Genomic DNA, 121,425 nt, shown 5'->3' with positions numbered 1-121,425 from the left:
GGATTGGATTCAATTTATTGTCATTGCTAGAGTACAGGTACAGAGGCAACAAAATGTAAATAAATACAACATTTATATTGGTAGTTCATCCAGCTGCTCATTGAAAATGTGTTTTTTCTTGTTCATATTTAACAAATATCTGACTTGTTATATTACAGTTAAATTCTGTGTACCTGGTCACATCAATTTGAACGCTGGACCAAAATGACAATTAGGCCAAATAAAAAGTTGTAAGTCCAGTCTGGACAGTCGTTTTCTCTCAACGCCTCAATAGGTAGATCTTGCCGGTCATGAAGGCGGAGGTCAGGGATCTTGGGCTCAAAAAGGTTGGTGACCACTGCGTTACAGCATGCAGGGACTCTCCACCCCGTAACAAGTCACAGTGGGGTCCAGGAAGTCCTGACATACGGAATTCATCACTAATCAATGACACAGTCGCTCCTGAGTCTACAAATATGGACACTGCAGTGCCTTCAACCACCCCTCTAACGTAGGAGGTAGGGTGGTCCACACTGTCCATCTCAGCCATATTCTCATAAGAGCCCTCAAGTGGGGTAGCTGGTGTCAGGGCCTCGACGCCAGCTACTGACCGTTTCCCCCGACGATCCTGTTGCTGTGGCAGGAAAGGTAATACCACGCCTCCTTGGCTCCTCCTCCTGCCGGGCTCGCCACCCAGGACTGGGGCTCGTGCCTCCAGGCCGCCCGGGAGAGGGCGACAACCCTGCATCCTGATGCCGGCTACGATGATCGATGGTCTCCTTGGGGCCCGGTAGGCCCGAGTCAGGAGAGCGGCCACGGGGCACTTTTGACTGACAGCCCATAACCCCACAGGTGCAGCTCCAACGACCTCCTGAGGGTGAGCGGGACCCCTGCCCCCTCCGGTTGGACCTCCAGGACTTCAGCCTCTGATATCTCTTCAGTTTATCGACTGCTTTCCGCAGGGTGTTATCAGTCGATAGGGACTGCACAGAAACACCATGAGTAGCCGTATAGTTACTCAGTGTCTCTGCAGAGCCGCCCTGGAATTTCCGCACCGTTCCGCTATAATCAGAGCCTCTTGAAGATCGGTGGCGCCATGTTTCAGGCATTTGGACCTCAACGCAGCATCCAAACCGGCAAGGAAGCGTGGAAACTTCTCCTCCCGCTGGGCTACCGTCCCGTAACCAGGGAACGCCTCCAAGACCAGTCGGATCACGTCGACGGCCTATAGGCTACCTCCAAGCTCTCGCCCAGAGATTTCCCTTCATCCGGAGGGCTGTCACGCAGTAGAAAAGGCTGAGTTGCTCAAGCGGCTGGGCAGAAGTCTCACCATCTCATCTCAACCGACGCTCCGACGGCGACCTCCAGCCGTCTCACCTAGCCGAGGAAACTGTGGCCACCGTCGCCAGAAAAAGAACCCGGAGATTCACACGGACGTCCCTGCTGGCTGAAAGTCTGCCGACCAGTCCTCAGCCGGGACCCTTGAACGGGTCTCCATCTCCGATCCACATCTCGTACTTGAACTCGCGGCGTTTCTCGATGGAGTTAGCCTAGCTAGCTAAACGGAGACAGCTAAGTTAAGCTAAGCACGTGCACACTCACAGTCGCGTAAACGCTCGCTAAACGGAGACAGCTAAGCTAAGCTAAGCAAGTGCACACTCACAGTCGCTTTGTAGCGGTCCGTAAACTAGCCGGTTGATGACATTACATTACATGACATGTCATTTAGCAGACGCTTTTATCCAAAGCATCTTACAATAAGTGCATTCAACCTAGAGGACAAACTAAGAACAACAAGAACACAGGAAGTAACATTTCCTCAACTCAAAAGAACTACAAGAGTACCACAATAAGTGCCATCCCAGTGCCACTGAAGTGCAAATCTGTGTTTTAATCCAGATATAGTTGGAAAAGGTGTGTTTTCAGTCTCCGGCGGAAGATGTAGAGACTTCCTGCTGTCCTGATGTCAGTGGGGAGCTCGTTCCACCACTGAGGAGCAGGACAGCAAACAGTCTGGATGTAGAGCGATGAGCTCGAGGTGCAGGAGGCACAAGTCGATTGGCTGTTGCCGAGCGGAGCGAACGTGCCGGGGTGTACGGTGTGACCATATCCCGGATGTAGACGGGGCCCGATCCGTTCAGAGCACGGTACCAAGAACCAGTGTTTTGAAGCGGATGCTGCTCCACCGGTAACCAGCGGAGAGCGCGGAGGAGCGGAGTGGTGTGGGTGAACTTCGGGGGGCTGAAGACCAGTCGAGCTGCTGCATTCTGGATGAGCTGCAGGGGTCGGATGGCCTTAGCAGGTAGACCAGCCAGGAGGGAGTTGCAGTAGTCGAGGTGTGAGATGACCAGAGCCTGGACCAGAACCTGTGCCGCCTTCTGAGTAAGAAGAGGACGTATTCTCCTGATGTTGTGCAGCATGTACCTACAGGAACGCGTCGTCACAGTGATGTTGGCCGTCAGGTTGACTGTCTAGTGTCACCCCGAGGTTCCTGGCAGTCAGGGTAGGGGCCAACACAGAGCTGTTGGAGGTGGTAGTCAGGTCATGGGTGGGGGAGCCTTTCCCTGGAAGGAATAGTAGCTCGGTCTCGTCAGGGTTGTGTAGTATATTTTCATCTACTGTATAATATCAGTTCATACGAAACCTTCAAGTCAACGCTCAAGGTTCAAGAATCATATGACATGCCTCGAGTTTGGGTTCGAACCTACGAAGTCCAAAACAACAACCTGATGTGTAAACAAAAACCTGCCTGAGTGGCGATTCTGCCTATTTGTTGATTGGACCCCGAGGGCCGGATCAATGAGTGTCTCCTGACTGTTGGGTATATAATGAGAAGCTGAAGACATGAATGTTAGACTTCTCTCAATTCGGCATCCTGAGAATCTCCAGACGGTCCGTACGACTGTTTCTGACCTGTACCTTTGAGAATAAACTAAATACTCTTAAAGTGCAGTGTCTCTCGAGCGATCCTTTCTTCATCATCAATTCCATCATCATCCTCCGGCTGGCGAGAAGATACGACAGTTGATTTTCAGGTGGTGAGCAGACATCCACTGAGAGATGTCGGTCAGACAGGCAGAGATTCGCGCCGCCACCTGTGTTTCGGCCGGTGGAAACGAGAAGATCAGTTGGGTGTCGTCATCATAGCTATGGTAGGAGAAGCCATGCGAACGAATGACAGAGCCGAGAGAATTTGTGTACAGAGAGAAGAGCAGGGGACCCAGGACGGAGCCTTGAGGAACCCCAGTATTAAGAGGACAAGGATGAGAACCACCGCGGCCACCAATGTAACCGAGCGGTCTGGGTTCGTGTGTCTGGTGCACTCATCACATGTGAGCTAACAGAACAAACGTGTCGCTAATCCCACGGCTACTCCGGGATAACCTCGGCTAGCCAACGATGGAGCGTCCACGCCATGGCACTAGTTATTAGAACCAGATCATAAAAGACCTTTTTCATCTGTTACGCTACATTATGTAATAACGATCTCTGAGACAATCCACATTCTCAAAGTTCGTCTGTATCTATCAGAGGACGTTGAGACACCCCGAGGCTCTGTTTATTCTGCTCTCCCGAGTGACCGTTTGAGTTTGGCCTGTCAAGGACCACAACCTTAAGTCAACGGTTCGTGACCTTTTCACGTGACCCCACAGGATTAGATTAACCCCCATAAACATTACAGGAGAGAGAGAACTTCTAAACACATTTTCCCTCCGACAGTTATGTTTAAAATAATGTTTTCAAAAAGCACGTATGATGAAAAACTGTGTTCCACATCCAGAGAAAAGATCAATATATTTGCTGTTGTGAACTAACTAAATAAACATTTGGGGACAAATAACTCGTGAGGTCACAAAGACCTTAAAAAAGAGGTGACATGATCAAATAGGACGTGTGTCAAACCAAATCCTCTCCTTGAATAATATAAAAAAACACATGACATAACACCCCCTTGGAGCTTTTAAGTGGCTGTTGACTGTTGGGACGCTGTGATTGGAGGTTATTCTGCCTCAGAGGAGGAGTTTCAAAACCACCAAGCCTCGTCACGTATAAATGTGGCAGCAGAAGCAGCTTAAGTCGTCCACGTTGATGCCGTGCAGGTCAAACTGCTGTTGAAACATGGCGAGGCACCGGGGCGTCACCTCTTTGGTGGCACTAGCACTGCTAGCATGCTTAGCTAGGACTGATGGCCGCGACGGCGGTGGCAGCGGTGGCAGCGGCAGCGGCGGCAGCGGTGGCACCGACGGCCAAGATGGCAGCGATGGCCAAGACGGCAGCGATGGTGGTGGCGGGGGCGGCGGCGGCGGTGCTGGAGGAGGCGGGGACGGTGGCGGCAGCGGGGGCGCTGGTGGCGCCGGCGGCAGCGCCTTTGGCGCCAGTGCCTTTGGCGCCAGTGCCTACAATGTCCTCAACCGTCCTCTGTTACCCGGCGGCGGTGGTGCCGGCGGGGGCGGTGGCGCCGGCGGCAGCGGGGGCGGTGGTGGCACTGGTGGCGCCGGTGGCGACGGCGGCAGCGTCTTTGGCGCCAGTGCCTACGATGTCCTCAACCGACCTCTGTTACCCGGCGGCGGTGGCGCTGGCGGCGGCGGGGGCGCTGGTGGTGCCGGCGGCAGCGCCTTTGGCTCCAGTGCCTACGATGTTCTCAACCATCCTCTGTTCCCCGGCGGCCACGAAGGCATCGTTCACGGAGGCGGCCCCGCCTTCTTCACCCCCTACGGCCCCGTCTTCAACACCCCCTACGGCCCCGTCCTCTACACCTCCTACGGCCCCGTCTTCTACAGCGGCCACAGAAGCCACGGCGAACACGGCGGAAACCATGGCCACGGCGGACACTGGGGCCACGGCAACCACGGCAGACACCGGGGCGACCGCGACCACCGCGGTCACCGGGGCAACCGCGACAACCGGGACCACCGCCGTCACCGGGGCGACCGGGACCACCGCCGTCACCGGGGCGACCGCGACCACCGCGGTCACCGGGGCGACCGCGCCGCCGACCATAACCCGACAAACTCACAGACGCCAATCGGATCCATTCTGCCAAACAATCCTCCGGCCCCGAGTTGCGATGTGGCACAAAACACGAGGATCCCGTGCGGACCTCCCGACATCTCGGCCGACCTCTGCGTCGCCATGGGCTGCTGCTCCGACGGACGGCGGTGCTATTACGGAAAGTCGGGTGAGTTTGGAAAAGAATGTCGCGCGACGGAGGACGCAGAACAGGCGTCCTCCGTCTTTAACCCGCCGATGCTCGTGTTTGTGCCACCAGTGACCGTCCAGTGCACCAAAGACGGCCGCTTCATCGTCGTGGTGGCGAGAGACGCCACTCTGCCCAACATCGACCTCGAGTCGGTCTCCCTGCTGAGCAAAGCTCCGGGCTGCACGCACGTCGACTCCAATTCAGGCTTCGCCATCTATAACTTTGCCGTCACCTCATGTGGCACCGTTGTTTCGGTGAGACCTCGAGTTTCTCAACTTTGCCACCAGTTTTAACCCTCCCGTTACCTTTGGGGTCAATTTGACCCCATTCAATGTTTAACGTCTCTAAAAATATGATTGACAATTTTTTTTGCTTCATATTTCATGACTTTTCCTAATTTATTGGGAAAACATAACATTCACATGATATGTTTTCACTGTCCTGAACACAACTTGTACGCATCGGTGTTCTTTGGGTTAAATTTGACCCCAGGCTGTTTTTCACTGTGTAAAACATATAAGAACTAGAACGGGCACTCGGTAGAGCGCATACCTTCGCCGCAGCCACATTTGGGCATTAGTTGCATGCCAATTGGATAAAAATTGACCGTGCTAAGATAAAAAGAAGATTTTGACATTTTCATGACCTTGACCTTGACCTTTGACCCGATCGATCCCAAAATCGAATCAAATAGTCCCCGGATAATGACCAATCATCCCACCAAATTTCATGCGATTCGGTTTAATACTTTTTGACTTATGCGAATAACACGCACGCATACATACAAATAAATAAATGGCGATCAAAACATAACCTTCCGCATTTTCAATGCGAAGGTAAATATCGACTTTATTATTTATTTAAAGGGATATTTATGTCGTCAACAAACAAACAAAAAGTACCTCACACTTAAACTTGGGAAACAATATTAATTCTAATCATTTTCTGGAGGTTTTAATTGCTGTGGTAAAAAAGGGTAAAAGATGTTATTAAATTTGAAGGTAACAGGAGGGTTAAAAAAAGTTACATTCTTACCCCATTTGACTTTTTCCTTGCAGGAGGAGCCTGGTGTTATAATCTATGAGAACAGAATGGTCTCCTCCGATGAAGTGGAAACCGGGCGTTATGGAGTCGTTACCAGAGACAGTCCCTTTGAGTAGGTGATGCCTTTTCTTAACCCTTGTGTTGCCTTAGGGTCATTTTGACCCGAATCAATATTACACCCTCCCCCCGCCTTAGGATTAATTTGACCCCATTCAATGTTTAATGTCGGTGTTCTTTCGGTAGTCAACAAAAAACATAAAGTGCCTCACACTTAAACTTGGAAAACAATATTAATTCTAGTAATTTTCTGGAGGTTTTAATTGCTGGCGTCAAATTGAACCCAAAGGGTAAAATATGTTAGTAAATATAAAGGTAACAGGAGGGTGAAACATTGAATCGGGTCAAAATGACCCAAAGGCGGGGGAAGGGTGTAATATTGATTCGGGTCAAAATGACCGTAAGGCAACACAAGGGTTAAAAGACATTTTGTATTTTCTAAATAACAGATCTGACCAATAATCCCCGTTTTCTCTTTTCAGATTGCTCTTCCGGTGTCGGTACATCGGCGCCGCTGTTCAAACCGTGGTTGGAGAAGTTCTGCCGTTGATAGATATTGTTCTCCCGGCTGCTGCCGTGGGACCCATCAGAGTAGAGCTGAGGCTGGGTAACGGGCGCTGCGTTTCAAAGGGTTGTAACGAAGGTGAGTGGGCGCCGGCCCGGCGGCTGTGTTCGTGGACGGCTGCGGTGCTAACCGGTCCCTGCTCCCACAGAGGATGTGGCCTACGCTTCGTACTACGCTGACGCCGACTACCCCGTGAGCAAAGTCCTGAGGGACCCCGTGTACGTGGAGGTTCGACTCCTCGAGAAGACGGATCCCGACCTCGTCCTGACCCTTGGGCGCTGCTGGGCGACCACGAGCCCCAACCCTCACGCCATGCCCCAGTGGGACATCCTGACAGACGGGTAACAACTAAAACACGATTTGACTCACGGTTAAAAGGTTGTTTTCAATACATGTGAATATGATTTGAGATGTTTGTAAGTTTACTGTAGAAAAAGCTTTAAAAAAAGGGATTCAAAGATTTATTTCCATTGTAGGAGTCGAATTATGGAACGACGTTAAAACGGATGTGAGAATGGTCGACTCATTTTTGGTTTTCAAAAGGATTATTTATAAAAACAAATGTTGAGGGTTATAAGTGTGATTGAAATGTATGTATATGGAAGATGTATGTGGATATATGTATATATATATGGATGTAAATATATGTATATAAATTATTATCAAATAAATCATATTAATATAAAATAAAGAAAAGAAAAATTATATATATATATTTTTTTAACATTTATTTTCTTTATTCTTTTTGTATATTTAAAAAAAGAAAAAATCCAAAATATATGTTTCTATTTTCGTTACTCTTTCTTTATTTTATATTAATTATCTTAAATTAATATAATTAATTAATTATCTTAAATTTTAAAATAATATATATATGTAACAGTTTAGCTCCACGCCTTCCTTTTTGTCATAGTTGTTTTCATCCTGTCACACCATCTCGTCAGTCCAACTCCCCTCACCTGCCTCTGGTCACCTCGTTAGTCCCTCATTCCCTTCACCTGGTCCTCACACCCTTCTCACCTGCCTCTGATCACTCCCTCGTTAGTCCCTCATTCCCTTCACCTGGTCCTCACGCCCTCCTCACCTGCCTCTGATCACCTCGTTAGTCCCTCATTCCCTTCACCTGGTCCTCACGCCCTGCTCACCTGCCTCTGATCACCTCGTTAGTCCCTCATTCCCTTCACCTGGTCCTCACGCCCTTCTCACCTGCCTCTGATCACCTCGTTAGTCCCTCATTCCCTTCACCTGGTCCTCACGACCTCCTCACCTGCCTCTGATCACCTCGTTAGTCCCTCATTCCCTTCACCTGGTCCTCACGCCCTTCTCACCTGCCTCTGGTCACCTCGTTAGTCCCTCATTCCCTTCACCTGGTCCTCACGCCCTTCTCACCTGCCTCTGGTCACCTCGTTAGTCCCTCATTCCCTTCACCTGGTCCTCACGCCCTTCTCACCTGCCTCTGATCACCTCGTTAGTCCCTCATTCCCTTCACCTGGTCCTCACGCCCTTCTCACCTGCCTCTGATCACCTCGTTAGTCCCTCATTCCCTTCACCTGGTCCTCACGCCCTTCTCACCTGCCTCTGGTCACCTCGTTAGTCCCTCATTCCCTTCACCTGGTCCTCACCTGCCTCTGGTCACCTCGTTAGTCCCTCATTCCCTTCACCTGGTCCTCACCTGCCTCTGGTCACCTCGTTAGTCCCTCATTCCCTTCACCTGGTCCTCACGCCCTTCTCACCTGCCTCTGGTCACCTCGTTAGTCCCTCATTCCCTTCACCTGGTCCTCACCTGCCTCTGGTCACCTCGTTAGTCCCTCATTCCCTTCACCTGGTCCTCACCTGCCTCTGGTCACCGTTAGTCAAGGTCCTCATTCCCTTCACCTGGTCCTCACGCCCTTCTCACCTGCCTCTGATCACCTCGTTAGTCCCTCATTCCCTTCACCTGGTCCTCACGCCCTTCTCACCTGCCTCTGATCACCTCGTTAGTCCCTCATTCCCTTCACCTGGTCCTCACGCCCTTCGCACCTGCCTCTGATCACCTCGTTAGTCCCTCATTCCCTTCACCTGGTCCTCACGCCCTCCTCACCTGCCTCTGGTCACCTCGTTAGTCCCTCATTCCCTTCACCTGGTCCTCACGCCCTGCTCACCTGCCTCTGATCACCTCGTTAGTCCCTCATTCCCTTCACCTGGTCCTCATGCCCTCCTCACCTGCCTCTGATCACCTCGTTAGTCCCTCATTCCCTTCACCTGGTCCTCACGCCCTTCTCACCTGCCTCTGATCACCTCGTTAGTCCCTCATTCCCTTCACCTGGTCCTCACGCCCTTCTCACCTGCAGCCCCTCCCCTCGTTAGTCCCTCATTCCCTTCACCTGGTCCTCACGCCCTCCTCACCTGCCTCTGGTCACCTCGTTAGTCCCTCATTACCTTCACCTGGTCCTCACGCCCTTCTCACCTGCCTCTGATCACCTCGTTAGTCCCTCATTCCCTTCACCTGGTCCTCACGCCCTTCTCACCTGCAGCCCCTCCCCTCGTTAGTCCCTCATTCCCTTCACCTGGTCCTCACGCCCTCCTCACCTGCCTCTGGTCACCTCGTTAGTCCCTCATTCCCTTCACCTGGTCCTCACGCCCTGCTCACCTGCCTCTGATCACCTCGTTAGTCCCTCATTCCCTTCACCTGGTCCTCACGCCCTCCTCACCTGCCTCTGATCACCTCGTTAGTCCCTCATTCCCTTCACCTGGTCCTCACGCCCTTCTCACCTGCAGCCCCTCCCCTCGTTAGTCCCTCATTCCCTTCACCTGGTCCTCACACCCTTCTCACCTGCAGCCCATCCCCTCATTAGTCCCTCACTATTTAGCTCCCTCACTTCCACTTGTTCTCTGCCAGATTGTCTTGTGTTTTCGTGCCAAGTTCTCCAGTGTTATTAGAGTATATTCCTGACCCTGCCCGCCCTGACCTCTGATTCTCTGCCCCGCCCCTTTTTGGACTTGTTTGCTTCTTGGACTGATCTCCCGGTTTTGACCCAGCCTGTTTCCAACCAAAGACAGTATTCTTTGTTACTCCTGTCTGAGTCGTGCTTTTGGGTCCACTCTAATAGCGCCGTGACAATATATATATAATTTCTTTTATTCTTTTTTTATTTTATATTAATTATCTGATTTATTTGGAAATAATTTAGGATAGGAATATCCTAAATTAAAAGATATTGCTTCTACCTATACCTTTTCAGTCTTTCAGTGTTCTATATTATATAGAATTGCAATGATTGACTGAATAAAATACACAACAACAACACTGTCCTGCTCGTGAGGAGAAGTGATAGAGCAATGAATGCTATAAAAACACAGATTTCCTCTTTTAATTTGAATCCAGTCGTCTTCATGCCGGTTTCTCTTCATCCAGGTGTCCATGCAGCAACGATAACTACCTGTCCTCTCTGGTTCCGGTCGGCCCCTCCTCCGGTCTGGACCTCCCCGGTCACTACAGACGTTTCCTTTTCAAAATGTTTACCTTTGTTGACCGAGCGTCATCTCAACCCTCGAGGGAACAGGTGATCATCTAATCCATCGACGATGAACATGTGTGCGTCGCTCCGCTCACCTGGTTTCCTGTGTGCAGGTGTTCATCCACTGCAGCACGGCCGTGTGCACACCTGCCGGGGGACGCTCCTGTGAACCAACATGCCACAGAAAAAGTAAGAGATGATTTCTTTTTTAATCTGCAGAATGAAAAGAGCAACATGGAAGACAATCTGACCAGGTGTGTTTGTCTGTTTGTAGTCAGAGACGTCTCCGATGTGGCCCGGACGACTTCCGTGTCAAAGGTCGTGGCCTCTGTAGGACCGGTGACCATGGGGGGGGGGCGTCTTCGGACTTAACGATGTCCAACTCAAGAATTTGGCCGAGATCATGAAGTAAAAGATTTGCATTTCTTGAGTGAGCACCTTCCTACCACTAGATGGCGGTACACCACACCTCGGTGATGGATTGAAGATGAATTGGTTCTATTTACTTATTTGCTGCCATGTGACCCGTCTCGTGACCCCTCGGTGACCTCTGGACTTGGGAACCAATGCAACAGATTACCAGCTCTTGAGCATGTTGGACCAACCAGCATGAAATAAAGTTACAATCCAATAACACTGGTACGCGGAAGCTGCTTTTGGTATTCATTTGATTCATTTGACCCGACATCTCAAAAGGTCAAAGGTTACATTTAGCACGAATACACTATTGTGGCCTTCGTAGGTTTAAATGCTCGGATCCCTTCCAGGTAGCAGGTGCTTCTATACAGGCAGCGGGACACGAGTCCTTTGATTAAAGTTAAAGTTATTCAAGTTAAAGTCAAATGGACTTTTTTACGAGTCTTTATACGCCGAAGATAGGAAAGCTACAAACAAATACTTAGAGCGCTATCGGGTTTCTCCAAACTAGTTAACCATAATATCCTTTTCTCTTTTCTTTTTTTAAAAACACAGCTAATGTCTGCGCTCTATAATCACACAGCAGGAAAAAACGTCAACGATAAACAATCAGAGCGTCCAAAACAATCGGAGACAACCAAGTTAGCAAATGAAATAACACCAGGGTTCTTACCAATGGAATTACAGGACTTTAAACCAAATTTCCATGACCAATTTTGAACAATTTAGAAAATGTAGCGTATTGAGATCGTACGCCGGCTTACATTTTGAGCGTCTTTCTTTAAAAAACATTAATTATTTCAAACTCGGCGTAAATGAACACTTGATTATTCCAAATTTTCAAAATTTTTCCCAAACTTTTATGATTTAAGTTTTTTCCATGACTTTTCCAGGCCTGGAAATGACCATTTTAAAATTTCATGACTTTAAACCAAATTTCCATGACAAAACTGAAATCTCGGTGTAAACATGAAAAATTTAGAAAATGTTGCGTATTGAAAGCGTACGGCGGCTTACATTTTCAGCGTCTTTCTTTAAAAAACATATTAATTATTTCAAACTCAAATAAACATGTGATTATAACAAATTTCCATGACTTTTTCAAAACTTTTATGAAATAAGTTTTTTCCATGACTTTTCCAGGCCTGGAAATGACCATTAAAAAAAATTCCATGACTTTAAACCAAATTTCCATGACCAAACTGAAATCTCGGTATTAACATGAACAATTCAGAACATTGTGCGTATTGAGAGCGTACGCCGGCTTATATTTTGAGCGTCTTTCTTTAAAAAAACATTAACTATATCAAACTCGGTGTAAATGAACACGTAATTATAACAAATTTCCATGACTTTTATGATTTAAGTTTTTTCCATGACTTTTCCACACCTGGAAATGACCATTTTAAAATGCCATGACTTTTCCAGGTTTTCCATGACCGTACGAACCCTGTGATACTAAACACCATTTTTTACCTGAGCTTGAAGCGGGTATGAAGCTTTCGTTTAAGCTCGGTCAGGAAGAATCACAAGAATTCAGATACAGCAAAACAAGTAAAATACAGGAATGTAATCACAAAGCAATGCCACCACTCCTCTTCCTCCTCCTTCCTCGGTTTGTAGAGGCCTCACACAACAGGCAAAAGGCACTCAAGTGATAGTAAGAAGAATATGTTTAATAAAAAATAATTAAACCTCAAATTTCCTCTATAGAACTTCATAGAAAGTAATCCAATAAATTACAAATTACTTTTTTTTTAAGACGCATTTTTTCCGCCGCACTACATAAATTATTATTTTGGACGACACAGACACACAACTTCAAATATTACAAGAAAATAGAAAAGAAAAAACAAGCGACCGGGATATTAAGATATTATCAAGCTTAAAATCAAAACACAAAACCAGTGATGCCGTGTTCGTCATCTCAGTGATCACAGGTGAAAACACGGAAAGAAAAAGAAAACAACCAGAACTCTCCCTGTACAGCAGTGGTGTGTGTGTGTGTGTGTGTGTGTGTGTGTGTGTGTGTGTGTGTGTGTGTTCATTCCTCTTGCATATTGTCAACGTGGACTCGTGTTTAATGCAGATTCAACGCGCCCCCCAGGTGCAGGACTACCAAGAACCTACAAGAGGAGCTGAAATAGAAGCAGGAAAGAGCCACTCCACAGCGCGGGCATCAAACCCCCGACAAAGTCGTTGGTTCGATCCCCCTCAGCAGTCTCAATGTGGCGGTGTTTGCATAAGGGCACTACGAGCTAACCGTCAGCAGAGGGGCATTTACAAAATGACAGTGATGGCATGTTTTAAGTTCTTTGCTCAGACATAGAAAAATACTTGTACCGTTAGTAGTGAGATATTTATATATATATATATATATACACATTTTATATTTGTATATATATATATACACAAATTTATATATATCAATTTTATATTTGTATATATATATATACATTTATATATATAAATTTTATATTTGTATATATATAAATATAAATGTATAAATATAAATTTTATATTTGTATATATATATAAATGTATATATATAAATTTTATATTTGTATATATATATATAAATTTTATATATATCTATAAATATAAATGTATATATATCAATTTTATATATATATCTATAAATATAAATGTATATATATCAATTTTATATATATATATAAATGTATATATATAAATTTTATATTTGTATATATATATATACATTTTATATTTGTATATATATATATATAAATATATATATTTATCTATATCAATTTTATATTTGTATATATAAATATATATATACATTTTATATTTGTGTATATATATATATAAATATACACAAATATAAATGTATATATACAAATATAAATGTATAAATATATATATAAAGAAATGTGATATTATTGCAAGCAAAACCGATGCAGTCTAAATATAAACAGGCAAACAGGGAATCACTTGAAAGCAACATTAGAACTCTAGACTGAGGCTGCTCACGGTTCTCAATGCTACAGAACGACTTCAGGACTAAATGGGCCGAGTTAACTCAGCGGGGATCCACAGATACATTTATGAAACGCTATATATGTATATAACAGTCTATATGTATATAACAGTCGTCTGAGGACCAGCAGTCCTCAAGCAAAGCTCTGCTGTAGTGAGAGGAAGTTACAAAAAGGTCCTTCCAGTGTTTACGAGTATCCTGGGTGTGCAGAGACGACGAGCAGAAGCAACCAATCGGAGCGCTCCGTTTGTGAGGCACAGGATGAGGTCACTTCTACATTTATCCTGAAGCTCCATTCATCTGCACAACAGAGTCGACACGGAGTGAAACGCACTAAACCCCGCTGCCGACTCCCAGCAACACACAATGGTTTTCTAAAAATGCATTTTTAAATATATATTTAGCCCTTACTGAAGCAAAACCCGACTATTTTGTGCCGTGTGCAAGACGTTGTTAGCCGGGTGGTCACGCGACACAGAACCCAAATAACCAATGAGATGTATAGAAGGCCTAAAACACTTAGTAGAAGCTTTCTACTGGTCAGATGTGCAAGCCCCGCCTCCTTAATGCACATTCAGACTGGAACGTTGTGGAAGAAACACGGTGGCGGTCCAGAGGAAAGACGGCGTGCACGATGAAGCCACTTCCTGTAGCACAGCTGAGGTAAGACGCAGTTTAATATGCCGGCGGTCGGCGTGGTAACATCCACGTCGTCAATAATCCTGAATTACTCGACACAGAGACGACAAAAAAACCGCGTCAGGACCACAAAGAGGGGTCAAAGGTCAGTTTGTTGGGACACAGTAAAAAGGTTTTTAACCGCCGCAGCTCGAGGACGCCGTCGTCCGAATCGACAGGTGTGAAAGGTCGAGGGGTCAACTGGGAGGAGCTTAAAGTGCACCGTGGACACGTCGGTGAGGTTATTGTGAAAATGAAAATTGTAACCTTTAAAATAAAATAAATAACAGCGTAACAAATGAACTGTGATGCATTTTGACATTAAGTTTGTGTGTTTGATTGGAGGAGGAATACCTTCATGCCCCCCCAATCAGAGGCTTCAGGTGATGCAGAAAGTGGGCGTGGCCTGAAGGCGAGCGAGGTGAATCTACAGCGTGACATTCGTCAGCTGCCCAAATTATCGCCGACATATCCGGCGTATGATCTGCAAAGCATAAACCGACCTGTAAAAGTACCGACTAACCAGAGGAACCCCCCCCGCCACCCCCACAACAATCAAAATATATTAATAGTACAGCTCGATGAGCGTGTTGATGTAGTTTCACTTTTTTAATAAAATTAAATCCTGACAATTACAATAATGCCGTTTTTTTGTTGCAATTGTACATAATCGTGGTTCACAGGGTTCAGAAATCTACTTAAAGTCTGACATGCAAAATGCCTCAAAACAAACGACTGCGTGTTCCTTCGCGAACGAACGCCGAAATTATATTTCAGTTGTTTTTCCTGTTTTTGTAAGGGGTTTTCTCTTTATTACACAACATTATTTTTTTTTTCCGTTAGTTCTTGTATTTACATGTAAAGAAATCGTAACATAAGTGCTGGAAAATCCATATATATGTGAATATATGTATACATTTCTAGGCGATACATAAATAAATTTATAATTATATCTTCGTGGGTGTGTTCAGTCCTAATCACTCGAGTCGGAATCATCCGATGAAGACGAGCCCCCGGAGTCGGATGAAGACGACTCCGCTTTGCCCGACCCCTCGGGACCACTGTTCTCCTTTTGTTCCGCAGAGTCCTCTTCGTCGTCGTCGTCGTCTTCGTCGTCTTCCAACGCCTCGTCGTCCCTCTCTGCCGCTCGCCGCTCCGTCGACTGGGAGGCGGCGGGAGGAGGAGGAGGAGGAGGGAGGGCGGGGTCACTGTTAAGGCCTGGAGTGAGGAGCATCCCTGGGTAAAGCATACTGGAGAGCATCAAGGGGTTAAGAGACAGCGGGTGACCGGAGGCGGCCGAAGCACTTTGTGGGGCGGCGGCGTAGGAGGAGGAGGAGAAGCTGGAAGGAGGCGCGGCCGACCCCTCGGTCCTTTCCCCTTTGGAGTCCGAGGAGTGGGCGGGGCCTCCGGAGGCAGACGGCTCTGCCTTCGGCGTCTCCTCGGAGCTCCCCGCGCCCTCCTGCTTCCCCAGCAAGCCGCTCATGCCGAGCAGGTTCGGGAGTCCCGCCATGCCAGAGAGCATCATGGGAAACATGGCCGCCAAGTTGCTCGCCGCCACGTTGCCGGCGTCGGACGGCAAACCCATCAGGCCCGCGGTGAGCTGCAGGGACTGCAGGCTCTGGAGGTTTTGCTGGAAGGCCTGCAGGCTGCTCAGGTCCATGCCGGAGAGGAGGCCGTTGGCCAGCAGGGGGTTCAGGCCGAGCGCGGAGGCCGCCGCCGCCGCCGCCGCCGGGTTGGGCGCCGATGCGGCCGCCGCCGCCGCCTTGGCCAGAGGATTCTTAGGTCGACGCCCACGCCGGCTCACCTCCTCGGGAACGATGGGGCCCGTCAGGATTCTGTCAAACATGCTCTCCGGGAGGTAACCCTGGAGACGACACGGAGGGGCATCAGGAACGCGAGCGAGGTCACGACCTCCACGCCGGGAAACGGTTTGCGACTCACCGACTGTTTGACCACGTCGGCCCATTCGGGCGGGACTCCGTACTCCGGGTTCTCCTGAAGGAACCGGCACAGATCCTTCAGGGGGGGAGCGAAGGCGCCGCCGACCTGCGAGACAGATTGAGAGACAGATTTAGAGACCACGTGAAACCAAAGACAGATTTTACATTATAATACATACAATATAATAAATAGTAATTTAAGCGTCTTTCTTTTAAAAAACATTATTTGTTACAAACTCGGCGTAAACAAACATGCGGATACAACACATTTCCAGGACTTTTCCCAAACTTTTGTGACTTCATTTTTTTTCAAGGACTTTTCCCGGCCTGGAGATAACCATATTAAAATTCCATGGTTTTCCATGACCGTAAGAACCCTGATAATAAGTATTCACAGAGCTAAACAACCCGTTTTCCCCGTGTTAAATTCTGGTCCATTAGTCACATAAGTTCAGGTACACGACGCACCTTGCGGGCGTTCCTCCTGTTGATGATCTGCACGCGCTCCTCTCCGGTCAGACTGTTCACGTCGATCTTGTTGGGGTTCCTGCAGCGGTGCCTCTTCTGCTTGGGACGCCCGTCCTGGAAGTGGAACTGCATTTGCATCTTATTTACACCCTGGACATGAAACACGGAGAAAAAAAACAGTCAAACTCCATGATAATCTTAATTTCAACCAACTATAAACATGTTTTGTATCTTTTTTTTGCCTGTTTTCTGATCATGTGGATTTACCTCTAACATCTCAATTAATAAAGATATTTAAGGAACTTTTCCTGCTATAGTAATAAATGGACTCACGGGGATAAAAGCTCCCGTGTCGGCCACAAAGCCAGGGTGCTCCGTCAGCCACTGCTCCAGGTCTTTCCTCCTGGGGGCGTCGTCCCCGGCCAGCCTGGTGCCGTCTTTGAGGTTGATGACGGGGACCCGGCTGTCGGTGTCCCCGGATGGGACCTGATTGGAGCTCTGGCTTAAGCCCGGCCCGGAGTCCCCGGCCGTGCCCACCTGGCCAATACCGCCCCACCCTGGAGGCACCTGGAGAAGCACAACACCGGGTTTTATACTCTTTACTCTACAGGTCCCACCACCATAATGTGATATTATAAACTTTATGGAGGAACACAGGCTCCTAAGTTAACGGCTTACCTGATCAGGAACAGAAGGGACTCTACTCCTGTTCATGAAGAGCAGGTCCATCCCCTCCACGTTCTTCCTCCTTCCCCTCCTCCTCTTCACCAGCGGCTGACCGTCCAGTCCTCCGTTCAGCCTCATCTGACCAGTGAGACCTGGAGGCGCTGCGGAGGAAGCACACCTCGTTAGCAGAGAACTAAAACTACTTCAACGTGACGATCCCTCGAGATAAATCGAAATTACTCCTTTATTTTCTCCCTATGGGTTAAAATACATTCCTTAAACTTGTAAACTATCACAAGCGTAAGAGCTTTGAAGCCTCAGACGGGTCCATTAAACTATCACAATTTTAAAAAATGTATAAATGCATCCGTCCGTAACGACAAATCTGCGATTCCATTTTACCTTTTCAAAATAAAAGTCTGATTCATCTATAAGAGAGAAAGTAGAATAAAACCTCTTCAAACTATACAATATCATCTCGGCCTACATCAAAAAACAAGAAGGCAAATACAAAGCAGGCAATGAACCCAAAACAATAAACCTTCCATGGGGTTATTTACATTAGTAACATCTCTTTGTGCGTTAAATTAGCTTCTTAAAAGACTTTAATCTCCAGTTACAGTTAGCTATTTTCTAAAAAGGTCACACGATACATTTCTACTCTGTATATGTTTGTCTAATCAAAGATGGCTGCTGTCGAGGCAGGCTTGAAAGTCACAACAACTCTACGTTGCTGCCCTCTAGTGGTGCAAAGAGGAAGGACCATCTCACAGGTCTTCTGGGATTTGGTGCATTTAAAATACGAACACACCCGTCTGGAAGCTGCACTGAGGCTTGGTGATGTCGGCCAGGCCCGTGTCCGAGGCGCTCTGCAGCTCGTGAAGCCGCGCCAGGTACTGCTGCTGGGCCTGGGGCCCCTCCTCGGCCTCCAGGGGCCTCTTCAGAGGTAGACCTTGTTTCTGGAAGGTCAACTTCAGACTTCCCTCCTGCTGCACACACAGAAAAAAACAAGGTGTTGGAGACATCTTGGGAGATTTATAGTCTTTTATGTCTCTAATGCGATATGCAGTACTTGTTGGTACGTTGATTTTTAAATTGTCCAGTATTATTTTATTTATAAGATGTCATGACAAAATAAACCGCACATTTTTCAAGGTGTTTCCTCGTTTGTAGTATTGGGACACATGAACACACGGAGGGTCAAACGTATCCACAGGTTGAGCCGTCGTGAGAAGCCACGCCACAGAGAAATAAATATGTTTTATAGGTAACAAGATGGTAAAAACATTTTTGGGAAAGATTCCGTTCGAAAAAAAGCAACACGAGAGCGAGGAATAAACAGAAGCAAGTTAGAGGCCTGCAAAGTTAATAGCCATGTCGCCTCGGAGCATATTATATAAACACCCGGAGCCGAGGTCTCCATTTCAATCAGATTATAGGCGAGACCCCTTCAGTCTAGAGAGGTTTCAAACTGAACCGTATTATTTTCTCCCGACTGAGTGATTCGTGCTCGTGTAATCACGGCAGCCCCGGAGCCCGATTCAACCCGAGTGTGTGTGGGGAAAGAAAAGAGAGGAAAGGCTGCTATTAAATTAATCTCTCCTCCCGCCAGGCAGTCAAAACCCACTAATCACACCCGAAGGAAAGGAGGAAGGAGAAACATGCTGAGCGGGAAGTTGTAGCGTCCTACGGTTAGGGCGAAGCAGAGCGAGGAGGAGGAGGAGGAGGAGGAAGGGAGAAATCAACATACATCGTTGAGTTTGACTGAGAACTCCTTGTTTTCTGCAACATGCTCGGTCACCTTTGACCCCTGTGGCGAGGCAGAGGGGTCCTCGCACAGGCCGCTGTTGGCGTTGTCCAGCAGCTTGGTGGTGTAGAAGGAGGCCACCGCGCCTCCGGGCTCGTAGACCCGGCGGGTTCCGGGCCACTTGCCCTTCAGCACCGCCTGGCAGATGCTGTCCAGGCGGTTGATGATCACGCGATCCTGAATAAAAAAAACAGCACAATCAGCACACAGTTTGATTTCCATTATTATTAATATATATGTTACAAATACTTAGAATTAATGATTAAATATTCCACTTCTGAGCCAAATATTTGATTAAGCCACTCAGCGGGTTCATTCGAGGGGTTTCAAGGACTTGAAACCAAATTTCCATGACCAAACTTTTTTTTTTTTATCTCTGTGTATAGATGAAAAAGTGAAAAAATGTCGTATTTAAACTAACAATGAAAATTCCAATAGTTTGATTAAAATAATTTATCTCTTCAGTTACGGTGCGTTCACTTGCAGCGCGAAAAATGTGGAAGTAATGAAAGAGCGTCACTCGGCAAAGCCGCACAAGGAGGCAAGGAAGGAAGGAAAGGAAGCCAGGCAAGGATGAAGGAAGGAAGGAAAGGAAGCCAGGCAAGGATGCAATGCAGGAAGGAAAGGAAGGAAGCCAGGCAAGAAGGCAAGAAAGGAAGCCAGGCAAGGCGGCAAGGAAGTAAGTAAAAGGGAGCCAGGCAAGGAAAGAAAGGAAGCCAGGCAAGGAGGCAATGATCGAGGGAAAGGAAGGAAGCCAGGCAAGGAGGAAAGGAAGGAAGGAAAGGAAGCCAGGCAAGGAAGGAAGGAAGGAAAGGAAAAGAAGCCAGGCAAGGAGGCCATGCGGGAAGAAAAGTTAGGAAGCCAGGCAAGAAGGCAAGAAAGGAAAGTAAGGAGGCATGGAAGGAAGAAAGGAAGCCAGGCAAGGAGGCAAGGAAGTAAGTAAAAGAAGGAAGCCAGGCAAGGAGGCAAGGAAGGAAAAGAAGCCAGGCAAGGAGGCAAGGAAGGAAGAAATGGAGGCATGGAAGGAAGGAAGCCAGGCAAGGAGGCAAGGAAGCAAAAGCCAGGCAAGGAGGCAAGGAAGGAAGAAAAGGAGGCATTGAAGAAAGGAAGCCAGGCAAGGAGGCAAGGAAGGAAGGAAAGAAAGCCAGATAAGGAGGCAATGAAGGAAGGAAGAAAGAAAGCCAGGCAAGGAAGGAAAAGAAGCCAGGCAAGGAAGGAAGGAAAGGAAGGAGCATATTCATTATTTAAAAATCAGCGTAAATGAACATCTGAATTTCGATGACTTTCCCAAAACCGTTGGGGCTTCTCCAGGCCTGGACGTATCAGTTCCGTACGAGGCCTGTATACATCTCCACCGCAGCGGGTTGTTACCTTCGGCCAGTAGGACGCAGCGAGCATGTACCCCTGGAACGGATGCGAGGCGTTGTTGGCGACGCCGTTCTCGGCCGCGTGGGCGCCGAGGGTTTCGTCCTGCGCCGCCATCGGAGACGCCGCGCTGTCCTCGTCGAAGCCCTTCACGCTGGCTGCCGCCGGCACTGAGAGGAGAGAGAGAGGAACACATTGAACACTTCCTCCCCGGAGTCCTTCTGACTTCACGTCAGAGATTTTCAATTCAATTCAGTTTATTTGTAGAGCCCATTTTCACAAATTACAAATGTGTCTCAGAGTGCTTTACAATCTGTACACATAGACATCCCTTAATTAATTAAAACCAAAGTGAGAGAGAAAGTGTGCAGACGTTAAAATGTGCATTGCGTAATATTTTGGTTCATTGCCCTTAAGAGTCGGTATATTTTCTGCTACATCATCAAAATGGTTATTTCGTGAAATATGCCTTTAAGTTTTTAGTCACCTACACATTAGAAACAGTTCGGGTTCTCACCTTTCTTCTTCCCCTCCTCTCCCTCACCTCCGCTGTCGTCAGAAGATGAGGAGGAGGAGGACGACGACGAGCCAGAGGAGCCAGACGATGAAGAGGAGGAGGAGCTGGACCCGGAATGTGACGAGGAAGAAGAGGAGGAGGAGGAGGAAGAGGAGCGCGAGGAAGAGCTCGAGGAGGAGCCGCCGCCGCCGCCCGGGTCGGACCCCGAGCCTCGCCTGGCCTCCTTGCGGCTCCTCTTGCTGGCCTTCTTCGGTTTCCTCTCGGAGGAGTTGGGCGTGAGCGGCTTGGTTCTCACCGCCGCCGCCGCCGCCTGCCTCTCCTCCTCGCCGGCTTCGCCGCCCAGCGGCCGCTCCTCCAGCCGCTCCTCCAGCCCCGTGGGAGTCACCGGCGGCGGAGGAGGGCTCCAACTCTCCCCCTGCTTCTCCAGGCCCTCCTCCCACTCGGAGGCCGGCTCCACTTTGGGTACGAGCCCGCCGGGCGGAGGCGAGGCCGTCGGCACCGAGCCGGCGGCCGGGCCCTGAGGGTGCGGCGGCGGCGGCGGCGGCGGGGTGGAGGCGCGGGACTGATGCAGCGCGGCTTTCGTCTGGCTGTAGTTGCGCTGGGCGGCCATGAAGCCGAGTTCAGGGTCTCTCAGGATGTGGTAATCCGTGCGGCTGACGCCGTGTTTGGCGGCACCGATCAGCAGGTCGCGGTCGTGGGCGCCGGCCTCCCACCACACCGTCAGGTCGGAGCTCACCTGGCACAGCGGCAGGCGCTCGTAGAGCAGCTGGTGGCAGAGCACCTGTTCCCTCACCTGGCGGAGCAACTCCACCCGGTACAGCGTGCGAGACGCTCGCTCCTCCGTGATGGGCAGGAGGGTGAGAGACGGGTCCACCGCGGAGTCTGGAGGAGGAGGAGGAGACGTGAGAGAGGAAACGAACGCTGCACGACAGACAGGCAAGGAAGGAAGGAAGGAAGGAAAGCCATACAAGGATGCAAGGAAGGAAGGAAAGGAGGCATGGAAGAAATGAAAGAAAGCCAGCAGGGAGACAAGGAAGGAAGGAAAGTAAGGAAGCCAGGCAAGGAAAGGAAGGAAAGGAAGCCAAGGAAGAAAGGAGGTATGGAAGGAAGGAAAGGAAGTCAGGCAAGGAGGCAAGGAAAGGAAGCCAAGGAGGTATGGAAGGAAAGGAAGTCAGGCAAGGAAGCCAGGCAAGGAAGAAAGGAAAGGAAGGAAGGAAAGGAGGCAATGAAGGAAAGAAGGAAATGAGCCAGGGAAGGAAGGAAGGAAAGGAGCCAGGGAAGGAGGCAAGGAAGGAAATGAAGCCAGGCAAGGAGGCAAAGAAGGAAGGAAAGTAAGCCAGAAAAGGAGGCAAGGAAAGGAAGCCAAGGAAGAAAGGAGGTATGGAAGGAAGGAAAGGAAGTCAGGCAAGGAAGGAAGGAAGCCAGGCAAGGAAGAAAGGAAAGGAAGGAAGGAAAGGAGGCAATGAAGGAAAGAAGGAAATGAGCCAGGGAAGGAAGGAAAGGAGCCAGGGAAGGAGGCAAGGAAGGAAATGAAGCCAGGCAAGGAGGCAAAGAAGGAAGGAAAAGAAGCATGGAAGAAAGAAAGGAAGGGAAGCCAGGCAAGGAAGGAAATGAGGCAATGAAGGAAGGGAGGAAAGGAAGCCAGGCAAGGAAGGAAGGAAGGGAATAACCTTCTCGGCCTCTTTCCGTGCCGAGTCGGCTCCTTTAAGGCGTTCTCCGAAATGGAAACATCTACAGCCACGAGTTCAAAAACCTGAAGCGACGGACGTCCTGAAGACGCCTCATTGCGCAATAACACATCCATACATAAAGAACCCCAATGAGGCGTTTCCACCGACAGCAGCTGTCGCCAGACGGACGTCTCCTCGTCTGCAGCTCATTTAAATAATGAGTTGCTGAAGAGTTTGAAGCGACTCAGGAGCAGAATAGATCGTTATGATCGGAGCTCAGAGCCCGTGGACAGACTTACGGCGGGCGACTGAAGAAACAAAGAAAATCAACAGAGACGCAGTCGTCTGAGTTTCTACACTTCCTCACAAATAACCTGTGTGTGTGTGTGTCTCCCTCTCTGTCTGTGTGTGTGTCTCTCTGTTTGCGTGTGTCTGTGTGTGTGTCTCTCTCTCTGTGTGTTTGTGTCTGGGTGTGTGTGTCTCTGTGTGTGTGTGTGTGACTGTGTGCGTGTGTGTCTCTCTCTGTGTGTTTTTGTCTCTGGGTGTGTGTGTCTCTGTCTGTGTTTGTGTGTGTGTGTGTCTCTATGTGTGTTTTTGTCTCTGGGTGTGTGTGTGTGTCTGTGTGGCTGTCTTTGTGTGTGTGTGTGTCCCTCTGTGTGTGCGTGTGTCTCTCTCTCTGTGTGTTTGTGTCTGGGTGTGTGTGTCTCTGTGTGCGTGTGACTGTGTGTGTCTCTCTCTGTGTGTTTTTGTCTCTGGGTGTGTGTGTCTCTGTCTGTGTTTGTGTGTGTCTCTGTGTGTGCGTGTGTGTGTGTCTGTGTGCGTGTGTGTGTGTCTCTGTGTGCGTGTGTGTGTCTACGTGTCTTTGTGTGTGCGTGTCTCTCTCTGGGTGCGTGTGTGTCTGTGTGTCTGTCTTTGTGTGTGTGTGTCCCTCTGTGTGTGTGTGTCTCTCTCTCTGTTTGCGTGTGTCTGTGTGTGTGTCTCTCTCTCTGTGTGTTTGTGTCTGGGTGTGTGTGTCTCTGTGTGTGTGTGTGTGACTGTGTGCGTGTGTGTCTCTCTCTGTGTGTTTTTGTCTCTGGGTGTGTGTGTCTCTGTCTGTGTTCGTGTGTCTCTCTCTGTGTGTTTTTGTCTCTGGGTGTGTGTGTGTGTCTGTGTGTCTGTCTTTGTGTGTGTGTGTGTGTGTGTCCCTCTGTGTGTGCGTGTGTCTCTCTCTCTGTGTGTTTGTGTCTGGGTGTGTGTGTCTCTGTGTGCGTGTGACTGTGTGTGTGTGTGTCTCTCTCTCTGTGTTTTTGTCTCTGGGTGTGTGTGTCTCTGTCTGTGTTTGTGTGTGTCTCTCTCTGTGTGTTTTTGTCTCTGGGTGTGTGTGTCTCTGTCTGTGTTTGTGTGTGTCTCTGTGTGTGCGTGTGTGTGTGTCTGTGTGTGTGTGTGTGTGTCTCTGTGTGCGTGTGTGTGTCTACGTGTCTGTGTGCATCTCTCTCTGTGTGTTTTTGTCTCTGGGTGTGTGCGTCTCTGTCTGTGTTTGTGTGTGTGTGTGTGTCTGTGTGTCTCTGTGTGTGCCTCTCTCTCGGTCTGTGTGTGTGTGTCTCTGTGTGTGTGTGTGTGTGTGTCTGTGTGTGTGTGTGTCTGTGTGTGTCTGTGTGATAATAAGCAAGTCGGTTTCTGACCTCCCTCTTTGGGCGGCAGGCGGCACACCCTTCGGCACATGGCGGTGAAAGCACACAGGTATTTCTGCAGGCTCTCGTCGGTCTTCTTGTGCAGCCGGGCCATGGCCCGGAACTTGGTCCAGTCGAACCGGCCGAGGTTCGGGTCGAACACGACGCCGAAAGTCGAGACCACGCGGTAGAAGTCGGCTTCTTCTCGCCTGGTCCACCTGTGGTGAAAGTGAGAAGAAAAAGAAGAAGAAGAAAAAACACACCCTGTATTAGCAATTTCCCATCCACGGTAATCAGAACCCGCCCGAGTCGCGGTTTTATTTCCCGAACCTTTGTTGCCGTTCGATCTTGGCGACCATCTTGGGGTTGAGGGCGTCGTTGAACGAGGGCGGCAGCGGACAGAGCGGGGCGGACATCGTCGTGATCGACTGAGACGGAGATTGGGTTTGGTGGATCTGGAGGATCTGCCGGCTCTTGGTGTAGCGCTGGGAGGCCGTGATGAGGCGCCTGAGCCGGGCCGTCAGCACCGAGGGGGACGGCCAGTAGGAGGTTTCACCGCCACCGCCCGTCACTGGAACTGCGTCTGGATCGGAACGATACGCAAAGAGCGTCAACCAGGGGTCGCACACATGTCGACCAATGGGTGTCCAGGACGTTAAACCAAATTTCCATGACCAAATATTTTGTGAAATCTCAATGTACACATGAAAAAGTGATCAAATGTCGTATTTAAACTAACAATGAGAATCCCAAAGCATACAGTATATAAACTTAAATAACACAAATGAATGAGAGACAATAGTTTGATTAAAAGAATAAAACATGTATGTCTTTTCAGGTAAGGTGTGTTCACTGATCTAGTCTTTTTATGCAGAACTTTGGTTCCCCTGATTTAGTTTGTCTGTTTTTGATTTATTTTGGATTTTTTAATTTATTTGGTTTTTAAATTTTTTTTTTCTTCTTCAATTTCAATATATATATTTAAATGTAATATTGGTTTCTTGCTGTTCCATTTGTTTTGCTTTGACTCTGTGGAGCACTTTGTAAACATTGTTTTTAAAAGTGCTATATAAATAAAGTTATTATTATTATTACTTGCAGCTCGAAAAAATTGCGAGAATGAAAGAGCGTATGCCGGTTTAATATTTTGAGCGTCATCCTTTTAAAAGGATATTAATTATTTAACCCTTGTGTTGTCTTAGGGTCATTTTGACCCGAATCAACATTACACCCTCTCCCCGCTTTAGGATTAATTTGACCCCATTCAATGTTTAATGTCGGTGTTCTTTCGGTAGTCAACAAACAAACATAAAGTGCCTCACACTTAAACTTGGAAAACAATATTAATTCTAATAATTTTCTGGAGGTTTTAATTGCTGGCGTCAAATTGAACCCAAAGGGTAAAATATGTTAGTAAATATAAAGGTAACAGGAGGGTGTAATATTGATTCGGGTCAAAATGACCCGAAGGCAACACAAGGGTTAAAACTCAGCGTTAATGCATATATGAATACAACTTTTCCCAGGACTTTTCCAGGCCTGTAAATAACCATTTTGGAAATTCTATGACTTTTCCAGGTTTTCCATGACCGTACAAACCCGGATTAACATTTCCCAAAAAATTAAAAATCTGCATGCCCTCACTTTCACGTCAGTTTAAAACTTTTTGCAGGAAGCGCGTGTCCTATTCTTCATAACTTCTCAGATTTCTGCCGTCTGTGGGAAGCCTGCATTTAAAATAATAATAATGAGGATAATCTACTCTGGATTACAAGCATCTAACACTCACCTCCGGCGTTGTCAGTGACAATCAACTCTCCAGGAGACGAGGCGTCATACTGCATGAGGAGAGAAGAGTGTTTACATATATAAACCTGACTTTAAATACACAGGAGGGATATAATTGCATCAACTAATCATCACAGGACCGACATGCACTAATTGGTTAAAGTGGCCGTACCTCCATATCGTCCTTCAGCAGAGCGGGAGCAGGCTTGTACTCTGGGTCATCCACATCCCTACACACACACACACACACACACACACACACACACACACACACACACACACACACACACCCACACACTGTGTCAGTTTTACAGTCGTCATTTTGTTTTCGAATATCTAAACTGAAGCAAAGCACATTAAAACAAAAACAAAAAAAAGGCCGCCGACCCGTCCATGAAGTCGTTGCCCCTCTGCTCGGCGGCGATGGCCTTCTCGTCCGGTCGGCCCACGCGCTCTAGGAAGCACAGCGTCGGGTCGGCGCGCACCGTGTTGTACTTCTCATAACCTGCAGCGCACGGGAAGGTAAAGCAAATACAAAAGGAAGTTAGCGTGGGATAACGCGTGGAAACTCCTAGACAGTGACCCCGGACCGATGTACACCGGCTGGAGGGTTTCACACATTCACCTGCTTTCAAAAGGAGAGCACACACTACCGGTCAGACGTTTGGGGTCACTTAGTAGAGACAGAGAGGGAAAGGGAGAGAGAGAGGGAGAGGGAGAGAGGGGGAAAGTGAGAGACAAATGGAGAGAAAGACGGAGAGAGGGAGAAATAGGGGGGGAGAGAGAGAGGGAAAGGGAGAGAGAGAGAAAGAGAGGGAGAGACAGACGAAGAAAGGGAGAGAGACAGACGGAGAGAGAGGAAGAGAGAGAAATAGAGAGAGGGGGAGAGAAAGGGAGAGAAAGATAGAGAAAGTTTGGAGTGACTTAGAAATGTCCTTATTTTTCAAAGAAAATCACTTTTTACCCTTGAAAACCTCTTTTTACGTGAGCGCAGCTGAAAACAGTTACGCTGGTGAGAGAAGCTATAAAACTGGCCTTCCTTTGAGCCACAAGCTTGAAGAATTAAGTTAATATTTACAATATAAATCATTATTTCTAACTTTGTCAATGTCTTGACTATATTTTCTATTAATTTTGCAATTCATTTGATGAATAAAAGTGTGAGTTTACATGGAATACAACAAATTGTTCCGGGTCACCCAAAACTTTTGAACGATAGTGTATGTTTCCATCATCCGTTATGCATTAAAACTTTAATTACTGATTTATAGTTACTTGTTTTGTCCCCCCCCTCCTTCTGTTAAGTGACCACATATTTAGAGTATAGTCGAGACTAGCGGAGTTTAATTTCAACTCTCGGGCACACATTTCTCATTTGGTTTACCTCATTAAATAAAAAGAACAGGCTGAGGGTTCTCACCGTGCTTATAGACGCCCAGCAGCAGACACTTGTCACAGACGGCGTCCCACCACAAGGCCGGCAGCTCGGAATGGTCGGGGTCCGGGACCCAGATCTTTATGTCACTAAAGAGGAGAGGACAGTTATACAGGTGTCAGGTAGGGCAATCTTTATTGATTTAAATCAGCTATTCGCTGTATTGATTTGGCTGTTTAGTTTAGTTTAGTTTATTGGACATAAATACAATACATGAAACAAAAGGTCACGCATCATAAAAATATCAAGGATAGCACAAAAAGTCACAGACTTATTTCCGTTGTGGTCCTTGGTCTTGGCACAAAAAATACACACATTCACACATTACCAACCTACATCATAAAAAGCAATACAGTAATACACATAATACTACATTGACATACAAGTTTAATCATGGACTTTTTCTAGGAGCCATTTCCTAACGTTCCCCTTGAAACTAATTGGGTTCAGGCATTGTTTAATGGCCAAAGGCAATTCATTCCACTCTTGAGCTCCTATGTGAGCAAATGTGCTTTGCCCCATCTTTGATCTACACCTTGGTGGATGCAGGTTGGCTAAGCTAGATCGTGTTCCATAGCTGTGCACTTCAACACTAGGAAAATAGTTATTAAGATATTTGGGGCCCTATTGTTGACTATTTTGTGCACCATGTTGAGCCTAAGCTGAGCCACTCTGGCCTCAACTGGAAGCCAGTTAAGTTCCTTAAAGTGGCTTCTCCCAACATGATCACAGGGGCCAAGTCCCATCACAACTCTTACCAACTTGTTTTGTGACACCTGCAGTTTTTTTTTGGATGAAACTGACAGCCCCCCAAACCATGATACACTAGCATAATCAAAATGACACTGCACCAGGCTGTTAGCCAGTAGTTTAAGACTTTCCCTGTCAAGCAGATTGGCCTTTCTAGCCAAAAACCTGGTGCGGGCATTTACTTTCCCCAGCACCTGTATGGCCATTCCCTCCCCCCCAAGACTGTCCTCTAACCAACAGCCCAGGTACTTCACTGTTGTTTTTGCTACTATGACCTCACTGACTAAATCCACCTTGAGTCTCGGAGCCTTACGTAATCTAGGTTTCGATCCGAACAAAATAGACTCAGTTTTCCCTAAGTGAAGTGATAGTCTATTGTCGGACAGCCAGTTACTAATCTTGGAGAGCTCTTCTCCTAACATTCTTTGGAGCGTATTCAACTCTTTATGCGAGATGAGCAAGGTTGCATCATCTGCATATAAAAACAGATTACAGGAACATGCATCACTCATATCATTAATATACAGTAAAATAATAATGGTCCTAAAACACTTCCTTGCGGCACCCCGCAGTCAATTTGTCTGGCATCCGACATAGAGCCATTGACCTCTACTTTCTGGTCCCTGCCTGTCAGATATGAAGCAATCCACCTGACAGATAAATCGTTCAGACCCAGAGCCTTCATCTTACCAAGTAATAGACCATGGTTTACTGTGTCAAAGGCCTTTTGGAGATCTAATAAGACCATTCCACACAGTTTCCCATCATCCATCTCCTTTCTAATAAAATCAGTTAGATACAGGAGGCATGTGTCTGTAGAATAAGATTTCCTAAACCCTGATTGAAACTTGTATAAAAGGCTTTCTCTACCTACATATTCCGATATCTGCTCGTGCACCACCTTTTCTAAAATCTTGGATAAAACACTCAAAATGGACACAGGCCTATAATTACCTTGCTCGGATCTACTCCCTTTTGTACAAGGAATAATCTTTGCGTGTTTGGTGCTACTTGGAACAATGCCTTGCTCCAAGGAGAGGTTAATTAAGTGGGAAACACAGGGAGCTATTTCCCACGCACCATCTCTTAAAAACCGAGCAGGAATGTTGTCTAGGCCCGTGGCTTTAGATATATTGAGCTCGGCCAACAACACAGCTACCTTCTCAACTGACACCTTGGACATGGCAAATGAACCAGCCAGTACCCCTCGACTAGAATAAAACCTCTGTGTAAACTCCTCTCCATATACACCAGTCTTAGGAGGCAATGCTTCAACAAGTTTATTGGCTACAGAGGTAAAAAAGATGTTAAAATAATTGGCTACCTTTGCTTGTTTAACAGTAATGAATCTTCACATGAAGTGTTCTTTACTATGAAACAACAACTAATCTGAATTGTGAAACAGTAAAAAAGCTTTTTAACTTTCTAGGGTGATTTTCTTGTCAACAACTGTTTTTATTAAAAAAAATTTAAGATTGCAGAATAAAAGCAAACGCATATAAAAACTCTTCCGTCTTTCACCAGCAGGTGGAGCTCTGCAACCGTCTTATTAATTTGACCATCAGTCGTTTCTTCCGTCAACAGGTTGATATACTAACGATCACAAATACACAATAAGCTGAATCACAAGTCTATCATATTATTATGATTTTAAGAGTCTCCAAATAAACAAAGATAAAGACATGAGGGCAGGAAGTGTACGTGAAGGTAACGTCTGCTCACCTGCACTCCACGCCGTCCAGCACCCTCTGGGCCTGGCTTCCTATCACCTCTTGTTTCAGGTAGTAGAGCATTCTGACCCGGAGCAGCACCCTGCGCAGAGGAAACGCAGGGGTCACCACAAAGCCCTGACCACGCACAACAAACGCTGAGCGGGCGGAACACACACACACACACACGCACACACGCACGCAGCAACTCGTTCAACACAATGCAAAGGAGGGAAATGTGTGACAATTCAATCCTAAAATGTCCCTGCGCGGTCCTCGTTCTATCATTTATCTCACATACACACACAGAGAGAGAGACACACACATACATACACAAAGAGAGAGACAGAGACACACAAACACACACACAGAGACAGAGAGAGGCACACACACACACAGACACACACACAAAGAGAGAGACAGACACACAAACACACACACAGAGACAGAGAGAGGCACACACACACACAGACAAAGAGAGAGACAGAGACACACAAACACACACACAGAGACAGAGAGAGGCACACACACACACAGACACACACACAAAGAGAGAGACAGAGACACACAAACACACAGAGACAGTGACACACAAACACAGAGACAGAGGCACACACACACACAAAGAGACACACACACATGCACACACACACAAACACACAGAGAGAGACACACACACACAGACACACGCACACAGAGAGACACACACATAACTTTGTCTTTATATTTACAGCTCTAAAGTAGCGAAGCCGCCCACAGAGAGACACACACTGCGCCTCGACAACCGGCCGAATCATCTTCTCACGACGGTTCATTCGGTCGGAGGAGTCGGCCCGACGGCGGGATCAACAGACGACAGGCCCGTCGGCGTGCGGTCGAGCTCAGGCGGTGGAGGAAGTCGAGGAAGTCGAGGCGGTGGAGACGTTAGCTCCGCGATGCGTGATCGCGCCTCGGAGAGCCGCCAGGCTCTGACGAGGCGCGGTGGAGCGGCGGCGCTGCGGCGTCGAGACGCCGACAGACTTGAGCTCGAGTGGAGAAAACGCTCCGCGTTGTGATTTCTGTCCGAAGACACAAAATATTTGAAATCCGGCTTTTTAAAAAAACGTTGGAAAGAAAAGTGACGCGGAGGTTTTGAGGATTTCTGGCATGAGGGTGAAGAAAGTCTCTGGAGGGCATTGCTGCTATTATTATTTCATTTAGAGAGAGAGCGGGAGAGAGACGGGAGAAAGAGGGGGAGAGAGAGGAAGAGGCAGAGGGGGAGAGGGAAAGAGAGACAGAGAGAGGGAAATGGAGAGAGAGACGGAGAGTGAGGGAGAAATAGGGAGAGAGAGAGAGAGGAAGAGAGGGAGAGAGAGGGATAAATAGGGGGCAGAGAGGGAGAAAGAGAGAGGTATGGAGAGAGAGAGAGAGAGTCTGCTAAATGACATGCGAGCGACCTCAATGTCTCGTCTCGTGTTCCTTCCTATGAACACAGAGTGAAGTCAGATCATCCGTTACGTCATCCACTAGAATCACTCTCACATCACGGAGACCTGAGGCCTCTTCTCCTCCCAAAACATCAGTTTTCTTTTTCAGGAGCACTGTGAGATTCGTGGACTTCTGAAACCTAGCGCCCCGGGCGTTCCATCTTTTCTTTTTTATTGGTTTGGTAATTCAGGGACATATTGTGATTAATGGAGCCCCAAATCCTTCCCGTATCCACCGGACAAGGACAAACCGCAGGGCTCCCAGGTCCGTCTGGTGTCTGCCGAGTGACGGATGTCTGTGGCGACCGGTCTGGACTTGTAGCTCTGGTAGCTCAGCTCAAAGTCCTGAACTTCCTCCCTTTACTTCCTCCGCCCTCCATCCTCCATCCTCCTGTGCGACTGGACACGCCCAGGAGCAGCTGCTGCTTCCTCCGCCTGTCAGCACAGCCCCTAATCACTCTCCTTCCACGCCTTTGATATGTGCGAGTGTGTGTGTGTGTGTGTGTGTCGTGGTTCCCTCATTGGCAGCGGAGGATCTCAGCAGTCACACACGATCTTTCAGAAGCATAATACGCCAAAGTATGCAGGACGCGAGCGGCATGAAAAGAATTCCTCACGGTCCGTTCACAGAAAAACAATCCGTCACAAAACCAGCGTAACGACGGGGAGATTACCGAGTCACGGATGAAATTAGGATTCAAAACCACAAAAAAAACACCATGAATTGTTTATGCGCCTTCTCAAAAACCACGTCGGAGAGGATTTAATCCTCAGTTTCACATCTTTATTTATATTTAACATATAATATAATTTAATATTTAAGTCTGACGTGTTCAGTCCTGATGAGGAAGGAAGGCAGTGAACCCACGCTCACCCCCCTTCCACCCTCGACCCCCACCATCACATTCCAGGCGCTCGAAGGGGAAAACGCCACAGTCAGCAAAACCTTGCTGACTGTGTGTGTGTGTGTGTGTGTGTTTGTGTGTTTGTGTGTGTGTCACATATCAGACAATCCCTGGATTCAGCACAACTGGATCAGGAAACAATGGAGAACTTTCTATGGAGGCGGCAGCGCTCGGCGTCCAAAAGCCCCACGGGCACAAGCCCCGCCCCCTTTTTAAAAAGCGAAGCAGCCATCTATTTGGCTTCATGTATCTCAGCGACCTGTGTTTTGATAGCAGCCATCTTTTCCCCCTCGTGTCTGTAAAGAAGCGAGATCTATGGAGGCCATTAGCTGGGCTGAAGCCTCATTAAGGATCGTATCAGTCAGCTGGTCTCCACGAGAAGAAGAAGCACGTGTGGTAATGACTCCAATAGACATTATAGTGCCTCCTAATTACTATGGCTTCAATGTGCAACGTGTATTTTACACCGAGGCTTCTTTCTATTGAGAATAATCTGACGAAAAGACAATAATGACCACCTGCCAGTTGCTGTAAAAGCATGAAAGTTGTAACCCACAAGACAATTAATCAACCAACCAGACTATTAGTCACCATGTGCAACTACGCAAAATTACAACCATCACTCCCATCTAGTCAGGAATAATAATATATATATATATATATAGCCAATCAGCGTTGAGCTGCTCCGCCGTTGGTGAATCTAACTGCTGCTCTAGTCGAGCCGGAAGAGACAGTTATTCAGACAGAGGTGAAAGTCACCGAGCTGTGTGAGCCTACGGGTGATGTCATGTATAAATATATAGATCTATATATATTTATTTATATATATAAATATTTATTTATATATAAATATTTATTTATATATATGTATTTATTTATATTTATATATATGTATTTATAAATATATATATATATGTATATTATATTTATGTTATGAACCCAAACACGAGGGCGTTAGATGTTCAGACGTTTGTGGGACGTCCTCAACAAGTATAAAGCAGAACTAGTGGTTAGTTCTTCCGTGGTGGATGAAGGAGTTGATAACCGTTTCCACGGAGTAAAGCCACAGAGATAAGCTCCGCCCCCTCTAAGGCGCAAATGAAGCGAAAAGCCACAAATGGTCAAGCGAGTAAGCTCACGCGAGTGTGACCGCGGCTCAACTTGATTAAAAAAAACTGTCTTTAAGTGACGGATAACGTATTTCTTGCGAGGATGAACCAGCAAACACGTACTTGTTGCAGTGATGCTTGAGGTGCTTCTTGTAGCCGTTGTCCTGCAGCATGTGCTCCGGGTTGTGTTTGCGGAGCCACTCGGCTTTGTGGATGTCGAAGGAGCTGGACTGGACTTTCACCTTCTTGCCCTTTCTGCCACGGGGGACGGGAGCAGACAACCCTGTGGAAACCAGAGTTATCAAGTGGTTTCTCAAACGTCACTCATTCCGATATCTCCGATGAGGCCGTGCTGGATCTAGGTCGGACGTCCCGAGGCTCACCCAGGTGGTTCTGCAGCTCCTTGGTTTGTCCGTCCTCGGTCGGGGCGATCAGGTCCCACATGAAGCTTTTGATCTTGTCGTCTCCGCGGTAGTGGACCAGGCAGTAGGACAGGAGGGCTCTGCAGATGGACTCCACGTCCTTCTCCGCGAGCTGCTTCTTAAAACGCCCGTGATTGAGAATATCCTTCCAACGACCCCACCTGGAAAACCAAGATATAACTCGAGTCACTTGACGAGCTACACTGCTTTCATTGGAGGACATGTTACTGTGAAATTCATTGTACTTGGATTTTGTGTAATTGTAATACAGAGAGAGGGATATTTGGACTAAATCAAACTGTGACTTATAAAAGAATAAAAAAAATCTATTCCACTTTGTTTAAAAGCACAGTGGAGTTGTATCCATTAACAACATCAGCACAGTTGCTATACCACTTTAAACCAGTTCTTACTCTGGTCCTTTAAACCAGTTCATACTCTGGTCGTTTAAACCAGTTCTTAAACCAGTTCATACTCTGGTCGTTTAAACCAGTTCTTACTCTGGTCCTTTAAACCAGTTCATACTCTGGTCCTTTAAACCAGTTCATACTCTGGTCGTTTAAACCAGTTCTTACTCTGGTCGTTTAAACCAGTTCTTACTCTGGTCCTTTAAACCAGTTCTTACTCTGGTCCTATAAACCAGTTCTTACTCTGGTCCTTTAAACCAGTTCTTATTCTGGTCCTTTAAACCAGTTCTTACTCTGGTCCTTTAAACCAGTTCTTACTCTGGTCCTTTAAACCAGTTCATACTCTGGTCGTTTAAACCAGTTCTTACTCTGGTCCTTTAAACCAGTTCATACTCTGGTCGTTTAAACCAGTTCTTACTCTGGTCCTTTAAACCAGTTCATACTCTGGTCGTTTAAACCAGTTCTTACTCTGGTCCTTTAAACCAGTTCATACTCTGGTCGTTTAAACCAGTTCTTACTCTGGTCCTTTAAACCAGTTCATACTCTGGTCGTTTAAACCAGTTCTTACTCTGGTCCTTTAAACCAGTTCATACTCTGGTCGTTTAAACCAGTTCATACTCTGGTCGTTTAAACCAGTTCTTACTCTGGTCGTTTAAACCAGTTCTTACTCTGGTCCTATAAACCAGTTCTTACTCTGGTCCTATAAACCAGTTCTTACTCTGGTCCTTTAAACCAGTTCATACTCTGGTCCTTTAAACCAGTTCTTACTCTGGTCCTTTAAACCAGTTCTTACTCTGGTCCTTTAAACCAGTTCTTACTCTGGTCCTGGTTGACTTAGACACCGTCATTAGCCTCACCCATACACCAGCAGGTTCTTCTCCACCCTGAAGCACTCTGTGCGCCCGTAGCTGTTGAGGCGGTCGTGGTTGCGCCTGAGTTTGGGTTTGGTGTCGTCGCTCTCGCTGTTGCCCTCCGAGAGCTCCGCCAACTCGTCCTTGGTGGCGCTGAACGGCCTCGTCTGCTTCCGGACGCGAGGAGTGTCGATCACCAAGCTGTTCTGTGAGCGAGGGGAACGGAGGACAGGCGTTCAGCAAAGGGTCACGGTCGAGGCCCCGCCACGGCGCGTCTTTAAGAGATGAAACGTGAGGTAAATTATTAAGTACGTACTCTGCCGTTTGCCATTTCCATATCAATGTCGGCCTTTTGGGCCCACTTGTCCCAGAAGTTGGGGTCATCCAGAGAAATGTCTGTGCGGTTTCCGGACGTCACAAAACTGGCCTGAAAGCAGACGTGAATATAAAATCAAAACAATCATATCGACGTTGCCTGGATTAAAAATTGCTCCTGCTCAAATGTAGCCATCCCGTAATCCCATTTCGCGGACTTCCATCTATACGCCGGCCATATCCTCCGTTCCACTCACCTTGGCGAAGGTGGATCCCCGTCCCTCGGACTCGATGGTGATGGTCTTGGTCCTGCGCTGCAGGATCTGGTCGATGTCCTCCTCGCAGAACTTGGCCCCCTCGTCCTCATCGTCCATGATGGCCCCGTAGGCGCCGCGTCGCAGCAGGTCCTCAATCGCCTTCTTGGAGAGCTGCTGCGCCGCCTGAGAGGAACGGAGAAGGAAATAAAAGAGACAATAAGGGTAAAAAAAACAATCATATACACAACATATGCATTATTATGGCCGAACGGAATATAAAAAAAGGACTTTATGTGCAAAAAAAACATAATATTAGCTGGAAAACGTTAAATACAACAAACATGTTGGATTATTATAACATCAGCAGTATGTAACCCATGCAGATATGTATTATGCAAATGTATTCAGTCAGACCAGATGTGGAGACCTGCTAATAGCTCAGCCTCCTCCTACTCCTGTTAATTATCAGAACATCCGCCTACACACTTCAAACCCCGCTGACACGCTCCCTCACGACCAGATTAGACTCCGAGAGGATCGGCTCCACTCCCTGGATGTCACAACGCTGTCAGAGCGAGCTCCAGGTTTTAGGGTGAACGGTTCTGCGTTACGGTGTTCCTCCGATTTCAGACACGGCCGACTTTGTTCTTGTTGGAGAGACTATAAGAAGAAATATTGTTCTCCTTCTACAGCAGCGTTCATTCTCACACGATGGTGTTAGCGAACTTAAGAATCTTAAAGGATAAACCCCCCTCTACCCACCTCCACATTTAATTTAAAAGTGATAATAAAAGATTTATGCTATTTAATGCCACCTTAAACCGAGTAGCAGGAAAATAAGCCGGGAAGTTTATTTTGAAATTTTTTACAAGGTGAAAATCCATTGAGATTAAAAATCTTTTTTTTTTAGGGTGACCTGGACAAGACGGGCAAAAACACAAGAAACACAAAGTTACAAATAAAAAAAGTTAGTTAAAGACGAGTTAAAAGAAACTAAAAGTTAAGAGATAAGTCACATAAGTTAATTTTAGAAACATTCACATTTTTGGGGAATCTGCCTCCAATTCTTTAATTTTATGGTGGTAGAGGTACATTAAGAATTACTCTACGATAAGTACAGTGCCACACCAGGCTTTTGGGGTTTCCTGCTTGTTTTATTAATAATAATAATAATTTGATGACAGGTTAGTTCAACCTGTATGTCTAGCCAAGAACATCTTGTTGGCGTTTCATCATAAGCACCTCTCTAGTAATGTAGATTCCGTTTAGTACATTTTTCAAATTATTTTAATTCCTCGTTTTGATCTCAAACTCACCCCTCCCCCTCCGCCCAGGCTGTTGTCTCGGCCGCTCATGCTCTGCAGCACGGCTTTGTCCAGGCCGAGCTTGAGGCTGGCGCGGTCGAACATTTCTCGCTCGTACGAGTTCCTGGTGATGAGGCGGTACACCTTCACGGCTTTGTTCTGGCCGATCCGGTGGCAGCGCGCCTGGGCCTGTGGAGGGGAAGGAAGAAGAAGAGTAAAATGCACTGCACATACACTACCGTTCAAAAGTTTGGGGTCACTTAGAAAATACAAATACAAAATTGAAATGTTCTTATTTTTCAAAGCACTGTTTTTTTGAATGAAGATAACAGTAAATTAATCATAAATACACTCTCTACATAGTTAAAGTGGTGAATAACTATTCTAAGTTTAATGAAGTCTCTACATAGGTGTATAGAGGCCCATCTCCAGTGTTCTATTGGTACATTGTGTTATCGCCTTAGAAGACAAACGGAGGGGTAGAAAACCCCTGAACCCCTTTTTATGTGAGCGCAGCTGAAAACAGTTATAGCTATAAAACTGGCTTTCCTTTGAGCTACAACATTAATATTTTAGATAAAAAGCATTATTTCTAACCTTGTCAATGTTTAGACTATATTTTGCAATTCATTTAATAAATAAAAGTATGAGTTTTCATGGAAAACACCAAATTAGGGTTACATTGTGTTATCACCTTAGAGGACAAACGGAGGGGTAGAAAACCCTTGAAACCCTTTTTATGTGAGCGCAGCTGGAAACAGTTATAACTATAAAACTGGCCTTCCTTTGAGCTTCAACATTAACATTCATATTTCAAATTAAAATAATTATTTCTAACCTTGTCAATGTCTTGACTATATTTTGCAATTCATTTAATAAATAAAAGTGTGAGTTTTCATGGAAAACACCAAATTAGGATTTCATAGAAAACACCAAATTAGGATTTCATAGAAAACACCAAATTAGGGTAGTGTACAAAAAATATTGTTAGTTGGGCACGAGAGTCAAGTGATCCTAAAGAATGTCCTCCCAGTTATTGATTGACATGCACACGTGGTTGGACTGCGTTTCATTGGCAGGTGTTTGCATGAATAATTATCTCTCGTCTGACATCTGTTCCAAGAGCCGCATTCCTCTCACGCCTGCACATTAATTGGGACAAATTGGCTACCGCTCAGTTAATCCGTACCTGCAAGTCGTTCTGCGGGTTCCAGTCCGAGTCGAAGATGATGCAGGTGTCTGCCGCCGTGAGGTTGATGCCCAGGCCGCCGGCCCTCGTGCACAGAAGGAAAACGAAGCGCTCCGAGTCGGGCTTACTGAAGCGGTCGATGGCCGCCTGCCGCATGTTCCCACGAACGCGGCCGTCGATTCGCTCGTACAAGTACCTGCGACAGAAAGAAGATCGTGCGTCGCAATAACCGATTCAATGAATGACTCTGCATATCTTCGCCGTTAGCTTTTGCACATGCACGGACAAGATTTTTGCAGAATCTTTAAATAACTGTGCAGCTGTATCAAAACAAAAATAATGATATTGTATATTATACGAAATCTCTTGGCTGTACTCATGGAGTTTCCTTAAATTGTTTATTTTATGAAAATTCAATGTATCCGACTGACCCACTTGGCAATAACCCTGTTGTGATTCTGTGTCTTCCTGTCCAGGTTTATTTAGTGAATTAAGCTTTTAATATCAAATTTTTACCACACTGGGTTTTATATCTACCCCAAACCGTACTTTTCTTCACCTGGAAACTGAATCCAAATGAAGAGATAAAACTGTTTCTACGAGGTTATATCATCTTGTATCCGTGTGTCCTCTCCCACAGCCCCCCCCCCCCCTTGACCACCCCCAGGGCAAACCACTCTAAGTCAGGAGAAAGCTCACAGGAAACCCTGCGTGTCTAAATGTAGCAGCGCCCCGAGGGCGTCTGCAACCTGCTGCTGAACCCGGACAGCACCTCACGTGTTTACTGTAGTTCGGGTGGCAGAGAGAGAAACTAAAGTATCTACGGAGACACAAACAAGTCAGGTACATGAAACTATACGAGTCTGGAGGAGTAAAATAAAAAAATAAACCAGAAAACTCTTTTATGTAATATTCAAATTCCTAAATGCCATTCCATTTAAACTCTTATGGCTGGTCGTTAACCTTTCCCCGTGATGATCAGCTTTTTATGGGACCTTTAGGCATGACCCAAGACACCTTATACACACACAAAGACACACACACACACAAACACACACTAACACACCCTTTGTTGCATTTAGATGCTTTATGGCCATGACATTGTCCATCATCTTTATCGGTTTCTCCCTTTTTATTTCACTCCAACGACAGACCTACAAATCCTACGTTTTGAGAGATAAAAATATGACATGCCACCTTTTGGGAATAACGGGATAAATGAAAGCAGAAATGGACGTATGGGTTGTTTTGACTTATTCGGTGTGATAAAAACACCAAGCTCCATATCTCTAATATCACGAATGCTTCTGCAGAAAACTACTCTCACTGGTAATTGTCGGTCACGTATTAGACGCTCAGACACACCACTCGACATACTGAGCCTAACAATTTGCAGCGAGATGAGTCAGATTATCTTTTACAACCCGGTGTAGCAGCTAGTGAGTGCTTTCCAGTAAACTGCACCGCTAATGCGTTGCTTTCCTTTGAATCATAACATCGAATAAACACGGCTGATACAGGTGACTTTATACGTTGCAGCAGCACAAAGTCAACACAGGGTTCTTACACATTTTGACTAATGGATTTCCATGACTTTTCCATGACTTTAAATCAAATTTCCATTACAAAACTAAAATCTCGGTATAAACATGAAAAATGTAGAAAATGTAGAAAAAAATAAATAAATTACTTTACTTTTCCATGACTTTAAATCAAATTTCCATTACAAAACTTAAAATCTCGGTATAAACATGACACATTTAGAAAATTTAGAAAAATGTAAAAAAAAAAATTAGGGGCCGGCTTATATTTTGAGCGTCTTTCTTTAAAAAACATATTAATTATTTCAAACTCGGCGTAAATGAACACGTGATGATAACAAATTTCCATGACTTTTCCCAAACTTTTATGATTTAAGTTTTTTCCATGACTTTTCCCAGGCGTGGAAATGACCATTTTAAAATGTTATGACTTTTCCAGGTTTTCCATGATCGTTCGAACCCTGTTAACAATTAAAAGTTTCATACGATCGAGAAAGGGGACGAGTCCTTCGCCGTTACCTTCTCTGGATGAGGTAGTCTTCCAAGATGTCGAGGCAGCGCACCATCTGGGAGAAGATGAGCACCCGGTGGCCTCCGGCCTTCATCTTGGGCAGCAGCTTGTCGATGAGGACCAGCTTCCCGGCTGACTGCACCATCGCCTGCAGGTGAAACTCAATCGCGGTGGGGCTGTACACCTCCCGGAAGTCCTCGAGGATCTTCTCCTCTGCTCCTGACGTGACAAAGACATCATGGCTGCATCAGCAAGTGTTTCATGCTTTTTCTACCAGGTCTTATTTCCCTCTAATGTGCAATGTCTCGTTTTTAAAGGGATGAAAAAAAATGAAATAAAAAGTTGTTCCTATGTCTGAACGCCTGAAATATATGAAGTAAATAGTATATTTGTGTTTTCAGGGAAATGCAAATATAGATGCAGGGTCATGTATACAAATGTATATACACACACACACATATATATATATATATACATACACACACACACACGTATATATATATATATATATACACACACATACATAATATATGTGTCTGTGTGTATATATATATTATATATATACATACATAAATATATATATACACATATATATACATACACACACATATATATATATACACACATATATATGCATATATATATATATGTGTGTGTATATATACACACACACATAAAGCATATATATATACATACATACACACACACACATACATATATATATATATGTGTGTATATGTATGTATGTATATATATATATATATTACCAGTTTGCAGAGTCTGAAGAACAACTCGAGTTATCAAGTTACTGTGAGCGCCTAAATCAGGACCCTGTAAAAAGGCTCACCTTTAATGAGGTAGGGGTGGTTGCAGCACTTCCTCAGCTCCATCATGGTGTTCACCAGGTTGGGCATGTTGGCCGGGCCCGCTCCTTTGGCCAGGAAGGTGAAGTTCTTCTCCAGGATGGCGCGGTAGTATTTCTTTTGAATGTTGGTGAGCTCAACCTCGATGATGGTTTCCTCTTTGGGCGCCAACTTCTTCTCCACGTCCTCCTTCAGCCGGCGCAGCATCATGGGCTTCAGGATCGCCTGAAGCTTCTGCACCTGTGGGCCGGAGAGACGAGAGGAGAGTTGAAGTCGCACCATTCGGTGACTGCGGGATGTCGGCTGCAGCGCAGGTACGTGGTCCCGCGCGCTGCGTTCGTACCGGTTTACAGACGCCGTTACGACCACCAGTGCTCTTAGTTTGTTTTATTACACACAGACTCTCGTTTAAAATCAGTTATGACATTTGTGGATAACGTTCCTCTTAACATCAGCGGCAACTTTTACTATAAAAAGAATTTTGCATTCCCACTGACACAAAGAGCTTCTAGATTTAGCACCGTGGGCTGAGAGGACGAGCTGTTCCCAATAATTTAACTTTCAGCACGAGGACCACGATAAAAAAATGCTTTAATGATTTTTTCTCTTTCTCTCTATCTCTCTAGCATTTCTATCTCTCTCTCTCTCTAGCATTTCTCTCTCTCTCTAGCATCTCTCTTTCTCTCACTCTAGCATTTCTCTCGTTCTCTCTCTAGCATCTCTCTTTCTCTCTCTAGCATTTCTCTCTCTTTCTCTCTCTAGCATCTTTCTTTCTCTCCCTCTAGCATTTCTCTCTCTAGCATCTTTCTTTCTCTCTCTCTAGCATTTCTCTCTCTTTCTCTCTCTCTAGCATCTCTCTTTCTCTCTCTAGCATCTTTCTTTCTGTCCCTCTTGCATTTCTCTCTCTCTAGCATCTCTCTTTCTCTCTCTAGCATTTCTCTCGTTCTCTCTCTCTAGCATCTCTCTTCCTCTCTCTAGCATTTATCTCGCTCTCTCTCTCTAGCATCTTTCTAGCCTCTACCTCATTCTAGCATCTTTTTCTCTCTCTCGCATCTCTCCCTAGCATCTCTGTCTCTCGCTAGTATCTCTCTTTCTCTAGCATCTTTCTCTCTCTAGCATCTCTCTCTCTCTAGCATCTCTCTCTCTCTCTTCATCTCTTGTGTGCTTCTGCCCAAAAATGAAATGCCAAACAGCGATGTGAAGAAAGGAAAAACACTTTTCTTTTCTTGTGAACTGTGTGGATACACATAGTTGTCTGTGTGTGTCGCTGTGGCCTAGTTAGAAAAAGCCATCTGGACTAAAAGGATCTCCATATTGCATCTGATGAGTAGACGCAACGTGATGAGTAGAAGCAACGTACAGGTGAGGATATCTCCCCCACGTGTCCGAGCGACTCACCTGCTCCTCAGTCTTCAGGTCTCCAAATTCCTGCATGAAGGGGTTTTCCGATGGGAAGCGGGCCGGCTCCAGGAAGTGGAGCAGGCTGAAGAGCTCCTCCACGGTGTTCTGGAGAGGCGTTCCCGTCAGCAGGACCTTGTGCTTCTGAAAGACAACGTTTCTGTCTCGTTTGATCATTGCGCAACACGCCGTGGAGGATGGCGGGAACTAGACACCTAAATGAAAATAAACTAGAAGGTGCAGGGTGTTTATTTGTTTCGCATCTCTCTGGGAGCTGATGATTTTTCCGTACCAGGTTCATGAGCTTGAAGCCCTCCAGCAGCTTGCAGTTCTTGTTCTTGAGGCGGTGGGCCTCGTCGATGATGACGCATCGCCACTCGATGGCGTTGAGTTCGGGGCAGCCTCCCAGGATCATCTCGTACGTGGTGATGAGGGCCTGGAACCTGTAGTTGCCTCGCACCACACGGCCCTGAAGAGACGGGGGGAGCATCGATGAGACAAACGGTCACATTGGTTCATGTACACGACACGCTTCAATAGATTCCAGTTGCTATGCACAAGCAATTGTGGAAATCTGTGGAGGTGTGTAAAAACACTGCTGTAATAAATATGTACATGTTAACATTAGAACTCTACAAATTGATTGAAGTCATCTACGATATAACCAGGATATGAATTGTGTTTTTTATAGTCATCGCAATATGAATGTGAAAACAAACGGATGATTACGAATCCATTTTAATCCTCACGCTGAAGCTCTGTGTCTCTGTGTAATTACTTTATTACCTTTAGACAGAAAATACAGAAAAAAAGGACAGAAGACAGAAGATGGAGAACAGAGGACAGGAGACAGAAGACAGGAGGACATCGGAGATGAGGACAGAGGACAGAACGACCAGAGGACAGAAGGACATGAGGATAGAAGACTGAGGACATAAGGACAGAGGACATAAGAGATGAGGACAGAGGACAGAAGACAAAAAGCAGAAGGACATGAGGACAGGAGAAAGAGGACAGAAGGAAATGAGAACAGAAGGACATGAGGACAGGAGACAAAGGGCATGAGGACAGAGGACATGAGGAATCACCGATATTGACGTCATTTCTTCTTTAACTTCAGTATTTTCATGATTCGACATTTGACATCATTACTGTGCTGCAGACATTGTCTGTCTTTAAAAGACAACATGGAGCCAATCTGCACGACGTTTATTTCGTCTCATTGTGATCACAATATTGTGATAATGTTATGGCACATTGCAGATGATTTTCCTGATGTGCACATCTGCGAGCGAGTGTTTATTTGTTTGTTGATTTGTTTGTTTCCTCCCGTCTGGGGAAGCTCGTCTTCAGCCCGCCTCTCCATTTGTATCCATCGCCTTGACGACGGTCCTCGGGGGAGACTCAGTTATCCGATACCCCCCCCCCTCCCTCCCACAGCCTGCTCTAGAGGAGCCGCCCTCTCTCTCTCTCTCTCTCTCTCTCTCTCTCTCTGATATGCCTGAGTGGCGCTGACAGATAGCTCCCCTCGGGGGCTGCCGTGACATCACAGACAGCCTGGCGGCGGCTCCGCTGTGTTCCTCCTCCCGGTTCCTCTGAATCCTGAGAGCGTCTAACTGCCTATTGTGACATCCCACGGCCTGCCAACCAGAGACAGCCTCTTCCCAAGGCTCACTAACCAGCCAGCAGCCTTCTTACTGATGGGCACGTGCTCTCTTTAAAAAAAAAAATCCCGTTATACGTCACATTAGCACTAGGGCTGCAACAACGAATCGATAAAATCGATAAAAATCGATTATTAAAATAGTTGGCAACGAATTTCATTATCGATTCGTTGTGTCGCGCGATTATTACGGCGCTCAATAAGTCGCGGAGTATAAACAATGTTGAGTTGAGCGCAGAGCGGTGCAGGAGAAACCAGAGCGGAGCGGAGAGGACAGAACGCTGCGTTGTGAGAGCCAATCAGCGCTGAGCTGCTCCTCTGTTGATGAGTCTAATTGGCTGCTGCTGCTCACGTGGCGCTGGATGCGGAAGTCATTCACGTCGTCGGAGACATTCACGGAGCTGAGTGACGTTATGAACCCAGACACCAGGGCGCTACATGTCACGACGTGTGTGGCATTTCCACAAGAGTATAACGAGAAGCGTGGTTATTTATTCCGTGGCGGATAGCGGAAATATTTTTCCACGGAGAAAGGCAACGGAGATAAACCACGACGCCACTCGTGGCTGTGAGCTGCGCTGCGTGCAGACAACATTTAACGGAGCGGAGCAGCGCGTGCGCTCTGATCGCTCTTTAATGAAGTATCGATACTAAAATATGCTAAATCACATCGTTTTTAACGTACGGGTACTTTGTTAGCATCGCTACACCGTGCAGCGTGACAGCAGCAGATGTAGCGGACTAACATTCAAGCTAACCTAACTTCCCAAACGCTGTGGACATCTGAACGCTGATTGGCCGAGACGCGACACGTCCATCAAAGATGTTTTATTGTGAAGAGCACCACTTCACATTTTCTCCGCGTCTCACTGCAATCTCAACGGCAGCTGGCCAGATGAACAAAATAATAAATCGGAACGCGTCTCTGATATTGTTCAGGGGGCGGGGCCACATGGGGACCACTGCTCAGGAGAGGAAAGCTGTCAGTCTGTTTGTGACGGTTCATCACCATGGTGACCAGTGGGTCTCCAGGACCTTTCCATGACTTTAAACCACATTTCCATGATTAAACATTTTGTGAAAACTCTGTGTATACATGAACAAGTGAGAAGATGTAGTATTTAAACTAACAATGAGAATTCCAAAGCATACCGTATAAATTAAAATTTGAATAAAACAAATTTGCATTACTTTTCCAAATATATTGGGATTTTATTTTTTTCAATTACTTTTCTAGGCCTGCTAATAGCCATTTAAAAATGCCATGACTTTTCCATGTTTTCCATGACCGTACGGACCCTGTTTTGAATAAAGGGTTGAAAATTAAAGTTTTTTTGTTTTTTTATCCGATTAATCGATAAAATAATCAACCGATTAATCGATTATCAAAATAATCGTTAGTTGCAGCCCTAATTAGCACCATCAACCACTTGTTCATAAACACGGTAAGCTACGATGGGCTTCATGAAATGTCAAATGTGTCCGACATCACATTTCGACATACAGAATCAACAATGTCACCCAAAAAAATTAAGTTATTTGCAATTTCCTCAACCTTTCCCCATTAAAAAACAACCTTTTCCTGAGATATTCACTATTATTCTGCCTGCTTTCCACGTTCCTCTCATTCTTTCGGTCTATCTAGCCTTTGTGGGTCACAGGTTGAGGTGGAAGAAGGCAAGAAAAGAGTAAAAGTAAAAAAGATTACTAAGAAAAAATCAAATCAAAGCCTTCTTACCGCTGGGCACGTGCGCTTATTTTTTTTATTATCCCGTTAAACGTTACATTAGCACCATCGACCACTTGTCCATAAGAATGTTCTCTTACCCAATACGGTGAAAAACGATGGGCTCAATGAAATGTCAAATCTGTAGCACAGAGTTTTGTAGATTTGTCAAATTTTGACAGAATCAACAATGTCACCCCCCAAAAAACAACATTTTTGGCACTTTTCCCATTAAAAACAACCTTTTCCTGAGATATTCACTATTATTCTGCCTGCTTTCCACGTTCCTCTCCTTCTTTCGGTCTATCTAGCCTTTGTGGGTCACAGGTTGAGGTGGAAGAAGGCAAGAAAAGAGTCAAATTCAAATAGATTACTAAGAAACAATCAAATCAAAGCCTTATTACCGCTGGGCACGTGCTCTTTAAAAAGAATATCCTGTTACATTAGCACCGTCGACCACTTGTTCATAAGAATGTTCTCTTACCCAATACGGTGAGAAACGATGGGCTTCATGAAAAGTCTAATCTGTAGCGCAGAGTTTTGTATATGTGTCACATTTTGACAGAATCAACAATGTCACCCCCCAAAAAACAACATTTTTAGCACTTTTCCCATTAAAAAAAAACCTTTTCCTGAGATATTCACTATTATTCTGCCTGCTTTGAGTGGGAAAAGGCAAGAAAAGAGTCAAATTCAAATAGATTACTCAGAAACAATCAAATGAATGCGTTACGTTAGCACCATCAACCACTTGTTTTTTTACCCAATACTCTAAGAAACAATGGGCTTCATGAAATGTCAAATCTGTAGCAGAGTTTTGTTGATTTGTCAAATTTCTTACTTTTTTTGGGCACTTTTCCCATTAAAAAAACACTCTTTTCCTGAGATATTCACTATTATTCCTTCACTGCTTGCTTTCTACAATCCTCTCCTTTCTTTCGGTGCATCTAGCCTTGCCGGGCTTCTTAATATACAACTCCCATCCTTGTATACAAGGCCTGCTTCCTGTTCCCTCAAACGCATTCCTCTCAGGACTTCATGTTGCTGACACTGCTGCCGTTCTCTAATAACTGTGATTATTGTAATCAAAGTAAATCACTGCTTTCCCGTCCGACGGTAAGCACAGCGATGCCGCTTTGTGCTCATCCGTAAAAATAAAAAGAAGAGGACCATTAGGTGCGTCAGGATGGGAGAAACGGCCTCTCAACGTCTAATTGTGTTAGGAATTTGAGGCTGAATGCCGGGCAGGGTATCTGTGCCGCTTATCCTGCTCCTCATGGATAAAACAATTACTCTTTCTGAGGACATGCAACAGCAATAATTGCACCGCTAGAACTACATCTGTAGACCTAAAATGTAAATAATGTGTAGGAGAAGTTTGCATCCAACAAGAAATGTTTAGTGCATTATAAAAAAGGGCCTTCTCTAGGGTCGACTAGCAGGGCTTTAGATAATGTAGTTTATGTGCTGCACTACGACTGGTGTAATCTGGTCCTGTGGTCATTTCATTATGAGGCCAAAATCTAATGTATTTTAAATTAAGTTTTTGCAACTTGTATTTACAGTAATTACTGTGGTCTTTCTGATGACATACAATAGCTATAACTACTTCTGTAAACCTAAAATGTAAATAATGTGTAGAAGTGTTTTCATCCAACAGGAAATTTATAGGGAATTATAAAAAAGTGCCTTTTCTTCTCCTTCACCGATGTATTTTAAAGGACATTTGTGCAACTTGTATTTACACTTGTAGCTAGTGTATGTCCTCAGAAAGGCCAGTAATTACTACAACTACATCTATAAACCTAAACCTAACCTGCCTTCTCTAGGGTCGACTAGTCGGGCTTTAGGCTTTCAACCCTGGCACCTTTTCATTCTTGGACTTGACGTAATGAATGAGAATGGTTAGAGATAGATGATGTAGTTTATGTGCTGCACTACGACTGTAATCTGGTTCGCGGTAGTTTCATTATGAGGCCAAAATGTGTGTATGTATGCCACCAATGTATTTTAAATGACGTTTTTGCAGCTTGTAGTAATCACTGTGGTCTTTCTGACAACATACACACGCTACAACTACTTCTGTAAACCTAAAATGTAAATAATGTGCAGGAGAAGTTTGCGTTCAACGAGAAATTTAGAGTGCATTATAAAAAAAGTGCCTTCTCTTCTCCTTCACCGATGTATTTTAAAGTACATTTGTGCAACTTGTTTTTACACTTGTAGCTAGTGTATGTCCTCAGAAAGACCACAGTCATTACTACAACTACTTCTGTAAACCTAAAATGTAAATAATGTGCAGGAGAAGTTTGCATTCAACAAGAAATGTATAGTGCATTTTAAAAAAGGGCTTTCAATCCTGGCATTTTTACACCTTCTTAGATATATAGATAACGTAGTGTATGTGCTGCACTACAACTGGGTGATATGGTCTGTGGTAGTTTCATTATGAGGCCAAAATGTATGTATGCCACCAATGTATTTTAAATGACGTTTTTGCAACTTGTAGTAATTACTGTGGTCTTTCAGAGGACATACAGTGGCTACAACTACATCTGTAAACCTAAAATGTAAATAATGTGTCGGAGAAGTTTGCGTTCAACAAGAAATGTAGAGTGCATTATCAAAAAAGTGCCTTCTCTAGGGTCAACTAAAAAGTATGTATGTATACCACCAATTGAAACATTTTCAACTTTTATGAACACCCCGATCATAAAAGCGTAGTGAGACAAAAAAAGGCAACGCGATCCGTCCAATTTTGTACCTGCGTATCCCTGAAATACATCTCGTACTGCTGGAGCATCTGCCGGCTGACCATGCTGCCGTGGTAGACGATGACGTTGTGATAGGTCCACGAACGGAACTCGCGCTCCCAGTTGGCGATGGTGGAGAGCGGCGCGATGATGAGGAACGGCCCTTTGATGCCCACGCGGAGGATCTCCTGCAGGAACGTGATGGACTGGATGGTCTTGCCGAGGCCCATCTCGTCGGCCAGGATGCAGTTACGTCTAGACGGGTGGAAATAACAAACAAAAAAAGGGTTAGAAGAGAAAGAGCGGCGACAGAAATGAGGTAGAATTTTAAAAAACGGCGATTGCGAAGGCGGTAGTGAACCGTTTAGAAATAAATGACAGCTGTGTGACTATAATATATATCCCTGGTGCGTACGCCGTACAGTGCGTTAGATCCTGAGGTGTTATTTCTCCACGGCGTGTATTCAGCGTTCAGTTCATTTTGTAATCTTTCAAAGCAAACTAAAGAAATGTGGGATAATAAAAAAAAGAAAATTGGACAGAAGATGAAGAAAAACAAGGAAAAAGCAAAAACCCCATGATACTAAAAAGAATAAACAAACAATGGAAGAGAAAACGACATCATCAGCAGTAATAACAGCCCCCGAGGAGGCGAGATACAATATAAATGGCGAACGCAACTGCCTCTGCTGCGTGGAGCAAACCATTCATTCCGCTGTCCAGTGGGTGGGGGTATTATGTCTTGATGCTAATTGCAACGTGCAGATATTCCCACTGGCCTCTTAAGCAGCTCCCTCTACTTTTGATGAATCTCTCCGCGTAGGCATACACAGACCTCTGCATGCTCACACACACACACACACACACACATAAAGACGACTCCCAGAGGTTAACGCGAGCACAGCGACGCTTCGTTCTAACGTGCAGCACTTTTTGTGTGATCGTGGGAGAAGGAGAGCAGCGAGTGTTGTTGCGACAGGAAATCTGACTCTCCCCGCAGGCCCAGCCAAATAATGTGAATGCAGTCAAATTACAGCTTGACACACACACACACACTCGCAGACAGACGCACACAACAGGAAGATCATTCATTATTCATAGTCCCGAAGAGGATTGCTCTTGAAATACACAACGCCTATTTTAAAAACCTCAGCATCAATAAATATAGCGTTTTAATATTGGCATAGGGTTACCGAGAGTCCGTCAGATAATACGGCACGTTGAGAGTTGAGATATTTAATCTCAAATGTGTCTTTCCATTTAAGAAGTGCGCGAAAGTTGAAATTCTGGACTTTTGGGAATATTTGCACAATTTCAAGATGGAGATATCACTTTTTAAAAAGTGGACTAACCCGGTGTAATGGTACGTTCCGGTTAAAGAACGTTGTAACCGTGCGTTAAGTTCAGCAGTGGACTCTTCCATCAGATTTGCCAGCGTTAACATAAAATAGCAATTCAGTGAAATTACCTCTCTCTCTCCTCTCTCTCTCTCTATCCTCTCTTTCTTCTCTCTCTCTCTCTCCCTCTCTCCCACTCCCTCTCTCTCCCACTCTGAGCTTAGAGGAGCTCCAATTATATGTCTGGAGTGAATATATTGAAAATATTGTTTTATAGTATTTCTATTCGGCTGAAAGCAAAGTTCTCTGTATATAATTTCTTCTCGCTACCATGTGGGATGTAGCTTGATTGAGGAGTTGTATTTCTATCCATTTCCATTTTTTTATATTGTAAATAAATAAATAAATACAATTATGAATATGTTCACTTTCTATCAAAAGTTTTCACACACAGTCGGGTCAAATTTCAAAGTAGCTTCCCCCGTTAGTGACTAAATAACTCAACACATGACACATTTGATGGATTCATCTTGCAAATTAATGGATTATGTCGCTTTACGATATGGCAAAAAGGGTTTTGCTTCTATCTGCAGCCCGAGCAGATAACCCCGATATGTCCCGTTCATTCTCATAAGACTCCACACAGGGCTGCAGATGTGTTTGTGTGCAGTAAACTGACCTGTTGTACCAGTTGAAGAGGAGCCAGTTGACCCCTTCCAGCTGGTAGTCCCTGAGGCTGTTGCCATTCCTGTATTCTCTCGACTGGTCCCTCTTCTTCCACAGATTGGCCGGGGGCCGTTCCTAAAGTGGCAGGTTGTAAAAAGGAGTTTGAAACGAGCGGTTGGAAAGAAATTCTACATTTTAGATGTGGAACGAACGCAATGAAAGGCAAAGGAATCTGAGGAGAAGTGACATAGATGAAGCAACCACGTTTTTCTTTTAAAAGGTAAAGGCAAAGACGGAAACGCAAATAGGGACTCCGGTTTATTTTATGGCACGGCCGCGAGCGTTTAGGTATTTGTGTCAATATAAAACAGTGTGTTCCTCTTCTAGAGGACAAAGAGGTGACTGACGAGAGTAAATATAACCTGAAAGATAATGCTAAAGGGGCCGTTGAATTAGATCTTATTCAGTACAAATCACATACCTAATTATCTAGAGGGTTACTTAATGTATGAGAAGATAAGACTATAAAAGCGTTATGCTTCTGCCTATACTTTTTCAGTCATATTGTATATTAGATTGTACATAGGCTTTACTCGTTGTCTTTGTGTATTTAGAAAAGCGATATATAAGTTTGAATTATTATTATTGTATTTTATGTCATGACTGAATAAAACACTACTACTAGATGACAAATATGTAGTACAAAACTGGTTACAATACGATATTATAATATATATATATATATTTATAAATATATATATGTATTTATATATATATATACACATTATATTTTATATATAATGTATATATTATATATATATATAACATGTATATATATTTTTTTTAATTTATATATAGATATAATATATATAAATGATATAAATTATATATATATAATATATACATTATATATATAAAATATAATATGTATATATATATAAATACATATATATGATCTATAAATATATATATAAATAAATATATTATATCATTAAAAATATATATATATTTATTTATATTCATTCAGTCTGAGAACGTTCTAGGTGAATGTCGGTGGGTAGCTCACCGTCCTGCGTGTGACCGGCTTCACTGCCTGCAGCTGCTCGAACTCTTCAATCTTGCTCTGGTCCACGTCGTCCTTCAGCTCCCAGGTGCTGTCCTCATAAGCCAGAGAGGACCACTTCACCAGGTAGTACACCACCTCCTGCAGCAGCAGCAAAAAAATAAAAGACTAGAACGAGGCCTAACTTATAATATCAACAAAGGCTGCGAGGAAGCCCGTCAGGGTGGCCTTGGGGCCCCTCTGAGATACAAAGACATCACTAAACTGAAGAATATAATGAAAGAAAAAACCCGTAAAAAGAGAAATACACACATGCTTCCTCAAAGATATGAATAGCAAAATGAGAGGATTCACCGTACCTCTCCCGTGTCTTTGTCCTCACAATAAGACACCTCCAGCACTCGGTCTACCTCCACATAGTCCGGGTTAAAGGGGTCCTCTTCCATCTGAGGGAGACGCAAAGACAGACGAGAGGGAGAGAAAGGGAGAGAATAAACCTGAATGCCCACTCACCATCTGAGACGAGTATCGCCAAGAGATTCAAATGCATGCACACAGATGCGTCTGCCCACACACACAAACCACAACAAGTAAATCAAACATCTACACCAGGGGTGTCGTTAGGCCTGTTCTAGGGGGGCTTCAGCTTCATCACTACGACCCTGAAATTCTGTCTAACAATGGATATCCGGGGCCCCAAAAAATATTACCGCACACGCAAACATAACCATACATATCTCTCCCCTTGTGGCTTAGTCCCCCCCACCCCTTAGTCCGCCCCTGATCTACACACACACACCCCCAAACAAATGACAAAATATGATTGTTCACATATAAAGAGACGCTATACCGAATGTCCACGGACAGAAACAAGGCCTTACATCCGCAAAGAAGAGCGCCCTCTGTGCTTGTTTCAGCTTGAAGCGTTTGATCTTCTGCTGAATCCTCTTGTCCTTCACCAGCTGCTGCTCCGTGGCCCACTCACAGTGCAGGTAGGAGCTGACACACACACACACACACACACACACACACACATTTAGACTAAGGTGAGAAACCCTGAAAAGCATCTGGGGCAACCTGCTTGAGGCCAGCAGGTGTGATCACAGACTGCAGTTGTGGTCACAGGTTTTTTTTTTTAGCTATTTGGAATATCAAATTTCTTTGCGTGACATTTATTTTTCAATTCTTTTCATCATTTGGATGAAAACTTAATGAATGCAATATGGCTGATGACAGATTATCTGTCAAGTGGAACTAAATTATTCCTCTGAGAGGCTGTGGTGGTAAAACCTGACGTTCAATAGTTTTTCATAATACCCGAGTTCACAAAAGAGAAATGTAATAACTGTATTCACATAGTTCCATTCAGTATTGTTTTGCTTTCATAGAAATGTGTGTTAGGATGTAAGAAAAGCAACAGTAATGAACAAATCACCCATTTACTTATACAGGGATGATTATACTGATAATCACACAATATTTATTTGTTTTGAATATTTCTGTCATGGTGTTATTCATAAAAACAGATGCTAATTTACACAAACAAAGCAAGTGAACTTACTAGTTTTTGTATTTGACAAAGAACTCCTCTCCTTCGACCACCACTCCTGGAGAAACCTGGAGAGGTTTAAAGAAAAGAGAACATTTAACTCTGGACTTAACTTCCAACTCTTCTTTCACTTGGCCGTATTATGCCATTTATTATGATACGGGTAGACGAAATCAATCACTCTGATTGGTTGAGAGTGAGTCACGAGGTGTACTTTATTGAGCCGTAATGTCCGACAGCTGTTTATATTTATCTCAGCGCTCTCTGTGTTCTCTGTGTTCTCAAAATAACAATAACGGTCGATTTTGCGCGAACGTTAGTTGTCGGTTACAAACATGTTTCTGTGAACTTTGATCTTTTGGGGGAATGACTTTAGTTGAGTGGTTAGCCAATAGGATCCTTCAGGAGGACCTCATGACTTTAGATGAGTGGTTAGCCAATAGGATCCTTCAGGTGGACCTCATGACTTTAGTTGAGTGGTTAGCCAATAGGATCCTTCAGGTGACCTCATGCTACCAGGGAGAAGAAAGCAAGTGAGACCAATGAAATGTTGCGCAACGAAAAAAATGCTGTCAGCCAAACGAAGTGGGCAATGAACTGCTTCACCAACTGGTGGGAAGAGAAACCAGTAGACCAGTCGACCAGAACCAGTAGACCTGAAGACCAGAACCAGTCGACCAGAACCAGAGACAGTATGAGTGAAATACTGTAGACCTGAAGCTCAGAACCAGAGAAGCTATGAATGAAATACTGTAGACCTGAAGACCAGAACCAGAGACGATATAAATGAAATACCACAGGATTTCGATGGCACTGTGCGCAATGCAAAGGGTGACCACTAGGGGGTCAGCAATAACGTCTGAACGTTGAGTCGGTGCTCATCACGGATCCGTACCCGCCTGCGATCTAGCCACGATAAAGGCTTCACTGGATCCGACCGCAACAGAGTGTCTACTTAGAAAAGTCTGGATCGATATCCACTTCGGACGACGAGGGAAGGAAGGTCACCGCCAGCTGACCACGGGGTCGCTCGCAGTCTTCGCTGATGAGAATGGACAGAAGTATGCCAGGAGACAAAGAATCCTAAAGATCCACATGAAGGCGCAAGAAGGACAGTCGGCGTGGCAACATGTCTTCTCTTCCAGGAAAACCCCCGCTGTCCTGTCGCCTACTCGGAAAAATATCTGTCGCTCCTACCACCCAACGCACCTGCATTGTAGCTGCACCCAAAGAGGGTGGCATGGTCATCTTTAGCCAGAAGAATGGAGCCAATGGGCGTACATTATCTTATCCAGGATATGCAAGGGGGCGGGCACAAACACCTACACCAATCGCTGCCTGCGCAGCACCTTGGTGCCACCTCTCTCTAATGTTGGGTTGGAAGCAAGAGAAATGTCAGTGAGTGGACGTAAATCCGAAAAGCTTCCTTCAAAGCTACTGGGAACCAAATCTCAATGAAAGACAGCGTTGGAGCAATATCCTCGGCGGAGAAGGCTCTTCCGACACCGAGCCACCGGCAAAGAGAGCGAGAGGGGTCGGAAGCGATATCGGAGACGAAGCGTGAGAAACGTTTTCCACGGATGAACAATTAATGGAGGTATCCAAATCGACATGAACAGGGCGTTACATTTTAAAGTAAATGTAATTTTATTGCAAGTGTCCCATTGCCATTTTTGTTATTTTAATGGCAACTCTTATAAAAATGAGCAATGAGATCTAGCTAGGCTAAGAAACGTGATGTTCCCGATGCCGTTTGTCTGTTGCATAGCAACAGCCCGACACACGGGGACTACTTTCTCTCGGCTACTGAAATGCGATACACGACGTTTGGTGGCGACAACTATTTTGTGCTGAAAGGCAGCTTACGATTTATTTACTATTTATAATGTTGCATGCAACCGTATTATAAAAACAATAAGGTACTCGAAGCAGTACTGTATCGTCAATAATGTCCTGTTCAAGGGGTTCCCTAACGACACCCTTGAAGCGGACATTATTGACGATACAGTACTGCCTCGAGTACCTTATTGCTTAAACACAGTCCATTTAGATTTAGAAAAATAAATAAATAAATAAGTCTTAAAAAAAAGCAATAATTAGGATTTCTATATCCAGCTAAACCAATAAAAAGCAGGAAAAGAGAAGAGGATCCCTACCTCCGTCTTGACGATACGAGAAGACATGATTTTGTCCACAACAGCAGCATCTTCTTCACTGGGATTCTCCTGCAAGCCGACATGAAACATTTAATGTTACTTCATAGTTCCCCCCAAGCGGAAAGTATTTGCATAAGCCTCAGGACACTTCAGAATAAATAAATAAAAACACACACCGTGTGCAATAAAAAAGAAAATGCACAGTCTGCACACAGTTTTCTACTCTTCTCCCACCGTTATTCCTGTTCATCTGAATAGAGGACCTATGGTTAGAGGCATAAGTCAAACAGATTGCGTAGCCCTTTGGAATATTAGTGTTTTTTTAGCACATAAATAAAACAGACTTTCGGGGATGGAGGTGGATGCTCCAGCACCGCCTCCCCCCGTGCAGAGAAACTCAAAAAGTCCGAAAATATATTTGAGCCATCGTCAAAATGATCCCATCTTAAATTTCTCATTTTTTAAAATAAGCACAGAATATGCACCTTCGTGGGTTCTGGTTTGTGCTGTGCTGCACTTCACTAAGCATGTTGTGCTGTTGCTCTTCTATTATTTTCAACAATATTCATGTGCATCACTGTTTGTAAGCAAACTAATACTTTAAATAAAATGAATGATTCACCAGCTATGGAGGTAATGCATCTCCCTCTGCAGAATTCATACATCTAAACTCCACCGTAGGCAGAGCTACTCACTACAAAGAGTTGAACAGCCGACTGTTTGGATGCCGCCGTGCCGCTTTTCTTGGCTTTGCCGATGGCCTTGACCTCGTCGTCCGACAACCGGGCGTCCAGCTCTTCGGCGTATTTCTTTCTCTTCACCTGGCGATTGGATCGCCTCTTCTAGGAAAAGCAAAAGGAGGACAAATATTTACAATATATCCAACGGATACGTCAATATCACCGCTGCAAAAAATAATATTAAATGTTGGATCTTTTTATCAATATTGTCCTAAATGACTACTTAATACATCTGAAGTTGGGGCAGGTTTAACGGTCTTGCTGTCCTTTATCCATCATCATCATCATCATCCCTCTTTTCCATGTGTACATGACTTATTTATCATCAGTGTTCTGAGTCTGCAGACATCGTGGTTACTATCGATCCAACATTTACGCACGTTTTTAAAATCTGTCCCTGGGATTATACTCAGATAACTATTCATATATTTAAAATTGCAGAATTTCAAGGAAGAACTTCAGAAAAGCATTATGCACCGAGAACCGCCGCAACAACACAAGAGTGCTTTAAAATCCAGTTTCTTTCTGCTCCTTCCTCTCGAGCCTTTATTATAATTATCACATGCGTGGGCTGCTGCATCCTGCATCGATACATGAGGCCCCTCCTGATGCTAATATGTAGTTAATTAGGAATAAATGCCACTGAGCCTAAGTTAATTAAGTGTTGAGTACAATACCCCCGTGTAGATGTACCCTCAGATCCCCCAAACCCGAGCTGACCAGAAGCTACCGAGTCAAACCTGCTGGAAACCACGACCACAGCGCTGCAGCCCCGAGGCGGCCACGCTGCTTTGACTTCTTCCACGGGATCCTACATGAGTCATCAGCGGCTGCATTCACGGAGGCCACGGGCGGCATTTAATGAGCGTAATTATATATCGCAAGGCAATAGTTCGGATGGGGGGCAAAAAGGAAATGAAAGAGGTGGTGGGAGGAGGAGGAGGGTCCATAAATCACTTCGACTTAAACAAGATAAACTCTGGGTACTCGCCTCACGGCGAGGGTGGTCCGGGTTCGGCTCTTCTGTTTGCAATTGGTGACTCAATTGTCCGTAGGTTAGGATGCAATGAATGGTCGTCTATGGGCACGATCACACCAGACGCGCCTCTCAAAAACATCAAGGATTTCCGGTGAGCTGCAACTCACGATTATTTTATTAAATAGATTAATATGTCGATTATTTTTTAGATGAATCCGATAAAAACAACAACTTTAAAAGCATTAATTTCCAACCCTTTATTCAAAAACAGAACAGACGACGCTTTACTCGCCCGACCATTTGTGGTTTATTCGCGTCGGGGAGGGGGCGGGGCTTATTTTCATGGATTTACTCCATGGAAACAGTTATCATTTTCGCCATCCACCACGGAAGAAATAACCACTATTTCTACGTTATGCAGGGTTCTTACACATTTTGACCGATGGATTTCCAGGATTTTAAACCAAATTCCCATGACCAAACTAAAATCTCAGTATAAACATGAAAAATGTAGAAAATTCAGCGTATTGAGAGCATACGCCGGCCTATATTTTGAGCGTCTTTCTTTAAAAAACATATTAATTATTTCAAACTCCATGAACTCAAACTTAAATGAACACGTGATTATAACAAATTTTCACGACTTTTCCAAAACTTTTATGATTTAAGTTTTTTCCATGACTTTTTCAGGCCTGGAAATGACCATTTTAAAATTCCATGACTTTTCCAGGTTTTCCATGACCGTACGAACCCTGGTTATATATCCAACGCTGATTGGCTTTCGCAACGCAGCGTTATGGTCTTTCCTCTAACTCTCTCTGCGTTCAACTTTTTTAAAGATGATTCTCAAACATCTCCGCGACTTATTGAGCGGCCTAATAATCTCACGACAACGAATCTTTAATGAAATTCGTTGCCGACTCGATTTTTATCGATTCGTTGTTGCAGCCCCTAATTTCCATGTTTTCTTTTATCAAAAAGGTGTGAACCCCACATGCACAACCGGCAACAACTCATCTGAATAAGGCAGGGAAGTAAAACAGTCAAATGAAGAGCGTCGTCTTACGGCTTTAGGGTTAATATTCGAATTAGATTAAATGTGATGTAATAGCCCCAGTTACACCAACAGTGACTTGTATCGTAGGTTTACATGTCAGCTAGTGAGCGAGTGTAAATATCTTACAAAGTCGTCGTCTCTAGCAGCGTGTCGGGGGGGAGGGTCGTCGTCAGACTCCTCCGAAGACGCCGGCTTTCGCTTCTTCTTCTTCCCAATTTTGATGACAATTTTCCTGCCGTGGAGAAAAAGACACGGAGTATGAATACAGATGAGAAGTAATGAAACAGTGTGCAAAACAATGTTGGCAATATAAATAAGTAGTGGTAAGTATTTTGTCATGACAGTCTTTAGGTCAAAAATCTAAATATAGGTACGTTTAACCCGTGTTGAAATATCTCACAAATGATAATATCAACATTTCTCAAATAAATGAGATTAAATATACTTTATTCATCCTCAAGGGGGGAGTTTAGTGTTGCAGCAGCGAGCGTGCTTACAATACAATAAAATACAATAAAATCTGACAACGACCGTCTTTAATGGATCATAAGAGTAATAACGCCATACGGACGTTAAAAAGATACGTGCACCGAGGAACCACGGCAGGCCGAATGATAAGCAGCGCGTTGGAGATTTAAAAACCTTTATTCATTTCATTGAAGGCTGCACATGCATAACCCCCCTGCAGGTTTGCACCAGTATGCAAGATGGAGGGAAAGAGAAGAATACACTGCGGTAAACAATACATGCGGCAGTAATATTCTGTACGCCCGACCCCGACATACAAACAATAACGGCTGCAGGCTTTCTGCCAGGAAGGGTTTATTTTAACTAAAATCGTGATATTTTCCTAAACCTTACCAAGTATGTTTGTTTTTATTAACCCAAGAAGATTTCTCCCATGTGCTGCACCAGCTGAAGTACGGTAGGAAATGTGTGCATGTATTTTTAACATCGCCTGAGATCACGGAGGGATTCATTGCTCCCACCTCGGACTCAGACCGATATCATGTGATCATATGCAAATATGATTTCCTTTGAAATTTTCCCCGTGGCCTAATATACAATAGTCGGAAATACACGAGGGCAAGGGGCAAAACTGCCAATAAGAATTATAATTTTGCCTCTAATATCACGAGGAGGGGCAAAAAATGCCCCCATAATTTAGATAATTTAATAGCGTTTTGTTTTTGTTCTTTGTTGTGTGTGTTCTATCTGTTTTGTCCGTACTAGGTAGGTACACACAAAAAATTATATAATTTTTAATGATAAAAAAACAAGAAATAAGTTATAAATGTTTAAATATGGACACAAAAAATTCAAATGTTTAATTATTAAAAAAACAAGGAATGTTATAATTGTTAATATTCGTTTAAAAAATTTAATAACAATAAATAACCACAAAGAAATAAGAATATTGAATATGATGGTCTGATTTCTGTTTATTTTTTGTTAAAGATATCTAAGAAAACACTTTGAATCTGTAGACTGCTGCCTAATAGTCTTATTATTGCAATTATTATGACAATTACTCATATCCTGTAAGCCTAAATAAGTATATTTATTATTTTTGAACAAAAGTTAAATGTTATTTCACAAGTTTCAAAAAGTGCCACCATTTTTTTCTTCCAATTGCCCCTGGATTTTTATCAGTGGGGGAAAAAATGGCCCTTAAAAAAATATGTAAAGTTCCTCCCCTGTGATGGCAGCATATTGCACAATGAGTCTTCATCTCTTTCACACACGGTCGCATATTATTCCCGCGACCTTTCCCCCATACATTCTCTCACCGCATATGCACACGCTACCCATCTCGCACCTCTCCACGGGCGCCAAAATTCTGGCTTGGTGTGATGTTAATGCGGGAGGTGAGGGCGGGAGGAGGGGGGGGATGAAAACACTGCCATCGTACGGACACGCGGCGGCATCGTAAAGCAAAGCCAACGTGCTCTCGCCACACTTTAAAAATATGTTGCGCGAGCATGCACGCCTCGCGAGGACGACGTGCCAGTGCGGCGCGTTCGTACGAGAATACACCGGGGACTCGTATCGGAGCGTGAACAACGATTCCCACGCTCGCCAATATCTCCTTTTGTTAACGGACATCCGTTCCGCCGGTTCTTCAGACACGGAGTGGACCCGCCGGACGGGAGGAGGTCCGACGGCACATTAGCCGAGTTCAACAAGTCAAACGCCGCCTTCGTAACAATCAATTCCATTTAGTTTGATATCGTGGCAGCACGTCCATAGACTCGTCTCCGTATCGCTCTCTTGCATCTCTTCATCGATTTGACAGACAACCGCTGATTTCAATGAGTCAGACTGAACAATGAGCTGTAAACAAAACATCTCAGCCGGCTGTGGCGTCACTTGGCTTCTCAGTCCATCAATGCCGCGTTCACACCAAAAGAGTTGCGAATACTCGCTTGACTAATTGTGGCTTTTCGCTTCAGTCGCGCCTTAGAGGGGGCGGGGCTTATCTCTGTGGCTTTACTCCGTGGAAACAGTTATCGTCTCCTTCATCCACCGTGAGGAACTAACCACTAGTTCTGCTTTATACTTGTTGAGGACGTCCCACAAACGTGTGAACATCCAACGCCCTCGTGTTTGGGTTCATAACATTAATATATATATATACACAAATAAATATATATACACATAAATATTTATATATAAATACGTATTTATCTATAAATAAATATATATAATTCTATATAAATATATATAGAAATAAATATATATATGAATAAATACATAAATATATATAAATAAATACATATATATATACATGACATCACCCGTAGGCTCACACAGCTCGGTGACTTTCACCTCTACGTCTGAATAACTGTCTCTTCCAGCTCCACTAGAGCAGCAGTTAGATTCACCAACGGCGGAGCAGCCAATCGGCGTTGGGCGAAATTTCGCGCAGCGGAATTCCACTCGCGTCTGTACGTTGACTTTGCTCATGGGATCGACTCGCACCGCGTTTGGTGTGAACGCACCTTAAGAGATGGAGACGTTAAGGCAGTTTGTAGTACCTAACCTTAATCTATGTACTAAATGGCGTTAAGTTAACTGAGTAAATGGTCCTGTACTTGTGTCGCGCTTTAACACTACATGACTTCATTCACACACATCCATACGAGGGGCTAAGGTTCCACCTAAACATCAGCAGTAACTGTCGAGTCAAACATGATTTAGATTTTATTAAAAAAAGATTTAAAAACCAAGAAATAAATATATAAATGAAAGTCAATGTAAATTAATAAAGCAATTGGGTACATGGGATATGCTATAAATGACTTGAAGACTAAACCTACTCAATAAAAAGAGTAAAAAAGGAACAAGTTGTTGTGTCGTGAGTGGAATCCAGTTTAAATCTGTGTATAATGGATCAATTCCTCTCAAGTTGGGAAATTGCAACGGTCTAAAAAAATAGTAACTTGACAGTAACTAACATTCACAGGCATTCATACAACGTAGGCACAGCTACAGGAGATATTTTGGGGTTTAAGCATCTTGCCCAAGGACACATCGACATGGTCTAGTGGAGCCGGGGATCGAACCGTCAACCCTCTGCTCACCAGTCGCCCCCTAACCGAGTAGATCAGTGAAAAACGCCCCAACACACACGCCTATTCTCATATCATATTCCTTTATTTATGCGAGTGTAAAGTAGAAAACAGCAGATTCTCACAGCGACGCTCCGCTGAAGCCGTCCCCCACATTTCACAAACCCTCTAGACAATGACACTTTATGGTTGCCATGCAACATGCCCTCGGGGAGTGCAATGATGTCACTTCCTGTGAAAAACAACAACCGGGGCCACATGTCCACGGACACTATAAATGGTTAAAAAAAAAAAGGTGCAAAGTCAAGAGTGACACCATTTTTTAAAGAAATAAACCGGCTGTGCCGCCTAGAGGAATTGGACGAAAAAAAGCGTCGTCGTTCGTCGTCCGCCCCATTAAAGCCGACTGGGATTCAGGCCGAGCAGAACAACAGCTGCAGCTCGGCAGATAAAAGCACATATCAGGGCCGAAGCGTCTCTCGGATACCCATATGGAAAACATGTGAAACGAGACTCGAGGGCTGTGAAATCATCGGTTGAGCCAGAACATTGAAGGCGAGGTGGCTCCTGGGTACCGCCAAGAACTGTACATGTAATGTCAATAATGATATCCAGAATATAACAGAAGATAATCATCTTTAAAAAGGAGCTGGATACAGAGAATTTTGAGTTTTCTTGAAACATGACTCAAACGGATTAATCAATTATCAAAACGGTTGCCAATTAACAAACATTGGACAACTAATTGAATAATTGTTGCAGCTCTGAATGTGTATTTTATCCACAATAGAGGAACAAAAAAACGAGGCAAGCTCTCACCGTTGACATATCTTCAAGATTCAAGATTCAAGATTCAAGATGTTTTATTTGTCACATACACACACAGGGTGTGCAGTGAAATGAAAGTGGCAATGCTCAGCAGGAATGTGCAAGGGCAACAAGTACACACTATTTACAATAAAAAACAACACAATATTTACAGTAAGTGTGTGTGTGTGTGTGTGTGTGTGTGTGTGTGCCTAAGAGGGGCAGTTGTGTGGGTCTATGTGGGGGTCCTGGTGAGGTCGGAGTTCACAGTCCTGATGGCCTGAGGAAAGAAACTCCGTCTCAGTCTCTCTGTTCTTGCAGCGTGACTACGGAGGCGCCTGCCTGACCGCAGCAGCTGAAACAGTCTGTTGTTGGGGTGGTGAGGATCCTTCATGATCCTGCCGGCTCTGGTTCTGCACCTCCTGGTGTACAAGTCCTGCAGGGTGGGAGTGTAGTTCCAATAGTGCGTTCAGCCGAACGCACTACTCTCTGCAGAGCCTTCCTGTCCTGAGCGGAGCAGTTGCCAAACCAGGCTGTGATGCTTCCTGTCAGGACGCTCTCTACAGCTCCAGAGTAGAAGGACTGAAGGATCCTCTGGGAAACTTTAAATTTCCTCAGCTGCCTGAGGTGGTAGAGGCGCTGCCTTGCCTTTCTCACCAGAGTGTCTGTGTTTGTTGACCATGTCAGATCCTCGGTGATGTGGACTCCCAGGTATTTATACCCGCTCACCCTCTCCACAGTAGTCCCGTTAATCCCCAGTGGTGAGTACGTCCTCTGTTGGGGATTAACGGGACTACTGTGGAGAGGGTGAGCGGGTATAAATCTTTGAGACGATTATGTAGTTGAGTTATATATAAGATATTATTTCTATTGTTTGCTTCAATGATTTGTACATTTGTTTTGTTGATGTAATCTTAATATTTTTATCGTATAGAATTTATCCCGTTAATAACAACAACATGTAGAGTTCCTGGTAAAGTAGAGCAGGAATGTCGATTGTTACCTTCGCATTGAAAATGCGGAAGGTTATGTTTTGATCGCCGTGTATTTATTTATTTATGTATTTATTTGTATGCGTGTTACTCGCATAACACAAAAAGTATTAAACCGAATCGCATGAAATTCGGTGGGATGGTTGGTTATTATCCAGGGACCATTTGATTAGATTTTGGGATCAATCGGGTCAACGGTCAAGGTCATGAAAAGGTCAAAATCTTCTTTTTACCATAGCACGGTCAATTTGTATCCAATTGGCATGCAACTAATGCCAAAATGTTCATAATTCAATGCCCAAACTTGTGAAATGCGAAGGTATGCGCTCTACCGAGTGCCCGTTCTAGTTGTGAATGTGTTTCTTTTCATGAGCAAGAAAATGAGCTCAATATGATGAAACGTATATATATTCTCCACACAGTAAGTCACACGGTGTTCACACACTTGGTGCCGGTTACAGCCCGGTCCACCCTGCTGTGGCTGACACACAGGACCACCCAGGGTTCTCACTAGCCTGGATGTGAATGCGCTCAAATATGTTCTCAAATGACAGGGAGGACTTTTAAATTAAGCTCTCGCTGAGAAAAAGAGGTCTGAAAGCAGTCGGTTCTACTTCTCTGGGTCAGGGTGTCTCTGATGTGAACAACCGGCTCGGGAGTTAGAAGGATAATAAGGGGGAGGGAGGAGGAGGAGAATAGTTGGTGAAGGTGGGAGAAATGGAAGGAGGAGGAGGAGAATAGTTGGTGATGGTGGGAGAAATGGAAGAAGAAGGAGTTGGGAGAGATGGAAGAAGAAGAAGAAGTTGGGACAGATGGAATAAGAAGGAGGAGGTGGGAGAGAGGGAAGAAGAAGCAGCAGAAGAAGGGAGAAATGGAAGAAGAGGAGTTGGGAGAGATGGAAGAAGAAGAGTCGGTGAAGGTGGGAGAAATGGAAGGAGTTGGGAGAGAAGAAGAAGGAGTTGGGAGAGAAGAAGAAGAAATTGGGAGAGATGGAAGAAGAAAAATAAGGAGTTGGGAGAAATGGAAGAAGAAGAAGAAGATGGGAGAGATGGATGAAGAAGAAGAAGAGAGAGATGGAAGAAGAAGAGTTGGTGAAGGTGGGAGAAATGGAAGAAGGAGTTGGGAGAGAAGAAGAAGAAATTGGGAGAGATGGAAGAAGAAGAAGATGGGAGAGATGGATGAAGAAGAAGAAGGTGGTGGGAGAGATGGATGAAGAAGAAGAATAAGAAGGAGGTCGGAGAGATGGATGAATTAGAAGGAGTTGGAAGAGATGGAGAGATGGAAGAATAAGGAGGTGGGAGAGATGGAAGAAGAAGAAAAAGAACACAAACAAGAACTGTCCCCGCCGTGTACTTAAGACACATCTTGTGGTCAGCCAAATGAACAAGTGGAACTCAAACTGTAACTGTCAGTTTAAAAACCATTTAAGTCCAGGCTGATTGATGCTGAGGCTGATTGATGCCGAGGCTGATATAATACTGAGGCTGATTGATGCTGAGGCTGATTGATGCTGAGGCTGATATAATACTGAGGCTGATTGATGCTGAGGCTGATTTAATACTGAGGCTGATTGATGCTGAGGCTGATATAATACTGAGGCTGATTGAGGCTGAGGCTGATATAATACTGAGGCTGATTGAGGCTGAGGCTGATATAATACTGAGGCTGATTGATGCTGAGGCTGATTTAATACTGAGGCTGATATAATACTGAGGCTGATTGAGGCTGAGGCTGATATAATACTGAGGCTGATTGATGCTGATATAATACTGATTGATGCTGAGGCTGATTTAATACTGAGGCTGATTGATGCTGAGGCTGATCGATGCTGGAGAAACACATTCAAGGCCTTAAATGTCTTGCGATACGCTTTGACAAAGAAATACACGTTCACTTTAATGTTATTCAACATTTGACTCGTGCACAACATTATGGAGTATAACAATAAAGCTAATCTTCTTGACAGGCTGGATATCGTACGCATGACTGCTTTAAAATAATTTAGTAAAAGCCCCAACATTTGGAAGGAAGCTTCGCGACATCTGCCGCGTTGCTTTAGTAAAAGAGGAATAGATCCGTTACCAGCAGAGACGGTGTTAAAATAAACATTGCGGAAAAACATTTATTTAAAAATGCGAAAAAAGGTATGCAATATCCAGTTTAGTTTAGTGGATTTCTTTGTGGCTCAGTATTTGGATAATCGAAACGTAAATATTTATGGCCAAGGTTGTCCATGGTTACTTGTTGTGATGATTACTTTGTTTATTCTTCCTGACTTTAGCGAGCAATGACATTTTTCCTCTACAATTAAAACACTAAACACAAGCAGACGGTGACAACACACACACACACCGGCGTGTGTGGGAAGCTGCCCTCGATTCCCATGTAATCATTGTCATACCAAGAAGTGACAAACAGTTTGAAATCCATTTCGCATGTTCATTTTCATGCCGTTATTTTTAATTATTTGTCCCGACACAAACACAAATCGCCGTCGCTCACGGACGCCGTTGGCGCACGAGGTCCATCGTCTCCGCCGTGGCTTCGTCGACATGCGTTACGACCTAAATGGCGCCGGCTGCCCTTAATGCGTGTTTTCTAATGGAAATGAAAGATATGCGTTTGCCTCCCCGCCAACACTTTAAAAAGGAGGCCATCTTTCAGACGTAATCTTGCGTCGCTAATTAGACTTCAGCAGGCCCCGATCCGGAGAGCGATAAAAGGCTCGTTGCCGTTAGAGGCTCGCATGGCTCCCATCCTGCTATTGTGCTAAATAACCTCCATGCCTTGCCCCCCCCCTAGTGTTGTCCTGCCCTACTTGGCATGCCGCCAGGAGGAGTGTGTGCGCGTGAGGATTTGATTATAATATAGTCAAGATATGTTGGAGCCATGCAGGCTGCAATGTGGCAGCATCTCAGGGACCTTCCTCGCCCTTCAGTGCGGCCGCCTCAGAAAATTCTGATTGTACGAGTGACAGAATTCTTTAAAACTGCTGTTAAGTGTGCGTGTGTGTCAGTGTGTGTCCGTGTGTGTCCGTGTGTGTCCGTGTGTGTCCGTGTGCATGTGCGTCTCTCATCCCGAGGGGCTTATCGAGACAGTCGTGCCGGTCCTCAACAGGAAATCCTCCTTCTTATGAACGAAGGGCTATAATTTCACACAACTGGAAACGGGAGTAACAGGAACCAGCAAGCCTCTCAAAAAGAGAGACGCCGCATCGGGACGGCGCACACGGCCACGCGGGGGATTTCGGCTTTAAATCGGCAAACGTGTTTTAAATGTGCAGCTCTCACAGACACACAACAAGAATACTTATGACGTTCAACACAGACCCACAAACATGTTTCTGTGTCACACACACATGCACTCTTCAAGGGATTAGCCAGGAAAACACTCAATTAAAAAAAGGGAAAAACACAGCTTTAGCTCTTCCTAATGAATAAGTGAGGCAAAAGAGATTCAGACGGCGAGTAGGCGAGCCCTGGAATACGAGCGGCTATACGCTGCTGCGTGTATACGCTAGACGTAAACCTCCATTTTCTATCATGTAATTGATCTCACGAGCACCATTTTGTTTGATATTTTCCCGCTGCCTTGTTGCATCAGCATATTTAGAACACGCCTGCTCACAGGGAACACGTTGCATGCACGGCTTTTTAAGCACGCCGGAAGAAATGTATATTAGGCGAAGGAGGGTAAGGGGGAGGGGAGGAGAAACAAACACAAAAAAGGGGGGGAATGGGCGGCAAAGTGCTTTCATCGGATGATTATAGGAGATTATTTTTCAGCAGGTCGGCTGCAAAGAAAATTCCAGCACAGACAGAGCCGTGAAGCCCGGTAACTAACCGGAGGGTAGATTTTGTGAATAGTCTGATACACATATACCTGTTAGAGGTCAAATATAAAATATGAATACTAAACTCTACAGAAATATCTCTTCTGAAAATGAATCTCTCCTCTCAATGCATTAGATATAGAGATGCATACCCAAAAACACTGAGGTTATATGAATGAATTCCAGTCATTCAATGAGGCCTTTAAATAAAAAAGTCAAGAGTCTGACAAATGGAAAACACATTAACTCTTATTCCTTAACCCTTGTGTTGCCTTCGGGTCAATTTGACCCGATTCAATGTCGGTGTTCTTTCGGGAATCAACAAACAAACATAAAGTACCTCACACTTAAACTTGGAAAACAATATTAATTCTAATAATTTTCTGGAGATTTTAATAGCTGGGGTCATATTGACCTCAAGGGTAAAATATGTTAGTAAATATAAAGGTAACAGGAGGGTTAAACATAGAATTGGGTCATATTGACCCGAAGGCGACAGGAGGGTTAAGATGCAAAGTAAAAAGCAGCCACAACACATGAGCTTCTTCATCTATGTCAACATGTTTTTATGTATAAAAGAAAAGCCACAAATACTGTAAATGAGTGAATAACAGATGATTAGTGATTCTCCAGGGTTTTATTTTTTACAGTTTGTGTTGATAGAGAACGTTATTAACCCTTGTGTTGCCTTAGGGTCATTTTGACCCGAATCAATATTACACCCTCCCCCCGCTTTAGGATTAATTTGACCCCATTCAATGTTTAATGTCGGTGTTCTTTCGGTAGTCAACAAACAAACATAAAGTGCCTCACACTTAAACTTGGAAAACAATATTAATTCTAATAATTTTCTGGAGGTTTTAATTGCTGGCGTCAAATTGAACCCAAAGGGTAAAATATGTTAGTAAATATAAAGGTAACAGGAGGGTGAAACATTGAATCGGGTCAAAATGACCCAAAGGCGGGGGGAGGGTGTAATATTGATTCGGGTCAAAATGACCCTAAGGCAACACAAGGGTTAACACAAAATAAACCCCATTTAGAGCGGTTTCAAGTCCAAAGTAGCTTTTTTGTAATGAGTTATCCGTTGAGACTTTGGTAATGGACGTTTCTTATGTGGTTGTATTTTCCTCACACACCCTCAGATATGAAAGCACTTCAAAAGACAAATTTTTCTTGGATATGCGTCATGTTGCTAGTCCACCTGCCACAGCGGCTGCTGCGTCCATATTCTACATCAGCTGCTTTCATTTATGTTTCTCATCAGTTGAATTTCCATGTGATGATGTGACCCCTCCCCCCTCCCCCAGCAGCTGGTAGGTAAACTAGCAAAGTAATCCAGAAGGCACTTACTAGTATTTAGGGCTGCAACTAACGATTAATTTAATAATCGATTAATTCGTCGATTATTTTTTCCGATTAATCGGATTAAAAAAATTCCCAAAAAATTAATTTCTTAGCCTTTATTCGTGGAAAATATTTTAATAATCAATTTTTATCCACTCGTTTTTGCAGCCCTACTATCAATTAAATGGAATTGAGGACACACACACACACCTATACATATGCACACACACACACAGACACACACACACACACACAGACACACACGCACACAGACAGAGAGAGACACACACACACACACACACACACACACACACAGAGAGACAAAAAAACACACAGAGAGAGAGAGACACACACCCCCAGAGACACAAACACACAGGGAGAGAGACACACACACCCCCAGAGACACAAACACACAGGGAGAGAGACACACACACCCCCAGAGACAAAAACACACAGAGAGACACACACACCCCCAGAGACAAAAACACACACCCCCAGAGACACAAACACACAGGGAGAGAGACACACACACACACACACACACCCCCAGAGACACAAACACACAGGGAGAGAGAGACACACACACCCCCCCAGAGACACAAACACACAGGGAGAGAGAGACACACACACCCCCAGAGACACAAACACACACACCCCCAGAGACACAAACACACAGGGAGAGAGACACACACACACCCCCACCCCCAGAGACACAAACACACAGGGAGAGAGACACACACACACACACACACCCCAGAGACACAAACACACACACACCCAGAGTCACAAACACACACACACCCCCAGACACAAACACACAGAGAGAGAGACACACACACACCCCGAGACAAAAACACACAGGGAGAGAGACACACACACACACCCCCAGAGACACAAACAAACAGAGAGAGAGACACACACCCCCAGAGACAAAAACACACACACACACACCCCCAGAGACACAAACACTCAGAGAGAGAGACACACACACCCCCAGAGACACAAACACACAGAGAGAGAGACACACACACCCCCAGAGACACAAACACACAGAGAGAGAGAGACACACACCACCCCAGAGACACACACACACACACAGAGAGAGAGAGACACACACACACACCCCCAGAGACAAACACACAGAGAGAGAGACACACACCCAGAGACACAAACACACACACACACACACACCCCCAGAGACACAAACACACACACACAGAGACACACACACAGACCTCAACCTGTGAAGAAGCGCAAACGCTGCTTTAAAAATAACATTTACGGGCATCACGGTTTGTAAAAACAAGTCTCATAACATCTTCCCCTTTTGGCTGAAGTGAGCGACTGTTACTCGTTCCGCCTGTTCCTCTGGTGTTATATTATGGCCTGTTTGTCCTGCTAAAGCGCCCTCCTGTCTCACACCGGTTTTCTTTATTTATTTAAAAAGTGACTTTTTACCGGTGTTACAACGGTTACATCTGCCTTGACGAAAGTCCAAAAGCTAGTGTGTTAAAAAAACAAAAGATTCAGTCGAGTCATCCGGCGCTCGGGCCAACGAGGAGGAACGTCGTCGTTCTTTGTTGACGTTACAGCGAGCTGGAGACGGACCGCCGGCTCTTCATGCCTCAGCAGACCGGACGGGCTGAATGCGTTACTGTCCTTTAGAGGCAGACTGGAGGAGGAGGTCTTGGTTGTCGTTTGTAAACACAACATTCACAGGCACCTCCTCCAGCGGGGGGGGGTTGAGATGCTCGCCAGCAGCTGAAAGCCGACCCGAGAGTCACTCTTCACCGCTCGCCGTTGGGACGAGCTTTGTCCACGAGCCGTTGAGCCTCGCGATGTTTTCGGCGCTGCGTCCAGCGGGTTCATTTTTCTTAAAAGGTTCATCTTGGAATGCTTACGATCTGGCACCCGGGAGCTACGTTTTCATAGATTTTGACACCAAGAAACTTTACAAATGGCAAAAAAGAAAGAAAAGGAGACAATACACTGCACCCTCATCGTATTTTAAAACTCAAAGAACTGATAGCACTTCCTGCTTTTACATAGAAAATGAAAGAAATGGAGGCAGGTTGCCAAAATGTTTTAATGTTTCTCAAATTAAATGTATTTATTTTTATTCTACTAGAACTACAATACAATAGTATTCTATATAATATACAGAAAGACTGAAAAGGTATAGGTAGAAGCAAAAAATGCTTATATATTCCAATCCTAAATTAATATAAAATAAATCAGTCTTTTAATTTGTACTTTCGTTTAACTCGTCTTGTTCTGTGTTTAATTATTTGTAACTATGTGTATCTTATGTTTTTTGTTTGCAACTATGTGTTTCTTATGTTTGTTACTATGTGTTTATGTTTAGTTTTTTTGCAACTACGTGTTTTTTTGTTTGCCACTACGTGTTTCTTGTGTTTTTTTGTTTGCCACTACGTGTTTCTTGTGTTTTTTTGTTTGCCACTAAGTGATTCTTGTGTTTTTTTGTTTGTAACTGTTTCTTATGTTGTTTCCTGTCTTGTTCAGGTCACCCTCGAAAAAGGGATTTTTAATATCAATGGGTTTCACCTGGTTAAATAAAGGTTTAAAAAAAAAAATACCGGCAGAGGTCTGTAAAACAAACCCTGCAACATACCTCTAGTGCAGGGGTCAGGAACCTTTTTGACTGGGAGAGCCATAAAAGCCAAATATTTCTAAATCTATTTCATTGAGAGCCATATAGTATTTTTAACGTAGAGAAGTGTTAACACGTAGAGACGGAGTGACATGCTGCTGTGTAGAGACGTTTAGTTTAATAAAAGAACAAAGATGTCTTTAAGAAAAGGACCGTAAATTACTTCTGCTGTAATCTGGCGCGATAGAGAAAATTACAGGGGGGCGGGCGGATATTTTTTATTTTTTTTAACTCAAAATAGTCTGGGAGCCATATATGCCGTCACCGGAAGAGCCATAGGTTCGCGACCCCTGCTCTCGTGGGTCATAGGTAATGATTGACAGGGATTATTTTTGTACGAGTCTATACGTTGGTTTTCAGAAAAAGCCTACTCAAAATCCTCCGCAGCTCTTTAGAAAAGCTCTTTGAACATTTAACAGCTATGAATCTTTACGCCTCACACGAGGTGTTCACACACTCCCACAAGCCTCTTCTCGTATCCAGAGTTATACATCGGTGTCACATTTGCGCCAAGGACCCATATATCTGAACTACTTTTCTCAATTAAAAAAAGGGAGAGGGACCAAGTCGGTGCGACAAGATACTGGAAAAAACGATCAGTGCAGCCACATCCTAAAAGTACTGCGAAAAAGACTCTGTATCGCACGTATTATGTAACCACTGGGTATGAAGTCACAGCATCGATGAATTCAGATGTCAAGAAGCAGGACCAACTACAGGGTCACATTTAGATGTTCCCCGATTCATTTGGCCAAACTCAAGCGGGACTCAGAGGCTCAGACAAGATACCATACCTGCCCTGTATTCTTTGAAATATTAGGCACCATGGCAGAATTGGAGGTAGCTTTAAAAGCCTTGTAAAGTGATCCAGCCAATTTTACTACATGCAAACCCCTGATATATTGTTTCGAGGAGGCGCGTCTATAACTGTGAGTATATCGCAATCAACACACTGAAAGTACAGCGTGAATAACAAATGTTTCACATGTTCAAATGCACACTTTAGATGGCATTATGGCATTAAAAAACTGAAATTTGACTGTGTAGTGAAACTTAGAACTGGTTTATAAACTTATGTTCAGAAAGAAAGCCAACACACACATATACAAGGTCATGCGTCAATAAAAGGATAAGATTATAAAAAGGTAGCCCGTCATCTATGGAGGACTCAAAATGACTTAAGTATAAAGAAATAAATAAATGCATGAATAAATATAGGAATAAATAAATAAATGCTTAAATAAATGTATAAAACAAAAAAAAGCTTAAATAAATGTATGAATAAATAAATAAAGGAATGAATAAATATAAGTTATAAATCAACAAGACATCATTAAATAAATATATTTCTACATTTCCGCCCCAGCTCATTTGAATATACGGACACGTAAATGTCACACATAAATAAAAGAAATACGCGTGGACACATAAATAGAGATATAAATACAGAAATACATTTATTTAATGATGTCCTGTTGAGTTATAACTTATATTTATTAATTTCTGTATTTATACATTTATTCTTGTATTTATTTACTTATACATTTATTTAAGCATTTATTTATTTATTCCTGTATTTATTTATTTTTTCATACATTTATTTAAGCATTTATTTATTTATTCATGCATTTATTTATACTTAAGTCATTTTAAGTCCTCCATAGTCGTCTGATGAGAGTCGAAGGAATAGGAATTTGACATTTAAAAAATGGCTGAAGCGCATGACGTAATGAATGTTATTTGAAGCCAGACACGATATTTGGCTCCCTGAGCAGGTTATGTTGCATGCGCACCCTAATCTGATGCTTTTCCCGCATGTAGGCCAAGTACGGTTACACTGAATAAAAATGGGTTAGACAGCTCGTCACCGCGCGACAAACGAAGCCGTAATCGGCGACGCATGTGACTGACAAAATGCAGTCGTCATCTGCCCTTCAGGACCGGGTCTCGGGTCGCATTTGACTAAAAGAGGAGCTTCGTCACCATGACAGCAAGGTGGTTAGATAGGGAAACAAGGATTCGGGTGTGCAGAGGTTACGCAACCAACAGTGTTTTGTCTCAAAAGTTAATTTACACGACCAAACAAAGCTTTTTATTTTTTACGATCAAAACCGAGCGCGTTGATGTGGATGGCGGAACTGTATCTGTATGCTCCTCCGTCATCTCACCATCTTCTTAGTTTCTCATTATCACAAACACACGGCAAAATCCATCGTCCGCGACAGCTTTTCTCCCTCCGCCTAGCTCATCCGATTATGACTCAACATGGCTGCCAGCGTGGCGCCATCAATCGCGACTGACTGGTCGACATTGATATCTGGCTGGCAGCACAATCTGACATTACCGTATCCAAACATTCCCCCTTTCTCCTCCAGCATCCTGCCTCCCCTCACATCTGCACCAGCTGATATTCCAATCGCTCGTGTTGGGTGTGGCTTACAGCAACACGCTGCTCACGGCCGTTAAACAGGGGGATGGGAGGCAGATCCTGGTGTCTGTACATCAGACGCCACTTTGCTGGAAATGCTCCGCGGCACCGTCTCGTACGTAAAGGCAGCCTTTGTTTGCTCCTCTCGTGTCTGTGCTCACGACCGGTTTATTGTTACGGCGCGCAGTAAATTCAGATGAACTTTGAGATTTCAAAAAGGCAGAAAACGCACGCTGGAAAAACAACGTACCAGCAAGAATCTGACGGGACGCAAGCAGGTTTGAATCCGTAAGAATAGGGAATAACAGGACGGGGAGCAGGTGTAAAGGGATCAATCCAAACAGTGAAATGTATGCGTCGTTTTCGTACGAGTGTCCTCCTAATAAGAAGATTTCATTCTCTGCTCAACCCCAAAAGACTCCGACGCTACTAAAGAGATTCATTGCGTATTAACAGTATAGTTCAGATTTATAGTGCCATCAATAGTTCATGGCCTAGTGATTCAGCAACTCTCCAGATATGAATTAACAGCAGCAGCATTGGCCTCTGAAGATAGATATAAAAAAAACACCAATATCATCCCATCTTATGTGACCAAAAATCTGAAATGTCCCCCTTCGGCTTTTAAAATCAGGTTTCTTCAGTATTTTTCCCCCAAATCGGAGCGAGTTGACAGCATCGTGTTAGCGTGGCGATGTGGTCTTGCCAGTACTCTGTAACATTCAGTGCTAGGTAAGAGGATCTGAAGGGACCTGGATGTCCTCACAGAAGGGAAAGTCTTCAGTGGAGAAGCAGACTTGTGCTCGTTGAATTATATTGATTATTTGATGTTGAGAAGTGAATCAGCCTTTATTCACAGTGATATAAATATCACTTGTAAATTGTAGACCTGCATTTGGTGTCCCATTTGTTCATTCTATGATTTACCATAATATATAGAAAAATAACATGTTTGATTACGACAAAGGTGCATAAAGCCCCCTCAAGTCAGTCAGGGCGTTTACATTAATGCTGTTGGATTTGTCACCTCATTGAGGCTCATTAAGTGTTTTAAGGACATTCTACAATACTTTGAGTCGGACCTTCTCGTCTGTAACGACAGGATTATTACGTTCGCATTCGAGAATGCGGAGGGTTATGTTTTGATCGCTGTGTATTTATTTATTTGTATGCGTGTTATTCGCATAACTCAAAAAGCATTAAACCGAATCGCATGAAATTTGGTGGGATGATTGCTTATTATCCGGGGACCATTTGATTAGATTTTGGGATCGATCGAGTCAAAGGTCAAGGTCATGAAAGGGTCAAAATCTTCTTTTTACCATAGCGCGGTCAATTTCTATCCAATTGGCATGCAACTAATGCCAAAATGTTCATAATTCAATGCCCAATCTTGTGATATGCGAAGGTATGCGCTCTACCGAGTGCCCGTTCTAGTTTTAACAAGTGATGGTGCGTCGACGGCTGTGACTACGTACCCGATCTTTGTCTTCTTATTGGGCTTGGAGGAGGGTATAATACAGGCCTTCCTACAGCCCTTCCCTTTCGTCCGTGCCTTGCCCTTTCCCTTGTGCTCTCGTTTCCGGTGCTTGTACTGCGACGACGAGCTGGGGAAACTCTCCGGACTCATAACTCTCGGGATGTTCTTTTCCCCGCGCTGCCGGGCCTTGGCGATAGCCTCCGATATTATCCGATTGGCCTTCTCCTGCTTGTCCTGCGTGGCCACCTCCATCTGATGCTGCGTCCTCCGCGGCGTCCTCTTCGTCTCCGACGAGGAGCTCGACGAGGACGGAGACGACGAGGAAGAGGAGGACGACGACGAGCTGCTCTTCACTGGGGGGCTGAGGACCCGGACCTGGCTACCGGGACCATTAGCGTTCTTTCGAGGCTGAGGAAAAGAGAAATAAAAAAAGTTTAGAATTATGATCGGCATCGAGGCGAATATTACAGGCACGATGTCGTCTACAGGAACCCTGGTGCAAGAGAAGGAACAGGTGGCACAAAGACCTATGAAGTTGACCCCTGACCTTTGGAGCAGGGCTGGTGGACTGAAGCTGATGTAGCACAAAGGCAAGGTTTAGCCAATTTCTCTCACAGAGAAAACTAAACTCAAATTGTGCAATCAGGCGCCGACATGTGCAGGTATAAATCCTCGACCATGCATTTCTCCACATCGAGAAAACGCCAGTCAAGTCGTATATATTCATATAGCACAATCAAAAAAAAGAAGATATGCTCCAATGTTTTGAAACATACAAGTAATATTAGAATAAAAAGCTGTAAATAATGAGGTTTCTATTTATGGTAGGTGTATGTACGAATGCGTGAGGCCCTTATAGAGTCACACAGCTAATAGGTCAGCAACACAAGCACACCTTTACAGTTACGCAACCATCACTCTGATAAACACAACCTCCTGGACACCGTGTGAACCTCTCAGACAGCAGAGCGTTGCTGACCCCATCTCATCGGGGGGGGTCTCGCTCCACATGATGCTCACTCCAGCTCTCGGCCTCCTCTGTAATCCTAGCAGCTCGAGACGGGCCAGTGCCTCCTCCCATTCATATCAGATGGAGGAGAACAATGTGACATGAAAACTCTCAAGAGCCCGATGCAAATTAAGTTGCGTCGAGTAAAAAATAAAAATAAAAAAAAGGTAAAAGGGCTCGGCACGTTATCCAGCCCGGCGCATGTGAATAAGAGATGGTGTGACTGCGGTTGTGCCGACAAAAGAGCCTTGTGGTGGGCCTTGAGCCCAGCGGAGAGGAAACCCATAAATGGATGACCTAATGTAAAAATGTGCGCATGTCTACATAGCTCAGGCGCAGCCCGGGTAGCTCTTTTCTTTTTTTTCTTCTTGCTGCTCGCTAAATAAAGAGAATTAGCTTGAACCTCGCCAACAAAGTGGGGGGAGGGAGTTGAATAACTAGCAGTTCATTTGGAAGGGGAGAGCAACACACACACACACACACACACGTATACATACACACAAGAGCTGCATTATGATGTTCACGTGTGCAACGCTGCTGAGGCTATTAGGAAGAAATTTACTGGATCCTGCTGGAATGTTCTCATTCAAGTTAGTGGTTTAAAAAAAAAAAAAAAAGGAAAGAAAGGGGGGGAGGGGTTGAAAGTAAAGCTCAAGAGCGGAAGAACATAATGGCACATGAAAGAAGCAGCCAGGAGGAAAATATAAGAAAACTGTGGGATGGAGAAAGAGAGAGAGAGATAGAGAGATAATATAAAATGCAGCAAAACTGGGAGCACTGCATCTGTGTAATACATCTATAAATAACTGAAATTACAGCCTGCCAGCACTGCAGTGATTTCAATCTCTCGAGCAGCACGTCGTCCCCCGGCGGGGACCATTACGGCCAATGAATTAAATGGAGAAGAAGAAAAAAAGGGAGAGTAAGCTCCATTCGGGCCAGCTTTCCCCTCACCTCCTTTCATTTCCACATGTAGTGAGTGACAGGTTCCACTCATGGGAGTGCACGCACACTCATGCACGCGCGCGCACACACACACACACACATATATATACACGCACACGCACAGGGTGGGAGACGTGTGGTATAAACATAAAGCTGTAGATCTAGGGAGCCCTGGTGAGGTATAACACACAGAGGAGGGGGAGACAAATAAAAGCAGCAACGAGTTCAAGATGGCGGCGGTGCAGCACGAGCCAGTAGCAGAGGAGGTTGTTCAGTTCCTGCCGGGGCCCTCCTCCTCCTCCTCCTCCTCTCTCCCCCCTCCTCCTCCTCTCGTCCCTCCTCTCTCTCCGAGCAGCTCACTTACCCTTCCTCTTGGCCTCTTCACCGTAGACATGGTCGGGTTTTTCTCTTCCTCTTTCCTCCCCCTCTCCAGCCGGCTAACAAAAGCCTTGCCCTTTCGCCGGGTTTTTACTCTCTCCGTCGCTTCCTCGGTCAAACACAAACACACTCTTCCCCCCCTTCCAACAGTCGTTTTCTCTCGCTCTTCCTAGAGCTGTTGAGTCTCTCCCCCCTCCCCTCCTCCTCCTCCTCCTCTTCCTCCCGGTCAGCTCTTCTCCTCCGGGGCAGTGCGAGCTGCTGGAGCCGCTTCGTCTCCTCCTTCCCCCAGCGGGCAGGGCTCAAGCGGAGCGCATGGGAGCTCCCCCTCTCTCTCTCTCTCTCTCTCTCCCCTCTCCCTCGTCTCTTCACAGCGGGGTGAGGGAGCAGCGCTGTGGGCGGTGGAGGAGGTGCGTGGCGGTCCAGGAAGCTCTCATTCCGCTTCGCCCCGAGTCTCCCCGTCTGGTGCGCGTGTGTCTCCTTCTCCTTCCCCTGGCTCCTCTCTCCTTCTCTCCTCCCCTCTCATTGATTCCTCTTTCCGCCTGCTCTCTCCCCTCTTATCGCTCCTTCTTTCCGCTTCCTTTTTTGTTGTTGTACGCCTCTTCTTCTTCACCAGTCGGGATATTTAAAAAAAGGTAGGTTACTCCTTTTTTCTTTAAATTTACTCCCCCAAAAAGGGCTTTTGTTTCCGCTTGTTTTCGTCTCTTCTTCGCCCTCTTGTCACCTCTCTTTTCCCGGGCTTGGGGAGGGGGCGCGTGCGGTGCGGTGGGCTCGAGACCGTCAAGGCAGCGCGCGCGCTGGGCTCGAGACCGTCAAGGCAGCGCGGCGGAAAAAATGAAAAGCACAAAGCAGCAAAAAAAAATGCATCAGCAATGAATATTAAGAGATGTCGTTTAAAAAATAAAAAAAACACCCAGACTCGTTTTTAGCTCCCTCTCTTTCTCGCGCGCGCGCACTCTCTCTCTACCCCCCCCCTCCTCTCTCTCTCTTTGTAAGGAAGTAGGCCAGCAGATGGTGCTAGCAGTTATTACATTAACAACTTAACCCCCAAAGTACTGGATTTCACCCACACCACAGATTGTCAACAGTGTTTGTTTTTTTGGGTTTCCCCTTGTAGGTTACTGCCAATGACAAGATTTATTTACATGAACAAATCCCCAAAATATATTTTTTAAAGCATTCTTAATAAACTCCGCACACACACAACCATTAATAAATGAACGCCACATGAACACGCAGTCGACGCTGCACTGCGTCTCCAGTGGTGAGTTCGAGCACCGGAGAAGTCAAAGGTCAAGGCCTGGTCACCCTGCCACGACTCTCGGGGGGGGGGGGGGAATACATATAAGTAACTGGGACGTCCAAATAAACGCGGCTTTCAGGCGACTCCTGACAGCGTGATGCAGGGGGCCATGTGCACACGGCAGGCACATGGTATTACGCAAGAGCGCACGGCTCGGCCTGGAGCCAGGTGCGGCGCACACGGGCTCCAGGCCGGCGTTTCTGACGGGTACGCCGTCAGCTTTCAAATCTTTATTTACTGTGCAAAAAGAAGAAAAAATCAAGCTGAACAGGCGACTTTTCTCAGCCAACACCCTGTTCATTCGTCATGCAGCTGCACGCATCGACAGGTGAGGACCCCCCGGAGCTAGGAAGGGGCCCTTATGACAACATGCATCAATCAATCAACAGGTGATGTTAACGAGGCTCTTCAAAAAGACAATAAACACAGTGAGACATCAAATCTGCCACAACACCTTAAACACACACGTAGCTTGTTACACACACACCTTGTCTCGCACACACATACACACACACCGTGTCTCGTACACACATGTACTTCGTCACACAGACATACACCTTGTCTCACACACACACACACCTCGTCACACACACGCCTACACCTTGTCACACATACACCTGGTCTCACACACATGTATCTTGTCTCATGCATACACACACACACACAGGCACACACCTCGTCACACACACATCTATGTACCTCGTCACACACACCTACATCTTGTCACACATACACCTGGTCTCACACACACACGTACCTCGTCACACACACATACAGCTCGTCACACACACACATACCTCGTCACACACACACACACCTTGTCTCACACACACGTACCTCGTCACACACCTCGTCACTCACACACACACATACCTCATCACACACATACATACACCTTGTCTCACATACACACACATACCTCGTCACACACACGTACCTCGTCACACACACACATACCTCTTCATTCACACACACACGTACCACACACATACCTCGTCACACACAAACATACACCTTGTCTCACACACATACGTCACACACACACACACACCACACTCTGTCTCACACACAAACAAGTACCTCGTCACACACACACACCAGGTAGAAACGTAGTTTTCTTTTCTTCCAATAGAGCCTCCTCCTCCTCGTGGTTGTGCTCTGATCCCTCTCAGTAAACTCCTCTCATTGACGGTGTGAAACACGTGGGCTCGCGTTGTGTTCCACACAATATGGCTTCACATCGCACATTGAACCGGCAACCTAAATAAAGTTTTATGACCAACTGGAGACAGCCTCATTTAAAATGTGTACATGTGAGTCAATGTGTGAATAAAGAGGTGTGGGGGGGGGGAGAACAATGACACAACAAGTTCTCACTGCATCTCTGGTTTACATTTTTACATCTCCTCTAGAGACCGAGACGACCGCCGCACGGCGGCCGCAGCCATCAAACCCAGCCGCTGTGCCGGGCCTTGGAGTTTGGACTTCAAACCGGACCACGTGCTCACTGGAAGCCGAGCAACGGCGTCCCATCCAATCAGATAACGCCCACCGTGCTCAGCACTGGGATTAGAGTACGGACACACGGTGCAATGGGCGTCAACTCAAACACCAGTAAGAAGAACAAATAAACAGTCACAACTGTGTCCTGCAAGAGTGCAACTGCCTACGTAATTACACAACCTCTCTCACTCCTCACGAAGCAGAGGAGGCCTTTCCACTGGAAAAAAAATTTAAAAATAAACTTGGAAGGCGTATTAAATGAACATCGAATCCCCCGCCGCGGCTCCCGGGATGATGGGTTAAAACGAGCGAGCGGTGGCAGGCTCGGCGTCCGCGTCGAGGATTTCAAAATATTTTTTTCTCAACTGAAAAATGTTTGCCTGCGTACGTGCGTTAAAAAAAAAATAGAGAAGAAAAGCAAAAGTGAGACAAAAAAGAGAAATAACAGTCCACACACACACACACACAGTGCCATGTAACTTCAACGGTCACATGGCACGACGCCACTGCTCCTCAGCCACTAAGCGGTTAATATGCAAAGCTCCGTGTGAGGGGGGCGTGGCTTCGTTTAGCACAGATGAGGGAGGGGAGGAAAGAGTGTGTGTGTGTGTGTGTGTATAGAGAGAGAGGTGAGGTGGCTGCAGAGGCACAGGTGTCTGAACACTCCATTACTTCCTCGTCAAAGTGCCCGTCTCAGTGCGCCGCCGCCGCGCTCATTTCTTGCCCGTGACACCGTGGGAGTCTCTCTCTCCGCTAACCTGCATCCCCATTAGGGAAATGAGAGCTCCGAGATAAGCAATTAAGTGAAGATGACTAGAGGGCCAGCAGCACCCACTGGCACGTCAGAGTCCATACACACACACACACACACACATGGAAGTTAAGCCAATGTGTGCTGATTTACTTTGATACACGGCCAATGTACCTCAATGTCGTCATTCAGCATGATATAAATGCTCGTTGATCAATTAAACCAACAATTAAAATAAAAACAGCCCTTGCCAACCACAATAGTGACGCGCTGTGATTGGATCTCTCGCATCCATCGGACGGCGACCAGCGTTTCATAGTACAGGGGTCTTACACATTTTGACTGATGGATTTCCAGGACTTTAAACCAAATGTCCATGACCAAACTGAAATCTCGGTAAAAACATGACAAATTTAGAACATTTTGTGTATTGAGAGCATATGCCGGCTTATATTTTGAGCATCTTTCTTTAAAAAACATATTAATTATTTCAAACTCGGTGTAAATGAACACGTGATCATAACACATTTCCATGACTTTTCCAAAACTTTTATGATTTAAGATTTTTCCATGACTTTTCCAGGCCTGGAAATGACCATTTTAAAATTCCATGACTTTTCCAGGTTTTCCATGACCGAACGAACCCTGATAGTAACAGATTAGCATGTCGTCTTATCCGTCAGATTGTGCATGAATGATGCATTCTGGGAGCCATTTGGACTCCTGAAGGTTGAGCGAGTGAATCTGTTTTCACACAGTTTTACAGAAAAAGAAAGAAGAAAAAAAGGTGTTGCTATCAGCTGTTAATTAGCGAACGCTCGTGCAGGTGTTGGATGTCAGACCATTAAAAACCGTTGCCCTCTCCGACGCCTTCACGGGATACCAAAAGGTGAGATAAACAAACGGCGCCCGATGGCCTCGGCTTCCACCTTTCCTCGGAACACATTACTCGGCTTCGTCGCCGTCATCGCCGGATCTCACGTCCACGGCGCCGCTACGTCTCGGCGCAAAGGGGTCGGGACCACGCTAATGAGGCTCGCGGGCCAGTTTGGCGGCGGCGATGGAGCGAGAGGAGACACGGTGCACGGCAACGCTTCCACGACCAATGAAAAGACAGCGCCGTGCGGGAAGGATCCTTTATTCGGGGGCCCGGCGTGACGGCGCGGCCTCCAGGACGCTGCTGAACGTCGTCACGGAGCATCATCACGACTGATCTGCTCCACTGTGACCAGAAAGACGTTCAACAAATGTAGAAACTCGAAAAACATACAACTTCAGTTGCAGAATCATGGTTAAAAAAAATGAGGTGTTTATTTTCTCAGTTGCCTGAGGATGCGTGTTGTCGTGAGACGCTCCAGTGATGCTGTCGTTCACTTTCTTGGCTACAATAAACCAATTTAAATGATATATTATTGATTGCAAACTAGAGTAGCTCCATTTACAAATTCCAAATTCACTATGACGATTCAAAGGTATAAACATAATTCAATTCAGTTTATTTTGAATAGCCCAATATCACAAATTTGCCTTCAGAGGGCTTTACAATCTGTACACATAAGGCATCCCTGACCTTTGACCTCACATCGGATCAGGAAAAACTCCCTAAAAGAAATAGAAAAAATCCTTTCAGTGGGTAAAAAAGTGAAGAACTCTTCAGGAGAGAAACAGAGGAGGATCCCTCTCCAGGATGGACAGGAGAATAGACGTCATGTGACCAGAAGGAATCTACACAATTAAATAAGCACATTCAATGAGTATGACAGAGTGTATGAATAGTTACTAATAACTTTCCTCCACCTCTCAAAATGTGCAACATCCCCTCTTTCTCTCCTCTTTCTTTTCACAAGCTATGAACAGCGCTCAGCACGAGCCTATTTATTTATTAACCTCTGCCCTCTCCTTTTTTAAGTTGATAACCTGTTTTTTTTAAACTATACCTAATACTGTGTATATACTACCACCTTAAATACAGTGTATTTTTATTTTTCTTCTAATTATTATAGTGTGTTTGCCCTGCAAAACAATTCCAATGTGTCTGGACTGTTGGTCGAGGCATAAAAGGCAAATAAAAAACCTTGAACCGGCTATGAAAAAATAAGTCATCCCCTTTTTAACTCTTTACTAATTTGGCACCCGACGGTTACATAATAGTGACATCTTAAAGGACTCGTCAACCTAAACACATACAGTTTGATACGCCGCTGCCTCCTCAGGGTTACGCAATAAGCCCCACAGTCAAAAAGAAGAAGTGAGCGACTGCAACAACCCCGGAGGATACAACACCGTCTGAGGTATTTATAGTAAACACACGTGAAGCTCAAACAGGATCAGGATCTTTTGATCTCTTGTAGACTTTTGAGTCCACCTCAACATCTTCACAACTTAAAGACCCCGCAGGAACCCCCCCAAATGGTAGAGTAAAGGATCGTCCAATCAACTGCATGCAAGGCCTGGTGATGCATCACAAGGTTCATCACTCAAGCATGAATACTGTGTATATACTACCACCTTAAATACAGTGTATTTTTATTTTTCTTCTAATTATGTGCGTATCTCTACTCGTAGTTACTATAGGACTCGCTCATTCATGTACCGGAACCCCTCCTCTGTTATCCTTCCTACCCGTTCTACTCACACCCAGCACCTGGTCACAGGAGGCCTCTGGAACTGTCAGTCAGCCAACCGCAAGGCCGACTTCATCTCTGGCTTTGCTGTGGAGCAGTCGCTTGACTTCCTGGCTCTCACTGAGACCTGGATCACACAACACGTCTACCCGGCTGCTCTCTCCTCTGCCTTCTCCTTTAGCCACACACCCAGACCCTCTGGTCGGGTGGAACTCATCTCACCCACATGGTGTTTCTGTCCCTTCTTTATCCCACTGACTTTTGAGTTTCATGCGGTGACCGTTACTCATCCGGTTCAACTTCACATTGTTGTTCTCGTCCCCTGGTTCTTTGGGAGATTTCTCGTCCTCCTATCGAACCCGAACACGGCCCCCGCTCATCCTTCTGGGTGACTTTAACATCCAGACAGAGAAGTCATGTGATCTCTTACTCTTATTGTCTTCCTTTAACCTCTCACTCAGTCCCTCCTCCTACTCACAAAGCCGGCAACCACCTTGACTACATTTCACAAGAAACTGCTCTACCTCTAACCTCACTGTGACTCCTCTCCATGTCTCTGACCACTTCTTCATCTCTTACTCTCTCTCGCTCTCTGGTACTGACAACCCACCCATATCTACAGACTCTGCACCTGTACCGCAACATTCGCACCCTCTGTCCCTCCTCTCTTGCCTCCTCTGTCCTATCTGCTCTCCCCTCAACTGACTGCTTCTCACTCATGCATCCTAACTCTGCCAGACACTCTCCTCTCTTCCCTGTCTTCATCTCTTGATTCTCTTTGTCCTTAAGACACGACCGGTTGGAAATCCTCTCCGGCTCCGTGGTTGTCGGACTCGGTCGCCCGAGAGCCACCCTGCGGCGGAAAGAAAATGGCCAAATCGAATCAAGCGGGCTCTTCTATCAATCTCCTCTCCTCCTTCTCTTCCTCTATCTCTGCAGCCAAAAGCTCATTCTACCTGACCAAAATTCAGTCTTCCTTCTCTAACCCCAAAAACTCTTCTCTATCTTTTCCAACCTCCTTGATCCCCCTGTCCCCCTCCTCCTTCCACCCTTTTGCCGAGCCACTTTGTCGACTACTTTACAAACAAGATCGCTCCTCCTTTACAAATCCATCTTCTATCACCTCACCAACACTAACTTCTTCATCCCCTCTCTTTCCTCTTTCACCCCTTGTCTCCCAATCAAGTTCTTAGCTTGGTGACCTCCGCCGACCGACCACCTCGCCCTTGACCCCGTCCGTCTCCCATTCTCCAGGCTATTGCTCCTGACCTTCTGACCTTCCTCACCCATCTTATTAACAGCTCCCTCTCAACTGGCTGTTTCCTAACTCTCTGAAGGAGGCGAGTCAACCCTCTCCTGAAGAAACCCGTCAGCAACTACAGACCGGTCTCTCTTCTTCCTTTTCTCTCCAAAACTCTGGAGCGAGCTATCTTGAGCCAAGTGTCCTCCTATCTCCACAGTAACAACCTTCTTGACCCTCACCAGTCTGGATTCAAGGCCGGCCACTCAACAGACGGCCCTCCTTGCTGTCTCTGAGCAGCTTCACACTGCTAGAGCAGCCTCTGTCCTTATCCTTCTCGACCTTTCTGCAGCATTTGACACCTGATCTCTTCTCTTCAGGACCTGGGGATCTCAGGCACTGCACTCGCTCTTTTCTCTTCCTTACCGGGTAACTTGGAGAGGATCTGTGTCTGATCCTTGTCCTCTCACTACTGGGGTTCCTCAAGGCTCCGTCCTGGGTCCCCTCCTCTTCTCTCTGTACACAAATTCTCTCGGCTCTGTCATTCGTTCGCATGGCTTCTCCTACCATAGCTATGCTGATGACACCCAACTGATCTTCTCGTTTCCACCGTCCGAAACACGGGTGGCGGCACGAATCTCTGCCTGTCTGACTGACATCTCTCAGTGGATGTCTGCTCACCACCTGAAGATCAACCCTGACAAGACTGAGCTACTATTCCTTCCAGGAAAGGCTCCCGACCTGACTATCACCTTCAACAGCTCTGTGGGACTGCCAGGAACCTCGGGGTGACACTCGACAGTCAACTCTCCCTGGCCAACAGCGCGCGACGCGACGGCGTTCCTGTAGGTACATGCTGCACAACATCAGGAGAATCGTCCTCTTCTTACTCAGAAGGCGCAGGTTCTGATCCAGGCTCTGGTCATTTCACGCCTCGACTACTGCAACTCCCTCCTGGCTGGTCCAGCTCATCCAGAATGCAGCAGCTCGACTGGTCTTCAGCCTCCCGAAATTCCCACACCACTCCGCTCCTCCGCTCTCTCCACTGGTTACGGTGGCTGCTCGCATCCGCTTCAAAACACTGGTCTCTCTGGGCTGCCGTGCTCCTGAGCGGATCGGGCCATATGGTCACACCACCCCGCACGTTTCGCTCCGCTCGGCAACAGCCAATACCCCCTCGAAATCCAGACTGTTTGCTGTCCTGGCTCCTCAGTGGTGGAGCGGCTCCCCACTGACATCAGGACTGCAGAAAGTCTCTACATCTTCCGTGGGAGACTGAAAACACACCTTTTCCGACTATATCTGGATTAAAACTCAGATTAGCACAAATGTTACTTCCTGTATTCTTGTTGTTCTTAGTTTGTACTCTAGGTTGAAATGCACTTATTGTAAGTCGCTTTGGATAAAAGCGTCTGCTAAATGACATGTAATGTAATGTAATGTAATCTTTGAGTCACCATCCTGAGGCAGCATTTTGTAGCTCGAAAAAGCTAGATGTGATGCAAAAGAACCCCCCGTTTACTTCCCTAGTTCATTCCCCACACACACACATTTACACAATCTTTAAACAAAGTTAATTCTGTGCAAATAAAGCAGTTAGTGCACTGGATCCAATTAACCAAGCACTCCAGCGACGTCTCACCACTACCAATCAAATCCGATCCGAGGAGCTTTAACAACCTATTAGCTCGTTATGAAGCGGTCCACTAATTGACTCCCTTATTTAAGTCTAGTTCAGCGCCGACAGACATGCCTCTGTAGCCAATAGAAACGTTTATGGGCGCAGACGGATCCATGTGAAGTTGTTTCAGGTGCAGCCGGCTGCAGCGCCAGAAGTGAACACTAGGGGGGGAATGTAAGGAGAAGGTTGAGGAGTTCACGTCTGCCATCACCTCTCGGTGGTCATGTCCCAAGCGGTCGAGTGAGAAAATACCAGAATGTTTTTATCCGCCAAAAAAACATACAAAGAGGAAGTTTAAAAAGCAAAAAATGAATATAAATATCAGCTTGAGCACCGTTTTGTGTCCCGGTTCGGTTTCTTGGTGACGCTCATGTTCTTCAGAATATAGAGTATAGCTGAAGCCCGATCGCGTCATCAGGCCCAAAGACTCCCACGGCTGTGACTCCCACTGGGGCATCGGCCACCCGGGGGACACCCTCACAAAGACTTGTACATGCCAGCCGCGCCATTGTGCATCCCTTCCTGTTCAAACCTAGGTCACCACAATAAAATGCAAGTCTCTTTTTGCGTTAAATAAAAGATGATTGCAATTATGTAACCCGTGTGTAGCGATCCCATTAGAGGTGGTGATCTTCACTCTTCTCAACGCATCGCATCCTCAATCTTCTGAATCTACTGCAGACGGCAACCGTTCAATAATTAATACGCCCGCGTCATCATCCTATGCACCAGTGTCGGAAATACACCAGGGCAAAACTGACCCGAAGAAATATAATTTTGTCCCTGATATGAGGAGAGGAGGAAAAAAATGCCCCCATAAGTTCCTCTAATAATTATGATTTAATAGCATTTTGTTTTTGTTCTTATCGATATCTAAATTGCCTGTACTAGGTAGGTACACACAAACAAATCAATGAATTGAATTTTGAATTTTTGAAAAAACAAAGAAATAATTTATAATTGTTAATATTTGTTTAAAAAATGTAATAATAATAAATAACCACAAATAAATAAGAGTAAAATTGAATAAGATTGTCTGATTTATGTTTTCTGTTTGTTTTTTGTTAAAGAAAAAACTTTAATATGTAGACTACTGCCTAATATAAAATGACACATGAACTACACACGGGGTCGGCTCATTCAGAAATATAAACTAATCGACTGTCGTCTATCTAAACAACCAATAACATGGATGGGAAAGCAGCACACACACACAATGCGACACACACGATGAGACACACACACACGATGCGAGACACACACACACACACACACACACAGTCACTGTGCATGAAGTGAATCTCCACAGGACTAGTAGAGGGCAGATCAAAGGTCAAAGGTCAAATCTAGTGAACAGGATTCCCACTACTCCATTTACAGGAGCAGAATTTTATAAAAGAATAACACATTTTATATATATATATACACACACACATATATATATATACAGGACTGTCTCAGAAAATTAGAATATTGTGATGAAGTTCTTTATTTTCTGTAATGCAATTAAAAAAACAAATGTCATGCATTCTGGATTCATTACAAATCAACTGAAATATTGCAAGCCTTTTATTCTTTTAATATTGCTGATTATGGCTTACAGCTTAAGAAAACTCAAATATCCTATCTCTAAATATTAGAATATCATGAAAAAGTATACTAGTAGGGTATTAAACAAATCACTTGAATCGTCTAATTAACTCAAAACACCTGGAAACACATTTTCAAATGTTTGATTTTGTTTTGCTGTTATAAATTTTTTTTTTAACTTGGTCTGAGGAAATATTCAAATTTTATGAGATAGGATTTTAGAGTTTTCTTAAGCTGTAAGCCATAATCAGCAATATTAAAAGAATAAAAGGCTTGCAATATTTCAGTTGATTTGTAATGAATCCAGAATGCATGACATTTTTGTTTTTTTAATTGCATTACAGAAAATAAAGAACTTTATCACAATATTCTAATTTTCTGAGACAGTCCTGTATATATATATACACACACACACACAAACACATATATATACACACACCTTAATTCAACTTAGTTAAAGACATTAGTAAGGAAACCCAATACAAGTACTCCATCACTGAGGGCACTATGTAACATAACTATATGAAATTGATTTTACAAAAACAAAAACAGAAATCCTCCCAGACGTGCTCGCTCAATGAAACGTTGCATGAGGTAGCAGGAAGACTCTGGATGCCGAGTCGAGCGACCTCTCAGTAACCGATGAATACCCTCACATGTCACATGTCACATGTCACACATCTGACGCTGTATTTATTCATCATGATTAAAAACTCTGTTTACCAGTAAATTTAGTGCCATGAATCAAGAAAGATGAATAGAAACTTTTAATGAAACAAACTAAAAAAGGCCATTCAAGAAACTCCATCAACAACAACAACAAGCCGTCTTTCACCATGTGAGCCTCTCCAATCATTTGACTTTATTTAAAATTGACCCTCGTGAGAGCCCGTAGCTCGACCGGCGGCTCGGCGAGTACGACCTTCTTTCAGACGTAAAAGATAAACAAAAAGACTGGGCCTGCGACTCGAGGCGCGTCATGGCAACGGGCGAATCACTTCCTGACACAAACCTGTTTGCTCAACTCACAAATCAGTAACCAGTGAGCCGACGTCGAGGCGGACAGCGCGACTTTCGGTCCTGGAAGTCAAATTGCGTGAAAAAAATAACCACGTTTCAGGCGGAACGGCAAACTTATGGCAGGCCGCCAACTCCAGCCGTCTCCACTGGAGCGACGGCTTCATTCCGGCTTCACATCGTGCACCGATGTTTCCTCACGAGACAACAACCGGCGTGCGAGTCGCACGCACAAGGGCAACGCGGTCATTCCCCCTTCGTGCCTTTTCTAATTGCCTCCGTTGCACATTGCACTGGAGGTTGAACGCCGGTGGTTTCCACGCCGCCTCGCTCGTTTTATTCCCAGAGACACGGCGGTGTCGTCTCTCTCCGCCTCTCGCTGTCGTCACAGGTTAACGGGAGGTCGTCTCTGGTCACGGCAACAACAACAACAACAACAACAAAAGCCTTGCATTTTGGCCACGAACGACAAGAACATAAAAGAAAAGAATCCACATTTGCCCGATCAGCTCCCCCAGAACAACGTGCGGAGCCATTTAATCCCCACGAGACAGAAGAGGGATAGAAAAGCAGAATAAAAAGAGCATACTTTAAATTCAGACCTACTGGCAACGTTCCCACATGCTGCTGACACACTCAATCCAAGTGCAACTCTCTCCTCCTCCCCCCCCCCAGCCCCTCCCTTTCCGCCTGCAGCAAACAGATCGCCTGACTTCCTCTTTACCTCTGACCCCGTCAGCTATCCCCCGCCCTCATCTGGCAGGCCTCCAAACAGACGGGGCCGGATGCTGGGGGGGGGGAAGAGAGGGAAAGAGAGGGAGAGAGAGAGAGAGAGAGTTCTGTATAGATTCATGTTGGTGTGTGAATGACACGGCCTATCACCATGTGGCCATAGAAGCAGCAGGTTTCCCCAGTGGTGTGTGTGTGTGGCGCATGTGGGGCGAGGGCTGACGCACGGTGTCAAGTCACAGGGCTGATTATGGCGTCGCCTCTCCAGTCTGGTTGGCTCACAGTTATATAAACCTCAGGGGGAAGCAATAGAGCGTCGCACACGTGATCCGGCCAGATATCTGAAGTCGCCGCTTTGAAAATCTCGACGCGGCTCGGGGGGGAAACGAGGGCCGGGGTGGACCGACCTGGCGAGGCCCAGTCGGATTATAAATCTACATTCGCGATGCAGGCAGGGAGAAGACACCTGCTCGGCGTCACGGGAGGGGGGGGGGGGGGATCGGGCTCCATCAGGCTCCACTTCCATTGCAGTTTCTTTTCTCTTGAGCAAGGCAGCCCTTTGTGCCCCGACAGCCAGACCTTCAGAGGCCATGCACGATGTGCTGATGTAATGTCATCACAACATTTTAATACTTTTCATTTTCATTCTCAGTTTTTTTCTATTATCTGCAGCATCAATTCACTTAAAATATGACAATATATTTTTTCTCAATTGTCATTCAAAGCAACTGCAGGTTAGCTGCAGGTTACTCTGGATTTAGAGGAACCAGGTGGCATTTCAATATTCTCTGGGTTCTTGTACCAATTTATGGTCTCACAGGAACCAGGATTCATGCAGGAACCTGTTTTCTCGTAGGAACCGGGTTTCTCGTAGAAACCACGTTTCTTATAGGAACCGAGATTCTTACAGGAACCGGGATTCTTGCAGGAACCAGATTTCTTGTAGGAACCTAGATTCTTGCAGGAACCGGGTTTCTTGCATGCACAAGAACGTGACCCATGTGAGCTTTACATTTGAGTTTGAGTGTTTCCCATTCGGTACCAGACAGCGTGACCGACACCAGGTTGGAAAACATCCTCTTTACGGCTTGAAGGGGGGATTTTTCTGCCGTTGCCCCGAAAAATATCCAAAACCAGTTTATCGGTTGCCTCTGGGGATTATTTGTACCCATTTTCTCTGATTAGCGTCTTCCTTATTCTGTGTTCTTGATAAAAAATCCCAAAGTTAGAATCCCCTTAAGAAAATGCACAAATTAGAACAAAAATTATCAATTCAAAGCAAACAATCAAGCTTTCTCTCATTTGTGACGTTCTAGCAGTAATTTAGTAAACTTACAAATTCTATGGCCTGCTTTTTTATTTATTCATCTTATTTTTTTGATTGTGTTTTTTACTCCAACATATTTGAATTGTACTATTTGCTCTTTTAATTAACTGTTGATATGTTTTGGCCTGTTATTGCCAAATGGTTTCAATTGACTACTGTAACTGCACTTTGAGACACTTTGCCTGTGATTAGTGCAAAAATAAATAAACTTTACTTACTTATCCTTGACCGTTAGGGTGGGGTGATATAGAAAGAAAAAATGCTATCTGTAATCATTTTGTATTTTACATTAAATATAATTGACCCTTCACTAACTAAGTCCCGCCCCTCATATGCAGACTGGTCCACCAAAGTCCAGCAAAGCTGGTTTTGTAGCTCGTAAACAAGTCATAGTGAAACGAGACGATTGTAAAAGAGATAATAGAGATAATAGAGATACGACTCCAAGACGTTGTTTAATCTCAGGTTTTTCTACAAAACAGAGGCTTTCAAATGTGTGCTTATTGAGACCATCAACAACAACAAAAAGGAAGGAAAAAAAGCCCACTTCAGAGCCAATGACACAGTTCATGGCAAACAGCCAATCAAATTGCAGTGTCGCAACAGGCAATCAGCCCCAAAATGGCGTCGAATGTATTGCCAAATACTGTGCATGCTTCTTGGCATGCACAGTATTGTGCTCCTACACTCGGGGCACACCGTGAGCACGGGGACACGTTCACGCCGTGGACTCTTGAGCCGAGCACAAGAACACTATTATGAATCTGATGATGCAGACGCCGACCTTGAACCGGGAGAAATAACGGTAGCAACCAATAATCAGTACGTCGGTGACTCGACTAATAAAGTGAAAATCCTGTTCATCCAATACTGACACAATGCCGTTATATCAAGGACCAAGACCCCACGCCACACAGACGGGCTCATGAACAGAGCCCGGGTCCCCCACTGACCCTCATAAACAGAACCCCGTTCCCCCACTGACCCTCATGAACAGAACCCGGGTCCCCCACTGACCCTCATAAACAGAGCCCGGGTCCCCCACTGACCCTCATGAACAGAGCCGGGTCCCCCACTGACCCTCATGAACAGAGCCCGGGTCCCCCACTCACCCTCATGAACAGAGCCCCGTTCCCCCACTGACCCTCATGAACAGAGCCGGGTCCCCCACTGACCCTCATGAACAGAGCCCGGGTCCCCCACTGACCCTCATGAACAGAGCCCGGGTCCCCACTGACCCTCATGAACAGAGCCCGGTCCCCACTGACCCTCATGAACAGAGCCCGGGGCCCCACTGACCCTCATGAACAGAGCCCGGGTCCCCACTGACCCTCATGAACAGAGCCCGGGTCCCCACTGACCCTCATGAACAGAGCCCGGGTCCCCACTGACCCTCATGAACAGAGCCCGGGTCCCCACTGACCCTCATGAACAGAGCCCGGGTCCCCACTGACCCTCATGAACAGAGCCGGGTCCCCACTGACCCTCATGAACAGAGCCCGGGTCCCCACTGACCCTCATGAACAGAGCCCGGGTCCCCACTGACCCTCATGAACAGAGCCCGGGTCCCCACTGACCCTCATGAACAGAGCCCGGGTCCCCACTGACCCTCATGAACAGAGCCCGGTCCCCACTGACCCTCATGAACAGAGCCCGGGGCCCCACTGACCCTCATGAAGAGCCCGGTCCCCACTGACCCTCATGAACAGAGCCCGGTCCCCACTGACCCTCATGAACAGAGCCCGGGTCCCCACTGACCCTCATGAACAGAGCCCGGGGCCCCACTGACCCTCATGAACAGAGCCCGGGTCCCCACTGACCCTCATGAACAGAGCCGGGTCCCCACTGACCCTCATGAACAGAGCCCGGGTCCCCCCACTGACCCTCATGAACAGAGCCCGGTCCCCACTGACCCTCATGAACAGAGCCCGGGTCCCCCACTGACCCTCATGAACAGAGCCCGGGTCCCCACTGACCCTCATGAACAGAGCCCGGGTCCCCACTGACCCTCATGAACAGAGCCGGGTCCCCCACTGACCCTCATGAACAGAGCCCGGGTCCCTCATTGACCCTCATGAACAGAGCCCGTTCCCCCACTGACCCTCATGAACAGAGCCGGGTCCCCACTCACCCTCATGAACAGAGCGCGGGCCCCCACTGACCCTCATGAACAGAGCCCGGTCCCCACTGACCCTCATGAACAGAGCCCGGGTCCCCACTGACCCTCATGAACAGAGCCCGGGTCCCCACTGACCCTCATGAACAGAGCCCGGGTCCCCACTGACCCTCATGAACAGAGCCCGGGTCCCCCACTGACCCTCATGAACAGAGCCCCGTTCCCCCACTTACCCTCATAAACAGAGCCCGGGTTCCCCACTGACCCTCATAAACAGAGCCCGAGTCCCCCACTGACCCTCATGAACAGAGCCCGGGTCCCCCACTGACCCTCATGAACATATCTATTTTATCTGATACGTTGAATGTTGATTGTTTTTGATTTTTGTTGTTTTGTTTGTCGGTCTAATGTACAAAACAGCCGCCAAGTCAAATTCTTTGTGTGTCAAACGCACGTAGAAAATAAATGTTTCTCATTCTAAAAAACTGACTGCAGTCTGGGGGTCCTGACTAGATACAGCAGACTCACACAAGTACACACGCATTGCAAACCAGCATCCAGCTCGGAGGAGTCTCATTAGAAAGATGACGCCTGGAAAGCAGAAATGTGACTGAATGGGCGGCTCGGGTCCACGTGAAGGACGTTTAGTCCACAGAGGGTGTGCAACGTGTCGGCTGCACTGCAGATGCATCCGTGACTGAGCGTGCGCGGTGGCGTCCTCCAGGTGGCCCGTACGCACAGAGCCGCTACGCCTCCGCATCTTTTCTGACAGCGTGACTCGAGGCTTCAGCTTGAAGCGCCTCATCCGGCGACGCCCCCTCGCCGTCCATAAAAGTTGTTTTGAGGCTTTGCGGCACAGACACATCTGTTCATCTCAATTTAACGTTAGAATCGTTTGCAACCTGGGGACGACAGCCTCGAGTCCCAGGTGCTCGTCACAGCTGCGGCTGACCATTACAACCACTGGAAATCTTAATTGGCCCCATTCAGTGCGTGTGTGTGTGTGTGTGGAGAGCGGGGCGGCTCGCCCCCGATGCCCGTTCAGCAAACACAGCATCAGCAGGCTCTTCACACACCGGTGCACACGAATAGCAGCGTCAGCCTGTGAGCATCAACACGGGGCTGGATGTTGACACAGACGGGGAGAGGCTGCGGTTCACGGCCTCATTTCAATCAAGGACCTACTGCAGACGGGCAAATGGGCTCATCGAGCAGGAGGCCACCCGCCCCGGTGTCACCTGCTGCATGCTGGGGGATCAACACGCAGGTCCTGGACGTCGGTTTGGTTCCTGAAGTCTGGGGGTCAGGGAGCAGGACCCCGCTTAGAGAGATTTGAACCACACTGTCGCAGTGAAATGGTCATTATTAGAAAAGGGTAGGGGGGGGAAGATGATGCCAAACCACATTGTTGTGTTATCAATGAGACACGGAGAGAACAATGACAAATTGGTGAATTTGGCGTCTGCTGAAGTCATCGAAAATCGGTTGAATTGATAGTTCGACAGATGTTGTTTTTGTAATAAAAAATGTGATCAAAGAGGAAAACACGAGCGTGCTGAAATTCATTCTTCAGTGTACAAACAAGGTAAAAAAAGAAGGTATGGTTTGGAAGATAATGCCGAAACACATCGTCGAGTCAGTCGGTGGGACATCGGAACACAAGCGCCGTCAGGAGAAATGTGTGATTTTCCCACCACGTGTTCGGCGCATGCCGAACTCAACAAAAAAACAGTTTTTGTAATAACTCTGCAGAACTCTACCAAAATAATGTCATCAAAAAATGGAGTAAACGAATGTGCTGAAATGAAATGTCTCAGCCTACGAGCCGTTTCCCAAACATCTGTTGCTTCGCCGCCGGCCGCGTGTCACGCCGAGGCCGCCGAGCTGCTCGCCGACCGAGGTCCAGGAAACCGCCTGCAGCCTGTTACAGCCGGCTAATGCATTCTCCCAGCCTCCCCCTCTCTGCTCTTCCTCTCTGTCTCTTTCCTTTCCTACGCTCTCCTTTTTTTTTTCCATGAGCGAGTGCTCTCTTTCTCTCTCTCTGTGTGTGTGTGTGTGTCTCTCCATCTCCCAAACCCCCTCCCCCAAGTGCTAACCACTCTCCTCCGCCACTCTTTTTTCCCTTCACACACACGTGTGTGTGTGTGTGTGTGTGTGCAACCTCCTCCTCCCCCCACACTCCAGGGCGGCCGTGTGCCTCTCCGACTTGTCCTGACCCACATCTTGATATAGCCCTAAGTATGCTTACAGCTAAGTCCTGAAGACACTCCTGCCACTCTTAGCCTAATCAGGCCCGACCTGCTGTCGGCGCCGCGGCCGGACCGGCCGTCCAATGCCGCGCGGACCATTATCACTTTCAGAAGGCCCTCGGTACCTCCTCCCCCCCCACCCCCCCGCTCCACCACTGATTGCAGGCCTCCTCCTAGACAGGCACATGTTCCAACTGGGAGAGTTAGTTAAACATTACATGAGTGTGCCACGCTGCACGGGGAGGACTAAGTTCTCTCAGCAGTAACATGTCCTCCTCCATTGGTAAAGCAGATGCATGTTTGACTATAATATCTTTTAAAAACTCCATCCTGCTCAAATACCTCTAAAAGAATCGATACCGACAGTGCATATAGGCAATATGGATATAAATCAGACTTTGAGGGGGGGAAGCATCACATTCAGAGGCCAAAATCTCATGCATACATTTAAGAAATAACAACAATTCCGTTAGCATGGTTGCGTTACCTGTTCCTGCGCGTGCTCAACAGGTGGCGCCTTGCTGGAGTCGACCCAGGAACAGTCGGACTCGCCCCGTTGGCTGAGAGCGGCCTCCAGCTGGGGCAGGAGGTCGGGCAGGAGGTCGGGAGGCTCCAGGCCCTCCAGGCCGCCGCCGGCCTTCGACGGCAGGAGGCCGTCCCCCGGCGCTCGGTATCCGTTGGTGTCCGCGGCCCCGCGGCTCGGGGGCCGCTCGGCGGGCGGCCGGCGGCTGGCGGCGCTGGGGAAGCAGTTCATCGACTCGCCGAACATCTCCGACGACTTGGTTCCTCCGGAGCGGCGCGGCGCCCGGAAGGCACATTCGTCCGCCTGGTTCCTCATCGCCGCCGCCGATGGGAACTGACACACCGACCCAGGGAGCTCAGGCACTGTAGACGTGAGGGGGGCAGCGGCGGCGGCGGCGGGCGTCGCCCCCGAGGCTGCGGACTGCTGGCTGAGACCGGGGATCTCCGGCTCGCCCGGATACGCCGGGTACCGAGCGGCTTGGTACGCCGTGGCAGAACCGACTGAGCATGTGGGCAAGGGGTGACCCATCGGCGCAGAGTGCATGGGGAAGGGCAGGTTCGGGTCTTCCGATCCCGACCCGGAGAAGGTTTGACCTCCCCGGGTCAACTGGTAGCCGCCCTGTGGCGGCGGCGGCGGCTGCAAGCAGGTCCCGCTCTCCAGATAAGACTTGCTCGGATGGAACCGCGGCCCTCGGTGCTGAGGATGGTGAAGCTGCTGCTGGCTCGGAGCTCTCTGGTGGAAGGAGAAGTCGTGATGCTGCTGCAGGGACATCGCCTGAGTGTTGATGTGCTGCTGGTTCAACAGCTGCTGATGATGCTGCTGCATTCTGCACTGCTGCTGTTGTTGTTGTTGTTGTTGTTGTTGTTGCTGCCTGACATGAAGTTGCCGGTCGTGCAGTTGCTGCTGCTGACAAAGCTGCTGCTGCGATAAGGGGTGGTACATGTTCCCGTTCTGGTCCTGGTCGCCCCACATCGGGCTGCTGCTGCAGAACAGCCCGTTGGACTGAGGCACTTGGCTCACGGCGGCGTTGTGGTACTGGCCGTGCCGGTCCGCCACCGTGCCGCCACCACCACCACCTCCGACCCCGGGCCCGGCAAACGGCGGCCCCATAGGAGCCTGCGCCTTGGTGCCGACGTAGCGGCCCATCTGCTGGCCGTAAGAAGGCGCGGCGGCGGCCGGCGGCGCCGTGTCGGGGTGCTTCCCCGGGTCCAGGGGCTCCGCCGCCACCACTTGCAGGGGCTCAAAATCCGCCGCGAGGTTCAGCTCGTCCACGAGCGACGGCGCCGAGGGGAAGACGTCCTCGTCCAGCCCGTCCAGTCCTCCGACGAAGAGGGCGGGGTCGCTGAAGAAGTCCATGGCCGAGCCCGGGGGGAGGGGGGGGGGGAGGGGCGGGAAGCTTTGGAACGCCACTGGATCCAAGCTGGTCCCAATGAGCCGCACTGCGAGTTACAGCGTGGCCATAATCGTGTGGAGCTTTCCAAAAAACAGAGGGGGGGGGGGGGGGAGAAAACATCAGTATGAGAAGAAGAAGAAGAAGAAGACCGCGTGTTCACATTGTACGAGTCGACAACCGCGTTCCCTCCGAGAGCCAATGTGACGCAATGAAAGAGGCGGAGATCTACTCATTGCACATTTTTAGCACATTGCCAATAACAGATATCATTTATCTCTTATTTATTTTGTCATCACCTCTATATCGACCCGTTATTGGCAGAGGGATGTTCTTCACTCAACAAAGGAAAAAAACAGGGCAAAACTGCCCCTAAGAAATATAATTTTGCCCCTGATGTCACGAGAGGGACAGAAAATGCCGCCATAAGTTCCTCTAATAATTATGATAATTTATTAGCGTTTAATTTGTGTTCTTTGTTGTGTGCGTCTTATCTGTATTGGCTGATTAATACATTGATTTGAATTATAAAAAAACAAAGCAGTTAGAATTGTTAGAAGTTGTTAAAAAAAAAGTAATGCCAATAATTAACCACAAAGAAATAAGAATAATATTCAATATGTTTGTCTGATTTATGTTTTAAAAAATCTAAGAAAACACTTTGAATCCGTAGACTACTGCCTAATCGTCTTATTATTGCCATTTTTTTATCTCAATTGCGCATATCCTGTAAGCCTAAATAAGAATATTTATTATTTTTCATAAGGTTAAATGTTATTTTACAAGTTTCAACAAGTGCCCCCAATTTATTTTTAAATGCTCCTGGATTTCAGTCAGTGGGGAGAAAAATTGCCCCCTAAAAAAGAATGTCAATGTCCTCTCCTGCCCTGTTGCTGCGTTGCCTTCTTTCGAAGTTTGGACTTTTAATTGGAAAGCTTTTTTTTCCGTCTCTCAGGCCGTAAAGTCCCACACACGGTTGTTTTAGACATTTCTCATTCGCATCCATGAAAATACTAGATTACGATATCTGGCGAGCGCTCGTCTGCTCACATCCCCCCCGACCGTCACTGATGGAGCTCGACAAGGAGTGCAACTTGTTTAATTAACAGAATGATGGTCAGAAGTCAGATTTTGATTGTAAACCTCTGAGGATATAAACCCAAAGTGACTTTTTGTGTGTGTGTGTGTGTGTGTGTGTGTGTGTGTACGTGTTCTTTGAAGTTTTAGGAAGCCACTCGGGGAGCAGGCTAGAGGTGGATTATGAGCCGGATTTTGGAAAACCCTAGTCCAGATAAACGGATCGTATATATGTACAATATACAAGCTACTCATTACAATATAGCAGGAATCCCCCCCCCCCCCTCTTACACACACACACACACACATGTGGTGCACCTCACAGGCCTTTTCCCTTCACAAGCTCCTCCCTCTTTCCTACACTACAGGGTTCTCTCATTCACCCCCTCCTCCATCTCTCTTATCACACAAAATACACACACACATACACACACACACACACACTGTTCAGGCCGAGATGACATGACAATTAATCAAGTATTTATTCCCACTAGATCTTCTTTTATCATTTATTTCATTATCAGTAATACATGCTTGGAGGCAAGTAGAATTGGATTAATGCCCATTTAAAATAAATAAATAATCGTTCTAAAAGCAGGTAAAGGCCAAAAGGGTCTGTGAGGGGTGGGGGTGCCTTTCATGCGTGGAGCAGCTGGTTCAAACCAACCAGCAGCAGGTGCCTCTTCCTGTTCCCCCTCCCCTATTACACACAGATACACTTCAACCTCCCCCCCCCCTCCCTCCCTCCCCCCCCTCCTCCTCCTCCTCCCTCCCCCACCACCACCAATGAACTGCTCCTGCAGGATATGTGGGAGGTGCAAACAGCCGATAGAATTTCAACAGCTAGGGAGAGAAGCAGATGAGGAGCTTTTGGAGAGCATGCGAGCTTGCGTGTGTGCGTGTGTGCGCGCGTGTGCGTCTCTCTCTCTCTGTGTGTGTGTGTGTGTGCGTCTCTCTGTGTGTGTGTGTTCTGCAACCACAGACGGCAGAAGATGACAGAAGCTTACCCGGGTCAGTCATTATTTGCCGACTCGCTGTGCACACAGGCAGACACACAAAAAGCTAAAAGCTCGTCCATTTCCCAGGACCTGGGTCTAACTTGTGGAGATAATAATTCATTAACTATATATATATAAATATACACTACCGTTCAAAAGTTTGGGGTCATCCAGACAATTTCGTGTCTTCCATGAAAACTCACTTTTATTTATCAAATGAATTGAAAATTGAATAGAAAATATAGTCAAGACATTGACAAGGTTAGAAATAATGATTAATATTTGAAGTATTAATTTTGTTCTTCAAACTTCAAGCTCAAAGGAAGGCCAGTTGTATAGCTTATATCACCAGCATAACTGTTTTCAGCTGTGCTAACATAATTGCACAAGGGTTTTCTAATCAGATATTAGTCTTTTAAGGCGATTAGCAAACACAATGTACCATTAGAACACTGGAGTGATAGTTGATTGAAATGGGCCTCTATACACCTCTGGAGATATTTCATTAGAAACCAGACGTTTCCACCTAGAATAGTCATTTACCACATTAACAATGTATAGTGTGTATTTTTGATTAATGTTATCTTTATTGAAAAAACAGTGCTTTTCTTTGAAAAATAAAGACATTTCTAAGTGACCCCAAACTTTTGAACGGTAGTATATATATATATATATAAGCACAATTACATACAGGCGGTACACACTCTTCTTGACGTGTGTGTAATCAAAAGGACAAATAAATCACGAAAAAGTGACTTCCTCTGATAGCGAGACGCGTATGAATCACACCGAGTGGGGAAACTTTCTTAAATCCCAAAGCACGTCACGGGAGAATATAAAAAAAAAAGGTAATCCTACAATTAGAGAACACACGTGTGGTTTCTGACACGCCTCCAGGCCTCGCTCGACACTCGGGCGGAGGTGTCGAGAGGTGATTCCCTGGAGGTGTGAGGTCACGCCCGAGGTCAGCGCCACGTTGTTTATTCCCAGTGGTCCAGTCAAGATATTGTGTAAGTAAAATCACATTGAATCATAAAGTGAACTATAAGAGGAACTGAAACTGGGCACCTCGCAGGTGATGGACAGCAGGCTCCGGATGTGCGTGAATTAAGTTTAACGATATTTAACGGCGAGAAGTGTAAACAAACAATCGAGGCTCAGGATCGTGGTCTTCGTGATGGTCCCAGTAACCTCAGGAACCAGCATGAAGCACCCGGGTCCACACGAAAAGAGGCCGATATTTTCCCGGTACAGAGTCTTCGTCGCAAAATCAGCCAATCAGCTCCTCTCAAAGGTTAGTCCATCCTCTAACACCTTTCTGTTGGTTCAAAGTCCCGCTATGACAATGGAGAGGTCAAATATCACGACCCCCGGGTCAAAATGTCACTTCCGGTCCAGTCGCTAGACAAGTATTTTCACAATAAAAGTCGCGTCTGTTATTGTCCGCATTAAAGTCACTTCACGGCTTCAACCGGCTTCGACAATCTGAAATACTAACAGACAGTCACTCTCATGAACATACATTACTTCTTGCCTTTTACATCAGCATAGAGTAAACAGTCCCTCTATGCATAACACATCAACAACAATATCAATATTCTCCCTAATATTTCCTATTATAATATCTTTCTATATGTATTAATTTAAAGCATAAGCCTCCCTCTGCACATGTGCAATATCAAAATAAACTATTACAACCCCACAGAACCAAGAGGGAGGATAATGCTCCAGCTCCAGCACCTCCTTCCCAGGCCTCATTGACATCTCACCAGGCTCCTCCTCCTCCTCCTCCTCATCATCATCATCATTGACATCTCACCACACACTCCAACAGGTCCCAACAGAAACCCGTTCACACGGTCACGGAGCCGCTCCGGTCCATTTGGGATGAGCCTCCTCCTCCTCCTCCTGTCGTTTCCCGTTCACCGGGGTGTCGGGTCACGGGCCGGACGTGTGCCATTCAGCGATTCGTTCTTATGAAATCATCTTTGATTTTTGTAATTGTCGACAGACTCGTCACGAGGTTTGAGAATTAATACTGAAGATTTTCAGCCGTTTAAGACTAAATGTTGCCGGTCGAGTCCTAACCACACCGTCTCTGACCCTCGTAAAGTCTCGACATGATTCATTTCTCTGTGATGATGATTTAGACTGTGCACCAATCACGTTGGAGGCCACCGATGCGTGTGTGCCAAACACAGGACAATGGAGCACAGGTGTGTCCTTTCGTTTTCATGAACACTCAACCGATGTTAACGAGTTCCATTTTAAATGAACCCAACACAGACCAAGAGACCACCAGAAAGCGTCCATTCAAGATGGGTTCACAACAGTATTCTGTGTGTGTGTGTCTGTGTAAGGGGGGGGGGGGGTAATTGTACTCATATACGCAACATATTTCTGAACCTGCTCACCCCTCCCCCCCAGACAGAAGCAGACCCCCCTGAACCCCCAAACCGCCTTCCAGCTGTTTCCTTCAGGGTCGTGACGCGGCCCGTGGCACGTGCGCCACATGCTTCATGTCAACAAGACCCCCGTGTGCGGAACTTCCGTGGTCGCCATTGAGTCGTGCCTCAAGTCGAACAACAACAACAACACAACAAACAACTTGTTGCAAAAACAACAACAATGTCGCCACGAAGATCGCAACAAAGGAGAAGAAGAAGGTTTCAAACGGCGGATTCTCGCGTGGCGTTTTACGCGCAACAGCCCCCGCCCCCAAAAAAGTGAAATAGAAAAACGTTCGTCGCGTTTAAGCTGGGTGGGGGGGGGGGGGGGGGGTGAGACACCGGACTCACCTCTCGGAGTCTCAGCCTCCTCTTCATCTTCATCCCGGGTGAAACGCTGTTTGATAAGCGCGAGGCGACAACGTGGAAAAGCACCAGTGTGCGTGCCTGCCACACACACACGCGCGCGCGCACACGGCGTTTGATTCTAGATGGTGGCCGCGGCCTGTTGCGTTGAGTTACACGTGCTCCCAAAAGCCTCCACTTTGAGGGGGGGGGGGGGGGGGGGGCACAGGATTACAAAAAACGGTGTCGTGACGCTTCACCGCGAAGCGAGAGGAGGAAGAAGAAGGAGAGGCCGGAGATGGATGAAAAGGTCGACAGTGATGGTGTCCGTGATAACACAACTATAGTGCGCCTCCCCCCCCCTTCCTCCTCTTCTTCTTCTTCCTCCTCCTCCTCCCTCCTCGGACTTTTCGTCTCATTTCCTAATTTAAAAAGTGGCGACTTGTTGCCCCCGGCGAACAGCCGCCGGGGTCCGCGGACCAGTGCGGCGCCGCCTGCGCGCGGCCGGCGGGTCGCTGTCAGTTCAGGACCACCGCGGTACAAACAGAACCGGAGAACCTTGTCGGTACTTTTGAAGACGCGCAAAAAAAAAACTACCTCTTGACTTTCGCTATTTTAACGCACGCGAACTTTCCCGTGGAAAGTTAACGCGGACGCGTTGTTCGTGCTTCGGAAGGGGGGGGGGGCCCTTCCGTCAACCTCCTCGTCTCCTCCGGCGGAGGAACACACTCGCTCCGCGGCGGTGTCATCAGACAGCTGAGCCCTCCGCGGAGCGCACGCGATCTGACAGCTCCGAGCGGAACCCGCTCGAGCCCGAAACACCTCGCGGCGAACACAACAGAACCACCGGGGACGAGCGCGGCGTGCTTACCTGGGACGAACGCCGAACTTTAGCTCCACACGTCGACGCGCAAAATGTTTGTTTTTCCGGCGAACTTGTGACCGCGCTGTGAGTTGCACTCCCGCTGGCGACCGCGGCGCAGCGGCTCTACGGCTGCTGCTGCTGACGTGACCGCGATAAACGCTCATTTGCATATACCGAGCGAGCTGCTCTCCGATTGGCGCGCCGGAAACTTGGGTCGATATCCACCTCTTCCTTTTTCTTCTTCTTCTTCTTCTTCTTTCTTTTTGCGCGTGGAATTAAAACGCGCCGGTGGTGGTTTTTACGCGCTTCCGACGCGGCACCGCGCCCCAAACCGGCGGCTTTGTTATTAAAAACCTGGGGGGGGGGGTCGTGCGTAAAGTGCACACCGTGTTGACAAGATGTGCATAAGATGGCCGCGCACAAGCACAGAGCCAATCCGGAAGGGTTTCACTTCTCCGCGCACGCACCCGGAGCCTCTCCACGCGACGCCAGGATGACACCGGGCGCGAGCGCCGCGCTCCACCGCGGGCACAGGTCGACCTCTGGCGGCGGACTGGGCGACATGCGACCGGAAGTCAACTATTCCCCCCCCCACACACAGTTCTCGTTAGTGGGCCCATGTTGACTTCACAATCACCCCACGCAGTCTGCAATAATACAAGCATTAAAAAGAGTCTCGTGCCCATCATCCATCAACAGCACGTGCAGATGTCCATGCGTAATTGGATACGGGCGAACATGTGAGAGGTGTGCCCACTCCATGTTTACAAGTAAAACATGTAGATTAAACACTAATGTTCCCCATTCCGGACATCTAGAACAGCGTATAATGTATATTTTGCAGCAGGTGTTTTATAAGTGCAAAAACAACATTGTTTTGATCAGTTTATTGATGTCAAAGAAAAGCCTTTAAACCTCATTTATGAATCCATGCCCTTCACGTCATCCAGATGGGAAATAATGAAACTCTCACATTCAAATTGGTCAAAAGCCCAACTGTCAGTGTGTGTGTGTGTGTGTGGAGGACACTGACAACTCTTCCTGGTTTCTACAGCAGCTATAAATAGATTTCACGGCTTTCAGCACCCGATCTGCTCTTCCGATAGTCGTTTTCCTTTCTGGGGTTCCCACACATTTTAAAAATACCATCATCCACTTCCCACACACAATGAAGTTTTACAATATTTGCATATTGAAAGTGTCCGGGCTTATAAAGAACATTTAAGCCCTTTTACGGATGAAGACGTTACACAACATTTATCTGAGGTGGAGTTATTGGAACTGGGCCAAAATCAAATGTGTGGTACTTGTTAATAACTAAAACTTATGAAAATACATTTCAGATTTACGTGGTAATCCTGCAAAATCATTTAAACTTGTGACGAAAAAAAAAAATATGGACGATAAAGCTTAAAGTATTTGCAAAGAAAAAACAAATTTCAACGCACACAGTTCTTTAAAAGTCAAAACTTAGTACGGCATCCTTTATTATTTACAACCCAGACCTTTAATAACCAAAACAGTCAAAAAAGGTACAGAAAACATCCAAAAAATTATTTAAAACCAGACAAAATAAAAACACAAGTGTAGTGATTCAGCATCTCATTTAAAACCATACTAGTCTGCTCTGCTTTTTTTAAATATATATTTATTAGGAACTAAGACAATAGTTTACATGGTGGGATAAAAATAAAAAAAAATATATATCATTGTCCAATAAGAAGCAAAATATAAAACGTGTCTAATTGGTTAACGAGGAGCTCGCAAGGTTACATTCACACGTCAAATAAAACAGTCCTGAGCCAATGAGGCTGTCGAGATCCCGTCGTCCGCTAAACTTACCATATGAACACTTCAGAACAATTTTTGGGACAGCATGTTGCATCACCGTCAAGATGTGCACGGTCCTGAAACTCGAATGGACAACGCTCTTTGATTGCATCACAGCCTAAATGAGGTTGCCGGGACATCCATTCGTCATCGTCGATTTACATATAATACAAACTTTCCTTATCCTAAAGCCGTTTGAGGAGGTGCCTACAAAGCCTTTAAAGCTGAACAATAATGTAGAGAGTTAACATGAAGTTCTCCCCCAAGCAGTTTTCAAGGATCCAGTTCACATTAAAAACAGCCGGATGTATCCGGTGCGCTCTGCCGCCCTCTAGTGGCCGCTGCGCCCACACTGCAGGCTCAGCTCGGGGGAGGACCGTCCTCTTTGCTGAAGGGCTGCGTCGATCCGGGCTTCACCCAAGACAGCCCGGACACCTGGGATCCCTTGTGGTGGTCGTCAGGCCGTCTCTAGAGAGAAAGAAGGAGACCAACCAATCAGATTGAAGGGCGCCAACCAATCAGAATGCGTGCGGCTTCGTTACGGGAGAACTGGGACTCTGTTGTGCTCAAAAAACAACCATAAAAAACTCTGACGGTCAACTGTTGCAGATAAAAGTTAAATAGAGACGTACTTTGCATGTGAACATCCGCTCTTTTGCTTCATCGTGAACGGCTGGGTTCCACGGAGAAAAACTGGTGAATGGATAAAGAGTTTTAATGTGAGCGTTACAGGGAAATACTGTGAAATGGATAAAGAGTCTCACTGTGAGTGTTACAGGGAATAACTGTGAAATGCATAAAGAGTCTCAGAATAACTGAAATGAATAAGAGTCTCAGAATAACTGAAATGGATAAAGAGTCTCAGAATAACTGTGATGGATAAAGAGTCTCAGAATAACTGAAATGAATAAAGAGTCTGAGAATAACTGAAATGAATAAAGAGTCTCAGAATAACTGAAATGGATAAAGAGTCTGAGAATAACTGAAATGGATAAAGAGTCTCAGAATAACTGAAATGGATAAAGAGCCTCAGAATAACAATGAAATGGATAAAGCGCCTCATAATAACTGACATGGATAGAGTCTGACTCGGCGTCACAGGGCGTGTTTGTGTTGGCGTTCCTGTGGAATGTGAAGCATGCAGACGGTTTCCCGACCTTATTGCGTACGGGTCCTCCATCTTGGGCTGGTCAAAAAGATGACTGTTGCATAACGTCACGCTATCCACCACTTTGCTTTTGAATAACTGCACATCCTTCTCATATCTGAAATTAAAGAAAAATAAAGGCTTCGTGACGAGTTACAGCTGGAAATAAATCAAAACTCAGTCGTCGTGGCTCCGCGATGCGAAGAGAGAAACACAGAGAGACAAGATGCGACAGGAATGTGGAATCTGCAGAGTTCCTGGTCCCTTTTTATGAGAGTAGGACGTCATGCCACATGCCTGAACACAATACTCATGGTATATGTTGCACATGTGGTAAACATCATGCGTGACGCCGCTGCTTCTTTCATGACATAACCACCGGCGTCTCATACGGTCGTCTCCACATCGACTTATATATATATAACTTATATACAACTTCTAAAACAGGTTCTACTTTTAGTAAACTCAAGGCAGCAATAATCAGAAAGGAAATTATCGTAGATTAGGTTATTATTTTATGTATTTTTTAAATTATTTTACTTTGAATGTAAATGTTGTTTTCTCAGTGTTTCTGTGATAATTGATCATGCTTTACTGCATTTTATGTATTATATTGTAATATCTTTTGCCTGGACCCCAGGAAGAATTGATTGCCAGCTTTTGTATCTGCTTTATTGGTTTTGATGTATGCCTTTTTATATTGTATTGTTTGAATAATTTTATAGACGTTTTAATCTACTTCCTCTTAGAGTTAAATCGGACTTTTATTTTGAAATGTTAAAAGGAAGGGCACTTTTATTTGCTGTAAAAATACAAACTTGACGGTACGGCTACAGATGTTACGGAGGGATGCGCATTTTATTTAAAGTTTAATAGTTGTAATGGACCCGTGTGAGGCCAACGCTCTTACGGTGGGGACAGTTTACGAGTTTTAATTCATGTTTATTCACCGAAAGAAAGAAAATAAAGAAGTTTCTCCGACAGTAAGTTCACGACAATTCATACACGGGGAAAGTTACGTGTAAATCTGGCCGAATAATGTAAAACACTCTAAATAGTTGTTAAGTTGTAATAGGTCATTTTGACTTTGCACATAGGGAACATTTGTGCTTTAAATTAATACATATAGCAAGATATTATCATAGGAAATATTCGGGAGAATATTGATGTTGTTGATGTGTTATGAAGCATCGGGGTAATGTCTACTCTGTGTATATGTCAATGGCAGAAGTAATGTTTATAATTGTATGTGTGTTTATGATTATATGTATGCCGCATGAGAATGAAAGTTAGTTTATTGTTTCAATGTTGACATGAGTTGGAAGCCGGTTGAAGTCTGTGACGTTGCTTGAAGCAAGAGAGAGACATGTGGGACTTTTATTGTGAAAGGGAACTTTCATCACACAGCTGACCGGAAGTAATATTGGTCGTGGGATCATGACGTTTGACCCGGCTATTTTATGACCTGTTTATGACCTGTTTATGACCCGGCCGTAAGCCAACTAGAGTGTAGCATGCTGAACTGACCAATGGAACTAACCTTTAGGATTAAGAGGTGTGGATGCCGTTACTAATAAATAAGTGTGGAAAGGGTGAGTTTGTTCTCTAGACGGTCGGAAGGTTACAAGACAGTTCCCTATTCAGAGAAAATATGACTAAATAAAAATATTATTCTCTGGCTACATCTCAAGGCACTACAGACTAAAAGTTTGCTGCTTTTTTAAGCATTTCATTTCCTACAATGGGATAAAAAAGTGCAAAGGAGGCTGGGAGACTCACAGCACAGCCGCCTCCGGGTTGAGTGGCTCCGTGGTATTAATCTTGTAGAAAACCGTCCGTGCGTACATCAAGACCTGCCAGATGTGGTTGTGATTCCGTCTGCAAGAACACGAGGAGGAGACCACGTCATTAATGTGGGTTCTTACACATTTTGACCAGTGGATTTCCAGGACTTTTAACCAAATTTCCACGACCAAACTGAAATCTCGGAATAAACATGAACAATTTAGAACATGTTGCGTTTTGAGAGCGTACGCCGGCTTATATTTTGAGCGTCTTTCTTTAAAAAACATATTAATTATTTCAAACTTGGCGTAAATGAACATGTGATAACACATGTCCAGGACTTTTTCAAAAATGTTATGATTTAAGTTTTTGCCATGACTTTTCCAGACCTGGAAATGACCATTTAAAAATTCCGTGACTTTTCCAGGTTTTCTATGACCGTACGAACCCCGATTAATGTTTGTTTGTTTGTGTATTTTATTCAGTCAATCAAATACAATATTATCCTATATAATATACAAAAGAGAAAGACTGAAAAGGTATAGGTAGAAGCAAAAAATGCTTATAAATTCCTATCCTAAATTGAAATCAAAATAAATCAGAAAATTAATATAAAATAAAGAAGAAAATAAAAATAAACAAAATAAAAAAATATATATATTTATATATACTACCACATACATCTTCCATATTAATACGTTTTTAATTACATTTATAACTCAAGAATTGTTTAATAAATAATTCCCTTGAAAACCAAAAAGGAGTTCACCATTCTTACATCCGTGACTTCTCCAGGTTTTCCATGACCGTACGAACCCTGATTAATGTGGGCGCGCGACTTCCGTCCAGCCGAGTAAACCGTCCAGTCGGGACGAGGTCGTGGCTTTTAGTCCATGAAACTAAGATTTTACTTCAGACTTCAATAACCACGTTTGAGAAAAGAAAGCGGGGTAAAAATCACACGCGCGTCGAAAGCAGAGCGCATACCTCCATTTGGTGAACGCTCTCCTGACATCGAGCTCTCCAGAAACGGGGTCGACGAGAGGATGGAAGACTGGGACGTCAAAGACTAATTTCTGAGAACAAAAGCACGAGGAAGAGACCGTTTGAGGGCTTCGAATACCGACGAGAGCGCTAGTGTTGTCGTTTAACGGTTAAAATATGACTCGACACATTTCCAAATGACGTTTCTTTTTTTCTAAATGTTTGTCGAACAGATGCATCACGATCTAATGCCCCAAATAATCAGTTTCCTGCTACAAAATATGTTTTTTTTGTCATAATAGAGTCCACCATACTTACAGGACACTCTCCATCTGGATAGTTATCTGGAATATACACGGTGAACTTGAAGACTCCATCCTGGTACAGGCCGTGTCTGATGAAGATGACCCCGAACCACACTACACAGCGGGAGACACGAGCTTTAATTCCATCGACAGAAACAGCGACTGTCAATAAACTATTACATATCGTTTTATTGCAAAGTAGAGGTTGAACATTTAAGAAATAACAAAAAGCCACATTTGATACGTGTGAACATGAAGAAGAAGGTCCTTACTGAGAGCAGATTTGTAGGACGGCTGGACATAAATTCCCGGCAGTTTCTGCCTAATCACCAAAGTGCTGCAGGTCACATGACGACAAGTCGGGTCAGTGCAAGAGAAACGGGCGTGGAACTCATTTTCTTCGTGGGAAACACATTTTAAAAACAGGACTATGCCCGTGTGTTTTAAAAGAGAGCGATAGCAACACATCAAATAGAAAAGAGAACTCAAAAAGCATTGAACAGGGTTCCTACACATTTTGACCAGTGGATTTCCAGGACTTTAAACCAAATGACCACGACCAAACTGAAATCTCGGTATAAACATGAAAACTGTAGAACATTTTGCGTATTGAGAGCGTACGCCGGCTTATATTTTGAGCGTCTTTCTTTAAAAAACATATTAATTATTTCAAACTCGGCGTAAATGAACACGTGATTATAACACATTTCCGTGACTTTTCCAAAACTGTTCTGATTTAAGTTTTTTTCCATGACTTCTCCAGGCCTGGAAATGACCATTTTAAAATCCCATGACTTTTCCAGGTTTTCCATGACCGAACGAACCCCGATTGAGGGTTTCATTCCGACTGCGGTCCGATACTCACAACTCGGCCAGCAGAGAGTACTCCAGGTAGAAGGGGCCGTACGAGGCGTGCGTGCCGTTGGCCGACGGGGCCGGGGCGCCCGTGGACGCGGGCTTGGTGACGGGGGTGGCGTTCTTGGGAATGGGCGGGAGCTGCTTCTTGCCGAAGGGCAGCCGGGCCGGGCTGGCTCTGGGCTCGCCGTGCCCGCTCTGGTCCTCGCCGCCGTCGGTTCTCTGCTGTCACGCGAGACAAAAGAAAACTAGAATTTTAACATCAGGCGTTTAAAAAAAAGAAAGAAAAATAAATCAAGCCAATGCAGAATTAGGTTTTACGCGGTCGCCCGGTTGACCGCGTACACCGGCCATCTCGTCTACGGCTCCGCGGGACCCAATCTCAAAAAGGAGAGCGAGCGCTTCCGAACACAGCCATCTTTGTTTCCTCCTGATGCTGCTCGGGATGAGACGAGTAGTTACGGCATCGGGAAGCCGCGGCGAACGCCGGCGATGATGAATGCGACCGGCATGCCAGGAATGTTTGCCGTGAATAGTGTGCCGAGTGTGCAGCAGGTTGAGCCCCGACACTCACGCAGACTCGACCGCATCATGTGTGAAATGTTCCTTTGAAAAGGGAGGGAAAAAAATGACGCACCTCCCACCCATACGGCGGTCGCTTTCTACATTCCTCACCTGGGTTTCATACGTATGCTGAAATGTAGCCCCCTCCCCCCGCCACTTTTTGGTATTGGTTAATGCTCGCTGGTAAAGAAAACAGTTTACAGTCATATTTATTTTTGATTTTAAGAACCTAGAATCACAGCGGTGACTGCCGTGTACAGACACGTCATCTTCATAAGTGCCGAGTGTGGCCGATGGTGCTGGTAGTGTGAATGAATGGGTGTAAATGGGTACCTGGAGTCCTGATGGGCAGGTAGAACCCTGCATGCCATCAGTGTATGAATGTGTAAATGATGACATGTAGTGTTAACGTGATTTGACAGGACGAGATGAGCGTCATTACAAAAGTACAGTCCATTTACCGTAAAGTATTCTGCTTAAATGGGAGAGAAAGTCAGCTTATTCTCTTCTGGGTTTTTAACAGACATTTAAAATTTACTGATGATGCCAGAATCCACCAACAACGTCAGCAGGTACATGATCAATACATGAACATTATAATTATATATATATAATTATTTATATATATAATTATATAAATAAATATAAATAATTATATATATAAATAAAAATATATATATAAATAATTATATTTAAATGTGTTTAACGTTACCGTACGACTTGTATTGGCAGACATGCTCCAGAAGGGGTTTAAGTTCATTCCTCATTCAGAGGTTCAGGAAGGTGACCCCTCTTTCTGTGTTGGTCCCACTGCAAGTGCTGCCCGGGCCATCCGCCACTGTGATGGGGAAGGAAAGGTGCGGTTAAAGAAAGATACGGTAAAACAAGGTATGGTAAGAGTAGAAAAATAAGGTAAGGTAAGACAAGGTAAGTGTAGAAAAATAAAGGTAAAGAAAGGTACGGTAAGACAAGGTAAAGAAAGGTAAGAGTAGAAAAATAAGGTAAGGTAAGACAAGGTAAGTGTAGAAAAACAAGGTAAAGAAAGGTAAGTGTAGAAAAATAAGGTAACGGTAAGACAATGTAAAGTAAGGTAAGGCAAGACACTTGAAACAAGCGACGCTGCTGCAGTTCAGGTTAAATGCAGCGCACACGCACACGCACTCTAGCTAACAACATCGCAATATTTAATAGCAATTCGACAGTCGATCATCGATGTATCTTAAGTGTTAAGTGCCAATCGAGTACAATGGTGTTGACGTGGAGTGATGACTTGTTTAGGTTAGCTTCGCGTTAGCTGTGTGCTAACTTGGCAGTTTTATTGCCATCGACGTTTGAAAAGTCGCTTGTATGGTTGAGGTAACTCGGTTGTCGCATGGTGGAAATACTAGAGACTACAGTTTACGTTTCAAAACAATCTGCTATTATAACCGCGGCATTCCCGACAGGATATAGAGTTCCCGTCTCCTTCGCCACAACAGTGCTAACAGTTAGCATTCCGCACAGACCTACATTAGGTAACTGACGCAATTTAACAGATTAAAATGTAACTAAATACTCTTTAAACCCCTATGAATAGCCATGTAATGTCCACGCACTGACATTAACGTTGTCACAGCCGCGTCCCGGAAATAATTTAAGGTTAACAGTATATGTAGCATTAGCTTTCGATGCTAACTTTGGCGTTGCAAACAAATTGACGTTCTTTTAATTGCAACCCTCGCGAGAATACACGCATAGTAATGTAGCTCACCGTATTTCCCAGATGATTGTAAAAGACCCTTCTAACAGACACGTTCACGTGTGTCTCGGTGTAAATTTGACTAAAACTGCTCAGCTGCTCGCCATTCCTTTAACTGTCATACCGGCTAACGAGCTAACACTGGCTAGCTACATAATATGACAGACACCGGAGTTCAATCTAACTAGCGAGGGGGCGTTTCTGTGTACGGAAACGGGTTTCTATTGGTCTACAGGGTAAACGTCACTTCTATTTGATTGGATGGTGCTTTCATCAACCGGAGTTCAAACTAATGTAGCGAGGGGGCGTTTCTGTGTACGGAAACGGGTTTCTATTGGTCTACAGGGTAAACGTCACTTCTATTTGATTGGATGGTGCTTTCATCACGTGACAGGAAACACAAGTAGCGGATGGCACCACTGTTTGCTGTCAATCAAACCGTAAGTACAGTTGCTCTGTTTTTCTTTTGTGACAGAAGACGGGAAGATACGACGATTTATTTAATGTTTTAATTTTATTTTCCAATGAAAATATAATTTTAACAGCAGACATTTTACTAATCAGGTTTGTCAAGATATCTGCTGTAAAAAAAGAAGAAGAAATTATTATTGTCCATATCCCAATACAACCACCCTGCCATGTGGACTGTTTTGATTAAGCTTCTTTTGTTGTTGTCTGTTTTTTTAATCGATAATTTATTTCCACCAAAATTGATTTTGACCCATTTAAAAAAAAAAATTCTGCATTGTTGTTTTCTTTGGGGCGGTTCACGTTTGATATATTTCATCTTTTATCAGATGAATGATCTACATTAAAAGTTAAATAAAGATTGTTCATATGCTACTGTTAAACATGTCCCTTTATGTTAAATTTAAATCTATTATGACTTATCCTTCGTCCAAATATGAATTGTTATTATTGGTCTTGTATGAAAGGAGTTATATATAGCATTTTTCCTCCAGATTATGAAATCAATGTGTTTTTTGTGTCTTTTCATCATGTACATTATCTGTTCAGTTTCCTCTCGTATTTACACTCTGATAAATATGTAAATAATACTTTTCTATTGCCTCCATTTGAACGTGTCGGTGTGCGGCACAGCCACGGTCCCTCGAGGCCGTACGCATCCAAGCCATCTGCGTCACACACTTCTTTAGTTTTGACCACGCTTCATTGGCAGCTCATTCTGCTGATTGATTGATTTCCTAACAATTACCCCTAATTATAATTCTGGGTGAGGAGAAAAAAAAACTAATTTAATGCATGGGTGACTGCATTAATTGGGAGAAATGACATTGTCCAAGTTTCAGAGTAAATACAAATTATTGACTCCATTATTGTTATCTGATTGTATATTGTTCCAAGTACACTTCACTGACAAAGGTAATTAGTGTCCTGCTGCTTCATTGGGGGCAGCCGGCGGCACAAGGTCACCGTCACTCTTTTGACATGTACAAATCAAAGATCACCTCAAAACAAATAAGTTTATGCCGGCTCAGCCTTCGTCGACATTGAGATAAACTGTGTGACACAAACAAGGGGGCAAATATTCACACCGTTGCTTTTGTAATGAGTTTTTTGTCTTTGCCATTGATTCTTTATCTAATCAACTATTGTGACCTTGTTTGGTCAAACAAATACAGTAATTAATGTCATTAAAGTGGGAAGATTGGATTATCTAATTGAATATGTGACCCGTTGGAGCTGGTGTTTCTTTTCTACTCCAAATTTTACAGCAAGTGTTTTTTTTCGGGGGAGGTCAAATAACATTACGCTTTATTTAAATTATTATATCAGCAGTAAAGATTGAAAAAATACTAATAAAAATATGTGCTACGGTGCAGTTGGGAGCTCCACTTGAGCAAATCTCTTGCACATATTTTAATAGTAATCATCCTATCAGCATCAGATCCTTTTTTATATATTTACAATGTAGATCAACGATGTAATGGGATATTTCTATCGTCGGACTTTTCTCGTCTAAAAATGATTTATATATATATTTATAGTGGTTTCAGGAGCATTTTCCAGCTGCATGCCTTCAGCCGGAATTCAAATTGAACATGAAATATGTTCCCGTCTGTCAGTCCATCTCTGCAGAGACTTTTAGGCCCACTGATTTAGATCTACAATTGGGTTTAAATGACAGTTAAAAATTACAATTGGCAGTCCCCGGTGAAGCCTGTCTTCAGAGCGCAGACATAAAAAAAGTGAAAAAATATGATTCCACATCCAGATAATATGTAATAACAACGTTAGTTTGAATAAAGGAAGCCACATCTAGATTCAAATGTAATATTCATTTTAGAAATATGAACAACTGGGGAGTAAAGAATGCACACACACAAAAAAAAAACCATCAGCCAAATCTTTCATATATAGCAATAGTCTGTTCCTTATCCCCGAGGCCTGGCCTGGCTAAAACCTCAATGCAGCAATTATTTGCTGTAATGACTGCAGTTCAAATAAGCCTGGAGATTTTATTAAACCAAATGAGAGAAGCATCGGTGTATCATCACCCCGTGATTGACAGTGACAAGTGTTGGTCGGGCTCGGATGTGAGCATGATGAAGAAGCTCTTGGCAAAGCTCCTGATAATGTCCCCTCCCCCCCCCGATAAAGTTTCCCGAGGAAAACCTCAGCCAACAAATGGAAGAGGGGAAAGCTCCACGCATATTAATTCAAATTGCCGGATCTCTCCGCTGGGGGGAGGGACAGCTTCCCCCTCCCCCCGACTGCCCCACTGAGTGGCATTTTACACAACTAATGAAAAAGAAATCCATCGTGCTGATCATATGCATATAGAGTTCACTCCATAATAACGAGGAAATAGAAATATTCATAATAAAAAGTAAAGGTCACATGCTGCCGCAGCTAAGCTTCCATAAGCTGCAAATCTTTGCAAAAGCAGTTGTCAGGTTATAGCGATAAAATGGGGGGGGGAGGGGGGGGGTAAGGTCGAGGACGCCAAGTTTCAACCCTGCAGAGGCCAAGAGGTGAGAAACTGCCACCAGGAGCCAGAGCATACATCCAGTCGTCCTCTGATCATTTATTTATCTCTACGCCAAACGATACAGACGTCTCTCACAGGTCAGCGGCCTCCCGTGTCCATTGCGAGAGGTCAAAGGTCAGTCAGATAGTCGTGATGAACATAGTTCCTCTGACGCACACGACTACAGCTGGTGTCTACATTCTTCGGGGGATTTGTCTCGCCTAGTTAATAAAATACATGGAAATACGAGCAGCCGCCTCTCTCCAGCCGACCCGCCCGTCTCCGTATGTAGGTCACCTGGGCTTCTCCAGGCATACGAGCGGCTGCACGCCTGCAGAGGAGCGCGTCTCACCTCCGCCGCGACATTCACAGCATTATTATTGACTTCCAACGCTGAGCCCCTCGTCCTCGTATGCATCGGCGCGTTGGCATTTATTAGTGCCATGCACTAAGTACGGGCCGTGTTATTGAATTTGAATATCAGCTCCGAGCCACATTCGCAAAGGCCCCCCGGAAATATATGAAGATGAAGCAATCTCATTTAATAACACCACCAAACTAATAAAAGTAGAGCAGATTGGAAATTACATTTATGAATATTGCTCGACGGTGGGAGTTATCCCTAAAAGAAGAAAAAAAACCGCAGCTTGATCTGTCGGATATTTCCGGAAATGTAATTTCCTCCTGAGCGCCGCGTTGAGGCGGCTGGTTCGTTTTTCGGCCTCTTCGCGTCGGGTCAAAAGCAGAAAGCCGACGGCTACTTGTGACTACAACGATGTGATGCTCCACACAGCGACACGTCGTAAACACCCAGGATGGAGCCGTGATCATTGTGATGCAACCTCAGCCTTTGTGAAGCATGTAGCATGTAGCATGTAGCATGTTGTTCACATCCTGGATACAATCAGAGAATTAAAGCTATCTTCAGCCGATGACACATTATAAAGAATCGACCTGATTTATTTGAAAAGCACTTTTTCCCCGCTCTTGTAGAAAAATAAAATCAACAAACATCTTGAAACGAGCTTTCTCTCGAGGTGGCGTTCATCCAACGGCGTCATATCTATCGCTCCGTGCCAGAGCTCCAATTACGGAACGCCACTTCGCTCCACCGACGTCACGCCAGCCTGTAGTTTCCCATCTCGCGTCGTCGACGGACGACATTCTGTCGGTCAATGTTTCTCTCCTCTTGCCAAGACGACCCCCCCCCCCCCCCCCCGTTGGGCCCCGGGTCCATCTGCGTGGACACGGTGACGGTCGCTTGTTGCCGGGCGTCGATCGCCGCATATATTTTCTCGCTCTGTACTTTCCCTCCCCAAAAAAAACCTTTCGTCAACAGATGCAGCAGCGGCAGAAATAATTGATTAGCAGGCAAGTCAATGACCAAATCTCTTTGGAAACATTCTCTGTGTGTGTGTGTGTGTGTGTGTGTGTTTACGTGGATAGTTTAGAGGGCCATTAGCGAGATTACCTCGGAGGCTCGGTTGAACAACAGATGTTCAAGGACGGCTCAATCAATTTGACTCACGAGAGGCTGCAGTCGAGCCTCGGACAAGTGATGAGTCTGCGGGTTGAATAGAAACGGAACGCCGTGGTCATACACAGGTGAGGCGGGGTAACTGACAGCGGGTCTATTATTTAGAGTGAGATGCACAGTTAAGGAATTTAAATCCTCTTGAGGTTCACTAAATAATCCAAAAATGGATTTAACTATTGACGGCTCTAAGCTCATTCAATTTATTGCTCCTACAAGATGAATGCACCCTGGACTTTTTATAGACATACAGGTCATAATTGTTTCTAAAGTTACCTTTCCTGAAGAACTATATGTATCGTATTTATGTACTTCATTCATCCTCAAAGGGAAATGTCTTAATGTGTTTGAATCTATTCTCATTAAACTTATTATTCGACAAGATAAATGCACCCTGCACTTTTATTGACAAATACAGGTAATAATAGTTATTAAGGTTACCTTTCCTGAAGAACTACAGTATATATATAATATATATATATATATATATAATATATCATATCTATGAACTTTATTCATCCCCAGAGGGAAATGTCTTAATGTGCTTCAGTCTATGCTTATTTAAGTTATTGCTCCTACAAGATAAATGTATATTTAAATGTACCGTGCATTTATTAGACACAAATACAGGTATTAATAATTGATATTTACTTTATATACTATAGGAGGAACTATATATATATATATATATATATATATAAAATGTCTGTCATTTTAGTTTGTCATACATTTTTATCGACAATATAAATATATATATATATATATAGTTCCTCCTATAGTATATATAGTTATATATATATATATAGACCCAAGCACATAAATACAATATATATATATATGTCTATATACATTTATATCTATATATCTATATATATATATATATGTATAGATATATAGACCCAAGCACATAATATATATATACAGTATACAGATCTATATATATCGTATTTATGTGCTTGGGTTTATGCTGAGTCATAAACAAACAAAGTTAATTTGGCCATTTCAATATGATAAATTAATATAATACAAAACATGTTTACGAAATGGATTTCAACCCAAGCAAAAACCGAAATGGCTGCAAGTAAAACACTTTCAATAAAGGCCCGTTTTAATTTGTGCAGAGTGTTGCATTTAATTATACGAGCATCTGTATTGAAATCAAATTAATGTCTGATATGGATATTCTTATTGTATTCAAATAATCTCGATTCAGCACAAAATGTATTATTTCTCAGAGAAGATCATGTTCTTTCATTCTTTTCAATTCCCCCCCCAGTTCCAAATCAAAAAAGAGAATAAATGTGTTGCAGGGACTCACGATCCGCCTTCCGAGCCCATGCTTACGCTTCCTTATCTGCAAACTTATTAAAATTAAGTCGGAACACAAAATGGTATTTAAAAAGTTTAAGTGAAACAATTTGCATCGGGAGTGTGTGAAAATGCTAATGCATTCTTTCACTAAGCCTCACAATCACTGTCATCCATTTCCAGCGCTGATTGTTTTCCACATGGATGCCTTCATTCATTATTGCAAAATTATAAACATAAAGAAGATCTCTGTATTAATATTTCAGCTTTTTGTAAAAGCTCAATCAACCGTAATGTTCTAATTTTTTCTCTGTGAACCTCATTTTATATTATCTCACTACTCAAGGAATGGATGTCCCAAAAGGGATTTATTTCATTTATCAGGATTATTGAATTAAATTAAACTAGACACTTACCGCCAGCCGAACAGAGGTACCTTATCCACTTAGAAGGTGGGCCTGCTCTTCGCTGCTATTTAGGCAAACACATTAGGCTGCAAATGCCTTTTGTTGGCTGAGCCTGGGTTGCTGCATAATTCATTTGTTCATTAAGAAGAAAAACATTGAAAGGACTTGAGGTAAGTGTAAAAGGTCACGTATTGAATGGATCTTTAATTAAGCTACTTTACAACCACAGTTACACCGCTGATGACATATGCATCGTGTTTGTTTACATGTAGAATTAGCGTGTGGAAAGATGTAAGAATACGTGGAAAAACAGAAGTGGGTGAAGTGGATTTGAAGAAAAAATATTTTAAATTCAATATCATAACCTCCAAAAAAAATTCAAAAATAACTTAAGATGTTACTGAGTGTGTGTGAATGTAATATGCAGTGGTGATTGTACATGCTCTCTTTTTTATTTGCTCTCAGAAATTGCACATCTGCCATAAAGCACATTGTGTGTAGAGAGCGTCTCCAGTGTGTCATGCCGGAGTCCACCAGCAGGTGGCAGGCTGTTTCCACGAATGAGCCGCCTCCCGGCACAGGAACATACTGAACTTCCGTGGCCTTTCCTCTGAGAAGCTGGTTCCCGCAGACCTTCGCTGCTTCTCGCCTCTTGAAATGCATTTCCCATTTAAAAAGGGCATTAAAAAAAAAAAAACACCACCAGAGCACCAACAATCATCTCCCCCGAAGCCAGAGCTCCACACAGGCAGCCGTGTGGCCACAAACAGAAAGGCCCCGCGCTCTCCTCCCCGGGTCCTCTGGCCTCGGCCCGCGAGGGGAAATCACACCCACGGCCCGGGTGTGTGAGGTCTCACATGGACCCCAATCACCAATAAGATCAAGGCTAACTCCCCATCACACACACACACCTGCATATGGAGGCAACCAGTCTACCCCCTCCCTCTCTCTCTCTCGACCTCTCTCTCTTCTCGGTCTGGCACGCGCCGAAATCATAACACATTTTGAGTGGCTGTGGAAAGTTTATAGCTTTTTAATTTTTTTAAGAGCGACGAGAATAACAGGGTGACCGCCTCATTCCGCCGCGTCAGGACTTTGTCTCGGCGGCGCGGAAAAACATCGACGAGTTTCAACGCTGTCCACGAAACATTTATATTTAAAGAACAGTCGCGTGATTGGCCGACGCCGAGGAAGACTACGGTCACCGGCATCGACTCACACTCGCTGATGAAGGAGGATTTGAAAATGAACACTATGACCCCTTCGACATGTATACACACGCAGAACAATGAGGGTTCTTAAATGGTTCTTTAGAAGGCTTTGTGGTTCTACGAAGAACCGTCACCTACTGAAGAACCATCCTTTCGTTTGAGGCACCATTATAGGTTCTTTGAAGAACTCCTTAAGGAAATGGTTCTTTAAAGAACCCTGGTTTGAAAGGTTCTTCGTGGAACCATAAATGGTGCCTTAAAGAACCATTTGTTGAAGGTTCCTTGAGACACCTTTATATGTTCTTTGAAGAACTCTTTAAGGAAATTGTTCTTTAAAGAACCCTGGTTGGAAAGGTTCTTTGTGGAACCAGAAATGGTGCCTTAAAGAACAATTTTTTAAAGGTTCTTTGACACACCTTTATAGGTTTTTTGAAGAACTAGTTTAGGAAATGGTTCTTTAAAGAACCCTGGTTTGAAAGGTTCTTTGTTGAACCAGAAATGGTGCCTTAAAGAACAATTTTTTAAGGTTCTTTGACACACCTTTATAGGTTTTTTGAAGAACTAGTTTAGGAAATGGTTCTTTAAAGAACCCTGGTTTGAAAGGTTCTTTGAGGCACCAGAAATGGTGCCTCAAAGAACCATTTTTTAAGGCTCCTTCAGAACAACCGCCTCCACAGGGTCTAAACAAATGGACTTGTTACTCACAGGAAGCGGAATAAAATCAGATTAAGGAGCCATCTGGAACCAAAAATGGTTCTTCAGAGTGATGCCATAGAAGAACCACTTTTGGTTCCACGAAGAACCTTTCAAACCAGGGTTCTTTAAAGAACCACATTAAGAACCTTACATAGTTCTTCAAAGAACCTATAAAGGTGTCTCAAGGAACCAAAAATGGTTCTTCTATGACATCACTCGGTTCCAGATGGCACCTTAATCTGATCTTGTTCCGCTTCCTGTGAGTAACAAGTCCATTTGTTTAGACCCTGTGGAACCGGTGGTTCTGAAGGAGCCGGTGTCGCTTCATCCCCAACATAAGAGGTGTCCGATGTTTCCCTCCTCATCAGAACCGTGAGCTGGAGGTCCTCGCGCCTCCTGTGATTCCT

At 45.2% G+C, this 121,425-nt stretch overlaps 3 protein-coding genes and 1 long non-coding RNA gene across 8 annotated transcripts; 2 read left to right on the top strand and 2 right to left on the bottom strand.

Annotated features, from left to right (window-relative positions):
- The first annotated feature begins 4,064 nt into the window (after nucleotides 1-4,064).
- Nucleotides 4,065-10,978, top strand: LOC130192200 (zona pellucida sperm-binding protein 4-like). Its single transcript, XM_056411982.1, has 8 exons — nucleotides 4,065-5,158; nucleotides 5,249-5,433; nucleotides 6,238-6,335; nucleotides 6,763-6,923; nucleotides 6,994-7,186; nucleotides 10,240-10,387; nucleotides 10,456-10,531; nucleotides 10,617-10,978. The coding sequence occupies exons 1-8, from the start codon at nucleotides 4,099-4,101 to the stop codon at nucleotides 10,712-10,714; spliced, it is 2,019 nt and encodes a 672-aa protein (XP_056267957.1). The 5' UTR covers nucleotides 4,065-4,098; the 3' UTR covers nucleotides 10,715-10,978.
- A 4,054-nt stretch (nucleotides 10,979-15,032) lies between these two features.
- chd9 (chromodomain helicase DNA binding protein 9) lies at nucleotides 15,033-103,770 on the bottom strand. Of its 4 annotated transcripts, none has more exons than XM_056411977.1 (39): nucleotides 103,669-103,770; nucleotides 96,505-98,013; nucleotides 75,557-75,966; nucleotides 58,556-58,661; nucleotides 56,349-56,495; nucleotides 55,654-55,722; nucleotides 53,510-53,565; nucleotides 52,830-52,947; nucleotides 52,308-52,394; nucleotides 51,952-52,089; nucleotides 50,899-51,020; nucleotides 48,894-49,137; nucleotides 43,033-43,209; nucleotides 42,741-42,884; nucleotides 41,327-41,582; nucleotides 40,488-40,698; nucleotides 38,428-38,623; nucleotides 37,251-37,427; nucleotides 35,935-36,117; nucleotides 35,679-35,789; nucleotides 35,369-35,568; nucleotides 34,066-34,265; nucleotides 33,806-33,965; nucleotides 30,216-30,305; nucleotides 27,729-27,832; nucleotides 26,696-26,813; nucleotides 26,481-26,538; nucleotides 26,310-26,358; nucleotides 24,851-25,103; nucleotides 24,533-24,738; nucleotides 21,202-22,083; nucleotides 20,691-20,854; nucleotides 19,263-19,496; nucleotides 18,324-18,501; nucleotides 17,525-17,673; nucleotides 17,180-17,413; nucleotides 16,847-16,996; nucleotides 16,380-16,484; nucleotides 15,033-16,302 (listed from the first exon to the last, which is right to left on the bottom strand). In XM_056411977.1, exons 2-39 carry the CDS (start codon nucleotides 97,894-97,896, stop codon nucleotides 15,412-15,414), a joined length of 8,769 nt encoding a protein of 2,922 aa, XP_056267952.1. In that variant the 5' UTR covers nucleotides 97,897-98,013; nucleotides 103,669-103,770; the 3' UTR covers nucleotides 15,033-15,411. The 4 variants fall into 4 exon arrangements, with proteins under 4 accessions (XP_056267952.1, XP_056267953.1, XP_056267955.1 ...); XM_056411978.1 differs by having other exon boundaries at nucleotides 19,314-19,496; XM_056411980.1 differs by lacking the exons at nucleotides 96,505-98,013; nucleotides 103,669-103,770 and adding an exon at nucleotides 90,186-90,321.
- Nucleotides 78,149-83,524, top strand: LOC130192198 (uncharacterized). The gene is made up of 4 exons (XR_008831349.1): nucleotides 78,149-78,522; nucleotides 79,503-79,579; nucleotides 80,323-80,503; nucleotides 80,603-83,524. It is a non-coding gene; the product is annotated as an uncharacterized LOC130192198 (long non-coding RNA).
- Nucleotides 103,771-105,113: 1,343 nt separating the features above from the next.
- Nucleotides 105,114-113,008, bottom strand: aktip (akt interacting protein). Of its 2 annotated transcripts, none has more exons than XM_056413451.1 (10): nucleotides 112,883-113,008; nucleotides 111,845-111,970; nucleotides 110,579-110,790; nucleotides 109,986-110,050; nucleotides 109,727-109,827; nucleotides 109,412-109,500; nucleotides 108,419-108,517; nucleotides 106,650-106,757; nucleotides 106,125-106,185; nucleotides 105,114-105,960 (listed from the first exon to the last, which is right to left on the bottom strand). In XM_056413451.1, the coding sequence occupies exons 2-10, from the start codon at nucleotides 111,890-111,892 to the stop codon at nucleotides 105,853-105,855; spliced, it is 891 nt and encodes a 296-aa protein (XP_056269426.1). In that variant the 5' UTR covers nucleotides 111,893-111,970; nucleotides 112,883-113,008; the 3' UTR covers nucleotides 105,114-105,852. The 2 variants fall into 2 exon arrangements, with proteins under 2 accessions (XP_056269426.1, XP_056269425.1); XM_056413450.1 differs by having other exon boundaries at nucleotides 110,579-110,793; nucleotides 112,883-113,007.
- Nucleotides 113,009-121,425: the final 8,417 nt, after the last annotated feature.

Source organism: Pseudoliparis swirei, chromosome 4 (genome assembly GCF_029220125.1).
Source record: "Pseudoliparis swirei isolate HS2019 ecotype Mariana Trench chromosome 4, NWPU_hadal_v1, whole genome shotgun sequence".
Lineage (NCBI taxonomy): Eukaryota > Metazoa > Chordata > Actinopteri > Perciformes > Liparidae > Pseudoliparis > Pseudoliparis swirei.
This window is presented reverse-complemented; position numbering and strand designations above follow the sequence as displayed.

Excerpts from the sequence above, each read along its gene's own strand:
- LOC130192200 (XM_056411982.1), top strand. The coding sequence starts at position 4,099 with ATGGCGAGGCACCGGGGCGTCACCTCTTTGGTGGCACTAGCACTGCTA. Across the intron at positions 10,388-10,455 it reads CTCAACCCTCGAGGGAACAG|GTGTTCATCCACTGCAGCAC; the intron begins GTGATCATCTAA and ends TCCTGTGTGCAG. Across the intron at positions 10,532-10,616 it reads ACCAACATGCCACAGAAAAA|TCAGAGACGTCTCCGATGTG; the intron begins GTAAGAGATGAT and ends GTCTGTTTGTAG.
- chd9 (XM_056411977.1), bottom strand. The coding sequence starts at position 97,896 with ATGGACTTCTTCAGCGACCCCGCCCTCTTCGTCGGAGGACTGGACGGG. Across the intron at positions 41,583-42,740 it reads ACCTGAAGACTGAGGAGCAG|GTGCAGAAGCTTCAGGCGAT; the intron begins GTGAGTCGCTCG and ends TCCGGCCCACAG. Across the intron at positions 22,084-24,532 it reads CCTGCCGCCCAAAGAGGGAG|ACTCCGCGGTGGACCCGTCT; the intron begins GTCAGAAACCGA and ends CTCCTCCTCCAG.
- aktip (XM_056413450.1), bottom strand. The coding sequence starts at position 111,892 with ATGAACTTAAACCCCTTCTGGAGCATGTCTGCCAATACAAGTCGTACG. Across the intron at positions 109,828-109,985 it reads GTCCTACAAATCTGCTCTCA|TGTGGTTCGGGGTCATCTTC; the intron begins GTAAGGACCTTC and ends CCCGCTGTGTAG. Across the intron at positions 105,961-106,124 it reads AGCGGATGTTCACATGCAAA|AGACGGCCTGACGACCACCA; the intron begins GTACGTCTCTAT and ends CTTTCTCTCTAG.